General features: G+C 41.2%; 1 protein-coding gene across 2 annotated transcripts; it reads left to right on the top strand.

Moving 5' to 3' along the window:
• The first annotated feature begins 95,873 nt into the window (after positions 1–95,873).
• On the top strand, positions 95,874–138,198 carry LOC120052532 (F-box-like/WD repeat-containing protein TBL1XR1). Of its 2 annotated transcripts, none has more exons than XM_038999502.1 (17): positions 95,874–96,125; positions 102,905–102,952; positions 105,162–105,227; positions 130,914–131,016; positions 131,274–131,419; positions 131,816–132,035; positions 132,200–132,332; positions 133,435–133,576; positions 133,853–133,916; positions 134,008–134,105; positions 134,277–134,337; positions 134,545–134,666; positions 134,797–134,871; positions 135,208–135,335; positions 135,625–135,790; positions 136,223–136,324; positions 136,469–138,198. In XM_038999502.1, exons 4-17 carry the CDS (start codon positions 130,959–130,961, stop codon positions 136,493–136,495), a joined length of 1,542 nt encoding a protein of 513 aa, XP_038855430.1. In that variant the 5' UTR covers positions 95,874–96,125; positions 102,905–102,952; positions 105,162–105,227; positions 130,914–130,958; the 3' UTR covers positions 136,496–138,198. The 2 variants fall into 2 exon arrangements, with proteins under 2 accessions (XP_038855430.1, XP_038855431.1); XM_038999503.1 differs by lacking the exon at positions 95,874–96,125 and adding an exon at positions 96,352–96,398.
• Positions 138,199–144,179: the final 5,981 nt, after the last annotated feature.

Here is a 144,179-nt window from a genome sequence, read left to right as displayed (position 1 = left end):
CTCCGGCAATGTGTCGGCACCGCAGTTTGATGCTGCACAGTGGCAAGCCGGCCAAGTTGTAAAAATTGAGAAGTAGGGGAGAGAAAAAAAAGGGGCGAGGTAGCTCTCACCCTCAGGGACAGCCTGGTGTGGAGAGATGTCACAATGGGTTATCTGAGCTCTGTTAATAGACCTGCAGGGTGGCCTGTCACCATTATGGGAGAGCTGTGTCATGCTACACCCCTCCAGCTCAACACCACCCCATACAGATTCCTCATTACAAAAGGACCAGTGACACCTCCCATGGCCACAGGCTCCAGAGGATTAACAAGACCCATGTAGCAGCCCTCTCCTCACACTGTGCATTCTATGCCAACAGCACAGTTATCGTGGCTGGGTCTGTAGGTTTAGCTCACTGAATGGCGTCGACAGGTGTGAAAACTGCTATTGGTCTATGGGAGAGTCTTGTTGTTGTTGTGCTCAGCACAAGACCAGCATACTGGAGACGTCTTTAGAAAGTATTCACACCCCTTGACTTTTTCCACATTTTGTTGTGTTACAGTCTGAGATTTTGTTTCACTGGCTTACACACAATACAACATAATATCAAAGTGGAATTATGTTTTATAACTTTTCACAACAAAAAAAGCAGACATTGAATATCCCTTTGAGCATGGTGAAGTTATAATACTTTGGATGGTGCATCAATTGTCACGCCCTGGCCTTAGTTATCTTTGTTTTCTTTATTATATTAGTTAGGTCAGGGTGTGACATGGGGGATGTTTGTGTGTATTTGTCTCGTCTTGGGTGGTTGTATTGTATAGGGGGTTTTGTAGAGTGTATGGGGTTGTGTTCAGTGTAGGTGTTTAGGAAAGTCTATGGTTGCCTGGTTTGGTTCTCAATCAGAGACAGCTGTTTATTGTTGTCTCTGATTGGGAGCCATATTTAAGGCACCCATAGGCATTAGGCTATTGTGGGTAATTGTCTATGTGATGTTGCATGTTTGCACTCAGTATTATAGCGGTCACGTTTGTATTGTTTGTTAAGTGTTCTTTGTTATTAAAAAGAAGAATGTATTTCTCTCACGCTGCGCCTTGGTCTCCTCACTACGACGATCGTGACATCAATACACCCAGTCACTAGAAAGATACAGGCGTTCTTCCTAACTCAGTTGCCGGAGAGGAAGGAAACTGCTCAGGGATTTCACCCTGAGGCCAATGGTGACTTTAAAACAGTCACAGGGTTAGGAGAAAGAAGAAATCTGAGGATGGAGCAACAACATTTGAGTTACTCCAAAATTCTAACCTAAATGAAGGAGTGAAAAGCCTGTACAGAATAAATTATTCCAGAACATGCATCCTGTTTGCAATAAGGCACTAAAGTAAATTTTCAAAAAAATGTGGCAAAGAAAATAGCTTTATGTCCTGAATACAAAGCGTTCTGTTTGGGGCAAATCCAACACAACACATCACTGAGTACCACTATTAATATTTTCACGCATGTTGGTGGCTGCATCATGTTATGTGTATGCATGGCATCGGCAAGAACTAGGGAGTTTTTTAGGATAAAAATAAACAGAATAGAGCTAAGCACAGGCAAAATCCTAGAGGAAAACCTGGTTCAATATGCTTTCCAACAGACACTGGGAGACAAATTCACCATTCAGCAGGACAATAACCTAAAACACAAGGCCAAATACACAATTTAGTTGCTTACCAAGATGACACTGTATGGTTCTGAGTGGCCTAGTTACAGTTTTCACTTAAATTGTCTTGAAAATCTACGGCGAGACTTTAAAATGGCTGTCTAGCAATGATCAACAACCTTGAAGAATTTTTTAAACAATAATGTGCAAATATTGCTCATTCTAGGTGTGCAAAGCTCTTAGAGACTTAGCCAGAAAGACTCACAGCTGTAATCGCTGCCAAAGGTGATTCTAGCATGTGTTGACTCAGGGGGGTGAATAGTCATGTAAATTAGATATTTCTGTATTTCATTTTCAATACATTTGCTGAAATTTCTAAAAACATGTTTTCACTTTATCATTATGGGGTATTGTATGTAGATAAGTGAGGAAGAAAATAAAATTCAGACTGTAGCACAACTACATTTGGAATAAGTCAAGGGGTGTGAATACTTTCTGAAGGCACAGTGGCTTGCGAAAGTATTCACCCCCTTGCCATTTTTACTATTTTGTTGCCTGGAATTAAAATGGATTTTGGGGGAGGGGGTTGTATCATTTGATTTACACAACATGCCTACCACTTTTAAGATGCAAAATAATGTTTTTGTGTGAAACAAACAAGAAATTAGACAAAAAAACAGAAAACTTGAGGTTGCATAACTATTCACTCCCCCAAAGTCAATACTTTGTAGAGCCACCTATTGCAGCAATTACAGCTGCAAGTTTCTTGGGGTATGTCTCTATAAGCTTGGCACATCTAGCCACTGGGATATTTGCCCATTCTTCAAGGCAAAACCGCTCCAGCTCCTTCAAGTTAGATGGGTTCTGCTGGTGTACAGAAATCTTTAAGTCATACCACAGATTCTCAATTGGATTGAAGTCTGGGCTTTGACTAGGCCATTCCAAGACATTTAAATGTTGCCCCTTAAACCACTCAAGTGTTGCTTTAGCAGTATGCTTAGGGTCATTGTCCTGCTGGAAGGTGAACATTTCCCTGTATTTGGCGCCATCCATCATTCCTTCAATTCTGAACAGTTTCCCAGTCCCTGCTGATGAAAAACATCCCCACAGCATGATGCTGCCACCACCATGCTTCACTGTGTTGTTGTTCTCGGGGTGATGAGAGGTGTTGTGGTGATGAGAGGCGTTTTCCTTTATGGCCAAAAAGCTAAATTTTTGTCTCGTCTGACCAGAGTACCTTCCTCCATTTGTTTGGGGAGTCTCCCATATGCCTTTTGGCGAACACCAAACATGTTTGCTTATTTTTTTCTTGAAGCAATTACTTTTTTCTGGCCACTCTTCCGTAAAGCCCAGCTCTGTGGAGAGTACGGCTTAAAGTGGTCCTATGGACAAATACTCCAATCTTCGCTGTGGAGCTATGCAGCTCCTTCAGGGTTATCTTTATTCTCTTTGATGCCTCTCTCATTAATGTCTTCCTTGCCTGGTCCTTGAGTTTTGGTGGGCGGCCCTCTCTTAGCAGGTTTGTTGTGGTGCCATATTCTTTCAAATTTTTAATAATGGATTTAATTGTGCTCCTTGGGATGTTCAAAGTTTGTGATATGTTTTTATAACCCAACCCTGATCTGTACTTCTCCATAACTTTGTCCCTGACCTGTTTGGAGAGCTCCTTAGTCTTCATAGTGCCGCTTGCTTGGTGATACCCGTTGCTTAGTGGTGTTGCAGACTCTGGGGCCTTTCAGAACAGGTGTATATATACTGAGATCATGTGACACTTAGATTGCACACAGGTGGAGTTTATTTAATAAATTATCCTCTTTGGGATAGTACCGCTAGTGCCCGGCCTCGACAATATCCGGCGAAATTGCAGAGCGCGAAATTCAAATGACAAAAATCGTAATATTAAACATTCAGGAAAATACAAGTGTCATACATCATTTAAAAGCTTAACTTCTTGTTAATCCAGCCGCTTTGTCAGATTTCAAAAAGGCTTTACGGCGAAAGCACACCATGCAATTATCTGAGGACAGCGCCCCACACACAAAAGCATTACATACATTTTCCAACCAAAGTCAGAAAGTGTTAAAATAAATCACTTACCTTTGAAGATCTTCATCTGGTTGCAATCATAAGGGTCCCAGCTACATAACAAATGGTCCTTTTGTTCGATAAAGTCCTTCTTTATATCCCCAAAAAAGTCAGTTTAGTTGGTGCGCTTGACTCAGTAATCCACCGGTTTCCCTCTTTCAAAATGCATACAAATGAATCCAGTAAGTTACCAATAAACTTCTTCAAAACAAGTCAAACAACGTTTCTAATCAATCCTCAGGTACCCTAATATGTAAATAAACGATTAAATTGAAGACGGAGAATACCGGAGATCATTACCGGTGTAACGTCCTGACCAGAGTTCTTATGTGTTTTGCTTGTTTAGTGTTGGTCAGGACGTGAGCTGGGTGGGAATTCTATGTTGTGTGTCTAGTTCGTCTGTTTCTATGTTCAGCCTAATATGGTTCTCAATCAGAGACAGCTGTCAATCGTTGTCCCTGATTGAGAATCATATATAGGTGGCTTGTTTTGTGTTGGGGATTGTGGGTGGTTGTTTCCTGTCTCTGTGTTTGTGTTCTGCACCAGCTAGGACTGTGACGGTATGTTCTTTTGTTATTTTGTATAGTGTTTTTGTTTTGTCTAATTAAATTCATTATGTCAAATTACCACGCTGCACATTGGTCCTCTGATCCTTCTCGCCTCTCCTCGTCTGAGGAGGAGGACGAAGTAGACTGCCGTTACAACCGGAGATAAATAACGAAGTGTGCGCCTTCACCGGAACGCGCTACAAACACTACAGCCAAAATGGGAGCCACTTACACAAACTACAAATTCTAGCTAATTTTTCAAAAAACAAGCCTGAAACTCTTTCTAAAGACTGTTGACATCTAGTGGAAGCCCTAGGAACTGCAATCTTGGAGGTAATTCCTTTTATATTCCCATTGCCAGCCATTGTAATCAGTGGTGAGCTGAAAAAAAGAAATTCTGGATGGATTGTCCTCGGGTTTTCGCCTGCCATATCAGTTCTGTTATACTCACAGACATTATTTTAACAGTTTTGGAAACGTTATCCAATACAGTCAATGATATGCATATCCTAGCTTCTGGGCCTGAGTAACAGGCAGTTTACTTTGGGCACCTCATTCATCCAAACTTCCGAATACTGCCTCCTATCCCGAAGAAATTTTAAGTACTTAGCTAATTATGTGACTTCTGAAGGCAATTGGTTGCACCAGATCTTATTTAGGGGCTTCATAGCAAATGGAGTGAATACATATGCACCCACCACTTTTTAGTAAAACATTAAAAAAAAAAAATAATAATAATAATAATTTCACTTCACCAATTTGGACTATTTTGTGTATGTCCATTACATGAAATCCAAATAAAAATCAATTTAAATTACAGGTTATAATGCAACAAAATAGGAAAAACGCCAAGGGAGGTGAATACTATTGCAAGGCACTGTATAAAATGGATATCTGGATTCAGCAGCTTTTACTGAAGTGTTGTGCTTTGTGAGTTGTGTATTGTGACGAGTTAACTATTGAATCCATTTGCTATGTATGACTATGGTATTTTCACAATGCTGCAGTGAGCTTAACTGAAATATGGTTGTTGGATTTGGCTTTGTTGGCAGTCAAAAGCAGAAATTCAATCAAACCTGCACTGGGGTAAAGCAGCTCAATGGAAGAATAACATTATGACTACTGTGCCACATTGATTGAATGCTGCATCTAATCTCAAGGATATTGGCCCTCCCTATGTTATTGTGTGTCCAGGCAGCTGTGATTACAGTTGACCCTAAACCTTAACCTACAACTTCTCAGATTACTAATCTCAAGTGCAAACCCATTTCAGTTTTACAGTGTACCCATAGCTCATCATACAGCAAACATGCCTCAACGTTTTTGTATCGCCTTGCTAAGCCTGACCCAGCATACGCTCCATTGCGTTTTCCTTACTGACACATACATAGGTCATGATGCTTTTGCAGCATGTCAAGGGAGGTCGTCGACCTCTGATCCCCTTTTACTGATGGCTCAGGGAGATAAAGCTGATGAGGCGAGGCTGATGGTCTCGGGGCTGGTGACTCTGAACCTGGTTACCTCCATAAGCAGGCCAGCCCACTAAGCCTTTGGTTCCTGGAACGGACTCACACACATCCCCTGTCACCATTAGCTCAGAGGATCCTACGGTACACAACAACACTATTTATAGTCCCCTGTCCACCTCTAAGGAGAGACAACAAAATAGTGTGGATAAACCCATTGTGACCAAGGACATTGTACTCCCAGGATGGAACCTGGTAATGGATGAATGTTGTTGATGGGATTAGAGGGATCTTTCCATAATGCCTTCAGGACCTCCCTTAATCAACCTGTAACACCAATACCAAACACTGGATTTGACTTGGGACTAGAGTTTGATATGGACCAAGCTATGTAAATTAGCTGGTCTGTTGGTCCTTTCCTTTACGTGTATCTAAGCTACTGTGTATAATTATATGGTGGGTTCGTAAATTAACTAGAGACAGATAGTAAAAAACAACTAAGGAAGTTTTAGTGTCATTTGAGGTAGTGGCGCTAATCCCCTGACTGTGTTCTGTCTGTATCTCCATCCTCCCTAACACTCCAATTCACACCCAGACATGATGAAGACCTTGGCTCAACAAAGCCCGTATTAAACATGTTCACATATCAGGACTGCTTAGGCCCAAAAATGACTATACATCCTGATTAATGGCGGTATTAAAAAGTACTTTGTGTCAGTCTGATAGCAACACAGGATTATGGTTCTATGGTCTCATTTAGAACCATCAGAAGAATCTGGTCTCCAGTTTCGGTCTCTGTACTTACTGAACGGATGCAAGGCTAGACTAAGGAGTAGCTGAAGAGAGAGAGATAACTACCATAGTGAAAATGAAGATTGCCAAATGACTTGCCTGAAATAACCTAGACCTACTGCACTGTAATACAGCATATTTCTAAACATTTGTGGTTACACTTAAGTACAATTAATTTATGATGTCCTTTATCACAATCCTAGTGCATTATAAGACTTTAAGCATCAATAATGCATCATTATATGTGTAGTCTGCTGTATAATATACCAGATAAAAGAAACAGTGAGTGTCTTGACCTCTGGAACTTTCAAACATGCTGCTCATCCTGCTGCATCGCCCCATCTAATGAATATTTCAAGTGATTACTAATGAGGAACTTATCTATGTCACTGCACTTCAGGCTATCATATTCTGCAGGAAGATTTTTTTTAGCTGCTGCCGGCCTATAAATTCATGACAAAGAACTCATGGGTTGCTTTGACACTGTGTGAAATATGATGGTGTGAAGGGAAAAGAGGGGAGCATATCAGGGGTCTTTGTGTGATTAATAAATACTTAGATTGCATACTGATCGTATTCTCCAAACAGCATTCTGAATACAAAATTAGGGTTGTATTGAAGACTGAAATTGTGAGAGACAAAAAAATAGGAGTGATGGAAGTGCTTAGCTCATTGCGCAACTTCTGTAATTTTATTCATATAAACTTCATTTGAACTTCAGCATTGTGGATCGTTTCAATTACTTATGTTTTTTCTCCTGAATATCCTACAGCAACCTCCCTTCCTCCCCTCCATTCTCTATTTTGGATCCCTATCACATCAAAATTCTCAGTACTCTATAGGGGTAGAGCATCTGTAAATTCTCTCACTTCCTTCTCTTACATCTATCTTGTTTCGGTTTAATTATCCTTTGGCCTGTCCTCCTTTAAGATAATTATCCCTTCGCAGACCCTCTTCTCCATAAACAAACAGCAGATCTGTTGGATGCCCAGGGAGGTTCTGGGTTGCCTCGTTTTCATAATTGAATTAATAACTGAGAGTTTCTCTGCTCTGCCCTGTCCGACACAGTCCAGGCCAGGGGTAAGCAAGTAGATTCAGCCACGGGCTGATTTTTTACAGAGTGGATGGTTAGGGGGGGCCAAACGTAATTTGTACTCTGAAAATTGAACTAAGCCCAAAAAGAGATTGTATTTGAAAAGAGCAATCATTTCATATCTTGATTACATTGAAACATGATCACGTGTATTTTTTAAATGTTTATATACAGTACCAGTCAAAAGTTTGGACACACCTACTCATTCAAGGGTTTTTCTTTATTTGTACTATTTTCTACATTGTAGAAATAACACATATCGAATCATGTAGTAACCAAAAAAAGTGTTAAACAAATCAAAATATATTTTATATTTTATATTCTTCAAAGTAGCCACCCTTTGCCTTGATGAGAGCTTTGCACACTCTTGGCATTCTCTCAACCAGCTCAACCTGGAATGCTTTTCCAACAGTCTTGAAGGAGTTCCCACATATGCTGAGCACTTGTTGGCTGCTTTTGCTTCACTTTGTGGTCCAACTCATCCCAAACCATCTCAATTGGGTTGAGGTCGGGTGATTGTGGAGGCCAGGTCATCTGTTGCAGCACTCTCCTTAAATGAGTAGGTGTGTCCAAACTTTTGACTGGTAATATATACTTTGTGAATAGTTTTCCTAAATGAAACTGAATTCCTGAAATTGTTGTTTTCATCACTCAGTAATAATAATAGCGTCAACACCTATATGCAGATTAAGGAATTATGTAAGAGTCATTACCATAGTAAAGAGGCAGGACAGCTATGGTCCACTCCACTCCTTAGAAAGAAACTTTTGGTTGTCAACATTACCCAGATTGTACTTCCCTGAGAGGTGCAGTTGGAGGGAGAGGGGCACTTGACCATTAAGGCGCCTTAGTGTATGTCAGTTAGCGTCATCCATAGCAAAGAGGTACATTTCCTTATGTCATCTGTAATAACAAGTTATTATGACACCATTTTTTTATATTGTAATTTTTTCATAAAACTATGCCAATGGTTGATATTATTTGATGTCTTTACAGTAGCCACAGTGTGTGTGCAGGGGTCTGCCGCGAAGCCTCCTTCTCCTATCTCTGCTCTGCCAGTTTTAGTAGATGTCTTCTAAATCGACCAGAGCAGAAAATCCCCTGTGAAAATACCAGGATCAATAGCACTCGCCGCTCTTTTATGAAAGCTGGAGTATGGCCTGGATCTGTCACATGCTATTATGGCAATGTTCATTCCACAAATTCATGCTCACATACACTACATGATCAAAAGTATGTGGACACCGACCCGTCAAACATCTCATTCCAAAATCATGGGCATTAATATGGAGTTGGTCCCCACTTTGCTGCTATAACAGCCTCCACTCCTCTGGGAAGGCTTTCCATTAGATTTTGGAACATTGCTGCGAGGACTTGCTTCCATTCATCCACAAGAGTATTAGTGAGGTCATGCACTGATGTTGGGAAATTAGGCCTGGCTCGCAGTCAGTGTTCCAATTCATCCCAAAGGTGTTCGTTGGGGTTGAGGGCTCTGTGTAGGCCATTCAAGTTCTTCCACACTGATCCCGACAACCATTTCTGTATGGACCTCGCTTTGTGCATGGGGGCATTGTCATGCTGAAAGAGGAAAGGGCCTTCCCCCAAACTGTTGGAAGCACAGAAAGTTGGAAGCACAGAATTGTCTCAAATCACTGTATGCTGTAGCGTTAAGATTTCCCTTCACTGGAATTAAGGGGCCTAGCCAGAACCATGAAAAAAGCCCCAGACTTCTCCACCAAACTTTAAAGTTCGCACTATGAATTCGGCATGTAGCATTCTCCTGGCATCCGCCAAACCCAGATTCTTCCGTCGGATTGCCAGATGGTGAAGCATGATTCATCACTCCAGAGAATGCATTTCCACTGCTCCAATGGCGGCGAACTTCACACCACTCCAGCCGACGCTTGGCATTGCTCATGGTGATCTTAAACTTGTGTGCGGCTGCTTGGCCATGAAAACCCATTTCAAGAAGCTCCCAACGAACAGTTTTTTTTCTGTTGTTGTTTTCAGATGCAGTTTGGAACTCAGTAGTGAGTGTTGCAACTAAGGACAGACGATTGTTGCGTGCTATGCGCTTCAGCACTCGGCGGTCACGTTCTGTGAGCTTGTGTAGCCTACCACTTCATGGCTGAGCCGTTGTTGCCCCTAGACGTTCCACTTCACAATACCAACACTTACAGGTGACTGGGGCAGGGCAGGGCAGAGCAGAAAATTGACAAACTGACTTGTTGGAAAGTTGGCATCCTATAATGGTGAACTCTTCAGTAAGGCCATTCTACTGCCAGTGTTTGTCTATGGAGGTTACATGGCTGTGTGCTCGATTTTATACACCCGTCAGCAATGGGTGTGGCTGAAATAGCCGAATCCACTCATTTTAAGCAGTGTTCATATATTTTTGCATACAGCTGAAGTCGGAAATTTAGTCATTAAAGTCATTAAAACTCGTTTTTCAACCACTCCACAAATTTCTGGTTAACAAACTATAGTTTTGGCAAGTCGGTTAGGACATCTACTTTCCAACAATTGTTTACAGACAGATTATCTTCTTGTGAATAGGGGGCGCTGTTTTCACTTTGGGAAAAAATCGGGCCCAATTTAAACGGCCTCGTACTCTATTCTAGATCGTACAATATGCATATTATTATTACTATTGGATAGAAAACACTCTCAAGTTTCTAAAACTGTTTGAATTATATTATATTATCTGTGAGTAAAACAGAACTCATTTGGCAGCAAACTTCCAGACAGGAAGTGAAAAATCTGAAAACGATGCTCTGTTCCAGGGCCTGCCTATTCAATTGCTTAATATTTATGGATTTGCATGCACTGCATACGCCTTCCACTAGATGTCAACAGGCAGTGGAGGTGGAATGGGGTGTCTAGCTTGATCTGAGGTCGAACAAGAGCTCTTGGAATGACGTGACCAGAATTTCCTTTCTCTACCTAGGCGCGGTAAGGACATCAGCATTGGCTTCTGAAAAGCGTTCGGTATACACGGTGGATGTCTCCGGCTCTGATTTTATTTGATAGATGTGATAAAAACATCGTTTTTTTCAACCGAGTTGTATCAGTTTATTCAACGTTTATTGCGACTTTTGGAATTTTCCTTTCTTTGCGTCAGGAGAAGATGGGCATGTTCGCGCCACATGGCTAGCTAGGGTTGCTAATTCGACAGGAGAGAAGGACATTCTAAAACCAAACAACGATTTATTCTGGACAAAGGACTCCTTGTACAAGATTCTGATGGAAGCTCAGCAAAAGTAGGAACAATTTATGATGTTATTTCGTATTTCTGTGGAAAATGTTGAGTCCTATTTTCCGCCCTTTTTGCGGGCGCTGTCTCGCTATAACGTAAGCTGTTTGTTATGGTAAAGTTATTTTTAAAAATCTAACACGGCGGTTGCATTAAGAACTAGTGTATCTTTCATTTGCTGTCCAACATGTATTTTTTAGTAAAGTTTATGATGAGTTCTTTGGTCAGATTAGGTGAGTGTCCAAAATATCTCCGGACAATTTGGTGAATCGATGCTACATATTCACAATGTATAACCACGGTTTGCAGCTCAAAATATGCACATTTTCGAACAAAACATAAGTGTATTGTATAACCTGATGTTATAGGACTGTCATCTGATGAAGTTGGTCAAGGTTAGTGATTAATTCTATATCTTTTGCTGGTTTTTGCGATCGCTACCTTTTGCTGCTGATAAATGCATTTGTGTGTTTGGCTATTGTGGTAAGCTAATATAATGCTATATTGTGTTTTCGCTGTGGGACGCCTTCGTCCCACATATCCCAGAGAAGTTAAGGACAACAAAGACAAGGTATTGGAGTGGCTATCACAAAGCCTTGACCTCAATCCTATAGAAAATGTGTTGGCAGAACTGAAAAAGCATGTGCGAGCAAGGAGGCCTACAAACCTGACTCAGTTACACCAGTTCTGTCAGGAGGAATGGGCCAAAATTCACCCAACTTATTGTGGGAAGCTTGTGGAAGGCTACCTGAAACGTTTGACCCAAGTTAAACAATTTAAAGGCAATGCTACCAAATACTAATTGAGTGTATGTAAACTTCTGACTCACTGGGAATGTGATGAAAGAAATAAAAGCTGAAAGAAATCATTCTCTCTACTATTATTCTGACATTTCACATTCTTAAAATAAAGTGGTGATCCTAACTGACCTAAGACATGGAATTTTTACTTGGATTAAATGTCAGGAATTGTGAGTTTAAATGTATTTGGCTAAGGTATATGTAAACTTCCAACTTCAACTGTATATAGTGTATATGCATGCGCACGCACACATGCACACACGTGAGCATTCCACGCGGTTTCATACTTCTAGTACAAACTCTGATTCGTCAGACTATTTTGTCTAAGCGAAGTCTTCTACAAACGTTAAGTCTTCTACTACTTGAAACAATTGAACATTATGAAACATCAAAGATACCAGACCTGGTCTTCGTAGCAGATTTTGAAAAGGCGTTTGATAAAGTACGACTAGAATTTATATATAAAGGCCTGGATTACTTTAATTTCATTGAATCTCTAAATAATGGTTACTTCTCAGAAAATATTGAGCTTTTAGGAGGAGTATAACAAGGCTGTCCGTTGTCTCCATATCTATTTATTATGGCCATAGAAAAGTTAGCTATTTAAATTAGATCCAACAAGAACATCAATGGGTTCGAAATCCAGGCTATTAAAACAAGTGTCAATGTGTGCCGATGACTCAAGTTTTTTCTTACGTCCGCAATCTGGATCCCTGCACAGTCTCATTGAAGATCTTGATCACTTGTCTAGCCTCTCTGTACTAAAACCTAATTATGAAAAGTGTACAATATTACATATTGGATTGTTAAAAGACCCAATGTTTACACTACCTTGTAGTTTACCAATAAAATGGGCGGATGGTTTTGTCGACATACTTGGTATTCACATCTAAACAAATTTAAATGAGCTTACCACAATCAATTTCAATAGAAAGTTTGCAAAAATATATAAGATTTTGCAACCACGGAGAAGTAAATACAATAGTGTTAAGAGAATTATGTTCTCATGTTCTTTAACCAATGAAATTAAATTACTCAGTCTGCTATATCAGGATTTGTACTGATAGAAATAAAAACAGAGAGGCCCAGTCTACAATAGTCAAATGTTTATTCACGGGAACATTTTGCCTATCATTTCCTGTACATTGGTCTATATACCTCACATTTCGTCATAAATGTCCCTCCTCCTCTCAGAAACAATGACAATATAGTTCACAAGTCTTCTTCTCATACATTGTCTGCCACCTGTTATACAATCTACTACAAGCCCAAGGTCTCTCCCCTCCCTGGGTGGGGACAGAATGTCCTGAAAGGAACACAGTGGTAAAGCTTGTCTGTCTATAGCTCCTCTTATCTCATACATTGTCTCACACTTGCACCCTACTTACATACTAAAAAGGAACAAAAAGTCCTTAATTCTGACTAAATGTCACCTGACCTTAGAGATCCTTTTTATGTCTCTATTTTGGTTTGGTCAGGGCGTGAGTTGGGGTGGGCATTCTATGTTCTGTGTTCTATGTTTTGTATTTCTTTGTTGGTTGGCCGGGTGTGGTTCTCAATCAGAGGCAGCTGTCTATCGTTGTCTCTGATTGAGAACCATACTTAGGTAGCTCTTGCCCACTTGGGTTTTGTGGGTAGTTGTTTTCTGTTTTGTGTTGTTGCACCAGACAGAACTGTTTCGTTTCGTTCACTCTCTTTGTTGTTTTTGTTGTTTCAGTGTTCAGGTTATTTTATTAAATTACAATGAACACTTACCACGCTGCGTTTTGGTCACCTTCTTTCCAGGACGATCGTTACACTAAAACTACACACATCGGAGTTAGATGTATGATTCTAATAAATTTCATACAATCATACAGTGACAGGGTAGAATTCTGTTAGTTATAGTTCTACGTTAAATGTATACATAATTTAGTCATTATTCATAAAAATCATAACAAATAGTAAATACTATTGATTAACTCTTTGGTCCTATCATAGTTTACTTACTTACTAATTGCACTGCCTACTCCAGACAACTAATTTTTAAATCATATGAGCAAAAAATATTTCATTTTATTTGGAATGCTAAGTCAGACAAAATTAAATGTGTCTATTTATATCATTAATTTGAGTTTGGAGGGCTAAAATTATGAAATATTAAAACTTTAAACCTCTCTAAAAGCTTCACTCATACATAAGTTAAACTCAATGGTTCTCCAGTAGATTTTTAAGAGTCTTCTCCTTTGTTCAAAAAATGTCATTTTTGGCTTTATGCAGATTACAACTTCTCATTTCTGACTAATTTAAAATTACATTTTGTTTAAAGTTTCACCCTTTCTTAAACAAGCCATACAAAGCTGGTGACAATTTCAGTTTGTCCTCAAGAATTTTTTTTTACAAATATTACAACAAATGTTATGGTTAAACAAAACAATTATATATATTTTTTAATTATATTATATTTATTAATGTTTTTATGAATGTAAACGGTGGAGTTATGTCACATATGCAGCTATCGAAAATATATATGGGAATGTCTGCTCAATCCGAACCAACTGATTGCAGCATTACCACAAAAATTGAAAAAGCAAGTGGAAAAGGGAGAAGGTTGGGAACTTGTTTGCCTGCCATATATTAAAGATACCAGTTTCATTTGAGGACAAAAATGTTGACAGCTGCGCCATACGGGTGGCAAAATAAATGTGAAGAGATTTTTGATGTACCGATGCCATGGCACATGGTTTATGAACTAGTACAAAAAACAACACTTGATTCAACACTGAGTTTTTCAATTTAAATTGTTATACAAAATTCTTGCAACCAAAAGAACGCTATATACAGTATATAGCAAAATCGGCAGAGCTGAGAATGTTGTTATATGTATGGGGCATACAACAATCTCAGCTCTGTAGATTGTGCTGCATAGAGACAATCACTAGATCACTTATTCTGGTATTCCCATACTGTATGTATCTTGTTTCTGGTCACAGTTTCAGAAATTGTAAAAAAAAAAATCACAACATTCACTTAAAATGAACCTTAAAAATAGCAGTGTTGAGTGATTTGGACAGCCATAGTCAGTCAATAAATAATATAATAATACTTGTAGGAATGGTTTTCATCTTTAGCTCACAATCTGTGGATACTATACGATTAGAAAGGCTCAAAATGTATGTAAAATATCACAGCACAATTGAAAAATATATGGCACATGGAAACCAAACGAGGATGGTCTATGGTGATAGGAGGGATGGGCTGAGAGTGGCTGAGGGGTGGGATTAAAGAGCTTATGTTTGGTAATGTATGATTGTTATGTGATTGCTTTGTATAAAAGTACCATATATGTAAAATGTGTATGCAAAATTAATATATAAAATGTATATGTAAAATGTATGTATATGTAGCAGAAGAGCTGTAAAAAACAAACAAGTTGTGTATCCTCCGAAAGAGGGGGGGTGGTGGATGGGTAAAAAATGTAAATTAAAAAGTATTCTACTACTGCAAACATTAAGCAATAAGGCCTGAGCGGTTGTGGTATATGGCCTATATACCATGGCTAAGGGCTGTTATTAGGCACGACGCAACACAAACACACGACTCAACACATATACCACAAACACCCAAAGTGCCTTATTGCTATTATAAACTGGTTACAAATTTAAAAATACATATTTTGTCATACATGTGGTATACGGTCTGATGCACCACAGCTTTCAGCCGAACATTCAGGGCTCGAACCATCCAGTTTATAATTCACTATAATGCACTACTAAATTCAACATAATCACTAATGCACTCATTATGCATCATAACCAAACACAGTTCCTTTTAAGTGAAACACTAAAAACATTTTTTTTTAATATCTTTATTGGGAATGTTTATATTATTTTTAAAGCAAGTTAAACATTATTTTGTAAAGAATTGCAATTCTGTATATTGGGGGAAGATACACAGGCACGATTTAGTGAGCAGTAAATTGTTCAGGGATTAGCTTGAGTAGGCAGCTCTCTTTTTCATCCTGCCCTGATACTGAGTGCACTGCACATTTTTCTTCATCTCAGAACTTGGCTGAGTTCCTCCAGCATCATATTTTATTAATCTAATATCCTAACGTTCTGTTCCTCACCTTGCAGATGGCTTAACACATTTAATCCCGTTGGGTCACAATAGTGTCAGCACAAAGCTTTTGTACTTAACAAGCTCTAGAGAAGTTAGTTGTACTTATCAACAGATGTGTCATATTATGCATTATTAACGTGTCTAGTATGATTTAGAGAAGTTTCAAATGATTTCTCAAAATGGTCACGTTTCACCAAGCTGTACATTTACAGACAAAGTCTGCATTCAACAACTTTAAAAACCAATACATTGTTGTAATGTTAAAATATTTTGTTTGTAAATATAATGTTTAAAGGGTGTAGTTTACATATGTGCCTTCATTTTCAATACATTGAATCCACGCTGCTCATGGTATGAAAATATCTAGCGATCACATTTGTGACCAATGGGAAAATACAGTGGCTCTAATTTATATATAAATACAGTGCATTTGGAAAGTATTCACACAAAAAAACATGTTTTTAGAATTTTTAGCAAATGTATAAAAATAAAATGAAATATTACATTTACATAAGTATTCAGACCCTTTACTCAGTACTTTGTTGAAGCACCTTTGGCAGTGATTACAGCCTCGAGTCTTCTTGGTTGTGACGCTACGAGCTTGGCACACCTGTATTTGGGGAGTTTCTCCCATTCCTCTCTGCAGATCTTCTCAAGCTATTTTCAGGTCTCTCCAAAGATATTTGTTAGGGTTCAAGTCCGGGCTCTGGCTTGGCATCTCAAAGACATTCAGAGACCTGTCCCGAAGCTACTCCTGCGTTGTCTCGGCTGTGTGCTTAGGGTCGTTGTCCTGTTTGAAGGTGAACCTTCAATCTTGGTTTCATCAGATCAAAGAATCTTGTTTCTCATGGTCTGAGAGTCTTTAGGTGCCTTTTGGCAAACTCCAAGCGGGCTGTAATGTCTTTTACTGAAGAGTGGCTTCCGTCTGTTAACTCCACCATAAAGGCCTGATTGGTGGAGTGCTGCAGAGATGGTTGTCCTTCTGGAAGGTTCTCCCATCACCACAGAGGAACTCTGGAGCTCTCTGAGTGACTATCAGGATTTGGTCACCTCCCTGACCAAGGCGCTTCTCTCCTGATTGCTCAGTTTGGCCGGGTAGCCAGTTCTAGGAAGAGTCTTGGTAGTTCCAAACTTCATCCATTTAAGAATGATGGAGGCCACTGTTCTTGGGGACTTTCAAAGCGGCAGATATTTTTTGGTACCCTTCCCCAGATCTGTGCCTCGTCACAATCCTGTCTACAGACAATTTGTAAGGACCGACACCAGAAATGAGAAGCAGATACGGGGAGTCAACATTTAAATCAGGAACAGACAGGTAACAAAATAGGAACAGCGTCAGCACATGGGTTAACAAAGACAAACGACAATTAATGCTGAAGCAGGGAATAGAGCGGGGAACTTGGTTTTTGGCTTGGTTTTTGCTCTGACATGCATTGTCAACTGTGGGAAATTATATAAACAGGTTATATAGACAGGCCTTTCCAAATCATGTACAATCAATTGAATTTACCACAGGTGTATGTGAGTTCCCCTGAATAGTCACAAGGGTAGACCTGGTTTATCAGAGTATTGGGATATGGCCACATGTCTAAACCTGGTTCGTATGGGTATTTGGGCTGAGATGCATTAGTAGATCTGGTTTAAAAATAGTATTGGGACTCAGTCAAAGGTGTAGACCTGGTTTCTTTGAGTACTGAAGCTGAGGTGCAGGGGTAAACCTGGTGAACAGTTTATTAGTATTCAGGCTTCGGCACATATTTAGACCTTGTGACAAAACCCTCAGTGGAGTTGAAAATGCGATGGAAACCCATTTAACTTGTATTTTTTATTCGGTACATGGGAATTTAACCACAAAAGTAATTTGTATGTGCACTATGTCATCATGCACTATGTCATCATGCACTATGTCATCATGCACAGCCATTTATCCACAACAAGTCAATTTGATGGAAACAACTCAGGTGGGAAAATGCACACATAGTTTTATTTTAGAATATTTGTATGAAAATCTGTCGCCAATTGGGTAGAAACCTAACTAATGACTGATCATTTCAGCAGTAGCACTCATACAAAACCTGTACAAAACTTCAGCCCAGAGCTCAATGCAATCCACCATTCATCCATTATGCTAATGTCCTGACCTGAGTCTTTATATTCAGATGATGGTACATGGCATGATATGATTGACAGTTTAGTTGGCATTATTCTGTGATCCTTGTCTTGATTGGCTTTGGTTAGGATTGGCCAGCTGGTGGGTACTGTAGTACAGTATCTACAGTATGCATGTTTTTATGTAGCGAGATCGAGAAATTATAAACAATAATGATAGTACATTAATGCAAAATTAGGTTATCAAATGCTATAATATAAATAAATTACAATATGAATACAATTATTAAACATATCAATAGCAATATGCATAAAGCATATACGTGATTAAACTATACAAATATAACAATAAGATAACAATATGAATGCCAAAAGTGGGATTCAATAACATGTAGTGAGGTAGGCCAAACCTAGAGCAGGCTAAAATGGCAGTGGCTATTTAGTGTGGCATTTAGCATGTGGGGTATACATCAAACTGTAGATAAAACTTAGTAGGAAAGTTAGTAGGCAAAAAGTCTGCAATATTAACTAAAAAGCAGGCCATGATTTGCATAAAAAACAAGTGCACGAAAGGTGCAAACAATGACGTGTCAATTAACAACTACATATAGCATCAAGAAAACAGATCAACGAATCAAAATGGCTGTTTTACTTGGACTATTGGCATTAGCAGCCAAAATGCTACACAAAACAAATGTTCTTTTGAGAGAATTCCTTTTCTGTTTCTTTCTTCAATGTGACAACATTGTGTACTCACATTTTCATTGACACATGCTTTCTTGGATTGTTTTGGAGAGTTTCATCTGAGTGTTTCGTGTAGGGAGATGCCCGCGAACTTGCTTGTTTTATACATGGCCATAGAGTTTGCAAGAGGGCAAACCTCCCACAAATGCCCTCTCTCCACCTCCATTCCTCAGACTGGGAGAATTCTGAACAGAACAGCAGAACAATTTTTGAAGTTCACAATTATTCTGATATGAATGCATGAAAAAATATTCAGACTTGAGATATTTGATTTAACTTGGACTTGATTAATTTGTTTACTTCAGTACATTTTTTATTGAGTCCATGTTAAGTCTACTTATCTCAAGTCTGAATAGGGTCCCATGTGCTCAGTGTAGTCCTGCCGACTAGGATTAAGGCAGTGTTTTGACAAATAGGAGCCCCGGGTTCACATCCACCTTCTCACATGAATACCAGTAATGGATGGATACTTTATATATCTTATTTCTGCTATAACTTACATTTCCCTAAATATTCTGAATGTAACATTATGTATAATCTTACAAAGTTGCCTCGCAACTGTAGCCTATAATTAGTTCCAAAGTCTACCATAGGAAAAGTATCCACTTTCCAGTCTTCTTTAAAACGTCATTCAAAATATTGACTGAAAATTAAATAAAATGTTTATAATCAATCAATATTCATACTATAAACCATTGGTACATTTTGTTGTGTTATTATATGAGACACACATTCTTTTTGTGTTTTGATTCTGCCTTTTACACCAAAAAGGTTTTTCAGAACACTCTTAAAAACACAATTATTCAGATGGAAGAACCACTTTGGGTGTTTCAGAGTACTTCCATTCTGTTTTAAAACACTTTCAGTGTATCATAACACTTACATTGTGTTTACATTCAAACACCAGATCTCAGCTTAGGTGCAGTACTTTCTATGGTTTTACTACATAATTCATTTTTTTGGTCTGTATATTTTAACAGTGATGTCCCAAGTGATGAAAGTTGCATGAAATTAGCTGGATTTATTCCCACATACTTTCCATTGAACATCTAACTGCACAGTGAATGTATATTCAAAGCATCAAATACAGTACAGTGCCCTCAAAGTATTTACACCCCTTGACTTTTTCCACATTTTGTTGTTACAGCCTGAATTTAAAATGGTTTAAATTGAGATTTTCTGTCACTGGCCTACACACAATACCACATAATGTCAAAGTGGAATTATGTTTTTAGAAACGTTTACAAATTCATAAAAAATGAAAAGCTGAAATGTCTTGAGTCAATAGGTATTCAACCCGTTAGTTATGGCAAGCATACAGTAAATAAATTCAGGAGTAAAAATGTGCTTTAAACATAAGTTGGAAGGGAGGAAACCGCTAAGAGATTTCACCATGAGAACAATTGTGATTTTTAAACAGTTACAGAGTTTATTGGCTGTGATAGGAGACAACTGAGGATGGATCAACAATGCTAATATAAATCCACAATGCTAACATTAATGACAGAGTGAAAAGGAAGCCTGTACAGAATAAAAAGATTCCCAACATGCATCCTGTTTGCAAAAAGGGGGCATATCCTTATTAAGCAGCCTTCTCAAGTGTGAACACTCAGAGTAACATGAGGGGAGTAAAACAAACCCAACTGAAAGCAAAAAAACAAACTGTGCCAACAACACACAAACACGCATACAAGTATCTGCGCACACCCACATCCAACCGCTCATGCACACGCAGACACAGGGGTTATGATGGTGAATTGGTCATACCTTTCAGTTATGTCAAACGAGATGCATGAAGGCATTAGCCACCTCTAAACCAACAGCAAATCAGATGGGAAAATAAGTCATTCTTGTGCTTTCAGACCTACAGTACCAAAGAAAACCAGACCGGTTCATATTGACATTTTGTATTTTGTATTTTTATTACAGATCCCCATTAGCTGCTGCCAAGTCATTAGCTACTCTTCCTAAGGTCCAAAGAAGTGTGTTTGGAGATATAATTGAATTTTACTGCATTAATCACACCATTTTTTAAACATTTTTTATTATTATTTTATTTCACCTTTATTTAACCAGGTAAGCCAGTTGAAACAAGATCTCATTTACAACTGCGACCTGGCCAAGATAAAGCAAAGCAGTGCGACACAAATAACAACACAGAGTTACACATTGAATAAACAAATGTAGTCAATAACACAATAGGAAAAAAAAAAGCAAATGGGTCTTCAATCTCTGTATAACTCATATATACTGTATATATTCTGTAGCTCGTCATTTTACCACTCCAGTATCGGCTGTGTAGCCAGAGAGCACTGAGTGCAGTTGTTCTTGATGGATGACGTGGGGGTATTTTCACCTTCCTTCCTGCTCTCTGAACCTTAAAATGGTGAGTGACTTCTAGAAACATTGCTTCTGACTGGCCTGACTAGTCGGGGGGATGGGGGTTATTCTAAGGGGAATTAGTAGAGGTCCTACACCAACATGTTATGTCTACCATCCTGGCCCTGGGCTAGTTTTTGAGTAATTAAGATCAAGTCAACTAAAAAAGGGTGCTGTAGTCTAGAGGTCTGAGCTATATTGTAGGCTGCCATGACTGTCCGCTGTAGCCCCTGAGTTAGAAGGAAAACAAGATGCAGCAGGCTAATGGAAGACAGAGGCAGTTGTGTAATCCACTAAAGCTAAGGTTAAAAGTAATTGGTGATAACAGATGCAGCAAAGTTCCTCTCGTTCCAGTTATCATGCAGTGTAAATTCTCTGCATGACTTTGTAGAGACGCTCTATTTCATTGCTGCAGGACGTAGAGAGAGAGAGAGAGAGAGAGAGAGAGAGAGAGAGAGAGAGAGAGAGAGAGAGAGAGAGAGAGAGAGAGAGAGAGAGAGAGAGAGAGAGAGAGAGAGAGAGAGAGAGAGAGAGAGAGAGAGAGAGAGAGAGAGAGAGAGAGAGAGAGAGAGAGAGAGAGAGAGAGAGAGAGAGAGAGAGAGAGAGAGAGAGAGAGAGAGAGAGAGAGAGAGAGAGAGAGAGAGAGAGAGAGAGAGAGAGAGAGAGAGAGAGAGAGAGAGAGAGAGAGAGAGAGAGAGAGAGAGAGAGAGAGAGAGAGAGAGAGAGAGAGAGAGAGAGAGAGAGAGAGAGAGAGAGAGAGAGAGAGAGAGAGAGAGAGAGAGAGAGAGAGAGAGACTGCACCAGCTGTAAATAGTGCACTATGGCTGTGAATTATAACCCGTGTCCTGTGGTTATATTTAGCTCCCAGGTGTTCCGTCCTCTCCGGTGACAATCAGGTGATTCTGTAGTCATCACTGGTCAAGAGTATAACTGGGTGCAAGGGGAAGACCATCTTCTGTATTGATGATGAAAGCCATTCAACTGAAACATACTCTTCAAGATCTCAAACACATAATTAGCTTAATTAGTTTGTATGACATTGTAATTTCATGTTTTTATTCCACCAATCTAGAACGCTGTCTGCAATGTTTACATGCTTTGCCTCTGCGAATGTCCCCTAGCAGCATCAGCTGCCGTAATGTGTACCATTTTGTATCATCTTGTGCCACACACTATTGATATGCAGTTTTATGTAAACCCAGAGACATCATCATATTAAACGTAGCAGTCGTGTTTCACAGGGTCAATTGGAGCCGAAAGAGAAAGTCAGAGAGAGAGCATTTGGAGAGCAATCAGCCGCATTGTAATGGCAGATTAGGCCCCACAAATGTACTCTGTTATCTGCAGTGCTCCTGCTCCTGGTCTAGTTTTGCCTGTTACCAATGCTCTATAAATAGCCTTGCTGAGCGCTTAGCTCAGCTCAGCTCTGCTGCTGACACTGCCAGGAATGTACAGGCTCTCTCTTTCTCCATCTCTCTCTTTCTTTTTCTCTCTCCATCTCTCCTCTTCCCCGACTATCATTTACAATAAATCCAGAATGTCAGCCAAGGTTTTCATTGAAAATGAAATACAAGGGATCGTTGTGATATAGTTTCACTACACTGTACACTGTGAGAGCAGGATATCAGATAGCACTCTATACCGCAGATATCACTGTACCTTACACGAGTATAACATGAAAACAACTGTCTCAAAAGAGCTAAATACCTTAATCTCATTTCAAGTCACTGTCAAGTTACTATGTACAGTATCGGCTTGAATCCAATGCTATATAGGTGTTTCATCATGATAATGTTCCTACATCAAGGTAAAGACATCTTATTTTTCCTGACTCAGTCTTTACGTTTACACAAAACATTCAGTACACTCTAAGAAAAAAACGTGCTATCTAGAACCTTAAAGGGTTCTTTGGCTGTCCCCATAGGGGAACCATTTGAAGGACCCTTTTTGGTTGCAGGTAGAACCCTTATGGGTTCCATGTAGAACTCTTTCTACAGTGGGTTTTACATGGAACCAAAAAGGGTTTTAACTGGAACCAAAAGGTGTTCTCCTATGGGGACAGCCGAAGAAGCCTTTTTTTCTAAGATTGTAGGGTTCATAAACAAGGCATCTTGGCCAGGTTTTGGACATTAGAGAAATCTAGAGCTTGCCAAGAAGGACTAAAAAGGTCAATTACACTCCCAAATACATTTGAAGTAGAATGCCAATCCTGAAGATAAAATCATATTAATCCAGTTATTCAATATCCTACTATGTTTTTATGGTAGTTTTGTTTCGGATATCCATTAGAGAAGGGGTAAAAGAGCATAAAGTCATGTTGAGGTATTCAATGCATTTAGGTCAGTGTGTGGAATAATTCTCAAGACTCAACTGTAGAGGAATATTACGTTTTGGGGATTAGTCGCTGTCTGTCTGTCTATCGGTAATTCTGAGCTCCCATCCTAGTAAACAAGCAAGGTTTGTAGCAGGCTCTATCTCTGGCATGTCACCACTAGGCACTCATAGAGTGATCTCAGACAGCAGTCTGTTTTGTGGGTTTAATCAGCTAAACTTGCCGTAGATACAGTAGTGTGTTAGAGGATCACTGTTGACATGTGATGAGGTGCAGTGATCTGTCCTCTCATTTCCCCAGGGCAGGGAGCAGCTGTTCCCATATAAACATGGTGTGTCTTTCTGCTTTGTTCTCCTCAAAATGTAACGGGCAATATTCAAATGGAAAGCAAGTCTGCAACTATGAGGGGGTGCTGAAATATGTAGAGTATGAAACTATGTCCTTGATGCATGATTAATTCTCTCCTCATTCCAAAAATACCCAGTTCTATGCACTGGCTGGGTCTCTCAGTCTACTGTGGCTGGCTGTCACGACTGTTACTTTATCTGGAAATGTCCATCGAAGAAGCATCTCCTCACTCAGCAGGATATATACCCAGAATAGTACCATCAATTATTGTATATAGTCAATTAGTATGAGCGTTATAACCAACCCCTTATAGGTTTTTAAAGAGTGGAGAAATATTATATCTTGAATCAAATAGCTTTCAATCATGGGTATTGAACATAGTTGATCCCTTTCCAAGGCAATTGTTTTCTAGCAATGTAATATGGACTACTATGAATACAGAGGGGTATTTTGTGTCCACAGTTAGCCAAAAGCTGCATCTTAGCTGTTAAAGACGTGATTTATTAGAATGCGCTAGAAGGCAGAACTGCAGAACGCAGTGGAGATTCAGTATTTTGATTTATGCTGCTTCAAGCCAACAATAGAGAGGACAATCAATTCACAAATTCCCTTTGATTAGAGAGGGCAAGGAGAGAGAGAGAGAGTGCACTGGATGGTTTGATATTTGCAAAATGTCAGCACAAATGGTAGGGGGGACAGAGATTATCCCAATGCTGCAAAATCACCATGTTCAAAGTGTTACATGCTGACTAGACCTGGCACGCACGTGCATGTTGACTTTGTCCATCCACACCATGTCACGTTCTGACCTTAGTTCCTTTTTTATGTCTTTATTCTAATTTGGTCAGAGCGTGAGTTGGGGTGGGCATTCTATGTTGTTTTTCTATGTTTTGTTCTATACGTTATATATCTATGGTTTTGGCCTAGTATGGTTCTCAATCAGAGGTAGGTGTCGATCGTTGTCTCTGATTGAGAATCATACTTAGGTAGCCTGTTTTCCCACTATGGGTTGTGGGTAGTTGTTTTCCGTTTTAGTGTTTTCACCATTCGGGACTGTTTTCGGTTTTCATTTTGATTCACTTGTTCTTTTTGTATTTTGTATTCATTCTCATTAAAAGTTATTATGGATACGTACCACGCTGCATTTTGGTCCTCCTCTCCTTCCACCAACGAAAGCCGTTACACACCAGACGCAATCAGAACACGCAGGTTGAAATATCAAAAACATCTCTGAACCAACTATATTCATTTAGGGAAAGGTCGAAATACATCAAACATTCATGGCCATTTAGCTAGCTAGCTTGCTGTTGCTAGCTAATTTGTCCTTGGATATTAACATTGGGTTGTTATTTTACCTGAAGTGCACAAGGTCCTTTTTTCTGGATCTGGTAGAATTTTGACCCATTTTGAGTCACACAATCTTGTGTTCTCTACTCTGACAATTAATCCACAGATAAAAGGGGAAACCTAGTTAGTTTCCAGTAACCTCTCCTTCAGTCTTCTTCTTCTTCTGTGGACTTTATATCGTGGTTGGCAACCAACTTTAAGGTGCATTACCACCACCAACTGGACTGGAGTGTGGACCTCAGTTCATCTTTCAATCACCCACGTGGGTATATGTTCCTAAAAACCAATGAGGAGATGGGAGAGGTGAGACTTGCAGGGCATGAAGCGTAAAAAATAGAACCAAGTTCTATTTTAGCACCTGGCTATGTAGACGCTCGTTGACGCGTGTGAGCAGTTTGGATGAAATGATTGAATAACATGTATGTGTACATTTATTTTGCAACGCTTGCGCACGTAATGCAAGTGGCAGTGGTTGTTCTAGCTTGTATGGCTCCCTGGGCTAACCCCCCCACAAAAAAGCACCTTCTGCACTAACTGTAATTTTTATTCAGACATTTGGAACAACACAAATAAATAATAACATTTAAAACTATATAAATATAAAAAATATATACAAAAAAGACTCATAAATATCAAAAAGAAGTAACAAAGAAAAATAGAAACAAATTGTAGTATATAAATACAAATAAAAAAGAGAATCGAATTTTTACACTATTACCCTATTGCTATCAAAAAGCACACAATTAAAATGAAATTGCACAAATCCTATATCACACAAATACACAAATAGAATAACACACTTATAAAGAAGAGAACCTGATTATTACACTAGTGCACTTCAAACAAGAAACACCCAAAATAAATTGCACAACTAATTGCATTACTAATTGCATTAGTACTGTACAAAGTTAGAAGTGCGCTATTTGATAGATCCCCTCGCTCCCCCTACCTCAGGCGTCCAGGTAGAAAACCAATTGAGCAAATATCACCATTTATTTTTATTTTTTAATTATATATATTTTTTAATTAAATATTGTTCGGGCACCCCATGCCGCCCCCGGCAAGATGCCGCCCTGGGCGGTTGCCCATGTCGCCTATGCCTAAATCCGTCACTGGCAAGCGGTGTGGTCAGCATGTTACGTCCATAATGGAGAAAACAGAAAACAGAAACACATGAATCTACAAGAGTGTATTATTCTAGTGTTATTTGACTTCAGACTAAGCCAGCAAAGCAATTTGATGTTAATATTCCAATACAGGTCATATGGTCTAATCACTGGATAAAAGGCAAGCTGGATCCAAGGTTGTGTATACAATGCAAAACGGCTCTGGGATGGTTGTGTTTTTGGCTCACACTTTTGTGTTTAGAATCTACGAGAGCTATGAGATATTTTGCTTTTCACCATCCTGTTAGTCATAGCTTTCACTGTGCCTTCATGTCACTCCACATTTCATGTTTTCTGAATTAGGAAGCTTGGTATTTTGATGGTATGATTTCAAATCATACTGAACCGACAACTGAATCTTCAAAGATAATTACAAAATTATCTTAATTATACCAACAACAAAAAAACGTTTTAATCTGCCATATTATCAATAAAGGATGCACAGAAAGGAAATTACATAGAATAGGACAGCAGTATAAATCCACCTATTGCTTACCTATATATTCTCCCTTCCCCTGACTTCTACCCATGGTGTCCTGGCGTTCTGTTACACTTATTGATCTCTGGTCCATCTTGTATCGATTTCCTGCTTTGCTTTGCCAAAGCTGCCAGAGGATGCATTGACCTCAAAACCAAGGTCATCTCACACTCCTCCTCCGTGTTACTGCTGAGGAGAGGAATGCTACCATGTTGACACGCTGATGCACAGGAGGGTTTAAAGTGACACATCCCCCTCAGTGTCACTGTGTTTATAGGTTGAAACTATCACAAAGTATTGTAGTTCACTGCTTCCGAACCACTTAGTAAAAAATCATAATATATAAATGTAACATTTCATAGAATACAAGTTGCAAAAACAGATCACTATGCAGGCAGGTCTGATGCAGAAAAAGAAAGGAAAATCTTGCCTACTTCACCCATATTTAATTTTTGCAAAAAAGTTGTATGTGGTTCCAGTAGTTAGCAATACCACTACATGGCAAAAAAGTAATTAAGTGATCAAAACACAACCCAGATTAGAATTTAGTTAAACTACCACCAAGCTACTGCAAAATGTAATTTAAATCCTTAAGAGCTATTGAAGCGTGTGCCAATCTAATTAACATAATAAAAAAATCCCCATCAAAATCCATCAGTTTAAGCTAAAGATTTCTGTTGTTTTGCATGTGCTGTGTCTCCATGCACTGCATCCGTCTATGTTGGCATTCCGCCTCTGCATTCCGCCTCTGCGGTGGAAAGTGGCAGAGCTACAACGCTGTTTGTCAGACCTGGAGACATAAAAAAAAATCGCCCTTCTCACAAAAATGTCTGTAGCGTCCAAATGGTTATGACCACTCTATGCAAAGATGAGACTCACAAACACGATGGTGTTCTCCCTTTTGCTCTACATCCCCCACAAGTGTCACGGGACTCTTCTGAAGGTAACCCATACAAATTAATTGAAGGATGGAGGTAGTTTTGTGTGTAAAAAAAAGGGGGTTAAATATGTGAGCTTTCTTATATCTCCTAGATATAGGACAGATATAAACTCTTAAGATTAGCCCCTTTTTTAAATTTTCGCCTAAAATGACATACCCAAATCTAACTGCCTGTAGCTCAGGCCCTGAAGCAAGGATATGCATATTCTTGGTACCATTTGAAAGGAAACACTTTGAAGTTTATTGAAATGTGAAAGGAATGTAGTAGAATATAACACAATAGATCTGGTAAAAGATAATACAAAGAAAAAAACAACCGTTCTTTTGTATTTTTTTATTACCATCATCTTTGAAATGCATGAGAAAGGCCATAATGTATTATTCCAGCCCAGGTGCAATTTAGATTTTAGCCACTAGATGTCATCAGTGTATGTGCAAAGTTTTAGACTGCTCCAATGAACCATTGTATTTCTGTTCAAAAGTTATTTTATCAAATTATTACTATTATTATTGTATATTGTTTTATACATACAGCGCTCCTAACATTCTAAATAAAATAGCTTAATGATCCATGGTATAACCATCATAAAACAATTCCATATGTTAGCTTAGTATAACCCTTTTAGAGGTTAATTACTAGTTGAACTACATGCAGTTCACTACTCCCCAACACTGCATTTAAGTGATTTGTATAAATTAGGATTAGGGTAATGGATAGGGTTACATGAAGCTAGGGTTAGGGTTAGAGTGATGGCTAGGGTTAGGGTTATGGCTAGGGTTAGTGTTGAGCTGGGGTGTGGACATGAAGCTAGATTTATTATGATACATTTTGAGAGAACAACATTAATTGGAGTGCAATACCATGCAAGTGGGATTATGTGTCACGTTCCTGACCTGTTTTCTGTTGTTTTGTATGTGTTTAGTTGGTCAGGACGTGAGCTGGGTGGGAATTCTATGTTGTGTGTCTAGTTTGTCTGTTTCTATGTCCAGCCTAATATGGTTCTCAATCAGAGGCAGATGGTAATCGTTGTCCCTGATTGAGAATCATATATAGGAGGCTTGTTTTGTGTTGGGATTTTGTGGGTGTTTGTTTCCTGTCTCTGTGATTGTCTGCACCAGATAGGTCTGTGTCGGTTTTTGCACATTTGTTATTTTGTATTGTTGTTTGTAGTGTTTTACTTGTTCTTTATTAAACATGTTTAACACTAGCCGCGCTGCACTTTGGTCCTCTCCTTCACCCCTGGAAGAAAACCGTTACAGAAACACCCACCAAACCCGGACCAAGCAGCGTGGCAACGGGCAGCAGCAACAGCAGCAGCGGTACAAGGAGGAATGGACATGGGAGGAGATTCTGGACGGAGAAGGACCCTGGGCAGAGCCAGAGGAGTGTCGCCGTCCCAAAGCGGAGCTGGAGGCATCAAAAGCGGAGAGGCGGCATTATGAGGCGCTTGCAAGGCAGAGTGGCTGGAAACCCGAGAGGCTCACCCAAAAATTTCTTGGGGGGGGGCTAAAGGGGAGTGTGGCGAAGCCGGGTTGGATACCTGAGCCAACTCCCCGGGCTTACCGTGGAGTGAGAGGGCGTCGTACTGGTCAGACACCGTGTTATGCGGTAAAGCGCACGGTGTCCCCAGTACGCGTGCTTAGCCCAGTGCGGGCTATTCCACCTTGCCGCACTGGGAGGGCTAGGTTGGGCATCGAGCCGGATGTCATGAAGCCGGCCCAACGTATCTGGCCTCCAGTACGTCTCCTCGGGCCGGCGTACATGGCACCAGCCTTACAGGTGGTGTCCCCGGTTCGCCTGCATAGCCCAGTGCGGGTTATTCCACCTCGCCGCACTGGCAGGGCTACGGGGACCATTCAACCTGGTAAGGTTGGAGAGGCTCGGTGCTCAAGAGCGCGTGGCCTCCTTCACGGTCCGGTATATCCGGCGCCACCTTCCCGCCCCAGACCAGTACCACCAGTGCCTACACCACGCACCAGGCTTCCAGTGCATCTCCAGAGCCCTGTTCCTCCTCCCCGCACTCGCCCTGAGGTGCGTGCCCTCAGCCCGGTACCTCCAGTTCCGGCACCACGCATCAGGCCTATTGTGCGTCTCAGCCGGCCAGAGTCATCCGTCTGCCCAGCGCCGTCTGAGCCATCCGTCTGCCCAGCGCCATCTGAGCCATCCGTCTGCCCAGCGCCGTCTGAGCCATCCGTCTGCCCAGCGCCGTCTGAGCCATCTGTCTGCCTAGCGCCATCTGAGCCATCTGTCTGCCTAGCGCCATCTGAGCCATCCGTCTGCCACGAGCCATTAGAGCCGCCCGTCTGTCCCGAGCCATTAGAGCCGTCCGTCAGTCAGGAGCCGCTAGAGCCGTCCGTCAGTCAGGAGCTGCCAGAGACGCCAGCCAGTCAGGAGCTGCCAGAGACGCCAGCCAGTCAGGAGCTGCCAGAGACGCCAGCCAGTCAGGAGCTGCCAGAGACGCAGCCAGTCAGGAGCTGCCAGAGACGCCAGCCAGTCAGGAGCTGCCAGAGACGCCAGCCAGTCAGGAGCTGCCAGAGACGCCAGCCAGTCAGGAGCTGCCAGAGACGCCAGCCAGTCAGGAGCTGCCAGAGACGCCAGCCAGTCAGGAGCTGCCAGAGCTGCCCTACAGTCATGAGCTGCCCTACAGTCATGAGCTGCCCTACAGTCATGAGCTGCCCTACAGTCATGAGCTGCCCTCCAGTCATGAGCTGCCCTCCAGTCATGAGCTGCCCTCCAGTCATGAGCTGCCCTCCAGTCATGAGCTGCCCTCCAGTCCGGAGCTGCCATTCAGTCCGGAGCTGCCATTCAGTCCGGAGCTGCCATTCAGTCCGGAGCTGCCATTCAGTCCGGAGCTGCCACTCAGTCCGGAGCTGCCACTCAGTCCGGAGCTGCCACTCAGTCCGGAGCTGCCCCTCTGTCCTGAGCTACCTCTCTGTCCTGAGCTACCTCTCTGTCCTGAGCTACCTCTCTGTCCTGAGCTACCTCTCTGTCCTGAGCTACCTCCTAAATCATGTGGGGGCCTTGGGGAGGATTCTTAGGCCAAGGTCGTGGGCGAGGGTCGCCACTCAAAGGACGCTAAGGAGGGGGACAAAGACAGTGGTGGAGTGGTGTCCTCGTCCTGCGCCGGAGCCGCCACCGCGGACAGATGCCCACCCAGACCCTCCCCTTGAGTTTTAGGGGTGCGCCCGGAGTTTGCACCTTGAGGGGGGGTTCTGTCACGTTCCTGACCTGTTTTCTGTTGTTTTGTATGTGTTTAGTTGGTCAGGACGTGAGCTGGGTGGGAATTCTATGTTGTGTGTCTAGTTTGTCTGTTTCTATGTCCAGCCTAATATGGTTCTCAATCAGAGGCAGATGGTAATCGTTGTCCCTGATTGAGAATCATATATAGGAGGCTTGTTTTGTGTTGGGATTTTGTGGGTGTTTGTTTCCTGTCTCTGTGATTGTCTGCACCAGATAGGTCTGTGTCGGTTTTTGCACATTTGTTATTTTGTATTGTTGTTTGTAGTGTTTTACTTGTTCTTTATTAAACATGTTTAACACTAGCCGCGCTGCACTTTGGTCCTCTCCTTCACCCCTGGAAGAAAACCGTTACATTATGTCAATAAGACATTGAAATTGATGTCAGTAATACATTGAAATTGATGTCAGTTGAAATAAAAACAATACTTGAATGTGTGTACAGTGTATGAAGAGTTTATTTCCAAAATGTTATATCCATTATCAGAAATGTTGGTAAATTTGATTTTATTGTTTTAAGAACTTGTTTTTTCACTATCTAATAATGAATGGGTTGTTCAATGACAAACATGTATTTGTTTAAAATCTATCACTTGATGGTTTCATTTCAGAGAGACAAATAATCCTGTTTTGGGGGAACGCTATATATCCGCCTCACTCTCTGAGAAATAAGTAGTACTGCTAGGTTTTACGCAGTCAAATGTAACAAATAACAACATTTTTAATAATGAACTGTTAAATTATACATTTGTGACATCAATCTATAAAAAAAATTGAGATCTGTATGTAAAACATTTACATTTGTCATTTTAGTCAATTAACAGTTCCTCTTATCCAGAGCAACTTACTGTGCATTCATCTTAAGATAGCTGGTTGAGACAGCCACATATCCGAGTAAAATATATAGGATACGAACATTCCATTCCAGCTAAACAATAGATGTATAGTGTTTTGCAAAAAAACAAACATTTTAAGTCACATCTAAAATCTATGAATGAAACAAATCTGAGAACAGTAATATTTTACACACAGATGAATGTAACCATAAGCAATCATTTCTGATGATAATATACAAATGTGAAAAATTGTTGGATATACCTTTTTTTGTCTCATACCCCTCCAAATAAAGTATCTCCAAAGCAAATATGAAGATGTGAATAAGTTATCTACCCTCCTCAACCCCATGTTGTTATTCTTTGTGCTTTTCCTTAGTCTGCATCTTTCATCATGTCCAAGCTAGTGGATGATTAATACCACTTCTCTACCTTGATAAAACAAACCACAGCTTCTGCTTACTCTATATACAGTGTACATAAAAACCATAACAGAAACATGTAGTCATGCAGACCCCAATGAATCAGAAGAGAAGACACTATAGTCTGGCGGTTTGGTCCTTTGGGGGAAGATAATCAATTAACCCAACATGGATGTCATTGTCTGTCTCCCCAGTCGTCTGCCCAGCCCCCTCAGCCTTTATTAGGAATCAGTGGAAGCTGCTGAGCAGAGGACGGCTCATAATAATGGCTGGAACAGAGCAAATGGAATGGCATCAAACCATACGTTTGATGTATTTGATACCATTCCACTGATTCCACTCCAGCGATTACCACAAGTCCGTCCTCCCCAATTAAGGTGCCACCAACCTCCTGTGTTAGGAATCCTAAGGACTGGAGGGAATTACCTTTCAAGGAACGTGCACATAGCATGCTGTTCCACATGGATTATTACATCACCACTGGCAATTATGGAATTCAACTCCCTGTGAAGGATCTGAGTCCAATGAAATTGACATAAAAAAAGAAAATTGAGAATGAAAGTAATACGACATGGACTATGACTTCATACATTTACAGATGAGCTAGTTTGCTACAGCAGGAAAACAATCCTGCAGCAACATGAAACGTGAATTATCATGTGGATTATAATTTATTGACATTTTTGAGGGGGTTGAGAATTTTTATCTGAAATTTTAAAATGGAAATTACAAACTTCTGAAATATTTTTAAACCTCAAATACACAACACATTTTTAATGTCTCCTTCAACAGGTAACCACATTTAAATCCTACATCTGTATCAACACTGTATCAACAAAACCAACTATATGCACACTGGTAAGATAAATGTTGACTTGTTCCAAAGACCTCTCATTATCAAAAATGCTCTCAGTATATTCCCCAAACTGGGTCACTTGTCAAGGTTTTGTGGATGGAAATGTTTCCATGCTCTCACTCCGGGATAAAGAAAATGACTGAGGCAGAATGTAATGCCTGGAGTGGTTGGAGTATGGTGTGATATCATCCTCATTCGTCATCTGGGCAGGCTTGTTGGTTTTTGGCTTATATCCTTCTCACTACATTCTGTCTGCACATGTATGACAGAATCCACATTCAACCAGAAAATTACAGACAACTTTTTCGGAAGCAGGCCATCAGAGTGCACACATTTTATCAGCTTGATCAGTAAGTCTCAATTAAAATGGGGGGATTTTTCTAACAAGAACGGAAATACATCTCTCAAGCTTTTTGGCTTCCCAAGATCAAGACTGGACAGTTAAATTACTCCCTTTGTGTGTGTGAGAGAGATGTATGGATGTTGATGGTGACAGATACTGTGTCTGATGTTAATTAAGTTGTGTGTTAAAGATATTCTCAACGTGTCAGCTACATGGCCTCTCCAGGTAATCTTAGCTTGAACAGCACTTCATAATGAACAATGTGGATAAGTTCATGTATTACGCACCATCAAGGCCATTTATCAATCTCGGCACAACTTGCAGTGTTTACCGATTTGTCTTTGCATTTCATAAGAGGAGCCAACTTCACTAAGGAAAAACAATATTTAAGGGCAAATTATTAAGCGAGAATACTATAATATCCAAATACATAATTTACATGAAGTACTTACAGTTGAAGTCGGAAGTTTACATACACTTAGGTTGGAGTCATTAAAACTAGTTTTTCAACCACTCCACAAATTTCTTGTTAACAAACTATAGTTTTGGCAAGTCGGTTAGGACATCTACTTTGTGCATGACACAAATAATATTTCCAACAATTGTTTACAGACAGATTATTACACTTATAAAACTATCATAATTCCAGTGGGTCAGAAGTTTACATACACTAAGTTGACTGTGCCTTTAAACAGCTTGGAAAATTCCAGAAAATGATGTCATGGCTTTCGAAGATTCTGACATCAAGACATCATTTGAGTCAATTGGAGGTGTACCTGTGGATGTATTTCAAGGCCTACCTTCAAACTCAGGGCCTCTTTGTTTGACATCATGGGAAAATCAAAAGAAATCAGCCAAGTCTTGTTCATCCTTGGGAGCAATTTCCAAATGCCTGAAGGTACCACGTTCATCTGTACAAACAATAGTACGCAAGTACAAACACCATAGAACCACACAGCCGTCATACCGCTCAGGAAGGAGACGCGTTCGGTCTCCTAGAGATGAACGTACTTTGGTGTGAAAAGTGCAAATCAATCCCAGAGCAATAGCATAAAAAGGCTCTCTAAGGTCAGGGCGTGACAGTACCCCCCCCCCCCCCACCCCCCCCCCAAAAGGTGCGGACCCCGGCCGCAAAACCTGAACCTATAGGGGAGGGTCTGGGTGAGCATCTATCCGGCTGTGGTGGCTCAGGTGCGGGACGCAAACCCCGCTCCACCACTGGCTCAACCCACTTTGGTGGCACCTCTGGTGCGGGGACCCTCGTTGCCGACCCCGGACTGGGGATCCTGGAAGCCGTCGCTGGAGGCTTCGTGCCATGACTCCTCACTGGAGGCTTCGTCCCATGGATCATCACTGGAGGCTTCGTGCCATGGATCATCACTGGAGGCTTTTTGCCATGGATCATCACTGGAGGCTTCGTGCCATGGATCATCACTGGAGGCTTCTTGCCATGGATCATCACTGGAGGCTTCGTGCCATGGATCATCACTGGAGGCTTTTTGCCATGGATCAACACTGGAGGCTTCTTGCCTTGAATCATCACTGGAGTGAGGAGACGTATGGGCAGTCTGGTACGTGGAGCTGCCACAGGGCTCACCAGGCTGTGGAGACATACAGGAGGCCTGGTTCTGGCAGCAGGCACAGGACTCACCAGGCTGGGGAGACATACTGGAGGCTTGGTTCTTGGTGCTGGCACCGGATACACTGGGCCGTGGAGGCGCACTGGAGGTCTCGAGCTGGCACAACCCGTTCTGGCTGGAAGCCCACTTCCACCCGGCAAATGCGGGACGCTGGCACAGAGCACACCGGCCTGTGAATGCTCACTCGAGACACCGTGCGCATCACCCCATAACACGGTGCCTGACCAGTCACATGCTCCCCACGGTAAGCACGGGGAATTGGCTCAGGTCTAAACTCCGAATCCGCCAATATCCCCGTGTGCCCCCCCAAAGATTTTGGGGGGAGCTGCCTCTCGGGCTTTTGTGACCGGGTCTTGTCCCCTGCCATTCTCTCCTCCCTGGTCCAGTTCGTCCTCCAGGTTGGCGCACGCTGCTTTGTCCTTTGGTGGTGGGTAGTTCTGTCACGGCCGTCGTTGAAGGAAGTGGACCAAGGTGCAGCAGCTACTCTTCCTGGGATCCAGCAATATTAAGACAGTTATACAATTTTAAAAACATTCCAATAAAATCACAACAGATTTCACAACATATTAAGTGTGTGCCCTCAAGCCCCTACCCTACAATCACATCTCTACAACACAAAAGCACTGTGTACGTGTGTGTATAGTGCCTATGTTATCGTGTGTTTGTGTGCGTGTGTCTGTGCCTATGATGTGTTGCTTCACAGTCCCACTGTTCCATAAGGTGCATTTGTATCAGTTTTTTTAAAATCTAATTTTACTTCTTGCATGAGTTACTTGATGTGCAATAGAGTTCCATGTAGTTATGGCTCTATGTAGTACTGTGCGCCTCCCAAAGTCTGTTCTGGACTTGGGGACTGTGAAGAGACCTCTGGTGGCATGTCTTGTGGGGTATGAATGGGTGTCTGAGCTGTGTGCCAGAAGTTCAAACAGACAGCTTGTGCATTCAACATGTCACTATCTCTCACAAATACAAGTAGTGATGAAGTCAGTCTCTCCTCCACTTTGAGCCAGGAGAGATTAACAGGCATATAATTAATGTTAGCTCTCTGTGTACATCCAAGGGCCAGCCGTGCTGTCCTGTTCTGAGCCAATTGCTATTTTCCTGAGTCCCTCTTTGTGGCACCTGACCACATGAATAAACAGTAGTCCAGGTGCAACAAAACTAGGGCCTGTAGGACCTGCCTTGTTGATAGTCCTGTTAAGAATACAGAGCAGTGCTTTATTATGGACAGACTTCTCCCCATCCTAGCTACTGTTGTATCAATATGTTTTGACCATGAAGGTTTACAATCCAGGGTTACTCCAAGAGGTTTAGTCACCTCAACTTGCTCAATTTCCACATTATTCATTACAAAATTTTGTTGAGGTTTAGGGTTAAGTGAATGATTTGTCCTAAATACAATGGTTTTAGTTTTTGAAATATTTAGGACTAACTTATTCCTTGCTACACTTTCTGAAACTAACTGCAGCTCTTTGTTAAGTGTTGCAGTCATTTCAGTCGCTGTAGTAGTTGACGTGTATATTGTTAAGTCATCCACATACATAGAGAGACTGGCTTTACTCAAATCCAGTGGCATGTTGTTTAGTAAAGATTGACAAAAGTAAGGGGCCTAGACAGCTGCCATGGGGAATTCCTGATTCTACCTGGATTATGTTGGAGAGGCTTCCATTAAAGAACACCCTCTGTGTTCTGTTAGACAGGTAACTCTTTATCCACAATATAGCAGGGGGTGTAAAGCCACACCACATACGTTTTTCCATGATTGATAATGTCAAAAGCTGCACTGAAGTCTAACAAAACAGCCCCCACAATATTTTTATCATCAGTTTCTCTCAGCTAATCATTAGTCATTTGTGTAAGTGCTGTGCTTGTTGAATGTCCTTCCCTATAAGCGTGCTGAATGTCTGTTGTCAATTTGTTTACTGTAAAATAGCATTGTATCTTTTTTTCCAAAAGTTTACTAAGGGTTGGTAACAGGCTGATTGGTTGGTTATTTGAGCTTGTAAAGGGGGCCTTACTATTCTTAGGTAGGGGAATAACTTTTGCTTCCCTCCAGGCCTGAGGGCACAAACTTTCTAGTAGGCTTAAATTGAGATGTTGTGGATATCCTGGCGAATGTGGAGGGCAGAGATTGATATGAAGCCTCTAAAGGTTAATCACCTCTGCTAATTCTGCAGCATTTCTAATTAAGCATCTGTCATTTATCTTTCTCCAATTATCCCGTTACTAATGCATTCTCAACCCTGTGCCCTGGGTTGTTGAAATATTAGCTTGAGTGATAGGACTGCCTGCTGAAAGGTCCTGGCTCTCTGAACTCAAGAAGACTTAGGACCTATATGCTTCTTATGTCAGAAGACTGTGGTAATGTGTGCAGGTAGAATGGTTGGACAGCTTATAGTAATAGAATCAGTCTCTAACCAAAAGACATCGGAGTGGATGCAAAACAATATATAGCTAGGGGGTAATTGTCATGATGGTTAAATTCATCAAGGCTAAATGTCCTTGACAAATGGAACGTTTAGAGTAGCACATCTGAGGACAATGTAGAGAGGTTAGCACATAGGAAATCTGAAGAGAATGTTTTTTTCTGCAAAATTGTTGTTAGTGTCACGTCCACACAACCGACAAGTCTTATTTATCAGTTACATCCCAGTTCTTTCCAACGGAAGTGACTATCCTGACAGATGTTTAATGTAAAAGTGTTTGGAAAGGCTCCATCCCACTGTGGTGATTTTACTGCAGAGAAACTATGAGAGAGGGCTTACTGGGAGACATAAAATGGGCTGATTCTCATTCCTTTCCACATTAACTAGAACCAAGCCTTCATTAATTTTATCCATGACTGGAATGACTTCCAAAAAGACTTGGAAGAAACTCTGTGTGCCTGGCATCAAGCTTGATCAAATGAGTTGGATTTATAAGTGTTTCTGGGCCTTTTCCCCTGGTATTCTCACAATGTTCAGATGCTGTTTAGTAGATTCTCAAAGCATTTAATTTCATTGGTGTACCATATAAATCCTAAAACTTTTAAATAATAGAATGTAGGCATGGAGAATTTACTTGGGGATTTAACTTAGTTTCTTAGTTTTGAAAATTGAAAACAATGAACATGAATGTAGACTAACAATCAGCATCCATGTTCGGTGACAAATATGTACATTTCACATTGTACATTTTCCATTTCATGCTACTCTTGCTTTTTGACTTTTTGTGCTTGGTTTTCAAGGTATTAGTTATAGGGTATTTATAGTTAGATTACTCCTAACCTTAACCATATTCATAACAGTTAAAAATGATATCTTTACATTTGAAAAATAAAAAGTATGGCAAATGTGTAATTTGCATGAGAAGAAAAACGATTTAATTGCATGTAAAACGTTTGTTGTTGTCACGTTCTGACCATAGTTCTTTTGTATTTTCTTTGTTTTAGTGTGGTCAGGGCGTGAGTTGGGTGGGTATTATCTATGTTTTCTGTTTCTATGTGGGGTTTCTCGTTTGGCCTGATATGGTTCTCAATCAGAGGCAGGTGTTAGTCATTGTCTCTGATTGGGAACCATATTTAGGTAGCCTGTGTTCTATTGTGTTTTGTGGGTGGTTGCTTCAGTCTTTGTGTGTCTGCACCAGATAGAACTTTCGGTTTTCACTTTTGTTGTTTTGTAATTTGTAGTGTTCAGTTTTTTGATTATCATTAAATTAAGATGAACACTAACTACGCTGCGCTTTGGTCCTCTCCTCCTTCCACCGACGAAAGCCGTTACAGTTGTGATATGTGTGAAAATGGCATAGTATAAATGTACCTTCTAAAATGCTTGATAGAACATAGCAGCACAGACAGAAGGCACACTCATTCCTCTTGTCAGGCTATGGAATTCAACTGTGGGATTTTCTCCCTACGATTTATTGGTTCTCTCTACTGTGTATTAATACTTGACCACTCTAAAGTGATGCTGTGCGTTACACTTGCTTAGGGTTTTAAAATTCTTGTTATTTTCCTTAAATTAAAATCTCGTTTGGAAGATTCTCAGAATCGTAAGGGAATAACCAGGAAGTCTGCAATCCTCCAACCAGGATTTCTGGAAAACCTGGGAACTTTTAGAAAGTTAACAGATTCTGCAACCCTACACATGCTTCACTCATAATTAGAAATGGAATGGTAATACACTGCACCTTTTTATTTATTTAAACTACTGTCTGGGTTTACAGAGCCCAATAAACATCATGTGAGACAGAGTGGCCTAGGATAACCCTGTCACAACCAGTGGTGTAAAGTACTTAAGTAAAAATACTTGAAAGTACTTAGCTTTTTGGGGTATCTGTACTTTACTATTTATATTTTTGTCAAATTTTACTTTTACTTCACTACTTCTCTAAAGAAAATGATGTAATACATTTTCCCTGACACCCAAAAGTACTCGTTACATTTTGAATGCTAAGCAGGACAGGAAAATGGTTTAATTCATGCACTTATCAAGAGAACATCCCTGCTGCCACTGATCTGGCGGACTCACTAAACACATGCTTCGTTTGTAAATGATGTCTGACTGTTGGAGCGTGCCCCTGGCAAAAAAACAAGAAAATGGTAACATCTGGTTTGCTTAATATAAGGAATTTGAAATTATTTATACTTTAACTTTAACTTAAGTATATTTTATCAATTACAATTTATTTTGATACTTAAGAATATCTAGAAACCAAATACTTTTAGACTTTTACTCAAGTAGGATTTTACTTGGTGACTTTCACTTTTACTTGAGTCATTTTCTATTAAGGTATCTTTACTTTTACTCAAGTATGACAATTGAGTACTTTATCCACCACTGGGCACCACCAACCGAGCAATTGATTATAAACATAACCAAGCACAAAAACCTAATTTAGAATTTCAGCCTGCTTCCCTCCCCCTGCGATTTTTGATTGTCTATCCCCCTCTCCGCCTGTCAGCCCAGTGAGTGCAGGAAGAAAGCATCTATAACCACATGGATCAAGAAGACACTCATTCTGGAACGCACACAGACTGCAGAATTCTTATCTTGTTATATTGCTATAGCTGTCTTGTTGTGCAGTTGTTGCAAATGATCTTTCCCTCGTGAGAAATAACCATATCCTAAAGTACATTGGTGTTTCAGTTCTGTGTTATGTCATGTGTGTTATGTAAGGTACAGTATTGTTAACAAGGAGTTTGTTCATAGAAACAACAGATTAAATCATGACTCACAATTAAACACTGCACAGTATGTAACTGATTAGAGATTCATATTAAGCTGTGTTTGACAATGGTCTGTTGTCTCCAAGATGAAAGTGGATATCATCATAAAAAGCTATTCCAGTCTAGACACCTCAGACAAAAGGAGTTACAGTAGCACATATAATAAAACATGTGAGAGTGAAAGTGAGAGTGTGAAATCCTGCAGCAGGTGGATAGAGAAAGTAAGGGCTTCTTTACACTACACTACTTTGACAACACATACTAGTCCCAGGGAAGATACTTTTTTAGTGTAAAGAGACGGATCTAGATTCAAATCCCTGGGAGATGTCGCCCACATTACCTCAAGAGGTAGTGTGGGAGACATCTACACCATGGGAATGTACTGCTCATTTTACTTATGTATGTAACAACCTCAAGGAATTACTGACTGAGTTTACAGATCAAAAATATAAACGCAACAGGAAACAATATCAAAGATTTTACTGAGTTACAGTTCAAATAAGGAAATCAGTCATTTGAAATAAATAAATTAGGCCCTAATCTATGGATTTCTCAGGCTCAGCCACTGGGAAAGCCAGGCACAGCCAATCAGAATGAGTTTTTCCTCACAAAAGGGCTTTATTACAGACAGAAATACTCCACAACATACTCATACGAACCCGCAAGTGAAGAAGCCAGATGTGGAGGTCTTAGCTGGCATGATTACACGTGGTCTGCGGTTGTGAGGTTGGTTGGACATACTGCAAAATTCTCTAAAACAGAATATCCCACACCTGTCAGATGGATGGATTATCTTGGCAAATGAGAAAACAAATTTGTGCACAAAATTTGAGAGAAATTAACTTTTTGTGCATATGGAACATTTCTGGGATGTTTTATTTGAGCTCATGACACCTGAGACCAACACTTTACATGTTGCATTTATATTTTTGTTCAGTATAAGTCCTGTGAGACAAAGTAGCCTAGGATAACCGTGTCACCACCAACCCCCTCTTCACTAGCAATTCATCATTAAACTCAACCAAGCACAAAAGCCTCTAAACCACAAACCCCCCTCTGAGTGGTATAGTGTAAAGACAATGGTTTCCCCTGCAAGAATTACCTTCATTGCCTTAATGCCAGTAGGCTGCATTTTTGCTCTGTTAGCCAAATAGAAAATTAAAGGCTTTTAAAATATCCACACATTTGTGAATCATTGCATTGATCAAGTACGCAACATTATGTGGAATCTGGTTAAGATGAGAAGATCCTGTATACTGTATCCTTATTTTGTTTGTCTATATAATGTGATATTTACGGTATGATAGTAGATGCACACACACATGAAGCAGGAATGTGTCTTTGGCCGCACCACATTCAAGGCTAAAGTAAGGATAGTGTAAACAGAAAAGTTGAACATCTGATGTTGAGATATAGATCTTACTACACAGATTTTACTCATGTAAGTCCACCATAATTCCAGGAAAAGAACAGTTGTGTGATGTGGAAATGTAGAAGCCTTTGTGGCTGTATGGGGAAACAGATAGAAGCATCAGAATGTTCTCACTGTGAATGGCGAACACCTGCCTTGGGTTAAAGGTGTTTCGTTTTTCAATCAGTAGGTGATACTTTTTCATGCATTTATTTTGACATTAAGTAATTGCCAATAAGATTACTTGGGCAGGTATTGATTTGAACGTTTTTATATTCCACAAATAGAACGCCATATTTTCAGGGCTTTTGTTTCAATAAAAATCATATCTCTTCAGAAGGCCAAAACTAATGAGTGTTTCATGCTCTTAATATCACTGCATCTCCAGTTTCAACTGATGCCCATGTCTAGGTTGTTTGCTGCAAGTTTGCCGATGCTGCATCAGGGTCTGAGAGTAAACAATCCACAGTCTGGCCCGAGGGGAATGATAAGTGCTGAGTCACACAGAGGTATTTATTGTTGTGATTCTGTGATATCAACATCGATCAATCTCCCCTACCCATGATGCACTAACAGGGGCAGACTTAGTGATTTGGAGCCCCCCTCCCCCTCCCAACCGGTGTGTTTTATTATTAGTTTTATAGTAAAGACATAATTTAACTGTAAAAATGTATTAGCTTTTAATGTGCCATGAACACAACCAGTCACTTCAGAAAGTAGGTTACCTTTGCATGTTCATCCAAAATAATTCCGTGCCTGAACCAACTTTCTTTCAATTTGCAATTGGCTGAAACTATCTCATTGGATAAAACATATATTTTTGTAGAATGGCTGACGTTGTATGTGCTCCTGACCAACTGTGTAATTTGTTTGTTTTTTTGCGTTGTTTGTAACTTTTTTTTTTTAACCCATTTTGTACATAATGTTGCTGCTACCTTCTCTTATGACCGAAAATAACTTCTGGACATCAGAACAGTGATTACTCACCACGAACTGGTAGAAGCTTTTTCCTTTAACGAGTCAGACAAGTCCAACGTGAAGGATATACTGCTTTCCCGGGAATGGGCACAAATCCCCGTCATTTGCTTGAAGAGAAGACGGAGAAAAAGGCGGCGGAGGTCGGGCTGCCTTCTGAGAATTTGTAGGCGAGCGAGTAAACTTCCACTGCCATCAGTTCTATTGGCCAATGTGCAATCATTGGAAAATAAAATTGTTGACCTACGAGCAAGATTAAACTACCAACAGGACATTAAAAACTGTAATATCTTAAGTTTCACCGAGTCGTGGCTGAACGACAGCATGAATAACATACAGCTGGTGGGTTTTACACTGTATCGGCAGGATAGAACAGCAAACTCTGGTAAGACAAGGAGTGGCAGTCTATGTATATTTGTAAACAACAGCTGGTGCATGATATCTAAGGAAGTCTCAAGGTTTAGCTCACCTGAGGTAGAGTATCTCATGGTAAGCTGTAGACCACACTATCTACCTAGAGAGTTTTCATCTCTATTTTTTGTAGCTGTCTACATACCACCACAGACCAATGCTGGCACTATGAAATGAGCTGTATACCGCCATACACAAACAGGATAACGCTCATCCAGAGGCGGTGCTCCTAGTGGCCAGGGACTCTACTGCAGGGAAGCTTAAATCTGTTTTACATGTGGCCTCCCGGGTGGCGCAGTGGTCTAGGGCACTGCATCGCAGTGCTAACTGCGCCACCAGAGTCTCTGGGTTCGCGCCCAGGCTCTGTCGCAGCCGGCCGCGACCGGGAGGTCCGTGGGGCGACGCACAATTGGCATAGCGTCGTCCGGGTTAGGGAGGGTTTGGCCGGTAGGGATATCCTTGTCTCATCGCGCTCCAGCGACTCCTGTGGCGGGCCGGGCGCAGTGCGCGCTAACCAAGGGGGCCAGGTACACGGTGTTTCCTCCGACACATTGGTGCGGCTGGCTTCCGGGTTGGAGGCGCGCTGTGTTAAGAAGCAGTGCGGCTTGGTTGGGTTGTGCTTCGGAGGACGCATGACTTTCGACCTTCGTCTCTCCCGAGCCCGTACGGGAGTTGTAGCGATGAGACAAGATAGTAATTACTAGCGATTGGATACCACGAAAATTGGGGAGAAAATGGGATAAAAAAAAAAATCATAAAAAAAAAAAAAATCTGTTTTACCAAATTTCTACCAGCATGTTAAATGTGAAAAACATAGGGAGAAAACTCTAGACCAGCTTTACTCCACACACAGTGACGCGCACAAAGCTCTCCCTCGCCCTCCATTTGGCAAATCTGACCACACTTCTGTCCTGTTGATTCCTCCTTACAAGCTAAAATTAAAGCAGGAACACCAGTGACTCGGTCAGATGAAGCAGATGCTAAGCTACAGGACTGTTTTGCTAGCACAGACTAGAATATGTTCCGGGATTCTTCCGACGGCATTGAGGAGTACACCACAACAGTCACTGGCTTCATCAATAAATGCATCGATGACGTCGCCCCCAATGACTGTACGTACTGACTGTACGTACATACCCCAACCAGAAGCCATGGATTATAGGCAACATCCGCACTGAGCTAAAGGGTAGAGCTGCTGCTTTCAAAGAGCGGGACATTAACCCAGAAGCTTAAAAGAAATCCTGCTATGCCCTCCGACGAACCATCAGACAGGCAAAGTGCCAATACAGGACTAAAATTGAATCGTACTACACCGGCTCCGACGCTCTCGGATGTGGCAAGGCTTGCAAACTATTACAAATTACCACTACAAATGGAAGCACAGCCGAGAGCTGCCCAATGACACGAGCCTACCAGACAAAATAAATTACTTCTATGCTCGTTTTGAGGCAAGTAACACTGAAACATGCATGAGAGCATCAGCTGTTCCTGACGACTGTGTGATCACGCTCTCTGCAGCCGATGTGGTTAAGACCTTTAAACAGGTCAACACTCACAAAGCCGCAGGGCCAGACGGATTACTAGGACGTGTACGCCGTGCATGTGCTGACCAACTGTCAAGTGTCTTCACTGGCATTTTCAATCTATCCCTGTCTGAGTCTGTAATATCAACATGTTTCAAGCGGACCACCATAGTCCCTGTGCCCAATAACACTAAGGTAACCTGCCTAAATTACTACCGACCCATAGCACTCACGTCTGTAGCCATGAAGTGCTTTGAAAGGCTGGTAATGGCTCACATCAACACCATTATCCCACAAACTCTAGACCCACTCCAATTTGCATACCGCCCTAACAGATCCACAGATTATGCCATCTCTATTGCACTCCACACTGCCCTTTCCCACCTGGACAAAAGGAACACCTTTGTGAGAATGCTATTCATTGACTACAGCTCAACGTTCAAAACCATAGTGCTGTTAAAGCTCATCACTAAGCTAAGGACCCTGGGACTAAACACCTCCCTCTGCAACTGGATTCTGTACTTCCTGACGGGCCGCCCCTAGGTGGTAAGGGTAGGTAACAACACATCCGCCACGCTGATCCTCAACACAGGGGCCCCTCAGGGGTGCGTGCTTAGTCCCCTCATGTACTTCCTGTTCACTCATGACTGCACTGCCAAGCACGACTACAACACCATCATTAAGTTTGCCGATGTCACAACAGAGGTAGGCCTGATCACCGACAACAACGAGACAGCCTATAGGGAGGAGGTCAGAGACCTGGCCGTGTGGTGCCAGGACAACATCCTCTCCCTCAATGTGATCAAGACAAAGGAGCTGATTGTGGACTAAAGGAAAAGGAGGACCGAGCACACCCCCATTCTCATCGACGGGGCTGTAGTGGAGCAGATTGAGAGCTTCAAATTCCTTAGTGTCCACATCACCAACAAACTAACATGGTCCAAGCACACCAAGACAGTCGCGAAGAGGGCACGACAAAACCAAGGGTCCTCAGATCCTCAAAAGGTTCTACAGCTGCACCATCGAGAGCATCCTGACTGGTTGCATCACTGCCTGGTATGGCAACTGCTCAGCCTCCGACCTCAAGGCACTACAGAGGGTAGTGTGTACCGCCCAGTACATCACTGGGGCCAAGCTTCCTGCCATGCAGGACCTCTATACCAGGCGGTGTCAGAGGAAGGCCATAAAAATTGTCAAAGACTCCAGCCACCCTAGTCATGGACTGTTCTCTCTGCTACCGCATGGCCAGTGGCACCGGAGCACCAAGTCTAGGTCAAAGAGGCTTCAAAACAGTGTCTACCTTCAAGCCATAAGACTCCTGAACATCTCCTGAACACCACCCCCCCCCTCCTCTTTTACACTGCTGCTACTCTCTGTTATTATCTATGCATAGTCACGTTAATAACTCTTCCTACACGTACATATTACCTCAATTACCTCGACTAATCGGTGCCCCCGCACATTGACTCTGTACCGGTGCCCCCTGTATATAGCCTCGTTACTGTTATTTTACTGCTGCTCTTTAATCATTTGTTACTTTTATTTCTTATTCTTATTTTTTGTAGGTATTTTTGTAAACTGCATTGTTGGTTAAGGGCTTTAAGTTAGCATTTCACTGTAAGGTGTGTTTGTGTTTTTTTTTGTATCTGGCTTACACACAATACTCGATGATGTCAAAGTGGAATTATGTTATTAGATAATTTTACGAATTAATTAACCATCCTGTTGTATTTGTTGTATTTGATTTATGACATGCCATTCTCTTTTTGGCCAGACAACATCAGATACATTGCCCTAAGAAAGTATTCACACGCCTTGACTTTTTCCAAATTGTGTTACAGCCTGAATTTAAAATGGATTAAATTGTGTTTTTTTTGTATCTGGCTTACACACAATACTCGATGATGTCAAAGTGGAATTATGTTATTAGATAATTTTACAAATTAATTAACCCACCTGTTGTATTTGTTTCATGTTAATAAATTCTGTGTTCCCAGTCCAAAATGACCGCCCCATTATAGCTGATTATAAATCCATAATAATCCATATATTATCACCTAATGTCGTGTTAGATCTTTTTTTATCAACATTTAAGTTCTTGGTTACAAGTTTTGAACTTCTATTTGCTATTTATGGCAAATGGCCTATAGACCATTTAACTCGTTTTTGAGTTTAAAAAAAAGTATAATGTTGTAACGGTGTTCCTCCTCCTCTTCATACGAAGAGGAGGAGTAGTGATTCGACCAAAGCGCAGCGTTGTGATATGACATGATATTTATTTAAACAAGACGAAAACAAACTATACTTGACTAACAAAACAATAAACGATGTAGACTGACCTGAACGTAAGAACTTACATGTAACACGAAGAACGCACGAACCGGGAAAACAGACTACACAAAAACCATACGAACAAACATACCGAAAACAGTCCCGTGTGGCGCAACATACACAGACACGGAAGACAATCACCCACAAACTAACAGTGTAAAACAGCCTACCTATATATGATTCTCAATCAGAGGAAATGAATAACACCTGTCCCTGATTGAGAACCATATAAGGCTAATTAACCAACACACTCCCACATAGAACAAACAACACAGACTGCCCATCCCAACTCACGCCCTGACCAACTAAACACATACAAAACAAGAGAAAACAGGTCAGGAACGTGACATAACCCCCCCCTTAAGGTGCGAACTCCGGGCGCACCAGCACAAAGTCTAGGGGAGGGTCTGGGTGGGCATCTGACCACGGTGGTGGCTCAGGCTCTGGGCGAGGTCCCCACCCCACCATAGTCAATCCCAGCTTCCGTATTCCCCTCTGAATGACCACCCTCCTATTCCACCCACTTAATTTAAAGGGTACCGTTGAGATAAGGGGCAGCACCGGGATAAGGTAGCTCAGGACAGAGAGATAGCTCAGGACAGAGAGGTAGGTCAGGATAGAGAGATAGCTCAGGATAGAGGGGCAACTCCGGACTGAAGGGCAGCTCCGGACAGAGAGACAGCTCTGGACTGAGGGGCAGTTCAGGATTAATGGCAGCTCTGGGCTGAGGGGTAGCTCATGGCTGGCTGACGGCTCTGGACGCTCATGGCTGGCTGACGGCTCTGGACGCTCATGGCTGGCTGACTGCTCTGGACGCTCATGGCTGGCTGACGGCTCTGGACGCTCATGGCTGGCTGACGGCTCTGGACGCTCATGGCTGGCTGACGGCTCTGGACGCTCATGGCTGGCTGACGGCTCTGGACGCTCATGGCTGGCTGACGGCTCTGGACGCTCATGGCTGGCTGACGGCTCTGGCAGATCCTGTCTGGTTGGCGGCTCTGGCAGATCCTGTCTGGTTGGCGGCTCTGGCAGATCCTGTCTGGTTGGCGGCTCTGGCAGATCCTGTCTGGTTGGCGGCTCTGGCAGATCCTGTCTGGTTGGCGGCTCTGGCAGATCCTGACTGACGAATGGCTCTAGCGGCTCCTGACTGACTAACGGCTCTGACGGCTCGGGACAGACGGGCGGCTCTAATGGCTCGGGACAGACGGATGGCTCAGACGGCGCTGGGGAGACGGATGGCTCAGACGGCGCTGGGGAGACGGATGGCTCAGATGGCGCTGCGGAGACGGATGGCTCTGGCTGATCCTGTCTGGCGGAAGGCTTTGGCTGCTCCTGTCTGGCGGAAGGCTCTAGCGGCTCCTGTCTGGCGGAAGGCTCTAGCGGCTCCTGTCTGGCGGAAGGCTCTGTAGGCTCATGGCAGACGGGCGGCTTTGCAGGCTCATGGCAGACGGGCGGCTTTGAAGGCTCAATACAGACGGGCAGTTCATGCGGCGCTTGGCAGACGGACAGTTCAGGCGCCGTTGGGCAGACGGCAGACTCTGGCCGGCTGAGACGCACTGTAGGCCTGGTACGTGGTGCCGGAACTGGAGGCACCGGACTAAGGACACGCACCTTCAGGCTAGTGCGGGGAGCAGGGACAGGGCACACTGGATTCTCAAAACGCACTATGGACATGGTGCGTGGTACCGGCACTGGTGGTACCGGGCTAAGGGCACGCACCTCAGGGCGAGTGCGGGGAGAAGGAACAGTGCGTACAGGGCTCTGGAGACGCACAGGTGGCTTAGTGCGTGGTGCCGGAACTGGAGGCACTGGGCTGGAGACACGCACCATAGGGAGAGTGCGTGGAGTAGGCACTGGTGGTACTAGGCTGGGGCGGGGAGGTGGCGCCGGAAATACCGGACCGTGCAGGCGTACTGGCTCCCTTGAGCATTGAGCCTGCCCAACCTTACCTGGTTGAATGCTCCCCGTTGCCCGACCAGTGCGGGGAGGTGGAATAACCCGCACCGGGCTATGTAGGCGAACCGGGGACACCATGCGTAAGGCTGGTGCCATGTAAGCCGGCCCAAGGAGACGTACTGGTGGCCAGATATGTAGAGCCGGCTTCATGGCACTTGGCTCAATGCTCAATCTAGCCCTACCAGTGCGGGGAGGTGGAATAACCCGCACCGGGCTATGCACACGTACAGGAGACACCGTACGCTCTACTGCGTAACACGGCGTCTGCCCGTACTCCCGCTCTCCACGGTTAGCCTGGGAAGTGGGCGCAGGTCTCCTACCTGCCCTTGGCCCACTACCTCTTAGCCCCCCCCCAAGAAATTTTTGGGTAGTGAGACACCGGTTCCTCTCTCCGGTTTCCTCCGCTCTCCGAGCTGCCTCCAGCTGTTCCCATGGGAGGCGATCCTTACCAGCCAGAATCTCCTCCCATGTGTAGCAACCCTTTCCGTCCAAAATATCCTCCCATGTCCATTCCTCCTTCTTGCGCTGTCCCTTACTCCCGTTACACCGCTGCTTGATCTTTTGTTGGTGGGTGATTCTGTAACGGTGTTCCTCCTCCTCTTCATACGAAGAGGAGGAGTAATGATTCGACCAAAGCGTAGCGTTGTGATATGACATGATATTTATTTAAACAAGACGAAAACAAACTATACTTGACTAACAAAACAATAAACGATGTAGACTGACCTGAACGTAAGAACTTACATGTAACACGAAGAACGCACGAACCGGGAAAACAGACTACACAAAAACCATACGAACAAACATACCGAAAACAGTCCCGTGTGGCGCAACATACACAGACACGGAAGACAATCACCCACAAACTAACAGTGTAAAACAGCCTACCTATATATGATTCTCAATCAGAGGAAATGAATAACACCTGTCCCTGATTGAGAACCATATAAGGCTAATTAACCAACACACTCCCACATAGAACAAACAACACAGACTGCCCATCCCAACTCACGCCCTGACCAACTAAACACATACAAAACAAGAGAAAACAGGTCAGGAACGTGACAAATGTATGGATTATTTTGACTACAACAAATACTCAGATGAAACCTATTGCGCTATTTATCACGGACTACTTTGTGTCAAAGTTGAACAAGGACTCTCTCCTCCTCACCAGTGCCATGATCAAAGAAATGTTCAAGAGCCTCACATACAGTATATCGTTTGGTCATTGTGCTGCCACAGAATGAATTGGGAGCAAGGCCTCAAAAAAGCTTTATATACCAGAGCTGCAAGAAAAGTTATATAAATTATTGAAACAATGTTGCGATTGTTTGTGAGAATGCCAACAGGTGTGGGTCCCATGGGGAAAATATTATATTGGGGAAAGGTTTACATGGAGGGTGCCATGGAAGCCAAGAAGGGGAGTAAGGTCAAATCAAATCAAAGTTTATTTGTCACGTGCGCCGAATACAACAGGTGTAGACCTTACAGTGAAATGCTTACTTACAGGCTCTAACCAATAGTGTGAAAAAAAGGTGTGTGTGTGTGTGTGTGTGTGTGTGTGTGTGTGTGTGTGTGTGTGTGTGTGTGTGTGTGTGTGTGTGTGTGTGTGTGTGTGTGTGTGTGTGTGTGTGTGTGTGTGTGTGTCTGTGTGTGTGTGTAGGTAAGTAAAGAAATAAAACAACAGTAAAAATACATTTGAAAAGAAGAGTAGCAAGGCTATATACAGACACCGGTTAGTCAGGCTTATTGAGGTAATATGTACATGTAGGTATGGTTAAAGTGACTATGCATGTATGATGAACAGAGAGTAGCAGTAGCGTAAAAGGAGGGGTTGGCGGGAGGTGGGACACAATGCAGATAGCCCAGTTAGCCAATGTGCGGGAGCACTGGTTGGTCGGGCCAATTGAGGTAGTATGTACATGGATGTATGGTTAAAGTGACTATGCATATAAGATAAACAGAGAGTAGCAGCAGCGTAAAAGAGGGGTTGGGGGGGCACACAAAGGTGTGTGTGTGTGTGTGCGTGTGTGTGTGTGTGTGTGTGTGTGTGTGTGTGTGTGTGTGTGTGTGTGTGTGTGTGTGTGTGTGTGTGTGTGTGTGTGTGTGTGTGTGTGTGTGCTCAAACACACATGCATGTGGAGGTCTGGGAGAAGAAGTGTGTCCATCTGATGAATGGGCATGTGCCTGAACTCAACTGTATACACTAAATGTAGTCTCACCCATTATTTTCTAATGACCGGTCATATTTGACCGGGAACACCACAGAAATAAAACCCCAAAATGTAATGAAAATCATCAAAATGTATTTTGTGTCTTCAGATGCCCCGTGTGGACAAAGTCATGGAACCTTATAACAATCAGATTAAATTAACTACATTTTTCAGAGAAAACTTGTAAATTGGTCCAATTCGACCGGAACACAGCAGGAGGGTTAAATTAAATTAAAAGCTGAAATGTCTTGAGTCAATAAGTATTCAACCCCTTTGTTATGACAAGCCAAAATAATTTCAGGACTAAAAATGTGCTTAACAAGTCACATAATATGTTGACTGGACTCGCTCTGTGTGCAATAATTTTTTTAATGATTTTTGAATGACTAACTTATCTCTGTACCCCTCAGTCAAGCAGTGAATTTCAAACACAGATAAAACCACAAAGAAATGATGGCAGTATTATCAGCAGCACCAGAATTTTTACTAAGAAATGTGTATTGTATCCTCCTAGAGTCTAAGGGTTTCTACTGGGACTGGGTTTCTACTAAGCTAGCTGCATCAAGAACCAGGCTTCCCTAATACGGGTAAACCTGGGTAAACCTGCTAAATAAGGGTGGAGACCCAGTGTAAATCAGTGACTCCTTGCTACACGTCAAACCAATCAAATGCCTTGCTTGGGTGGAGCTCCAATAATGCTCACTACAATTAGTGTCGTAGGTGCAACTGTGCGTGATGATTATTTTGAAAGTCTATGGTGAGGATGGAAATCGCAAATTAAAAACCCATCAAAATATGTTGATGTATGTCGATTTTGTGTTTAGAACACACATCTGACAAATCAGAATTAAGTTTTTCCCCCAAGTTTTCTTAAATGTTGTGCAATGTTGCAAACTAGCATACAGAACAACTCTGCAAAATGTGTCCTTCCCGGTCTGAAAACAGTGACAAACAACACGTAGCACCAACAGGCATGTGGGGGGTTGTTGAAATGAAACGGCCATTCAAAATGTTTTTTGTAATACTTAATTCTTCAGACCTCCAAGGGAGGCGTGACAGCAACGTGATTTTGGAGATATGGCAACGCGAGACTACTAATAAGCTAACATATGGAATGGTTTTAATATGGTCATACCAAGGATAATTTAGCTATTTGATTTTGAATTTTAGGACCCCTGTAGGTATAAAAAAAATACATAAATCTGTTTTTTTATTAAACATTTGCCTCTGCCTGGGGTCTCCAAATCACTAAGTCCACCCTTGTTAGCATCATGGGTAGGGGAGATTGATAGATGTTGAACGCATTGAATAACAGATTCATACATGAAAATCTCTATCTTTAAAAAGACAGATTAATAAATATATATGTTTTATTATGGCCAGTTTATGATGCCCCATGATGATGTGAGGGCTTAGGCAATTGCCTTTTCTGCCTAATGGTAAGTCCGCCAGTGTGCACTAATGACCCGCTCAACTAACTGCAGAGTGCAGACACCTCATTGGTCATCTATAGGCTACACATCTACCCACAGCCCTGCATGCTGACGCTACATGAAGATGCCCACTAATACTTTGAGGTTTAGAGACCGTTTGTAAGCTTTTGAAGGGGGTGAGGCTGTCGACATGTTTTGGCAAAAGAGAGCACATAAACATGAGAGTTGCATTAACCTGTCGAGGTGGTAATAATATGGTTTTGCTGGTGTTCACGCAATCCTGTCAGTATTTGAATCGGGTAATTCATATTTTTGCATGGTCACTATGGTAAGCAGTTATTTTTAGCAACCACCCATCTGCTACAGGTCTCTATTGAATAATTCAAATTGCTGAACAACTTAGTTCCATACCGTTACACCTGAGATAAAGTATATGCAGAGTGAGAGTTGTGAATACCACTCACTATGTAAATCATAATGCACCCATTCTCATTAAGTTATTAATTCAGCTAATGATATTTTTTCAACGTTCACAGTGAATCTGAAACCTATTGCTATTCATCTGTTCTTTTTTTTCCCTTGACATGGTCAAATAACTGAAGCATAGATTAGTAACTTTTTCTAATTTGACACACAAAAACTAGAGGCCATGATTAACTTGGTCAAAAAGAATGGCACCAATTGGCCTATAGGTGGTGCTATTATAAGGAGTCTTACTTAAACCCTCATATCTGCCCCCGTTTGACCTAGAGACCTCAAACTTCGTATGCAGTTGTCTTTACAAATTTGCCCATGTAGGCCCATGGTACATCCCGTAACTTAGTTCTAAGGAATTGGTTAAGAGATGGTTGAGTTATTGGTTTGTTAGGGAATCAGATTTTATGTGTCTATTTAAATCCTTTGTAAATCAATTTTAAAGATGAACCAGAGTAATCAAAGATGATGAACCGTGTTAAGTTTGGCATTTATATCGTAAAAAATAACAAAAGTATTAACAATTCACTTTTTTGACTATGTAACGCTAATGCTTAAAATAATCATACAAAAATCTTATTCTCATGGAGTAAAAGTCAGATTCACTCCAAATGTGGTCTTTGGACTCATCACAATAGTCCCAAAGAGTTTGAGAAAATAACGTTGATGCGTTCAAAGATGGCCACACTTTACCAGTAGATGCATATTGGCACATACGCTAATATGTAAAAATATGGTAAAATACTTCAAAAATCTTCTCATGAAACATAGGACCAAATGACACAAAATGACGAATGTAGGGCAATGGTACATGGCTTAACTTAGTTTGAGATTGGTCAAAGATGAGATATTGACAAATTAAAAATCGGATTTTGTCCATTTAAACCACTGTAAATCCACCACACAGTGGCCTATCAACTTGAAACTTGTATATTGATATCTCAAAAAACAAGGAAATATTAACAATTTATTATTTGAATATGTAACGGTAATGCCCAAAATCATCTGCAATCATCTTCTCCCCATGAACCATACATCAGATTCACTCCAGATTTTGTATTTAGACTCATGATTGCGCATAAAGGAAGACATGATAGATTTTGCTTTGTTATCCAACTGATCGTGTGTCCTTTCTGTCATCCTGTGAACCTATATGACTGCTTATTGTTTAAATATACAGCATACATATATATAAATATATATATATATACAGTACCAGTCAAACGTTTGGACACACTTAATCATTCAAGGGTTTTTCTTTATTTTGACTATTTTCAACATTGTAGCATAATAGTGAAGATATCAAAATTATGAAATAACACATATGGAATCATAAAGTAAGCACAAAGTGTTAAACAAATAAAAATATATTTTAGATTTTAGATTCTTTGCACACTCTTGGCATTCTCTCAACCAGATTCATGAGGTAGTCACCTGGAAATCATTATCAGGTGTGCCTTGTTAAAAGTTAAATAGTGGTATTTCTTTCCTTCTTAATGCGTTTGAGCCAATCAGTTGTGGTTTGACAAGGTAGGGGTGGTTACAGAAGACAGCCCTATTTGGTAAGAGACCAAGTCCATATTATGGCAAGAACTGCTCAAATAAGCAAAGAGAAACAACAGTCCATCATTACTTGAAGATATTAAGGTCAGTCACTACAGAAAATGTCAATAACTTTGAAAGTTTCTTTAAGTGCAGTCTCATAAACCATCATGCGCTTTGATGAAACTGGCTCTCTTGATGACCGCCACAGGAAAGGAAGACCCAGAGTTACCTCTGCTGCAGAGGATAAGTTCATTAGAGTTAACTGCACCTCAGATTGCAGCACAAATAAATGCTTCACAGAGTTCAAGTAACAGACACATCTCAACATCAGAAACCACTACTAAAGGACACCAATAATAATAAGAGAAATGCTTGGGTCAAGAAACACGAGAAATGGACAATAGACAGGTGGAAATCTGTTTGGTCTGATGAGTCCAAATTTGAGATTTTTGGTTCCAACCGCCGTGTCTTTGTGAGATGCAGAGTAGGTGAATGGATAATCTCCGCATGTGTGGTTCCCACCTCGAAGCTTTGCTGGTGACACTGTCAGTGATTTATTTAGAATTCAAGGCACATTTAACCAGCATGGCTACCACAGCATTCTGCAACGATACGCCATCCCATCTGGTTTGCGCTTAGTGGGACTATCATTTGTTTTTCAACTGGACAATGACCCAACACACCTCCAGGCTGTGTAGAGGTTATTTGACCAAGGAGAGTGATGGAATGCAACATCAGATGACCTGGCCTCCTCAATCACCCAACCTCAACCCAATTGAGATGGTTTGGGATGCGTTGGACCGCAGAGTGAAAGAAAAGCAGCCAACAAGTGCTCAGCATATGTGGGAACTCCTTCAAGACTTTTGGAAAAGCATTCCAGGTGAAGCTGGTTGAGAGAATTCCAAGAGTGTGCAAAGCTGTCATCAAGGCAAAGGGTGGCTACTTTGAAGAATCTCAAATATAAAATATATTTTGATTTGTTTAACAATTTGTTGGTTACTACAATATTCCATATGTGTTACTTCATAGTTTTGATGTCTTCACAATTATTCTACAATGTAGAAAATAGTCCAAATAAAGAAGAACCCTTGAATGAGTAGATGTGTCCAAACTTTTGACTGGTACTGTATATGTAGAGGAGTGACTGGGTGGCAGCGCGTGGGAGTGATATTGTGAATATGTAACGAAAGTAACAGCCTACACGGGATTCTTAAGTAAGAGTTATTTCTGAATAAGAATCATCCTCCTCCACTTTTTAAATAGGATATCATGTTCGTCCCTTTATCTGTATGTCTGCTGTATGAATGTACTTCATAGCAGATGGCTGAACAGCTCTCACTGTAGGGAGCACTCTTGTCTTGTGGTGCAGTGCTGCATTCTGCATGACAAGCCCAGGCAGGCCCAGCCCCTTTTGAAATGTAGGTGAAAGGGCTTCTTTCACAGAGCAGGGCTGAGTTCCTGTAAAATCTCACCCCCAGGGAGGGATGGGGAATTGGAGGCAGGCAGTCACTGTTGAGCAACGAGGGAGGGAGACTGGAATCATATCCAGTTTTCACTAGAAGGCACTTTGACGTGTGTATGTTCATGTTTGTGTGTGTTTGTTTGTGTGTTACTTCTCTAAATGTGCTGTGATGCATGACCCCTTATGCAGGCATGCACTTGGGGAATCCCAGACACGAGAATCAGAGAGCTAAGTGGAATCATATTGACACATTTTTTATGGAATATCTACATAGGCGTAAAGAGTTATCAGCAACCATCACTCGTGTTCCAATGGCACGTTGTGTTAGCTAATCCAAGTTTATCATTTTGGAAGGCTAATTGATCATTAGAAAACTCTTTCGCAAAACCCCAGTCTCAACGTCAACAGTGAATAGGCGACTCCGGGATGCAGGCCTTCTAGGCAGAGTTCCTTTGTCCAGTGTTTGTGTTCCCATCTTAATATTTTATTTTTATTGGCCAGTCTGAGATATTTTTTTATTTTTATTTCACCTTTATTTAACCAGGTAGGCTAGTTGAGAACAAGTTCTCATTTACGACTGCGACCTGGTCAAGATAAAACAAAGCAGTTCAACACATACAACAACACAGAGTTACACATGGATTAAACAAACATACAGTCAATAATACAGTAGAAAAAGTCTGTATACAGTGTGTGCAAGTGAGGTAAAATAAGGGAGGTAAGGCAATAAAATAAGCCATAGTGGCAAGGTAATTACGATATAGCAATTAAACACTGGAGTGATAGATGTGCAGAAGATGAATGTGCAAGTAGAGATACTGGGGTGCAAAAGAGCAGAATAAATAAATATACACAAAATGGGGATGAGGTAGTTGGATGGGCTATTATGTGGCTTTTTTTTTGCAACTATGCCTAGAAGGCCAGCATCCCGGAGTCACCTCTTCACTGTTGACGTTGAGAATGGAGTTTTGCGGGTACTATTTCATTAAACTGCCAGTTGAGGACTTGTGAGGCATCTGTTTCTCAAACTAGACACTCTAATGTACTTGTCCTCTTGCTCAGTTGTGCACCGGGGCCTCGCACTCTTCTTTCTATTCTGGTTAGAGCCAGTTTGCGCTGTTCTGTGAAGGGAGTAGTACACAGCAATTTCTCGCGTGGAATAACCTTAGTTTCTCAGAACAAGAACAGACTGCCGAGTTTCAGAAGAAAGTTCTTTGTTTCTGGCCATTTTGAGCCTGTAATCGAACCCACAAATGCTGATGCTCCAGATACTTAACTAGTCTAAAGAAGGCCAGTTTTATTGCTTCTTTAATCAGAACAACAGTTTTCAGCTGTGCTAACATAATTGCAAAAGGGTTTTCTACTGATCAATTAGCCTTTTAAAATGATAAACTTGGATTAGCTAACACAACGTGCCATTGGAACACAGGAGTGATGGTTGCTGATAATGGGCCTCTGTATGCCTATGTAGATATTCAATTTAAAAAAACAGCCATTTCCAGCTACAATAGTCATTTACAACATTAACAATGTCTACACTGTATTTCGGATCAATTTGATGTTATTTTAATGGACAAAAAATGTGCTTTCCTTTCAAAAACAAGGATATTTCTAAGTGACCCCCAGCTTTTGAACGGTAGTGTATATCTGATACATACAGTATAGAGATGGATCCAATCGAGAAACAGGAGTTTCAATGAAGCTTATTGGCATAACACCACATAATACTGAGCAGTGCAGAATGTCCTCAAACCTAGTGTTGTGTTATTGTGCCTCTAAGGATGAATGAGCTCATATGAATGCAGATGTACATTAGTAACTGCTGGGCATGCAGGAACACATGGGATGCTGTAGGTTGGCACAGGCATGCAGTGTCTCCTTCACCCCATCCCATTCCTCTCCAAACCCTTATCATTACCATGTCTTTGTGGAATGACCCTGACTGATATAAAACCTGCTCAACCACACAGACTTTCCATTTGATCTTTCTCTGTCTTTGGGTGTCCGCTAGGTATTTGCTATAAAATTCATGTTTAGTGCATATGCGTTTTAAGATACAATGTATGAACAGTATGAACAGCCTACAATGTATGAACAGGTGAATTAATCTTCAAGGATTTTCCCTTTCTGATTTTCAGAGCATACATTGCTTCATTTAGAGTGAATACTTACATACTGTTGCTAAGGAAACGGCAATGGCTTTTATTGGCTTAGCTGTATCCAGGCAGTTAGACAATACCTGCACATCCTTCTGCATTTCCCAGAAAGTCCCTACCAGGCTCAACCCGAAAGCAGGCTACACACACACACACACACACACACACACACACACACACACACACACACACACACACACACACACACACACACACACACACACACACACACACACACACACACACACACACACACACACACACACACACACTTTAGATTTTTTACGTATCATCCAATGAGCATCAGTTACTCTACATGCATACAAGACTCAAGCCATTTGGCTACCATGTGGAGCTTTGTGGAGTTTGACATGCACCTTCTCAGCCCAGTTTTCTCCCCATCATAGGATGTATTGGAGGACAGATCTGAGATTGCTCACAGAAATGTTCACTCTAGTGTTTCAATGTTCAGAGATAAATTAACATACATTTTTGTTAAATTACTTTATTCGCACATTGCTGGCACAAGCATTTGCGTAACTTACTGCATCATGGTGAATAGTAAACCATGAGTAAAGCATTTGTACACTTAAATGTACCAATATAATCTAATATAAGTATTTCCCTTAGGGACTCTGTACCGTAGACATATTATACTGTAGATAATCAATCATAATAAATGGAGAGCAGGGTGTCATGTTGAAGTTGTATATTCAGACCTTACTACTCCATGGTTGAAAGATAAGGGATCCTGCAGCAGTGTACAGACTAGGTTGTGTAGCAAAGTCCACCCCCCTCACCCTGCCCCCGTGTTTGATTCAGCATTGATTTTAATTGGCCAGTAATGTAAGAGTAATAGCCTGACATAACAGCCTGACAACAGTCTCTACGTTGAATTTATGAACAATATCTGTAAGATTACCATTAGCAAAAGTAACTCTTGAGGCAAGTTTTTATTTATGATTGTGTGTCATAATGAACAAGTAGGTTTGGATCTCACCATTTACCCACTGATTGTCAAGATTTTTCAGTGAGTTTCATACAATTAACAGTATCTCTTCAACACCACACATTTCAGTGTTTACACTGTAAATGAGGCAGTAGGATTAGCACTCTCCACACACACCTTCAATCAAATCAAAGTTTACTGGTCACATACACATATTTACAGATGTTATTGCTGGTGCAGCGAAATGCTTGTGTTTCTAGCTCCAAAAGTGCAATTATTACTGCATGGACAGTATGTCAATAGAAATGTACAGTTGAAGTCAGAAGTTACCATACACCTTAGCTAAATACATTTAAACTCAGTTTTTCACAATTCCTGACATTTAATCCTAGTAAAAATTCCCTGTCTTAGGTCAGTTAGGATCACCACTTTATTTTGAGAATGTGAAATGTCAGAATAATAGTAGAGAGAATGATTTCGTTCAGCTTTTATTTCTTTCATCACATTCCCAGTGGGTCAGAAGTTTACATACACTCAATTAGTATTTGGTAGCATTGCCTTTAAATTGTTGAACTTGGGTTAAACGTTTCGGGTAGCCTTCCACAAGCTTCCCACAATAAGTTGGGTGAATTTTGGCCCATTCCTCCTGACAGAGCTGGTGTAACTGAGTTAGGTTCGTAGGCCTCCTTGCTCGCACACGCTTTTTACCAGTTCAGACCACACATTTTCTATGGAATGGAAGTCAGGGCTTTGTGATGGCCACTCCAATACCTTGACTTTGTTGTCCTTAAGCCATTTAGTCACAACTTTGGAAATATGCTTGGGGTCATTGTCCATTTGGAAGACCCATTTGCGACCAAGCTTTAACTTCCTGACTGATGTCTTGAGATGTTGCTTCAATATATCCACAACATTTTCCTTTCCTCATGATGCCATCTATTTTGTGAAGTGCACCAGTCCCTTCTGCAGCAAAGCACCCCCACAACATGATGCTGCCACCCCCGTGCTTCACGGTTGGGATGGTGTTCTTCGGTTTGCAAGCCTCCCCCTTTTTCCTCCAAACATAACTATGGTCATTATGGCCAAACAGTTCAATTCTTTTTTCATCAGACCAGAGGACATTTCTCCAAGAAGTACGTAGTCTGTCTTTTTTATGGCGGTTTTGGAGCAGTGGCTTCTTCCTTGCTGAGCGGCCTTTCAGGTTATGTTGATATAGGACTCGTTTTGCTGTGGATATAGATACTTTTGTACCTGTTTCCTGCAGCATCTTCACAAGGTCCTTTGCTGTTGTTCTGTGATTGATTTGCACTTTTCGCACAAAGTACATTCATCTCTAGGAGACAGAACACTTCTCCTTCCTGAGCGGTATGATGGCTGCATGGTCCCGTGGTGTTTATGCTTGTGTACTATTGTTTAGTACAGATGAACGTGGATTCGAACCAGCAATCTTTTGGTTACTGGCCCAACGCTCTAACCACTAGGTTACTTACCACCCCAAATTAGAAGCCCCCTCACATTAACAGTGGCTGGAGGAATGCTTAGAAATTAGAGTCTTGTTTTTCAGGGTGCTTTAGTTGCCAAAGAGCAATTAAGTTCATTTAGGGCAGTTTCCCTTGAGGCTTCCAGCTTTTATGCACCGAGTACAGAGCCAAAGATGCTGATTAGTGAGTTTTATTTTTCGACAATAAGCCCATTCAGGGATTTCAACAAAGATCCATATCAAAAGGACTCACTGTGAAAGCAGAAGACAGTGTTGCCAAGGGAAAGTGGCTGGGGGGAGGTTGTAATCTTGGATATTCTGATGCTGGAAACTTGATCATACAATAATAGGGTCGACTTCTTTTCTACAGATGTAGGATCTTAATTTGAGCCAGTTTGCTACAGCAGGAAAATAATCCTGCAGCAACAGGATATGTGAATTATTATGTCGATAATAATTAATGGACATTTTGGTTAGGGCAAATTAAGTCTGACATTTTAAAGTGGAAATTTCATTACAAATACACTACCGTTTTGCATTTCCTGCTGTGCAAAAAAATTCTCAGCAACAAAAGAGTGATGAAGTTAAGATCCTACATCTGTAGATTAGCTATCTGTCTGAAATCTCATTTAGTTGTATAGTCCTCTGTAGAGAGAGATGACAACCATGGGTGTTCCCCATTTTCTAGTGTGTATAGGGAAACCAGACAGGCTAGTCTGGGGTAGAACAAAAAGGCATTTCCTTCAGTCCCCTCCCCCAGTCTCTCCCTCTATCTTCCCCCTCTCACTCCTCAGCCCTTCCCCCACTCTACAGAGAAGGAACCGCCTGCTTGCCTCCTTCCTCTATTTCAATCAGTGCTTTTATGGAGAACACAAGCTTTCCTGGCTACCCGCCACCATCCGCTCTAAGGTCAGCTCGTCGAGTTTCCAGTTTTCTACTGCAAGAGAGACGGGGAAGAAACTCAAGAGCATAAGAATGGAAATTAATGAATCATTCTTACTGTACTGTAACACCTTTATACACTGTGGGATTATACAAGCAAGCGTACTACTCATATAGAATATACTATCTTGTAAAAAGAGTAATACCTGCTCTATTTCATGTCTGTTAGAGCTACCTACGTCCCGGTCAATGGTGGTCATAAGTGCCATACTTTGCTCATGCCTAGAGATGTGGAGTGTATTAAACGCTCTACAACAAAGCTTTCTTAATATCCAACAAGCTTTCTCTGCCCTTAACCTTGTTCTGAACACCTCCAAAACAAAGGTCATGTAGTGTGATTACTACCTCTGAGGGTTTAGAGCTTGACGTAGTGACCTCATAGAAGTACTTGGGAGTATGGCTAGACGGTACACTGTCCTTCTCTCAGCACATATCAAAGCTGCAGGCTAAGGTTAAATCTAGACTTGGTTTCCTATATCATATTCGCTCCTCTTTCACCCCAGCTGCCAAACTAACCCTGATTCAGATGACCATCCTACCCATGCTAGACTACGAAGATGTCATTTATAGATCGGCAGGTAAGGGTGCTCTCGAGCGGCTAGATGTTCTTTACCATTCGGCCATCAGATTTGCCACCAATGCTCCTTATAGAACACATCACTGCACTCTATACTACTCTGTAAATTGGTCATCTCTGTATACCTGTCACAAGACCCACTGGTTGATGCTTATTTATAAAACCCTCGCAGGCCTCACTTCCCCCCATCTGAGATATCTACTGCAGCCCTCACTGTCCACATAACCAGCAGCATACCACCCTGCATCCCACTGCTGGGTTGCTTCTGAAGCTAAGCAAGGTAGGTCCTGGTCAGTCCCTAGATGGGAGACCAGATGCTGCTGGAAGTGGTGTTGGAGGGCCAGTAGGAGGCACTCTTTCTGCAGATCTAAAAAAATATCCCAATTCCCCAGGGCACTGCCCTGTGTAGGGTGCTGTCTTTCGGATGGGATGTTAAATGGGTGTCCTGGCTCTCTGTGGTCACTAAAGATCCTATGGCACTTATTGTAAGAGTAGGGGTGTTAACCCTGGTGTCCTGGCTAAATTCTCAACCTGTCCCTCTTACGGTCACCTAATCATCCCCAGCTTATAATTTGCTCATTCATCCCTCTCCCCTGTAACTGTTCCCCAGGTTGTTGCTGTAAATGAGAATGTGTTCTCAGTCAACTTACCTGGTAAAATAAATAAACATACAACACCTGTTCTGCCAGTCACATTGTGTTAAAGGTCCCCAAAGCACACACATCCCTAGTTCGCTCCCTAGTTCGTTGCAGCTAGCGACTGGAACGAGCTGCAAAAAACACTCAAACTGGACAGTTTTATCTCCATCTCTTCATTCAAAGACTCACTCATGGACACTTTTACTGACAGTTGTGGCTGATTCGCATGATGTATTGTTGTCTCTACCTTCATGCTCTTTGTGCTGTTGTCTGTGTCCAATAATGTTCGTACCATGTTTTGTGCTGCTGCCATGTTGTGTTGCTACCATGTTGTCATGTTGTGTTGCTACCATGCTGTGTTTTCATGTGTTGCTGCCATGCTATGTTGTTGTCTTAGGTCTCTCTTTATGTAGTGTTGTGGTGTCTCTCTTGTCGTGAGGTGTGTTTTGTCCTATATTTTTATTTTTATTTTAATCCCAGCCCCCGCCCCTGTAGGAGGCCTTTTGCCTTATGATAGGCTATCATGGTAAATAAGAAGTTGTTCTTAAACTGACTTGCCTAGTTAAATAAAGGTTAAATAAAAAATATAAAGAATATATAAATATCAAGTCAATTACAGATTTGAAATCAAAGACAATGAAAGTAGACTGAACAGATTGCTTTTGGCATCCATATAGAGGGGAGCAAAATAATCACCCCCACATGAGAAGCATGCTAAACAGGTGGATACGTTGCTTGAATATGAACAGATACTTGGAAAAGCAGCACATACCACCCATTGAGAAATGCTAGAAATCCTCTAACAACGCTATAGCCTTCAGTGTGTGTAAAAAAAATTCTAAGAGATCTGCATCCCAGTTAGACCCGTAAGACTTGTGCCTCCCTCGTGAGCCCTAGTTTAGTGACCCTGGCCCGTGTTTAGTGTGTAGAGAACTCTAGAGATATGAAAGGATTTCTCATAACTGTAATGAGGTCATGCAGTAGAGTAGACAGTCCACAGGGAGGAAGATCCCTGGCTTGTCTGCTCTGCTCAGGACTGGGCCTCCCTGCCACTCAATGACTCCACCAGAAGGAAGGAGGATGTTGGGATGTGGGGATAGCTAGGACATTCCACGTTGGCCAGTAGATCAACCCTGACCTCCAGCACCAGGGCATGTACTGTAACCTCCCTCTGCTCTCACAGTAGATGCTTCTGTTCTTTGTCCCTCACTGTTTCCACCAGGGCCATATTTGGGAGTTAATTACCTGGAGTATTCCATCTCAACAACCTGCATGGGAAACTAATCTCTGTTGGGAAAAGGGCACAATAATATTTTAATCCAGCATTTCAATTAGACACAGCTGTATGTGCGAGCCAACGTTTAGAATGCCAGAAGGTAGATTTGGCAGAGGATATGGAACTATTGAAAACCAAGCCCCTACAGTCCTTTGAAAAATGAGATGAATTATGGTGACAGTTGGAGAGAGCTGGCTCGGATGTGGTTTGATTGGATTAAACACAAAGATGGTGCAGAATATGTTGTGTTTATGTTTCGTACCACAGGCAGGCAGTGGATTTGAATAGAGAGAGAGAGAGAGAGAGAGAGAGAGAGAGAGAGAGAGAGAGAGAGAGAGAGAGAGAGAGAGAGAGAGAGAGAGAGAGGAATATAAAACTGTAACGCTAAAAGCATTGTGTCAGAAAGGTTAACGGGGTAAACCGACAGCCCAGCCTGCAGTGTTTGTATTGCTGAAGGAAAAGCACTCAACTGGGAGATTACATAGCCCAGGCATATAGCTCATCCTTCGTTCATCATTCTATAGATTTTAGAACAAAAGCCAAAATACTGGTATAGGCAAGGGGGTAGATATGGTAAAGGCAAAGGCTATTCCTACGTGGACCAACACCATGAGGCTGCAAAACTCTCTGATCATATGTGTTCTCACAACAGACAGAATAGCCACGTCTTTTTTCTCTTAACTATCAAAATAAATTGGGTCACAGAGACAGCTATATCTTTAAGATTGAGATTCCGCCTCTTCCTCCTCTCTCCCCGCTCAACGAGCAGGTTTCAAATATAGATGATGTATTACTGCTGTTCGCTCCCTCCAGCTGCCAGCGAGTGAGTGAGAGAGAGGGCGGTAGTGCCAGTGAGTGAGGAGGAGTAGGGAGGGGGCAGGATGAGTGAGAGGTGGAGTGGGGGAAGTGAAGAATCCTCTCCCCTCTCCCTCTCTAGACCTCTCTGCACTCACTCACACTGAAGCCACACTGTAGTTGTATGGGGCATCAAAGACTAGAGAGAGTACAGCCTGGAGAAAGTGTGAAAGGTAGTGTTACAGAGTAGAACAGAGAGGGAAGACAAGTATACTGCTACTGTTTTCTGGGGCTCCTGCCAACTGCAAACTACACTACATGAACAAAAGTATGTAACACTTACCCGTCAAACATCTCATTCCAAAATCATGGGCATTAATATGGAGTTGGTCCCCCTTTGCTGCTATAACAGCATCCACTATTCTGGGAAGGCTTCCCACTAGTTGCTGGAATATTGCTGCGGGGACTTGATTCCATTCAGCCACAAGAGCATTAGTGAAGTCGAGCACTGGAAAAGGAAAGGGGGATACCTAGTCAGTTGTACAATTGAATGCATTCAACTGAAATGTGTCTTCCGCATTTAACCCAACCCCTCTGAATCAAAGAGGTGCGGGGGGCTGCCATAATCGACATCCTCATCTTCAGCGCCTGGGGAACAGTGGGTTAACTGCCTTGCTCAGGGGCAGAACAACATATTTTTTCCTTGTCAGCTCGGGGATTCGATCCAGCAACCTTTCGGTTACTGGCCCAACGCTCTAACCACTATTGATGTTGGGCGTTTAGGCCTGGCTCGCAGTCGGGGTTCCAATTCATTCCAAAGATGTTCGATGGGGTTGAGGTCAGGGTTGTGTACAGGCCAGTCAAGTTCTTCCACACCGATATCGACAAACCATTTTCATATGGACCTTGCTTTGTGCACGGGACCTTGCTTTGTGCGTTGTCATGCTGAAACAGGAAAGGGCCTTCCCCCAAACTGTTGCCAGAAAGTTGTAAGCACAGAATCATCTAGAATGCCATTGTATGCTGTAGTGCTAAGATTTCCCTTCACTGGAACTAAGGGGCCTAGCACGAACCATGGTAAAACAGCCCCAGACCATTATTCCTCCTCTACCACATGTTAGAGTTGGCACTAGGCATTGGGGTAAGTAGCTGGCATCTAGTTCTACTGGCATCCACCAAACCCAGATTCGTCCATCAGACTGCCAGATGGTGAAGCATGATTCATCACTCCAAAGAATGTGTTTCCACTGCTCCAGAGCCCAATGGTGGTGAGCTTTACACTACTCCAGCTGATGCTTGGCATTGCGCATAGTGATCTTAGGCTTGTGTGTGGCTGCTCGGCCATGGAAACCCATTTCATTAAGCTCCCGACGAGCAGTTCTTGTGCTGCCGTTGCTTCCAGAGGAAGTTTGGAACTCGGTACTGAGAGTTGCAACCCGAGGACAGACAATTTTCATGTACTATGCGCTTCAGCACTCGGTGGTCCTGTTCTGCGAGCTTGTGTGGCCGGCCTATCAGTTCACGGCTGAGCCGTTGTTGCTCCTAGATGTTTCCACTTCACAATAGCAGCTCTAGCACAGACATATGACGAACTGTCTTGTTGGAAAGGTGGCATCCTATGACGGTGCCACATTGAAAGTTACTGAGCTCTTCAGTAAGGCCATTCTACGGCCAATGTTTGTCTATGGAGGTTGCATGGTTGTATGCTCGATTTTATACACCTGCCAGCAACGGGAGTGACTGAAATAGCTGAATCCACTAATTTGAAGGGATGTTCACATACTTCTGTATAGTGTATATCTACTGTAGACTCCCTATACATTGTTCCGTGAAATCACTGAAGTTAGAGACTTATATCTCCCTCACTAATTTTAAGCGTCAGCTGTCAGAGCAGCTTACCGATCGCTGCAGCTGTACACAGCCCATCTGTAAATAGTCCATCCAAACAACTACCTACCACATCCCCATATTTGTTTTTGTTTTTCTGCTCTTTTGCACACCAGTATTTCTACTTGCACATCCTCATCTGCACATATATCACTCCAGTGTTAATTGATCAAATTAAATTACTTCGCCACTATTGGCCTATTTATTGCCTTACCTCCTTACTTCATTTGCACACACTGTATACAGCTTTTTTTATTGTTATTGACTGTACGTTTGTTTATCCCATGTGTAACTCTGTGTTGTTGTTTTTGTCGCACTGCTTTGCTTTATCTTGGCCAGGTCGCAGTTGTAAATGAGAACTTGTTTCAACTGGCCTACCTGGTTAAATAAAGGTGAAATAAAAAATAAATAAATAAATAATAATATTGTGTGATTAATGCAGTAAAATTCAATTCTATCTCCAAACACACTTCTTTGGACCTCAGGAAGAGTAGCTGATGACTTGGCAGCAGCTAATGGGGATCCGTAATAAAAATACAAAATACAAAATACAAAATGTCAATATGAACCGGTCTGGTTTTCTTTGGTACTGTAGGTCTGAAAGCACAAGAATGACTTATTTTCCCATCTTATTTGCTGTTGGTTTAGAGGTGGCTAATGCCTTCATGCATCTCGTTTGACATAACTGAAAGGTATGACCAATTCACCATCATAACCCCTGTGGCTGCATGTGCATGAGCGGTTGGATGTGGGTGTGTCCAGATACTTGTATGCGTGTTTGTGTGTTGTTGGCACAGTTTGTTTTTTTGCTTTCAGTTGGGGTTGTTTTCCACCCCTCATGTTACCCTGAGTGTTCACACTTGAGAAGGCTGCTTAATAAGGATATGCCCCCTTTTTTCCATTTTCATCTAAAATGACATACCCAAATCTAACTGCCTGTAGCTCAGGCCCTGAAGCAAGGATATGCATATTCTTGGTACCATTTGAAAGGAAACAGTTTGAACTTTGTGGAAATGTGAAAGGAATGTAGGAGAATATAACACAATAGATCTGGTAAAAGATTATACAAAGATAATACCATCGTCTTTGAAATGCAAAAGAAAGGCCATAATGTATTATTCCAGCCCAGATGCAATTTAGATTTTGTCCACTAGATGGTAGCAGTGTATGTGCCAAGTTTATACTGATCCAATGAATCATTGCATTTCTGTTCAAAATGTTGTATCAAGACTGCCCAAATGTGCCTAATATGTTTATTAATAACTTTTCATGTTAAAAATGATGCACTCTCCTCAAACAATAGCATGGTATTCTTTCACTGTAATAGCTACTGTAAATTGGACAGTGCAGTAAGATTAACAAGAATTTAAGCTTTCTTCCAATATCAGATATATCTATGTCCTGGGAAATGTTCTTGTTACTTACAACCTCATGTAAATCGCATTGGCCTACGTTAGCTCAACCATCCCGTGGAAGGGACTCCGATCCCGAAGAAGTTTTAACCCTTTAGACTCATGGGAAATGGCCTGTATGGTGGATAGGGTTAGGGTTATGGTTAGGACAAAGACAAGAAGAAAGAGGACAAGAAGAAAGAGCACAAGAAGAACCTCAAGCAGATCCACAACCAGCTCGTGAATGAAGAACACAACTTTTTTTTAACCAGGCAAGTCAGTTAACCTTTCACGAACCTCAACCCCGTATCCGGGATCACCCCCCACCCCCCCCACACTGATTAGCATCGCTAGCATAGCGTCACAATTAAATAGTAGCATCTAAATATCATTAAATCACAAGTCCAAGACACCAAATGAAAGATACAGATCTTGTGAATAAAGCCACCATTTCAGATTTTTAAAATGTTTTACAGGGAAGACAAAATATGTAAATCTATTAGCTAACCACGTTAGCAAAAGACACCACTTTTCTAACTCCATCAGTTTCTTACTCCATCAGGTGCTATCACCAATTCGGCCAAATAAAGATATTGATAGCCACTAACCAAGAAAAAACCTCATCAGATGACAGTCTGATAACATATTTATTGTATAGGATAGGTTTTGTTAGAAAAATGTGCATATTTCAGGTATAAATCATAGTTTACAATTGCACCCACCATCACAACTCGACTAGAAAAAATACAGAGAGCAACGTGTATTACCTAATTACTAATCATAAAACATTTCTTAAAAATACACAGCGTACACTAATTGAAAGACACAGATCCTGTGAATCCAGACAATATTTCAGATTTTCTAAGTGTCTTACAGCGAAAACACAATAAATCGTTATATTACCATAGCACATGTGCAAACATTACCCCAGCATTGATTCACGGCAAAAAGAGCGATAGCATTATCACCACCAAAATGTATTAATTTTTTCACTAACCTTCTCAGAATTCTTCAGATGACACTCCTGTAACATCATATTACAACATACATATAGAGTTTGTTTGAAAATGTGCATATTTAGCCACCAAAATCATGGTTAGACAATGAGAAAAGTAGCCAAGCTGGTCAGAAAATGTCGGGCGCCATATTAGACAGTGATCTAGTCTTATACATAAATACTCATAAACTTGACTAAAAAATACAGGGTGGACAGCGATTGATAGACAATTTAATTCTTAATGCAATCGCTGAATTACATTTTTTAAATTATCCTTACTTTTCAATACAGGTTGCGCCAAGCGAAGCTACACCAAACAAAATGGCGGCATAAGCGTTTAACATTTTTCGACAGAAACACGATTTATCATCATAAATAGTTCTTACTATGAGCTGTTCTTCCATCAGAATCTTGGGCAATGAATCCTTTCTCCGGTCTAATCGTCTTTTGGTCGAAAGATGTCCTCTTGTCCCGTCGAAATGGCCAATTACGTTCACCATGCACTCGAAAAGTGCCCAGCTCGTCAAAGTGCATCACACAGAAATGCCATAAAATCGCCCTAAACGGATATAAATTGCTATAAAACGGTTCAAATTAACTACCTTATGATGTTTTTAACACCTATAACGAGTAAAAACATGACCGGAGAAATATTACTGGCTAAACAACAGCTTGGAAGGAGGCAAGTCCGATGTCCATCGTGCGTCAGGCGCAGGCAGGAAAAGAAAGCTACTTCCGGTCTTTGGTGTTTTATAGAGGCCCTGATTGCGCAATCGACTCCATTCAAAGCGTCACCACGTACTGACATCCAGAGGAAGACGTAGGCAGTGTTTGTTTCTCCATAGCATTTACAGGGACTTTACAACCGACCTGGGAACAGGGGCCAAGATTTCTGAAATCTCACTCCCTGTCATGAAAAGTGCTGTAGAAGGAGTTCTGTTTCACTCAGAGACAAAATTCCAACGGCTATAGAAACTAGAGAGTGTTTTCTATCCAATAATAATAATAATATGCATATTGTACGAGCAAGAATTGAGTAGGAAGCCGTTTAATCTGAAGACCGATTTATGCTAAGTCGAAACAGCACCCCCTATATTCGCAAGAAGTTAACACCTATAATGAGTAAAAACATGACCGGCGATATATAAGTGGCTAAACCAAAGCTTGGAAAGAGAGCCAGTCCGACGTCCTTCGTGCGTCAGGCGCAGCAGGAAAAGAAAGCCACTTCCGCCTTGTGCTCTTTTATACAGGCCCTGATTGCGCAATCGACTCCATTCAAATTGTCACCTCTTACTGACATCTAGAGGAAGGCGTGGGCAGTGTTTGTATCCTCATAGGATTCACAGGGACTTTAAAACTGACCTGGGACCAGTGGCCAAGATTTCTGAAATCTCACTCCATATCAGGAAAAGTGCTGTAGAATGAGTTCTGTTCCACTCAGAGACATAATTCAAACGGCTATAGAAACTAGAGAGTGTTTTCTATCCAATAATAACAATAATATGCATATTGTACGAGCAAGAATTGAGTACTAGGCAGTTTAATCTGTAGAGCAAATTATGCTAATGCGAAACAGCACCCCCTATAGTGGCAAGAAGTTAAGAACAAATTATTATTTACAATGACGGCCTACACTGGCAAAACCCTAACCAGGACGACGCTCTGCCAATTTGTTCACCGCCCTATGGGACTCCCGATCACGGCCGGTTGTGATACAGCCCGGAATCTAACCTGGGTCTGTGGTGACACCTCTAGCACTGTGATGCAGTGCCTTAGACCGCTGTGCCACTTGGGAGCCGTTACTACTAGACCCCATGACTTTATCTTGACTTTGGGTCTTAGTCAAAGAAGGGGGAAGGTAGGACCTGACTGACTACATAGTGGAGTAATAGGACTACAATTTCCAATGTTCATTAACGGAAGTAACGTTAACAGGACTGAGACAGATAGGCTAGCTAAGAGATAGCTTAGCCTTAGCTGACAGCTGTGAGAACTAACCATGTACTATAACGTTCTATACTTACTTACGTTTGTGATCATTAGCCTGTGACACACTCCTACACCAGGGTGTGAAATAGGGTTGACAGCAGCTTGAAAAAATTACAAAATGTAGGCGAACAGGCTCATAGTGAGATTGTGGATGAAAGCAAAGCAAATGTTTATCCTCTTTTGACAAGATAGAAGTGTTAATTTGTAGGTTTAGGATTGTTTTGTTTGTGTGTGTGGTTGCACATGGACTAGATTGACTGGTCCTCTATGTAAAAGATTCCGATTTTCAATCCTGCACTGCCATTTCATATATTTGACTATGTGTGGATGGAAGATTTATTAAACTGATATTTCTGTATCTATATAATAAAATAGCAAACAAATGCAAAGATTGACACTTCTGAAGCTCTGCATGATTGCTGACAAAGAGAGAAGGAGGGAAAGAGAGAGAAGCTCACAATCCTTTGTTAGACTCTCTCTTCTCCCTTTCCCCTCACGCCTACTAAGCAGTGTGTTTACTTTGGCAGTGCAGTCATTTCACCAGAGGCTCCGTGGGGACCAAGCTCTGCTGAAGGAAGACTCCCATCAAACATGGTCTTTGATGATATCAAGATAGCTAGAGCTGTATTTTAATCAGCTATGCCATATGAAATTAAACACTACAAATGGCTTTTATTAAAGCAGATCTGCAGTCATTTTCACCAAAACAAAAAACACACAAATTCTAATGTATTGGCACGATTGGAAAGATTACACAAACTTTTCCGTTTGTAAGATGTTGTTTGTATGGAACATGTCTATGGGTGTTTGGGGCTCCATGATGTATAAGTCATGTTGTTGTTTTCAGTGTTTTGGGCAGCGAAAATTGCTTTTTCTCAGAATACAATTTTTCCTCTGTGACCTCCCTTAAATAAGGTAAAGATTATTTTGGAAAACAACACACCTTCATGTTCAAAGGGATTGAGCAGCTTTGTGAGGTGCATTTGATGGAGGCTGTCCATTAGCTTCTACCTATATAGTATCATGTTCACACGCAGCGAGTTGAAGGGAAAAAAGGCGTCCTGCTCATCTGAAATCTAAATGGAAAGTCAAATGGATTTGTTCATTAGGCTTGAGCGAGAGCCCCATATGAAGGCACAGATAATTGAGAGGGAAGATCAAAGGGTTCATGGCAGCTTGAGAAGCTCAAAGCCTCTCACTGGATTTATCTCAGAAATGGCATGGCGTTAAAGCACACTCAAGCGTGTGGATCTGGGCTATAAATGGCAGTGCCAAGGATAGTTACCAGGGGGTGAATCTCTTGTTTGAAGCTTTGGGGAGTAAAAGTACTTCATTAATTTGAACAAGTTCCTGGGTTTAAGTCAATGTTTATTTTATTTTAGACCTGGCCGTATTTGATATTCTAATAGCAAGATAAAACGTAACTATTTTGTACATTAGTACATCCAAGTCCAAGTGCTTATATGAAGTGTACCGTTGGTTTGCATTGCACAGTGTCCAAGTAGAGTGCTGTAGATGTGAGCACAGATACAAATATGTTTTTCAAAACCCTGTCTACATTCAAACAAATCAAAATCACTACACGAACTAAACTCAGCCACAAAAGAAACATCCCTTTTTCAGGACCCTGTCTTTCAAAGATAATTCGTAAACATCAAAATAACTCCACAGATCTTCATTGTAAAGGGTTCAAACACTGTTTCCCATGCTTGTTCAATGAACCATAAACAATTAATGAACATGCACCTGTGGAATGGTCGTTAAGACACTAACAGCTGACAGACGGTAGGCAATACAAGGTCACAGTTATGACAACTTAAGACACTAAAGAGGCCTTTCTACTGACTGAAAAACACCAAAAGAAAGATGCCCAGGGTCCCTGCTCATCTGTGTGAACGTGCCTTAGGCATGCTGCAAGGAGGCATGAGGACTGCAGGTGTGGCCAGGGCAGTAAATTGCAATTCCCGTACTGTGAGACGCCTAAGACAGCGCTACAGGGGGACAGGACAGACAGCTGATCATCCTCGCAGTGGCAGACCACGTGTAACAACACCTGCACAGGGTCGGTACATCCGAACATCACACCTGCGGGACAGGTACAGGATGGCAACAACAACTGCCCGGCTTACACCAGGAACACACAATCTCTCCATCAGTGCTCAGACTGTTCGCAATAGGCTGAGAAAGGCTGGATTGAGGGCTTGCAGGCCTGTTGTAAGGCAGATCCTCACCAGACATCACCGGGAACAACGTCGCCTATGGGCACAAACCCACCATCGCTGGACCAGACAGGACTGGCAAGAAGTGCTCTTCACTGACGAGTCGCGGTTTTGTCTCACCAGGGGTGATGGTTGGATTTGCGTTTATCATCGAAGGAATGAGCGTTACACCGAGGCCTGTACTCTGGAGCGGTATCGATTGGAGGTGGAGGCAATCTCAACACTTTGCGTTACAGGGAAGACATCCTCATCCCTCATGTGGTACCCTTCCTGCAGGCTCATCCTGACATGACCCTCCAGCATGACAATGCCACCAGCCATACTGCTCGTTTTTTGCGTGATTTCCTGCAAGACAGGAATTTCAGTTTTCTTCCATGGCCAGTGAAGAGCCCGGATCTCAATCCCATTGAGCACGTCTGGGACCTGTTGGATCGGAGGGTGAAGGCTAGGGCCATTCCCCCCAGAAATGTCCAGGAACTTGCAGGTGCCTTGGTGGAAGAGTGGGGTAATATCTCACAGCAAGAACTGGCAAATCTGGTGCAGTCCATGAGGAGGATATGCACTGCAGTACTTAATGCAGCTCATGGTCACATCAGTTACTGACTGTTACGTTTGATTTTGACCCCACCTTTGTTCAGGGATACATTATTCAATTTCTGTTAGTCACATGTCTGTGGAACTTGTTCAGTTTATGTCTCAGTTGTTGAATCTTGTTATGTTCATATAAATATTTACACATGTTTGCTGAAAAAAAAACGCAGTTGACAGTGAGAGGACGTTTCTTTTTTTTCTGAGTTTATGACTATGGTATGTGTATTAAAACAGGGTTGGTTGGATGACCTGATACCTTTGACCCTTCACTTTTAAAATGTAATTTATTTATCGAAAGGTTCAGAAAAGGAACAAGGCTTACTTATTCTAGACTAATCCCCATATACAGTATATCACAAAAGTGAGTACACCCCTCACATTTTTGTAAATATTTGAGTATATTTTTTCATGTGAAAACACTTGAAGAAATGACACTTTGCTACAGTGTAAAGTAGTGAGTGTACAGCTTGTATAACAATGTAACAGTGTGGACATTTTCACTTGTGTACTCACTTTTGTTGCTAGCGGTTTAGACATTAATGGCTGTGTGTTGAGTTATTTTGAGGGGACAGCAAATTTACACTGTTATACAAGCTGTACACTCACTACTTTACATTGTAGCAAAGTGTAATTTCTTCAGTGTTGTCACATGAAAAGATATACTCAAATATTTACAAAAATGTGAGGGGTGTACTCACTTTTGTGATATACTGTATATGATGGCAAATATTTCCCATCAAATAGGCTACTTGTGCAATATTGTTACTTAATAAAGTATTGTAACAGGTACCTACATTATGTTGATCTATGGCAGCAACTATACTGAACACAAATTTAAACGCAACATGCAATAATTTCAAAGATTTTACTGAGTTACCAGTCAGTCTCTGGTGTGACCACCATTTGCGTGACACATCTCCTTCGCATAGAGTTGATCATTCTGCTGATTGTGGCCTGTGAAATGTTATCTCACTCCTCTTCAATGGCAGTGCGAAGTTTCTGGATATTGGCAGGAACTGGAACACGCTGTCATACACGTCAATCCAGAGCATCCTTAACATGCTCAATAGGTGACATGTCTGGTGAGTATGTAGGCCATGGAAGAACTGGGACATTTTCAGCTTCCAGGAAATGTGTACAGATCCCTGTGACATGGAGCTGTGCATTATAATGCTGAAACATGAGGCGAACGCGGAGGATGAATGGACGACAATGGGCCTCAGGATCTCGTCACGGTACTCTGTGCATTCAAATTGCCATCGATAAAATGCAATTGTGTTTGTTGTCCATAGCTTATGTCTGCCCATACCATAAGGCCACCGCCACCATGAGGCATTCTGTTTACAACGTTGACATCAGAAGAACGCTCACCCATTCCGACGCAATACATGTGGTCTGCGGTTGTTAGGCCGGTTGAACACAGTACCAAATTCTCTAAATCAATGTTGGAGGTGGCTTATGGTAGAGAAATTAACATTATTTTATCTGGCAACAGCTCTGGTGGACATTCCTGCAGTCAGCATGCCAATTGCACGCTCCCTCAAAACTTCTCTGGCATTGTGTTGTGAGACATCTGTGGCATTGTGTTGTGTGACAAAACTGCACATTTTGGATTGGCCTTTTATTGTCCCCAGCACAAGGTGCACCTGTGTAATGATCATGCTGTTTAATCAGCTTCTTGATATGCCACACCTGTCAGGTGGACGGATTATCTTGGCTAAGGAGAAATTCTCACTAACAGGGATGTCAACAAATTTGTGCACAACATTTTTGAGAAATAAGCTTTTTGTGCAAATTGAATTTTTCTGGGATCTTTTATTTCAGCTCATGAAACATGGGTCCAACACTCCATGTTGTGTTTATATTTTTGTTCAGTGTTTGATGTAAATTCCTAGCTGTGACCTACATTTGCTTTTGGCTGTGTGGGCTAATGGACAGCAATTGAGAACAAAACTAGGATTTACATAACAAGCAACAAAACACTCTCTAAAGACCTGCATTGGTTATTCAAGAGAAAGCATTGGCACATTTCAAGAAAATCATAATTCCTTGATCATTATCAATAACACACGGTGTCCTAAAGATAGTTAGTTTTTTATTCTAGGACATATGTGGTTAATTGAACTAGATCTATTTGAGACGGCCATTTAGTATTCTCAACCTTTTTCAAATCAGTTCTCTGCAGACACTAATGTTTAATTTTAAAAGCCTGACAAAGCTGATGTCATTTGGGAATATGCGCTTAATGATTGTCCCTGTTAAACCTACACTATTTTCTCTCTCTCTCTCTCTCTCTCTCTCTCTCTCTCTCTCTCTCTCTCTCTCTCTCTCTCTCTCTCTCTCTCTCTCTCTCTCTCTCTATCTCTTCCTGCTTCTAAGCTCTTTGTCTCAGGCAGACGCATACAGCTACTCAGCTATTCCGCTATTCCTCTTACTCCCCATTACTTTAGCGGTTTATGATGTCAAACATGTCAAACAGTATTAAGGGGGAGCTGGCCTCAGGAATTGCAAAGGTCTATGGTCCATTTCATTAGCAATAAACCATCATCATCACCATGACCTCAAGTTCTCTTAGAAGAAGGCAGACAGAAAGAACAAAAGCAGTTTAGTATAATGCCAGGATTATCTATTTTCTGACGTAAAAAACAAATGTCACAATAGAAACTGATCCAGAAATTATCCCACAGGACCCTGTACAAGGCAGAGAGGCAGGTGACTGTTATGTGAGTGGCAGAATCAGATATATGGAAATTGTTATAAGCCTTTTGGAATTAACCAGCCAATGTGAATTTATTTGCTTTCCTACAGAGCCACAAACAGGATGCAAACTGGTTTGAGCAGGTGTAAGTCACCATGGCCCTGACATGGTGACAGGAGGTAGGGTCAGCTAAGGCGAATGTGCTGTGTAGTCTTGCCAGTGGCTGCTATTATACTGTATCAGGGCCCTCATTTGACGAGGGTCTTACAAAAGTGTGTTGACCACACATTATATAAAACGTATAATACTGTAATATAAGACTAGCCATTTACAGTGATATTATCGGCACAACAATGTAGAGCCATAGTGCCATTCACCAAGCAGGAAGAGACATGACTGTAACATTGATTTGACTGATATAACCACTGTGCCGTCTGCGCAAAAATGAAACTTAAAGTGAGTTGGTGTAACAATGTGTAAGATACAGTGTCTAAAAACCATAATAAATCATTTTTCATTTCGGATAACAGCAAGAACAAAACACATTACTCCACATATTGTGATTGTAGTAAATATTGTTCCTCTCTCTCTCTCTCTCTCTCTCTCTCTCTCTCTCTCTCTCTCTCTCTCTCTCTCTCTCTCTCTCTCTCTCTCCCTCTCCCTCTCTCCCTCTCTCCCTCTCTCTCTCTCTCTCTCTCTCTCTCTCTGCCCATACTGCAGTAATTTAATACAGTGTTGTAAACCAATTTCTGGCACTCTCACTGTACTGTACAGTGTGACTGTGAGAAAGCTTTGAAACTGGATGAGGGAGTGAGGCAATAAGGACCCATTCTGTGAGGTACACCACAGGAGACAAACTCTGCAATATGCAGTGGGATTATGAAACCTTTGTCAAGACAGACTTGCTGACTTAGAGGACTGAACGATGACAATAAACTCACAGATGACCTATTCTCTTTGATTCTGTGTCTTTACCTAGATCTACATGGACGCTACTACGCCGATTTACATCCTGTGGTAAACTCAAGGGAAGATTGATGTGATTGTGATGTCCTTGTTTCCAAACAGACAGAATCCCATCCAAGACTCATCTTGTCAGGAGTCATGTACAGTATATCAATATTCAAGACAGAACTGGAAGACAATTTAAGGATACGGATAAGAGCATACTTTAGAAAGATATTATTATTGAGAATAATAATAGGTAAGGGTGTTAGTAGCAGGGTGTCTTGTGTATAACTGGCAGTAGAATCAACCCAAACCTAAACAAATGTCAATACTATAAAAAGGGTGCTGTAGTGTTCTGTCAAATGTGTATGGATTATCAGTCCCACATTAAACAAACCACACATTTCTGAAGGCTTTATCTCTTAGATTGGCTCGAGTGCTCTCTGGGAAAATGTGGCCTGAAGAAATATGTTTTCTTGTTACATTTTGCGTCAGTGTCACGCCCTGACTTTAGTTATATTTGTTTTCTGTTTTGTGTCTGCACCAGACAGGACTGTTTCGTTTTGTTCACTCTCTTTGTTGTTTTTTGTTGTTTCAGTGTTCAGTTTATTTATTCAATTAAAATGAACACTTACCACGCTGCGTTTTGGTCTCCTCCCTTAGACGATCGTGACAGAACTACCCACCACCAAAGGACCAAGCAGCGTGGTGTAATGGACTCCTGGACATGGGAGGAAATCCTGGACGGCAAGGGACCCTGGGCACAGACGGGAGAGTACCGCCGTCCAAAAGAGGAGCTGGAGGCAGTTGGGGGGGGCACACGGGGAGATTGGCGGAGTCAGGTCATAGACCTGAGCCAACTCCTCATGTTTGCCGTGGGGAGAGATTGACCGGGCAGGCACCGTGTTATGCGGTGACACGCAAGGTGTCCCCAGTGCGCACTCATAGCCCGGTGCTCTACATCGCAGCTCCTCGCATCGGCCGGGCTAGAGTGGGCATCGAGCCAGGAGGGATGGTGCCGGCTCAGCGCATCTGGCCTCCAGTGTGTCTCCTCGGCCCGGGTTATCCTGCACCAGCCCTACGCACGGTGTCCCCGGTTCGCCAGCACAGCCCAGTGCGGCCTGTTCCAGCTCCCCGCACTTGCCGGGCTACAGGGGGTATCCAGCCAGGACGAGTTGTGCTAGCTCTGTGCTGGAGACCGCCGGTGCGCCTCCACGGCCCAGTGTATCCGGTGCCTCGGCCAAGGAAGAGGCCTCCTGCATGTCTCCCCAGCCTGGTGAGTCTTGACCCTCCTGCATGTCTCCCCAGCCTGGTGAGTCCTGTGTCTTCTCCCAGAGCCAGGCCTTCTGTGTGTCTCTCTACTCCAGTGATGATCCATGGCACGAAGCCTCCAGTGATGATCCATGGCAAGAAGCCTCCAGTGATGATCCATGGCACGAAGCCTCCAGTGATGATCCATGGCAAGAAGCCTCCAGTGATGATCCATGGCACGAAGCCTCCAGTGATGATCCATGGCAAGAAGCCTCCAGTGATGATCCATGGCACAAAGCCTCCAGTGATGATCCATGGCAAGAAGCCTCCAGTGATGATCCATGGCAAGAAGCCTCCAGTGATGATCCATGGCACGAAGCCTCCAGTGATGATCCATGGCAAGAAGCCTCCAGTGATGATCCATGGCACGAAGCCTCCAGTGATGATCCATGGCAAGAAGCCTCCAGTGATGATCCATGGCACAAAGCCTCCAGTGATGATCCATGGCAAGAAGCCTCCAGTGATGATCCATGGCACGAAGCCTCCAGTGATGATCCATGGCACAAAGCCTCCAGTGATGATCCATGGCAAGAAGCCTCCAGTGATGATCCATGGCACGAAGCCTCCAGTGATGATCCATGGCACGAAGCCTCCAGTGATGATCCATGGCACGAAGCCTCCAGTGAGGATCCATGGCAAGAAGCCTCCAGTGAGGAGTGATGGCACGAGGCCTCCAACGAAGGCCGTCAGTCCGGAGCCTCCAGCGACGCCCTCCAGTCCGGAGCCTCCAGCGACGCCCTTCAGTCCGGAGCCTCCAGCGACGCCCTTCAGTCCGGAGCCTCCAGCGACGCCCTTCAGTCCGGAGCCTCCAGCGACGCCCTTCAGTCCGGAGCCGCCAGAGTCTCCCTCCTGTCCGGAACTGCCAGAGTCTCCCTCCTGTCCGGAGCTGCCAGAGTCTCCCTCCTGTCCGGAGCTGCCAGAGTCGCCCTCCTGTCCGGAGCTGCCAGAGTCGCCCTCCTGTCCGGAGCTGCCAGAGTCGCCCTCCTGTCCGGAGCTGCCAGAGTCGCCCTCCTGTTCCAGAGGCGCCACCTAAGTGGGCCAAGACTAAGGTGGAGCGGGGTCCACGTCCCGCGCCAGAGCCGCCACCGCGGATAGATGCCCACCCAGACCCTCCCCTATATCTTTAAGTTTTGCGGCCGGAGTCCGCACCTTTGGGGGGGGGGGGGGGGGGTACTGTCACACCCTGACTTTAGTTATATTTGTTTTCTGTTTTGTGTCTGCACCAGACAGGACTGTTTCGTTTAGTTCACTCTCTTTGTTGTTTTTTGTTGTTTCAGTGTTCAGTTTATTTATTAAATTAAAATGAACACTTACCACGCTGCATTTTGGTCTCCTCCCTTAGACGATCGTGACAGTCAGGCCACCGGAAGCTTGGTACATCTCAATCAATTACACCCATTCCCCATAATGAACACAAATATTGAGCTGATGTAAAAAAATATATAAAAATAACATTACTGGACTTTCTCACAGAAGAGATCTCCGGTTGTGCTGTGCAATGACTAACATAAACCTTTGCATTGTGTGAATACTACACGACCCAGACACGTAACACATAATTCAATTCCATCTGGAAAAACAAAGGCAGGAGAACCAAGTTAGTGTACTCAGTGGTTGAAAATAACACAGCTTCAGGTGTTTCTCTTGCACATTTCACTTTGTGGTTTCATATACAAAATACCTGTCCACTTTACGAGGAATAGTGCAGCTTTTTCACACTGTTCAGTCCTTGGTGTTGGGAAAAGGTGGACATTGTAATAATGTGCACAGCTTCATGTGGCAATGGAGTATAATTATAATTTTCAGTGGTGGAAAAAGTACCTTGTGTACTTGTGTAAAAGTACAGATATGCTAATAGAAAATGACTCAAGTAAAAGTGAAAGTCACCCAGTAAAATACTACTTGAGTAAAAGTCTAAAAGTATTTGGTTTTAAATATACTTAAGTATCAAAAGTAAATGTAATTGATAAAATGTACTTAAGTAACAAAAGTAAAAGTAAAAGTATAAATCATTTTTAATTCCTTTTATTAAGCAAACCAGACGTCACCATTTTCTTGTTTTTAAAATTTACGGATAGCCAGGGGCACACTCCAACACATAACTTACAAATGAAGCATTAGTGTTTATTGAGTCTGCCAGATCAGAGGCAGAGGATGACCAGGGATGTTCTCTTGATAAGTGTGTGAATTGGACCATTTCCTGTCCTACTAAGCGTTTAAAATGTAACGAGTACTTTTAGGTGTCAGGAAAATGTACGGAGTAAAAAATACATAATGTTCTTTAGGAATGTAGTGAAGTAAAAACAAAAGTAGTCAAAAATAAAAATAGTAAAGTAAAGTATTTTACACCAATGATCATTTTACATTTTAGTCATTTAGCAGACTCTCTTATCCAGAGTGACTTACAGGAGCAATTAGAGTTAAGTGCTTTGCTCAAGGGCACATCGATAGATTTTTCATCTAGTTGGCTCTGGAATTCGAATCAGCAACCTTTCGGTTACTGGTTACCTTTTGGTACTGTATATCAATATTCAATACTCTCTCTCTCCCTCTCCCTCTAGCTCTGTGGAAGTGCATCGATCCAAAGAAATGGAGGGATAACGCAATTCACAGGCCCATATTGAAGCCCCTGCTGAATATTTCTCTCTCCTTTGCTTATGATTTTATGTCTGCAGCTATAGCATTTGTCTCTCTCCCTAGCTCATGAAATCGTTGTCTCTCCATAGCTCTTCAAATCCAACATTGAGTGTTGCAGTTGGGGAGAGCTGGCTTAAAACACTGTCGGCTTAGTTGTATGACAAATTGAGAAGCAGACATTCCTATGAGTATTGCCATAAGCTTTAGTCCTCTCATGAAACACGACACATAGTCTATTTTTAGCTCATTGTGTCTTACCTTGGATGCAGCCATACTAATACCACATCCATAATTGATGCAATGGTGGAATAAAAGACAATGCCATGTCATAAATTACCTAATGTACCTTTGTTTAAAATAAGCATGCACTATTATACAGAGCAGAGGTATTCCCTCCCATACCCAATAATACCATATATGTTGTTAAAAATGTGCCCTTACCATTGTTTCCCCAGTCAGCCTTCAACATTTTTTATTTCATGTTTGCTGCATGAATTGTTTGTCTGTGTCTACTGCTCTGTTGCCTTGTGCCTGTGTTGCAGCCTGGAAGAGACTGTTGACATGTGAGATACTGTCACTTCCTGTTTGATGCTCCAGTCTTACACCTCTGCAAGGGATTTTTCTATCGTAACACTTTCATCTCTACCGCACCATGAAGATAAGCAACGCCCAGTTTCTTTTCAGACCAGCATATCAACAGAAGGCAATCCTCTGAGGGAGCTTGCTGTGGCAGGCACTTTGCTTAGATCAGGAGGAGGGAGGGGACTGGGGGGGACTATGTTGACATGTTGGTGGAATATTTATCCACCTTGAATACAGAGTGAAAAGCCAAGGTGTCCTGTTTCTGCCAACAGAGGATCCAAGATGGTGTCGTGTCTTTGGCATCATTAAATTGAAGACTGTTATTTTATCAATCAATTCTCTGTAAATATTATTATTACGTGATTAAACTAATCATGTAAATGTAATTAACTAGGAAGTTGGGGCACCAAGGAAAATCTTCAGATTACAAAGTTATAATTTTCCTAATATAACTCTTCAGATATTTTAATATCTGATCAATTCGTCTTTGTCACGATCGTCGTCTGGAGAAGGAGAGGAGGACCAAGGTGCAGCGTGGTAAGTGTTCATTATTTTAATTAAAATATGAAACACTTGACAAAACAACAAAAACGATAAACGAACAGTCCTGTAAGGTGAACCCACAAAACAGAAAACAACCACCCACAAACACAGGTGGGAACAGGCATAACATAGCATTACATCATTTCACAAATAGTTTCATCTTTACTCATTCATTTTATACAATAATTAGACGCAAACCTCATAATGGAGGCACCTGTATAAACAGAGTTATGGTAGTGTGGCTGTATTGTTTTTCATGAGGTCACAAACATGAAACAAAACGGACCGGGTCGTAGCTGGATTCTCCAACGACCGTTTACACATTCTCCAAAACATGGATATTGTTCAGTTCTCAAGTTCTGTGATGTAGAAGAAGTTCCTTTGTTCTACTGTGAAACTCTCTCTCTCTAAACTGCATGGCCAGGAGGAGAGTGTCTCCTCCAGGAATTTACGACCTGAGATAACAGAACTTGGGTGTAGGAGAGAGAGCGAGAGGGATGCCACGATCTATACCCAGAAAGGGCCATGTCATGACAATGGTGATCATTGCAGTGGGTGATGTGTCACAGTGGGACACGTGCAGTGGAAGAGACATGTAAATGCCACAGCCCAAATGATGGTGTCTGCCTCCTCAACACAGACCATCCTGCCAGTTTTATCTCTGCTTGATATAAAGCAGAAAGTCCATGCTTCTTTGTTTCAACATACAGTAATGCTTACTAATGAAAGAACATCAGTAAATAAAGAATTTAAGAGTCGGATGTTGCCTTCCTTGAAGATGTTTATGAAGTGTTGCTCTCTGACAAATGTTCCAAGTGGTTTAGAGCTACAGTTCTTCCTCAGCCTGTATGCATGTTTATCTTCTGGAATTGTTTTCAGCTATCCCTTATGCTCTGAGACAGTGTTATTGATGGGAATCCCAGTCCTTAGACCACAAATGCATGTTTATGTAACGATGTGTGCTGAGAGTCGGGAAGCAAGTGCAGGGAGGGAGTGTTTTAATAAATAAATGAAACCAACACGTGACACAAACAACACACAGACATGACCTAGGAACAGAAACAATAACGCCTAGGGAAGGATCCAAAGGGAGTGACATATATAGGGAAGGTAATCAGGTAGGTGATGGAGTCCAGGTGAGTCTGATGATGCGCAGGTGCGCGTAACGATGGTGACAGATGTGCGCCATAACGAGCAGCCTGGTGACCCTAGAGGCCGGAGAGGGAGCACACGTGACAGTTTAAAGGTCCAATACAGCTGTTTTTATCTCAATATAAAAGAATTTCTGGGTAACAATGAATTACCTTACTGTGATTGTTTTAAATTAAAATGCTCAACAAGAAAAATATATAGCTTCTTAGCAAAAAGCAATTTCTCAAGCAAAAATGTTGCTAGGGCTGTTTCAGAGTGGGGAGTGGAAAATGGAAAACGATCTGTTATTGGCAGAAAAGTTTGGAACTCTCTTTCTTTTTGATCCATTAATTTACCACCTGGTGATGCCAAAACTCCAACACACCAAAACAGACAGAAATTTCAGGCACTCCATTCAAACAGCTCTTAAATTAAAAGGGCATTATCATAATTTTCACAATTTCTCAGTATTATTCCAACCTCATAGTGTGGAAATAATTTCTATATAACACTGGAAAATCACTTTGACTGAACTGGGCCTTTCATAAGTCATTTGTGAGTAATAAGTATTTTTCTCTCTTCCACCCTCTCTCTCTAGCCCTTCTCCTCTAGTTGCCATGTTTCTTAGTCACAGTCACATGACAGTCATCTCTTTATTCTAGGAATAAAAACATCCACATCACAATATTAAATTGGGACGCCAAATGGGAGCTTAAATGCTTTCAGCAATGTTAAACTAGGCCAATGCAAATATACCATCTGGGTAGACTTAGTTTGATAAACTGAGCCACCGCTGATTGCACTCAAGGACTGATGTCTAGAACAATCTTCATGTAACTGAGCTATCATCGGTCTCACAGGGTATTTGCTGTAACGTGTTGATGCTAAAGTGTGTTGACCGGATCCTTTTAGTTGGTGTTTTTCTCAGTCGCCAAAGTTTTTGCTCTACAGTGTGAATATAATTTCTACTCTCTCTGCTTAATTTTTCTCTTAAACACATAGTAGCTTCTATTTATCAAAGGGTGTTTCTCCTGCCACCACACTAAAGAATTCAAACAGCAATTTGTCTCGATTGGCCAACCATGAAATGACCTTAATATTGCTCACTCAGCACGCTCAACACCATATAAATGGCTGTCAAATAAAGAACTCAGGGTTGAATTTGTAATTTTCTAAATTCTGTGTTTGTGTTACGTGTGTGTTTCTATGAGTTTGGCAGTGTTTTTTTCTGTAGGGTTTATTACTCTGCTGCTGTGTATTAGATAATCGTGTTTATCCCACTTGTGTATTGTTTGAGTGTTTACTTGTGTTTGTGTGTAAGTTTTTCTCCAGTCTAGAGGCTGGTTCACCTCATTACTCACTTGTCTGGCAGAATGTTGAGCCAACCACTCTCTTCCTCTGAATTCTCATTATCTATCCCCAGCCAACCACACACTCTTTCAGTCATCATTATCCAATCCCAATCCAGAGCCACGGCGGGGAAATGACCCTCTGACCTACATGGGACTGATGTTATGCATGGAAAAACGAAGGTGATGTGAGAAATCCCTGACCTGTACCATCCCAGTCAATACTCTCACACTCAGATACATACATACACACACACACACACACACACACACACACACACACACACACACACACACACACACACACACACACACACACACACACACACACACATACATACATACATACATGCATATCAGGGTTTCCGTTAGGAAATTTAGGAAATTTGGCGCTGGACATTTGACCTGCAGCATTTTAATTCACTGGACATTTCAGAAATTTACCGGACCCATATGCATTGGGTGCATGACCTGATTAGGGCGTCCACCGATTGTGCTGAGAATGACAGAAATCACTTTTAGATTATGGCAATTCATCTTAACAGAACATGCAAGTCCTGGATGCAATGACTTGCGTCCTTCTTAACAAATTCTGATGCGCACTTTGAAGATGTTAGAATAACTGTCCACATTTACTTTTCTTCAGCCAACAAGATGAGTAATGAACAGCAAAATCACTAGCTTATGTCAATCTACTATCCCCCAGAGTAGAAAAGTTGACCTATTCTATTGGTCAGCTTGTCAAGAAAGAAATAGCTTATTCCAAACAGGCTCTGGGACAGTTGTGGCATCGTAGATGCCAAATTCATACAAACACTACGCTACATTAAAAAAAATAAAGCAATGAGGCTGATGCAATAGATCAAAACGTTTAGCTCAATATATTGATCAATTACTATTTCCTCACATTATAATTGCAGCAATGAGCACAAGTCAGTAGGCTACATGTAATTAGCGGGAAAACACTATTGTCAAAAGCGCACCACACATTCAAGCGGTTTCATGTGACAGAGATGAAAATATCTGTTAGAAATTTTAAGAGAGGAAACATATAAAGATGCAACAACTAGCATGGGTTGCTAATATGCCTATGATTGTGCCTTTGGCTACTTTACAATGATATTAAGTTGATTTGAAAACAAATAGAACATGAGAGAATTAGGCTCCTGGTTTCAATGGCGTTGCCTATGCAATTGAATTGCAAACGGGAATGGTGCTTCAATGAGAAATAAAAATAGTTTCTTTTGTACTTAATTGTGACCGTCAAAACTGTTTTCAACACGCGATTGCATTTAAAATTGTTGCACAATGATTGGGCTTATAAAAGCCCGTTTCACTCAAGCAGCAACGAAAGAGCTGTTCAAAGAGCTGATTTTCCGCTCAAAGGCTTTGTATCTGTATGCTGTGGCGTGTGATAAATAAGATACATAACGAATATACACGTGCCAATTTAATTCCAATAAATTATGGGAAATTAACCTACAGACCGATAAGCATGACCGGTCAAATACATTTAAATCAACTGGTACTTCCATCAATGAATAGGCTAAAAATCATTATTTCGCAATGGAATGTATTTTCTTCTCCCGGACAATTGGCAATTTTTTTTATCGGCTTTAAAAAAAAAATATCGGCCAAAAGACAGCTATTACCGGCTTATGGAAACCCTTATACTGAATGTCCTTGATGCTTGTTTTGTTGTTTATCTTCCCCTTGTCTTATTACAAGACACCCCCTTAAATTACTTACTTGGCACACAATGACACTTCCTGTTTATGCATTATAGTAGTGAAGCGTTTCCCAAAGGGGTGCACATTTTGGTTTTTGCCCTAACACTACACAGCTGATTCAAATTATCAAAGCTCAATGATGAGTTGATTATTTGAATCAGCTGTGTAGTGCTAGGGCAAAAAACTAAACGTGCACCCCTTGGAGTCCCGAGGACCGAGTTTGGGAAACCCTTTAGTAATGTCAGTTTTAGACACAGCCTGAGATGGTCATGATACAGGCTCTGATGCATAATCTGGGGTAACATATTTATATATGGTTCATTCTAATAGTGGCACTGATTAGGCTACTGTCACAAAACTAAATTCTTTGCCTTCACAGCAACAAACTATACACGGAATGCTTATTATTTGATTGTCATATATGGCATGATTTACTGTACCTACCCGAAGACTGCATCTTACGTCTTTGTCAAGGCAATTATGATGTTACTGAAGCCGGTGGTACTAAAGTGTAAACATAGGCACTACATTGATCCCAGGAGAAGTAGCATTTCTATACACACTCACATGTGTATTGTTTTCCTGGAATCAGCCTTCCATGAGTGTAACGGATGTGAAATGGCTAGCTAGTTAGCGGGTACGCGCTAGTAGCGTTTCAATCAGTTACGTCACTTGCTCTGAAACCTAGATGTAGGGTTTCCCCTTGCTCTGCAAGGGCCGCGGCCTTTGTGGAGCGATGGGTAGCGATGCTTCGTGGGCGCCCGTTGTTGATGTGTGCAGAAGGTCCCTGGTTCGCGCCCGTGTCGGGGCGAGGGGACGGTTTAAAGTTATACTGTTACATTGATGCTGTTGACCCGGATCACTGGTTGCTGTGGAAAAGGAGGAGGTTGAAAGGGGGGTGAGTGTAACGGATGTGAAATGGCTAGCTAGTTAGCGGATACGCGCTAGTAGCGTTTCAATCAGTTACGTCACTTGCTCTGAAACCTAGATGTAGGGTTTCCCCTTGCTCTGCAAGGGCCGCGGCTTTTGTGGAGCGATGGGTAACGACGCTTCGTGGGTGTCAGTTGTTGATGTGTGCAGAGGGTCCCTGGTTCGCGCCCGAGGTCGGGGCGAGGGGACGTACTAAAGTTATACTGTTACATGAGCACGATCTTAGTGTTTTGCTTTTTACTGTATGAATCAAGATGTATTCAGTAGGATAATTTTCCACCATACAGTTCCCCTCGTTACAAGGGACAATGCCCTCATGTGTAAGAACCGATGCTGGAGTCGAGAAGCAGGTACGGGGAGTCAAACATTTAATGAGGAACAGACAAGGAACAAGACAGAAACAGCGTCAGCACACGGGAACAAAACAACATACAAACGTTAATGCGGAAGCGGGGAACAGAGCTGAGGGACAGACAGATATAGGGAAGGAAATAACAGGTGATTGAGTCCAGGTGAGTATAAATTATCACTGATGCGCATGACGAGGGAAGCAGGTGTGCGTAATGATGGTGGCAGGAGTGCGTAATGCTAGGGAGCCTGACATCCTCGAGCGCCAGGGGGGAAGAGCGGGAGCAGGCGGGACATGATGTTTGGTCAAGAAAATTGAAATTTATTGTTAAGAACAAAATAATAGCCATCTGAAATTAATCTGCTCACTGTTGCAGATTAAAACAATAATGCTCGATGTAGGGAGCCTGGCAGTGCTGTGAAAAAGCCATGGCACACAGTTTCAGATTATATCAAGACAAGGTTATACGATAATGCTCAGGTGGAGGCAGTTTAATAATGCTGTCCAAATTTCCAGGAGCACTGTTATTTTCTAAGCAGACTACCTGATTACATTACTCCTGGACAAAAACCTGTAAAAAACCTCCCTCTTCCCAGTCATGGCCATTATCAACCTCTCACCCTTATCACACATACACACAGTTGAAGTCGGAAGTTTACATACACTTAGGTTGGAAAAACTCGTTTTTCCACCGCTCCACACATTTCTAGTTAACAAACAATAGTTTTGGCAAGTCGGTTAGGACATCTACTTTCTGCATGACACAAGTAATTTTTCCAACAATTGTTTACAGACAGATTATTTCACTTATAATTCACTGTATCACAATTCCAGTGGGTCAGAAGTTTACATACACAAAGTCGACTGTGCCTTTAAACAGCTTGGGAAATTCCAGAAAATGATGCCATGGCTTTAGAAGTTCTGATAGGCTAATTTACATCATTTGAGTCAATTAGAGGTGTACCTGTGGATGTATTTCAAGGCCTACCTTCAAATTCAGTGCCTCTTTGCTTAACATCATGGGAAAATCAAAAGAAATCAGCCAAGACCTCAGAAAAAGAATTGTAGACCTCCACAAGTCTGGTTCATCCTTGGGAGCAATTTCCAAATGCCTGAAGGCACCACGTTCATCTGTACAAACAATAGTACGCAAGTATAAACACCATGGGACCATGCAGCCGTCATACTGCTCAGGAAGGAGACACATTCTGTCTCCTAGAGATGAACGTACTTTGGTGCGAAAAGTGCAAATCAATCCCAGAACAACAGCAAAGGACCTTGTGAAGATGCTGGAGGAGACAGGTACAATAGTATCTATATCCACAATAAAACGAGTCCTATATCGACATAACCTGAAAGGCCACTCAGCAAGGAAGAAGCCACTGCTCCAAAACCATCATAAAAAGCCAGACTACGGTTTGCAACTGCATATGGGGACAAAGATTGTACTTTTAGAGAAATGTCCTCTGGTCTGATGAAACAAAAACTGTTTGGCCATAATGACCATCGTTATGTTTGGAGGAAAAAGGGGGAGGCTTGCAAGCCGAAGATCACCATCCCAACCGTGAAGCACGGGGGTGGCAGCATCATGTTGTGGGGGTGCTTTGCTGCAGGAGGGACTGGTGCACTTCACAAAATAGATAGCATGATGAGGGAGGAAAATGATGTGGAGATATTGAAGCAACATCTCAAGACATCAGTCAGGAAGTTAAAGCTTGGTCGCAAATGGGTCTTCCAAATGGACAATGACCCCAAGCATACTTCCAAAGTTGTGGCAAAATAGCTTAAAGTCAAGGTATTGGAGTGGCCATCACAAACCTGACCTCAATCCTATAGAAAATGAGTGGGCAGAACTGAAAAAGCGTGTGCGAGCAAGGAGGCATACAAACCAGACTCAGTTACACCAGCTCTGTCAGGAGGAATGGGCCAAAATTCACCCAACTTATTGTGGGAAGCTTGTGGAAGGCTACCCAAAACGTTTGACCCAAGTTAAACAATTTAATGGCCATGCTACCAAATACTAATTGAGTATATGTAAACTTCTGACCCACTGGGAATGTGATGAAAGAAATAAAAGCTGAAATTAATAATTCACTCTACTATTATTCTGACATTTCACATTCTTAAAATAAAGTGGTGATCCAAACTGGCCTAAGGCAGGGAATTTTTACTACGATTAAATGTCAGGAATTGTGAAAAACGGAGTTTAAATATATTTGGCTAAGGTTTATGTAAACTTCCGACTTCAACTGTATTTATGCACAATACTTGCCAAAGAGCATTTATAAAGAGAGATCAAAGAGATGTGGAAGACCACAGTATCTCCAATTTAATGGTGCCATTTTGAGAGAATAATAATCCCTCTACTGCCTCCAATAGACAGGGATTAAGCATACCCTTAAACAGGTGTTCTGGAGAGTCTTTGCTGGGGCCACTTTATATAGCTTTTCCCAGCTCCACTAGAGTCGAAGGGATGAAATTCCTCCGTGTGCAGTTGGATAAAAAAACAACCAATGGGGAGGGATGGAATGCAGAGCCCCACTGTGGCTAATTGATTTGAATTCTGTTGACCATGTGTCTCCTCTACCTTGTACTGCATTGGGGGTTTAACATGGATCACATTCTATGAGAGTGGATGGCTCTCAGCCTTGTTAAGTGACAGTGGATTGAAATAATTAAAATAGAGCATCTTCAAACTAAAATGTAGCGGTGTTTCTGTGTGGCATAGTCACCTTTTTGCAGTGCTTGACTTGGACTGAAATAGGTACCGGTACTCATTTTGGGTGCCGGTACTGTTTATATTGGAGCAGGAGCTCCATAATAGTTTTATGCTAATTATTCTATAAGAGAAACAGGAGCTCAAGCAGTAGAACATTTTAGTGCCGGTACTCAGCTCCAGTGAGCTCCTGCTCAAGTCAAGAACATCCTTTTTGTATGATAAACTGTTCTGCCTCGAGGACTGGCGCTATTCACTATGTCCAATTATGTTCCAAGCATATTCTTATTTTTCTAGATATCAGTATTGATTGCCAAGGCTTGCTTTCATGTGTGAAACACTCTTGCCCCAGAAATAGCATCCATCCTAGAGACACTCTCTGTACGCTACTATGTAATATTTCCACATATAGTTAGCTCAATGTCACAGAAGGCTGAGGCCCAATGGAACATTACCCTACCCCCAACAGTGCCTTTCTGATCTAGTTACACCATTTTCCATAACATCCTCTTATTTGGCATGAATCTCAAACCTTAATGCTCCTATCTTAGGATATTGTGGGTAGAATGAAAGTAGCAGTGTAATGTACAAACCAATGATGATGTCAGCTTGTTATTGACTCTCCAAGTCTGAATGACTGAGCAAAGGATAGGGGGTGGAGTGGAATCTATCTATTGCAGTCAGTGACCAGCCAGGCAAAAGTGGGTTTACAAGCGAATGTGGGGGATGGGTGGGATCCTGCAGTCTCCTTTCCGCAGACATAATCTCCCAGTAACTGCACAGCTTTTCAATAGTTTACAATAATCTCTTCCCTGTATTCTGATGAGAACTAAATGAGAATAGCTAGGAGCAGAGGCTGCCATTATGGACAAAGTGGAACATCATGACAAAGATAATTGAGAGTAATGCTGAAATGGATACCACAATACAACCTCTGGTAGAACAGAGGGTAGAATTCACAAAAATGGTTCTGAATGCAAAGGTGCAGATGTATTAAAATGGGGAAAATACTCAATTACACATTATGTAACATGTTCTAAAATAAATGCCTCTCCATTGCTGCCAAAACCACAGTCCTGACTCCTGAGACAGACTGCATGGGGGAGTAAGAGCGAGGGGGGAGTAAGAGCGAGGGAGGAGTTGGACGATCACACACACTTCTCTCTCCCACCACCCCTCAGCACACAGGAAAAAATATTCTGTGTACAATATTTGATTTACATTGTTGTGGTGTCTTTATAAATACCTTATCTGATTTGGGATTGTATTCATAGTCTAAATGAGATGTACATATACACAATGTTTAAATATTGGGATATTTCTAACTCCCTTACACTGATGGTGAGTTGTATGTTAAAACTGTATTTAATAACCTGCAAACAAATAAAACTGGTTTATCTTTAAAAAGACAACCCATGTGTTCATGTATAATGAACATAAATGACTATAGATACATATGGATCTCACAGGACGGTTTACATGCAAATTGTATAAATGATTACCAACTTGTAATATTTTGGTTTCAAATAAAGGGCAGCTTCTCCCTTCTACACTAACATTTTGTTTATTGTGTCTTCTCTCTGGAGGACAGTTAATTGTTTGAGTTAGATTTCTCATTTGTAAATGTTAATGAGCAGAGGTTTGGATCGATTCAGAACCAGAACGACCCAGGCTCCACACATATTGACTGGAAGCAAAGTATACCATCTCAAGCAGTACTTGGTTGTGCTCCTGAATAATTTATTCATTTACCTACAGCAGGAGTTTCAATCTTTAATGATTTAGCTTACACTCAAATTATACCATATTGCAGTATCTGCATTACTGAGCCTTTATAAAGAAATATTACAAAAAATAATTATTTGCTAGAACCCGGTAATGCTCACATCCCTATTTCTGATGCAGAAAATGAAATGTACTTGTCCTATAAAGATAATTTCCTTCCGCTATGTACAGACAGATTTAGACACCACGGACATTTCAAATTCAAATTCTGTACCATCACACAGAATTGATAGGCAGAGATAACCTAATTTGAAAAGGAAGCAATGTCTCCCTGGCAGTGGGGGAGGAGGCTTGAGGTTGCGATGTCATCAATGGCTGGCATTGTCAGGGTTTAACGGCAATGGGTATCTCTACTAGCTATGCTGTTCAGATGGCCAGTGTCATGCAACGGTGTGGAGACCTCCTAGGGGCTACATCTATTGAGCTGGTCACTGAAACCTCATTAGTAGAAAGAGGAAAGTGGAAGTCTTTCTCTCTCTCCCTCTCACTGACACTATACGTTGGTCTCACTCTCTCTCACACACACACACACACACACACACACACACACACACACACACACACACACACACACACACACACACACACACACACACACACACACACACACACACATGCAAATCCGTTCATGCAACACACAGATCACAACAACGGCTGCTACCAGACTCTTAGTATGATTGCTAAATACTGCACAATTTAAACACTTGCCCATCAATCCCCCCTTCCCCAAGCAGGTGTAAGTATTGGACTATAAATTGTGTCTTTGTTTATTATACTTTATGCAACATAACAGGTACTATCATACAGTATTTCACACATCACGATATGGTCATGGATTCCTGAAGACTATTGCATTTAAGTCATTGGGGGATTGCTATAGTCTTCTCCTGAGATCGCAGCGAGGTCGCAGCGAGGGGTAAGATACCTGAAAATAACAGCCTTCCTCCTGCCCCTCCTCCCCCCTCCACTGTTCACTTGTCTTTCCCTGGTGTGTTCGGTAATGGCCATTACACTGGCAGCCCTCTGCCCAGAGGAGCTTTAGACTCTACTCTGCCTCTCATCACTCCCCCGCCTTGTTTCCAGAGACTCTCTTATCCTGTCTCTACTCTCTACCCTCAGTTATCCTCTCCTCACTGGCCTATTCACCCAATAATAAAATGTGTCTTTGTAATTCCAACCTACAAAGCAAAAAATACATTTGAATATCCCCCTTACCTAAACCTGTAGGGTTTCATGTGTGACATGAAAGCTTTATTTATTTTATTTTTTTATTTTTATTTCACCTTTATTTAACCAGGTAGGCTAGTTGAGAACAAGTTCTCATTTTCAACTGTGACCTGGCCAAGATAAAGCAAAGCAGTGTGACACAAACAACACAGAGTTACACATGGGATAAACAAACATACAGTCAATAACACAATAGAAAAATCTATATACAGTGTGTGCAAATGTAGTAAGATTAGGGAGGTAAGGCAATAAATAAGCCATAGTGGCGAAATAATTACAATTTAGCTTAATTGGGCTAATCATTTAAAGATGTTGATTTTCCTCATGCTTAGTATTAGGCCTACTCTCTTACCTTGCAGTATTATAATACAAAACAAAAGCATTGGTGGCAGGGATATGAAGTATTGTAATATTATTCATTTTTTCAACCAATGAGAGTTATGTGAGCCGATTGTGAAACAGGAAGACCCTGTTGTTTGTACAGGTTTAACAGAGTATCCTTTTATTTTTTATAAAGTATCCTTCTTTTTTTTTCTTTTTTTTTTTACAAGTATCCTTTCCCTATCCCGACCTGGGCTCAAACTAGGGATGGGATCCTGGGCTCAAGCTAGGGATGGAATCTATTCGGTCAGGCTACTGCTGGGGTTGAGTGTAGCCAATGTGGAATCGTTAGCTAGTTAGCTGTGTGTGCACTAGTAGTGGGGATCGTGCAAGTGACATCACCTGCCCTGAAACCTAAAGTTCTGGGCAAATTGAACAGTGTCATGGTGTTGCCTCTCATTTGTTAGAGAAACAATTGATGTTTTTATTGGTCTGCCATTTTTCCTTAACCTGTCATGTTTTAGTTGGTGACAGCATTCGCTGCTTCCGGCTTTACAGTACAAACAACAGTAAACTCTGCAACACCATGTAGTCCTGTAGCAAGTATGGACCCACCAATGTCACAATCTAACAGAAATCCTGTTCTCACAGCATTACTATGACCAATGGTTAGGACTATTGATTGTTATTTATACGTTATTACAACCAGATTAATTAGACAAGGACAGGCTTCATTATTCTCAACATTGGATATTTCATTCCTATTGTGTTTTCTCTGTGGGGCTAGGGCTGGAACATCTTGTTTGTAACAGGTCAAACTCATAAAAAACAAACATTTAGATAGATGGGAATATGATAGACAGCCATCTAGCTGCCTAGAATAGATGGTTAACGTGATAGCTAGCTAACTAAACAACATACCAGTGTGCTACATCATCCTGGCAGTCACATGCCACCTCATTTTACTGCAGTTTAGGCCTATCCATGCAGGCAATGCCTTCCGCTGGGCTGCTTCTTTGGGAAATCTGTCAACTTTAATTTCCAAAAATAGGTTTGTTCCCAGTCGTAGGAACCATGCCACCAGTGAACAAGACGATCCACATGTTTATTTTGACATGTGAAAACAACTAGACTTAGTAGCTAGCTTAACTAGCTCGCTGTTTAGCCTGACAAAACAGTTGGGTTCTGTTCAGTACAACAGAACGGTGTAACGTTGAATTCAACGAAAACGGTACAGTGCTGAATGACCAGTTGAAAAACATTGTGATTATGGTGGCCCAGGTGGGAGATTGCCATATGGTGTGCTGCACAAGTTTTGCGATTTCAAATGTCACACCCATATTGGTCAGGCCACACCTCTCCACACCCACCAAACGGGAGAAAAAGTACCCCAAAGGCTGTTGAAGAACAGCGCACACTGTTTTGGTACGTCACGCAACGTACCAAACGTTGAATCAAACTGAACTCACCCCAGAAGTTTGAACATTCCATATGTGCAACATCACCCACTTCAGGCTAGTATTATTATGTGATAAGTTATGATTTAGATATTTGCATCTTTTTTATTTAGATTTCTGCATCTTGAGACTTCTCCAAAATAAAAATGTGTGTACTGCTCTACATGTGTATTTTATACAAATACTATTTCAACAACACTAGCTAAGTTATATAGGTACATGAAACACTATTTTATACTGCGACACCCATTTCAATATTTTTGTGTCCTTCATACAGTTTCTACATAACTGCAGAGAATTGCCTAGGCCTGCCTCATTTTTGCCTGGAGAGTCACCTCCTCAGTGTTTCTGTATCTGAAGCCGTTGGCTGGTTCTGAACGGTTTGGCTCTTTCTCCACAAGCAAGCAACCTTACAATGTACCCCAATTGCTTTTCAATCTAATTTTTTAAAGGATTTATCAAATGCTACACTTATGTAATCAAAACACATCGCTCATTTGGGATTTTAACTACCAAGCCGCAATCTCGGAGTAGATTTATAACGCTTTATTGTGACTATATTTTAGAAAATAGCGGTGGAGGAAGAGATTCCATATAAGGAGCACAGCAGAAAAGGCACCCGTTGTGTGATCTGGACAGTTTAAGTAAGTGTTTTCTTGGCTTTTCTCGTGATTATATGTAATATAAAATATACTACGAGACGTATTCATTGTACACTATTGTTTGTTGGTCGTTATCGTCAATTATTTCACTGTCACCAATGTTTATTTTGGTAATTTCAACAAGGTGGGGGATGGGCAGCGTCAGCGTGTGTGCGCGCGAAAGAATGTGTGTGTGTGTGTGTGTGTATGTATGTGTGTGTGCGCGCGTGTGGTGACTAGCAGCTTGTTTCCTGTTCCTACCTACAACTTCACAGGGTTTGTAAGATTGCTTGTTTACTAGCCAGTTTTTACATGTATGATAATCACTGCCAAGTATTTTAGATAAACCATTAGAACACTTTGACCATCTGAGCGGTTGAAAACGCAGATTTGTGGCCACAAATCTAGGTGTGATGTGCAAGGTTTGTTGTGATACATAGCTAGACACATATAAACATGCTAACGTTAACAACCATTAACTGTTGCTAACTACATAAAGGGATGTGGAAGGATGTATTTAGCCATATGTTAACTTCTATGTAATAAAGGAACAAAATCAGAGCTTATTGACAATTCAGTCATGTAACCCATGAGTGTGGGGGAGGGGAACCCAGAGTCAAAGCCAGACTACTCTAGCTCAACTTCCTTACAGTATAGCCTAGTTGAAATCCAGGAAATCATTAGTGAGGTTATGTAGTTATCTAGCCAGCTACATAGGCTACACATATGATTTTCCTGCTGTATTGCTTAACCTAAGAATTTGTCTTTAATTGACATTTTGTAGGTTAAGCCTAGCTCCTGTTTAAAAATATATTGACCTGAATAGTGCAGTCTGACCACTGCTGTATTATATTATGGGAATATTCAATAAGTGAAATGATCTATGATAATAACAATAGAACAAAGGTTATAAACCAATAATAGCCAAGTTAATTATCTGATTTACACACAATATGTATATATTCATATTTCATATAGACATGAAGTTTATTGTATTTGCTATGGAAACGTTTCGCTTAATCAATGTCTCACCCCCCTCTTATGTAGCTAGTGGTGGAGTAGCACAGTTATGTAACTGGTGCTTGACAGTAGACTGAAGGAACATGTGGGGGATGGGAAGGATGAGTGGATTTCAGTTCTACAGCAGCAGTTCTTTGTTTCATAGCTAGATTGCCAGGACAATGACAGAACAAGACATCAATATTAAATAATATGTTATTAGTTCCCATACCAACCCATATTTAATTTAAATGGCACATATTGTCAGAGATAGTCATTTACAAATTGAAATACAGTCAGAATTATGATCTTCAGGCTTGGTCTTATTGTGTGTTCATGTGCTATTGGAAACTTGGGACTACTGATGAAACTCCCTGATACGCCAAGCTCCTGGAATCATCATAACTACGCATTTACAATGTCCATAACAATTCATGTGAGCTTCCAAGTTGGACAAACCTGTGGGAAACCTGGATAGTTGTGCCCTGCGTTTTACAGTTAGGCGTGACAGTTTTCTAAGTGTCTTCTTGAACATAAGATTACACCAATAGGCTATCTGACAGTTGGTTGGCCTTATTTAGCCAAAATAATGTATTGAGCCATTGAGGGAAATCAAGTGACATGTCTGAGGGAGTGAGGCTTAGTCTAGACCTAATAGTAATAATGCTGACCTCTCCACACTAATCTGAAGGGGATTCACCTTGGAAGGAATGATGAAGCCTTGTTGGGGGTTAGGATAAATCAAAAAGGTCTAATGTGTACACACAGAGAGATGTGAAGTTAACTCTTCCCTGGCTAATATAAATCAGTGCCAGGCTCTGTGTTATGGACTTTTCCAATGCTCTACAATTTGTTTTTCCTCTGGGGAGCCCAAGGATACAAACAGCAGCCCCTCTCCTCTCCCTGTTGACACTAGTCACATGGTGTGTATTGTGACCCCAGAGTCAAGTTCAACATTCTGAATGCCCCGGAGCCTAGAGCACCCAACCACTTTTAGAGTAGTGCCTCTAAAGGCATCAGCATGCTTCAGTTCGGCTGGCGGCTTGCTAAAGTCGGCAAGACGAACCGAACGAGTGTGCTCACATACTCCCTAAAAGACATTTGCTTGAAAAATTTGGAAAAAGTGGCAATAGTGCCGTTTGTAAAAAGTTTTGAGAAGCCATAGCCAGTTTACACTTCCTCAAAATAGTCTGAATTTATCTAACATAACTCAAGAAATCTGTTATTAAGTTTATATCTAACTAAGATGTTTGGTGGAGTATTTCGCAATGAAAAATGTGCATGAAAATGAGTCGTCTCTCGTTGAATGACAACAGACTTTATTGAAGAATCCCTACTGTTGACCAATCAGGGGTGTAGACTTCGGCTCCGGACATCAGTTTGCCCGTAGAAAAATGTTTGTGTGTCCGAACAGCCGAAAAAACCCTCACTGAAGTCCAAAATGGACAAAAACTTCATAAAATTCTTGTCATAATATATGCACAAACTCTTACGAACTGTTTTGGCTGAGAAGCATGCGGATGCCTTTTATCCCAAGGCATATCTTTCCTGTGCTGTAAGTAAGACGTTTTGTGACACAGTTTACAACCTACACATGCAGAATACATTTGCTGAAATTAATCTAGGCAAATTATTTACAGGTTTTAATTAAACAATTTTGTGAAAAATATATATTTTTACATCCAGATGTTAAGTATGATTTTTACACTAAGAAACGCCCAAACTTGATTTGTTATGAATTGGCCTGGTGCCATAAGTGGTCTAGATATTTGTGAAAGTTAATTTATTCATTGGTTGTATCAGAAAATATTGGACACACAACATATGGACACAACTGATATTTCACTCCGTTTGCCCAAACTGTAGCCTAAACTATTTGTATAACATACATTTGAGATTCATGACTAGGCCTACATTACAGTGCACTACATTTGAAGAGTCACACAAAGCAGGGATTTAGCCAATACGTGAATCACTGAGACAGGTTTGAACAGTGCAAATGGCTAAGCCTATTACTAGGGTGTTGGCTAAGGGAAGAGTAACATTCCAAATACATCTGTCACGTGAATACTCCACTCACATTTCCCTTAATGGGTTCTAAAGATTTTCACTGGAATAGTTAAACACACTGGGAAGAATGATTGTGTTGGTCAAGCAGAGCGATCAATGGAGGAGGAGGCAGCTTTTTTTGTGTGCACATAAAATGTAGGCCAATGTTCAAAACATTTGTTTGCAGCCAAATAGGATAAAGGCAGATTTACTTTTTTTAAGTAGCAGTAAGCTAAGAGTGACCTGCTTGGGGATAAAGGCTGTGTTTACATTGTCTGGTCTTTTAGATGGTGTACATAACTTCATGAGAAGTCTGATCTAATATGAGAAAACATGTGAAACCGATTTGTGTGTTACTGAGTTTAGGACTGTTATAAATTAGGAGTAGGCCTATATTAACTGGGTTTTCTTTTTCACAATATTAAAATAAGGTTGGCTAATGAAGTGCTAGTGGAATGGAATAAGGAAGTTCCTTATAACCTTTATTTGTTTGATTTCGGCCTAAACCTGAGCACAATGAGTCGCTTTCCATGCACGGCTATCTATTAAATCTAACTAAAGTTATCAGGGATTTGGCATGGACCATTCTCTGGTCTTGGATGGCCTAATTAAACTGTTCACTGCAGGTTTCGCTGGGGCTGTGAAAACAGCTCTGTCTCACTCTTGGTCACAAGGTGAATGATGAGCAAAGGTCTAGATTCTAGAATGAGGGAATTAGGCTATAGGCCTAGGTCAATACAATAATTCCCACATATTGTACATTGCCTTCATTGCAGAATGTAGGCTACAATAAAACATTTGAAAATACAGCAAGCTAGCAAACATGTTAAACTGCCATTTAATGACATGCTGGGTCTGTGGGATCTCGTTCTTCCAGCGCTGAGCCAAGTAGACTGGCTAAGCATTTCCAGGATCTGTACTCCCAGTGTAATCATAGCCTATCTTTCCCCATCTTAGAAACTCTACTATGGAATGTGATATGTGCTGCAATAACAGTGGGGGAAGGAAAGGAGGAGGAGTTCCTTTGCTCTTAGGTCTTTCTCATATAGGCCATCGCTTACAACAGTGGTTGTCAAAGTGGGGGTCGTGGTTTTGGGGCGTCACGAGTGTGAAACTGAATAGGAAAAGTATATAATTTTCATCCATATTTTAATAGTCTACATGTAGCCTGCCGTTTGCATGTTATATACCTTTGCCTATTGAGTGATTATACAGTATATATTTTTTAATCAACAGGAATTCAGCAAAAACGTTTTTGGGGATAATTTAGGAAATCTGTCCCCAAGTACAGCGGCTAAATCTAGTTGCCTACCCCTGCCCTAGAGTATTGCACAAAATTGTAAAAAAAACAAAACTGTTGACTAATTACCAGTTATCAGCATAGGCGCTCAATGGTGGGCACATATATCAGATTAGTGACCAGAAAGGACTCGCTTAAGATTCTGTGGTTTTGCCTCACAAAAACAGAGTGGGTCTACGTTTATATTATCCATATAAAATACTTTAAAAAAATCTAATACGGAGGCATATTTGCCAGAACAGTAAAAAGCTAAGTCCCAATTTCATTGATCATGTTCATATGTCAGCTAGGCCTACTTTGGGTGCCTACTGGTTGTACGTCTAAAGATAGCTGCAACATCGCTGCCTTCAATATTATGGGATGAAGATGTAACATTCTGGCGAATTAATTATTGTATTTGTGAGGAAGAAAAGGGCTACCCAGTTGGCAACAAGCATTATACGGGCAGGCAGCCCTTCAAAGTGATAGCGTGCAGTGCAGACAGACCATGCATTCCCTCCGATCCTGCAACCACCGCTGCATACAGGTAGGCCATATGATTCTGCTTGCTCTGGACTCCAGAGAAGTGACATGATATCCCTAGTTTATGTTGGCTACTAACATGAATGACTTTCAGCTAAAAATGCAGGTGTAAAACGCAGTTTAGTTCTGTACCTTGCGTTTTGAAAATGCATTGCGTTTTTGGCTGTAATGACAGACTACATTTGCACAACGATTGTACGTGCATGTACGTGCGCGGGGGTTGCAAGCTTCGAACCACTGTTTTTTGGGGGTCGCGGGTCAAAAAGTTTGACAACCGCTGACTTACGACGTCTCTTAAATCTTTAATGAAAAGTGATCCCTGGTGTATAGGCTACTGTGTTGACTCTCATCAAATGGGCAAGAGGCTCTCCTCTCTTAGCACCTTTCAATCTGAAACTGTGTTACTTTGGCTAGGCTATTTGCTGATTTGGGTATCAAGGACCATCCTGCTACGGCTTAATAGTTAAAGACAAATCTGACGGCTGTAATTTAGCCAAACAAATGTTTCGCTATGATGTTGTCTGCAGAAGTAGTATGGAGAAGCAGACTTGAAGATTATAATTGATTGTCCCAACCAGCCTTACACTAAAGGTTGCGTATGATGCCAATGCAGTGGTGTAAAGTACTTAAGTAATACTTTACGGTATTTTTACTTAAGTAGTTTTTTGTGGTATCTGTACTTTACTATTTATATTTGTGACAACTTTTACCTCACTACATTCCTAAAGAAAATAATGTACTTTTTACTCCGTACATTTTCCCTGACACCCAAAAGTAGTTGTTACATGTTGAGTGCTTAGCAGGACAGGAAAATGGTCCAATTCACGTACTTATCAAGAGAACACATGGGCTGCGTTTCATACTTAAAGTAGACAGCCCTCGGCCCTAAACCCTCAGTCCTATGCCCTTGGGGGAATCCCCGCGGCCATATTTGTCGTCGGTCCAAGTGATTAGCATAGCAAGGGAAGTTTGCAACGTAAGCCCCTCAGCCCTCGTTTTTTAATGGAGTTTGCGAGTGTACAATTATGTTCACTTCGGGGCCTGAAACACCCCATAATTCAATTTGCGAAGATTGTACATCCGCTAAGAAATGTCCGCCAAAACTTAAAACCTCAATGTCAATATGGAGTCAACATACAAGTGTAAGTAAAAACGAATGTAAATAAGTTAGAAATTGTGCTACTAATGCACAAACACGTCTTATAAAAGTAATTATGTTTTTGTTTGGTTAGCTTTTGGAAATTGTAGAAATAAAACATTTTCCTTCTTCAGAAGTAGCTAGGCAGGCTAACTTTAGTTAGCTAATTAATTTGCTAGCTATCATACAGTAGGCGTATATTAATAATTATATAGTTAATATAAGTAGACATGCAATCCCTCGCCCCATGCCCTGCAAGTGTATACTCGTCAGACGTCATCAGAAGTGTCCACTTAATTTGAGGGCTGAGGGGACAGGGTGTGTATTTAAAGTGTTTAGAATTCAGCCATGGTCATCCCTACTGCCTCTGATCTGGCAGACTTACTAAACACAAATGTAAATGATGTCTGAGTGTTGGAGTGTACCCCTGGCTATCTGTACATTTTAAAAACAAGAAAATGGTGCCGTCCACTTTGCTTAATATAAGGAATTTGAAATGATTCATACTTTTCCTTTTGGTACTTAAGTATATTTAACCAATTCCATTTACTTTTGATACTTACGTATATTTAGAAACCAAATACTTTTACTCAAGTAGTATTTTACTGGGTGACTTTCACTTTTACTTGAGTAACTTTCTATTAAGGTATCTGTACTTTTACTCAAGTATGAATTGGGTACTTTTTCCACCACTGTGCCAATGATCCATCGCCTTTGTTTTCTAACGCGTATTCATTGATTTTAATCAGCATCTCTTTTCTTCTTTGTCCTCAGACTGAAGAGGGATTACTGTCAGATATCTGAATGACACTCGGGCACATGGTAAGCACACTAACCTCCCTCTATAAACTAGCTGATGTCTGAGGTAAATCTCTAATGTTGAGTCTTTGCGTTAACAAACATTTTCATAAATGCCTGCTTGTACTATCAAAGCTGTTGCAGGTTGTTTTAATGTGAGTGAGTAATGAAGGGGGCTATGGGCTATTGGTGATGAACTGCGTGCCTCATAGCAAAAGGCAGACTTGTTGCACCCACACAATGATCACTGTAACTTTAGGTCATTAGTGGGCTAAATGTGCTGCTTGAAAAACCTGCCTCTAAATGCTATAGATTAAAGGGAAACTCCACTCAAACACTATCTTTTGGTATTTTTTCCATTAGTCCACTGTTGATACAGTCCTAAAATGTTTTGCATGCTAGCAGTCAAGTATTCAAGATATTGAACTTTTAAGAAGCAAAGTGTCACCGTGATGATCATCATGATGATGCAACTAATGAAAAAAATACCCAATATATATTTTTTGTGGATTTTCCCTTTAAAGCAGTGCTGCTTGTAAAATATATAATCTACTAGATTGGAACCACACTATCAGGAGTTTAGTTTAGTAAGTGATAGGCTGCTATCCTAGTATTGGCATTTTGCCATAGCCATCAAGTAGTGATGGGGGAAAAATCAAAAGTTACATATCGCAATATTATTTTGGGCCAATAATATATCAATATTTGACTCCAAGTATAGAATTATTATTTTTTTGCTACTGTGGATAGCATTAGATAGCGCTAGTCTGTTGTACCTGCGCCAAAACTCAGATATTTTTTTTTATCCTATAGTCTGTTCTCCATTTCTTTTTAAATAGTGAGCCAACATGTTTTCAGCACTTTTATTTCTCTGTGACTGATCAAAGTATCGTGATAATATCGTATTGTGAGGTGCCTGGCAATACCCAGCTCTACTATCAAAGTATCTGTAATGCCATGACACAATGTGCAAAACAACTTTTATTTAGGCCTTGTTACTGTTGTTTTGCTACCGTTGAAACAAGGTGATTAGTGTAACATCGGTTTGTTAAGGTCTTCAGGGATTTTTCAGGGACTTTTTCAATAAAATAAAAAAATCATTTTCTGGATGGGATAAAAACATATAAACTAAAACCAGATATATGGTATGAATAATAGATAATGGACCTATATATATATTTTTATAATCTTTGAAAACTATCATTCACCAAAATAAAGGGAGGCAGGGAGAATAATAATAATAATAAAAAAATAATTCCTGCAGTATTAATTCTCATTATGTTTGAGAGAAATGACATTGCATCATTCATGGCAAAATGCACAGAATTAGGTTTAAAACTGCAACATGGAGAAATGTCTAGAATTGCAGCAAATGAGCTTAAAATGTAACAATTTCTCAAAACCGCCAAGATGTGGGGGCTCTAATTTTTTCTCAGAAATTCAGCTGCGCCAACGGGCCAGCCGCGCCCATTTTCAAAGCTCCTGCCACACCCACCACCTAAGCCCCATTTTTATCCAGAAAAAACTCTGGTCTTACAATATCAGAAGTGCTTTCTCGAACATTGTCTTTGAACTACAGAAAGTTTTATTATGTAGCATTCAACAGAAAGCTTTAGGCTACATACCTCTCATGCTTTCACACTACAGGGGAAAAGGATTGTCTACTACTCTTCAGTGGTTTCTAAATGTCAACCTGAAGTCAGATGTACGTTGATACAAGTACAGTCAAGGGGAAGTGTGTGTGTGAGTTTATACCAAAAAGAATGAATTTTTTTATGACAATGTTGCTGCTAGGCTTATGTGTAGATTACTATCGACCAAGTTAGACGACACAATGACATTTGCTTACTGCTGCCATTGTCTCTTACTTTAGGGGCATCAATGAGAGGTGGGTTGAATATGGGCTAAATTACAAAGGGATGGGCTGAATGTTATGTTGGGATGATCTTTTTAAAGCTTTGATTAAAGGGGAACTCATTACCATCTATGTTATTGCGTTGTTAACATTGTTTACTTACAATCTTGGGCCTGGAATGAATGCATCAAGCATGCTGCTTGCTAAACAGGTCTAACGATACTCTACTGTAAATATAGTGAAGATCGGCAAGTGTACGCCAGACAGACCATGGAGCATGTCTCATAACCCTTTCACATACAAAAGAGGCATTTTGTAGTGCTGCAGTATCAGTTTCCTAAAAACGGCTTAGTTTTAACCCTCCTGCTTGTCTTGCAGGTGCTGAGACTGGTGGACTGTACCATTTCAAAACATATTTGTTGTGAAAACAGACTTACTACTGTGGTAAGTAGGGTCCTACATATTAGTTTCTCTATTGTGTTTTTGGCTAAATGCTGTGTAATTGATTTGCTCTTTTTATTGGATGTCTCTTTAATTCTCAGCTCTGAGAGCATAATGTGACAATCGTTATTGTAGTATAGCCTAGTTACTGGGGGAGGAAAAGCTCTCACGACAGCAGGCAGTGCTGCTCCGCTATGGCTCTGATTTACTGTAGTGAGTGGATAGTAGGCACAGTGAAGATAGAGAGTGCTGTAAGGTCACCAGGGTAGAGTGGAACCATTTTACTTGCATATGTGCCTAAGTATTCTGCTGTGCGACCTGACATTTTTATTTAGGAGCACCAGTGCATCTATAGTTGACAGAGAGAAAAGATGAAGTCTGTACAGAATAAAAATATTCCAAAACATGTATCCTGTTTGCAACAAGGCACTGAAGTAATATTGCAACAACAAAAAATGTGCAAAGCAATTCACTTTAGGTCCTGAATACAAGGTATTGTATTGGATTTGCCTCAAACATAACACATTACTGTGTACCATTCTCCATATTTTCAAGCATAGTCAGGTCTCAACATTAACGCTTGTCCACTTACCCAAGGCAAGTAAAAAAAAAAAAAAAAAAAAAAAGGGTGGACAAGCAGATTGTTTATTTTATTTAACCTTTATTTAACTAGGGAAGTCAGTTAAGAACAAATTCTTATTTACAATCACGGCCAACCCTAACCCGAACGACATTGGGCGCTGCCCTATGGGACTCCCAATCATGGCTGGTTATAATAAGTCCTGGAATCGAACCAGGTTCTGTAGTGACACCTCTAGCACTGAGATGCTGTGCCTTAGACCGCTGTGCCACTCGGGAGCCCATTATAGATTTAAGTTGTCCGAATGGACAAGTAATAAAAATTCTAGCAAAAATCACAATATCAAACAATTAGGCTACTCCGATCATAATTGGATCATAATTGGATTGAAGTGTCATCTGGATGCGATGTTTTGCTCACTGTCCTCCCAATCTCTGCAGAGTCTATCGGAGTGTAATTATTGTAGGCCTGCATTGACAGGCATGAGTGGTCTTTCAATCATGCAGTCGCGAGATGCGTTTTTGCAATCAAAGCGAGTCTAGCCGAGTTTGCACATTTGTTGATAATAATTGCTAATGAGTTATTTGCCCAGTTATAGCAATTTTTTGGTCAGCAATGAAAATCCTGGAAATGTCATGGTGTGTGCATCAGCTACGTGTGGGCTGTTGCCAGAGGAGACAGGGCGAGAGAGACTTGCGCAGCAGGTTAAATAATGATATACAGACTAACAAGATAACCAGCCAATCTACACAATATGTTTAGCTATTAGCATGGATTAAAGTCATTGTCATGTCCGATGGCCTAAAATAACTTTCCACAGGCACTCGTGTATAACCAGGGTGCGCAGTTGATGAAACCAATGCTGCATACTCCGGTTGTAAAACCGTCTCTCAAGCGCTCAAAATTGGCTAAGTTCTCCTTTATTCTTTACTGTCCATGTAATTCTGACAAAATAAATAAAACAAAAATTGTATAGCCTAATTGACAAGTAACTCCTATGCAGTCAAGATCTCCCCTGAACACTGAATATATCTTAACATTTACATACATAGTGAACAAAAGTTTAAACGCAATGTGTAAAGTGTTGGTCCCATGTTTGAAGTAAAAGATCACAGAAATGTTCCAGACACACAAAAAAAAGGAATTTCTCTCAACTTCTTGGCACAAATTTGTTTATATCCCTGTTAGTAAGCATATCATCTTTGCCAAGATAATCCATCCACTTGACAGGTGTAGAATATCAAGAAGCTGATTAAACAGCATGATCGTTACACAGGTGCACTTTGTGCTGGGAACAATAAAAGGCCACTTTAAAATGTGCACACATACCACATTTTGTCACATAACTTGAGACATATGTGGTATTGTGTTTTGAGGGAGCTTGGTATTGGCATGCTGACTGCATGAATGTCCACCAGAGCTGTTGCCAGAGAATTGTTCATAAGCCGCCTCAAACGTTGTTTTAGAATTTGGCAGTACATCCAACCGGCCAAACAACCGCAGACTAATTATAATCACACAAGCCCAGGATCTCCACATCCGGCTTCTTCACCTGCAAAATAGTCTGAGGGAGTGCTGAGGTGTATTTCTGTCTTTAATAAACCTTTTTGTGGGGAGAAAACTCATTCTGATTGGTTGGGCCTAGCTCCCCGTGGGTGGGCCTGGCTTCCAAGAGGGTGTGCCAATGCCCCTCCCAGGCCCAACCATGGCTGTGCCTTTGCCCAGTCATGTGAAATAGATTAGGATAGCTACTGGGTGTGCAGGCTTTTGCTCCAGCCCTGCTTGAACACAAGCGCATTGTAGAAGAAAAAAAATCAGCTGCTCAACAGGACTTTGATAAGCTGACTCTGGTGTGTTTGAGCGGGGTTGGATAAAAAGCCTGCATACCCAGTAGCTCTCCAAATATTTTGTACAGTAGCCTATCAGTCCAGTATTTTACTTTGTAGGGGGTTAAGTGCCTTGCTCAAGGCCACAACGGCAGGAGATATAATACATGGGATCAGAGACCAGCAGCCTTGTGAAGTGGTTCCTGACCATCATACAGCACGATTTTCAGTCACCTTTTTGGCCCATGGAGTTACAGACCTTTTTTTGTTGTTGTTGTTGGGACAAGTGACTGGAGCTTTCGGACAAGTACAAATCTGACCTACTAAAAAAGTGAATGTCAAGCCCTGATAGTGGTGACTGCATCATGTTATGGGTATGCTTGTCACTGTTTAGGACTGGGGAGTTTTTCAGTATAAAAATAAATGGAATGGAGCTAAGCACAGGCAGAATCCTAGAGGAAATGCTGGTTGTCTGCTTTTCACCAGACACTGGGAGATTAATTCACTTTTCAGCAGCACAATAACCTAAAACACAAGGCTAAATCTACACTGGAGTTGCTTACCAAGAAGACAGTGAATGTTCCTGAGTGGCCGACTTACAGTTTTGACTTAAATCTACTGGGAAATCTTATGGCAAGACCTGAGAATGGTTGTCTAGGAATGATCAACAACCAATTTGACAGAGCTTGAATAATTTTTTCAATAATAATGGGCAAATTTTTCACATTCCAGGTGTGGAAAGCTCTTTTTGAAGGCACTATACATTTTTCAACAAGGGTGCACAAGAAAGGTCAGCGTAGAGCCTTGGTGACTCTTGCATAACTCACTCAGGCAGATCAGGTTTCAGACCTCAGACCTCTCTGCACTGAAGTGGCAGGGATCCTCTGCAGAACACTGTCTTGTGATAAGCCTAATGGCTTGGTAGCATTGAATGAAAAAAATTCTCTATTTTGAGAACATTATAGATTGAATAAAAAATCTCACAGGTCTACACTGGCTATTTGTATGTTGTGGTAGTGACGACTTCTTTGCCTTTACTAAATGGACCTTGAATGTGCTCCTGACATTGGGATTTATACTAGTATACTGCCCTACCAAGCAAAAAGGCAGTAACTGCTCATAGCATGGAACTGAGAAAAATGGCTTTTATTTACCTTGGTTTCACAGTAACTTTATGCAGTTACTGCTAACATGACCCCCATTTTCTCCAAAACACAATACAATAGAGGCAGGATACTAGTCCACATGATTAAGCATGTATTTAATGTAGCAAAAATGTATGACATGAACTCATTTTCGAACAAATGAGCACTTACTGCCTTTTTGCTTGGTAGTGCAGTATATTGTTGGTCTACAATTGTTGACTTTACAATTGGAAGCAAGATGAATCGCTGTAGTTGATGAATAAGCTCTGGATCAAAAGGTGGAGAATTATGTGATTGGGTTTATTATAGTTTGTTAGGCCTGTTGATTCACTCCAACAAAAAGGCTATATCTGCTGTGAACGAAGTGCTACAGGCTCCATTTATCAGTATGCATTTATGAGGAAGTAGCCTGTAGGCTACACATGTATGAACATTTGTATGGATAATAACCGCTGTTTCCTGATGTAACAGGAAGTGTGTATTCATTAAACTTTGCAGAGCGCTAAGATAAAGTGATTAGTGAGGAGAAGATGAAAATAACATTTGCATGGCACATTGGAGTGAATAACGTAATTTCCATGTAAAATGACCCATGAGCAACATGTGAAGTTTATAGGAACATATCAAATATGGCTACAAATGAAAGGTAAGAGTCTCAATATTTTTGGCATATTAAGGCATAGATACATTGTTCAACCAATTTCCATACTAAAATACAAAAATTAAGGAATAAGCAAATGCTTTTATTTCTGGTCACACAGATGGAAAAAGGGTCTTTAAAAAACATCTAATACAAAAAGTCTTAAGGTATTAGAAATACATAAAAACGCAATGTTGAATTAAAGGCACCTGCCATCTAATATCAACATTTATATTTAGTTTAGCAGGAATTTGCCTTCTGCAAGTTTAAGAAATATTGCCTAGTGTCTTGTGATTCTCTTACCACAAACTCACATAGCTTAAAGATATTTTGTAATTTCTCTCCCTCATGAGGAGGGAGGATTAGGAAAGTTCAAAGAAGTAACAAATAAAGGTAGACCTACCAATTAGTTAGTGTTTTTACTGATTACAATTTTGTTTGAATTATTAAGTGATTAAAACTTGGCACTTTGTTATCAAATCGGTAACAATGAGTGAAAAATCAGTAGAGCACATTAGAGTACAGAATTGTCTTTGGCGGTGTACCATTTATACCATATACTGGGGTATTTTGAAATATGGATGGTTTGGTTTTCAAAACTGTGAAACATTATAATAAAATACACATTTGGGGAGGGGGTCTGAGGATGTGACACTGCTTGTAACTAACTATAAGTTAACTATCTAAGATGTGCCAAAATAAATGATCTCCATATCAAGGGTCTAGCTATGCATTTGGTTTGCTCACTTGCCACTTAGCTAGCTAGCTTGCAAGATAAAGCTTCTTGGTTACAGCAGAGGCAATCAATCCCCTCCTGGAACAAGGTCACTGCTGCCTACATTTGTTTTGTGCAAAAAATAAATAGCATTTGGAAAGAAATAGTGCCCCTTGTGTGCACTGTTGGTAATAACATATGGTACAGTAACTGTATGAAGGTATGAAAATCTTGGTACCGCCCAACCTTAGTACAGTAAAGAAAAGTAGAGTATAGTACAGTAGTGTTGCACAGTATACCAATACTTCGGTATGAAAAAGGGTTCGGTACTAGGGCTGTGGCGGTCATTACATTTTGTCAGCCGGTGATTGTCAAACAAATAACTGCCAGTCTCACGGTACTTGACTGCTAATTAACATTTAACAAGTTTCGCATCTCGTGGCTTCCATGCATAGCCTGAAAGCCACTGATGCAGACCTTTTGGAACATCTACGTTTTAAAAAGTCTAATAAATCTATTTTAATATAACCTACACTATCACAATAAATCCATTATTTGTTTTAGACAGGTCTAAAGAAACATGATATGAAGAAAATGTAGTCTATTTCAGAAGAACAGAATAGCATACTCTGAGTTGTCCTTATGTTAGGCCCTGATATGGCTATTATTTTTTATTATTTTATAGTAGGAAGAATACAATTGAACATACCTTAATAAAATAGAAAGGATATTTTCTCAAAACGATTACAAAGTGTGCACATGCGGCTATTCTGTGTTGAGCCGTTAACAAAGAAACTGTTCTTCGGTATGCTTAATTTAGAGTTATTTATGCAACTTCAGTAGTGATACAAACATTGGGCTATATGTTTTGATTTTTAATACATTCTAAGGCTGCATGATGGGACTCTATTGATGATTTGAAAAAAGTTGCAAGCTGCACACACCATCAGTCTCTCATTCAAAATTTGACAAGTGCTTGATAATATTCTCACCAGGCCTCGAGTTTCCCGGTGGCATCCCCCTTGTGTGGCCGTAATGCCCACTAAAGAAATAATGCCTTTTGCAGCCAAAGTAAGTGGCCGGTGTGCCCTTGGGCTGAATATAATAATTATAATTCCCTTCTCCCGGCTGCAGTGCTCCGAAGCACCTCTCACTCACATGGCTCTCTCAGATGTAGCCAATGCCCGTCACGTGATTGAAAATCGACCAGCCTCAGAATTCTCACTTCCTGTTTGGATTTGTTCTCGGGTTTTTGCCTGCCATATGAGTTCTGTTATACTCACATACATCATTCAAACAGTTTTAGAAACTTCAGAGTGTTTTATATCCAATAGTAATAATAATATACATATATTAGCATCTGGGACAGAGTAGGAGGCAGTTCACTCTGGGAACGCTATTCATCCAAAGTGAAAATGCTGCCCCCTATCCCTAAAAAGTTAATCAGTACAATCAAATAAGTCCCAAATGAAAGGGAAGCAGATTGTTTGACATCTGTAGCCCCATCAAATCATCCAAAGCAAGTTCAATAACTCAATGAATGCACACACTCCTATTGAATATGCATTAACCTGTATTATGAAGAGGCCTAGGCTACTTCTTGATTTACCCAGTTTGTCAATAGAGATTTACCATTCAAATAAATGCTTACCGTTATGTTGCCATGTAGTTAGAGTCAAATTGATGTATGATTGTATAATTGATTCATTAATGCATACATTAATATATACATAAAACATTTCAAATGTAAAGCCATTGAACTCAAAAGTTGCCCAATGATTGAACAGAGCAGGAGCCATTCTGTGGCTTTGGCTAATATGCCTTCTTTTTTTTGCCATGGTATCTTTTTTGTATTGAGAATCGTGATGGTATCAAGTATCGTGAAACTAAACCTGATATCGGTATTGAAGTAAAAATTCTGATATTGTAACAACACTACAGTACAGTCCAGTAGAGTACAGTATAATGTAATGTACTTTACTTTACTGTCCTGTACTGTAGTGAACTATACTGTACTTTTTTTTACTTTACTGACCTGTACTTACTCTGCTGTGCTGTACTGAACTCTACTTTTATTTATTGTAAGGAACTATACTTTACTTTTCTGTACTATGCTGTACTGTACTGAACTCTACTTTGCTGTGCTGTACTCTACTAGACTATGCTCTACTGTGCTGTACTGTGATGTCCAAACTTGTGAAGCATAGACGTCTGTGATTGGTACAGATTTGGTCTGGTCTGGACAAACCAGTGTGTAGAATAATACCCAAACATTCAAAAGAGGACATTACATTTTTCTACCTTTGCGTACCTATTCAGGATACAGCACCGTCGTTACACAGTTGACTGGCGGCTGACAGAACGTGTTTACATGTCGTATTGGGTTCAACATGGGGATTTGTATTTGGCTGTTTAGAAGTTCAAAATTGGGAATCGTATTTTGATCATATTTCCAGAGGTTGCATTGTGTGAAAACTAGGCTACCTATGGTCTGGTGAGTCCAGCAGTATCAGATGAATGTTGGCATGACAACTGATCCAGGAAAATAGTCTGGTGGAGAGATGGGACCTGTAAGATGGAAAAACAACATAATACTGACCAGTCTGTGACCAAGTCTATACAGGTCCAGAATCCACTTGCATATGTTTTTAGCTCATTCGGCGAGGTTTAGTGCCTTAACAATGATTATCTTGCAGTTTTAATGGTTGCTGCGGTTGAGGTGAGGCGCGACACTCTCTCCGCTTTCGAATCATTTAACAAATCACCTTCATTTTCTAAAATGTCTCATTTCTTAGGGAGGATGTGTTCTTTTGTGAACACGGGTGCTACCATTTCCTTTCTGTGAAACTACAGCATGTGGACTGCATGCTAAGTTATGTTGTTGATAGAATCAAACCTTATTTAGGCTAGGTTATTGGTGTGGAATGCACATCATTGCTGTGTGAGCTTGCATAGAATGTCTGAGGTAGGCTGCACAATACTGAATGTGTCTGAGAAAACTAGGTCAAACTCCAATGTGCGTTCGCTCCACTCGGCCCTCAAGGAATGCAGACATTTCACACCTCCACATAGGAGGACGTCCCAGGATGACCCTATTTTTGTGACCTTAGAGCAAACCTCTGTGGAGAAGCCTTGTGACGGCATTTTCTTTGATCCCAATGCTATCTGTGTGGCAGAGATTAAAATAGGCCAGCGTCTGAGTCAGTGCTCGCACCACGGTAGTAGGACTCACTGACAGAGAAATGCCCTTGCCAAGACATGCGATAGCGCTTCCATTTCCCACTCGCTTTCAGTTGAGTTGTGTCAACTAGGTTTTACATTGAAGCCATTGATATTTGCAAGTCCTAGGCTATACCACAGTCTATTATTAGGTCAGCATGGCAACACTTCTGCCTTTGTTTGACTTAGCCTTATTTGTTTGCTGACTTAAGCAACATTATTGTATTTGTCTGTTTAGCCGTGCATTTATACAGACTATATGATAAATCACTGCAGCAGTGATGAGTGTGTGTGTGAAAAAGTTGGACAAAGGAGCTCCAGCAGTGTTCATGTGTGTGAGTGTGTGTGTTCATGAGTGTGCGTGTGAAAAATATGGACAAAGGAGCTCCAGCAGTGTTCATGTGAAAAATGAGTGCACACTGAGGTTATGAGTATGAGTAGCTACCCAGAGAGTGGGATTGTAGCAGCTCATGTTGCTTTTGCTCGTTTACCCATGTCTAAGTTAACCACAAACGCAGCAGACAGGCATGTCACTACCATCTGTCACCTACGAGCACTAGAATGCCCTCCAAATTGATTGGGGATGGGATCTTGAACCTACAGTAATACCACAAGTTGGCATTACCTCAATACTTTTTGATACAAACCTGCTGTAGTAGGCCCTATTTATCTCTTAATATTGCACTTGCAAGGTCATTTTCAATACAGGTTCAAGCTGTGTTCATACATTTCCTTGAAAATATTGTCCAGCCAGAACTTCATTGGTTCAGCTTTTAGATCAGGTTGCAGTTAGTGAAGGTTGTTTATAGCATGTCTGCCACAGGAGGTTGGTGGCACCTTAATTGGGGAGGATGGGCTCGTGGTAATGGCTGGAGCAGAGTGAGTGGAATGGTATCAAATACATCAAGCGCACGGTTTCTATGCATTTGATTCCATTCACTCCGTTCCGGCCACTATTATGAGCCATGCACCCCTCAGCAGCTTCCTGTGATGTCTGTACATTGGAGGAGGTTTAGCTGAGTGACACGTTCATGTGACACAAAATGCAGTGCAGCAAATATTTCGTGTTTTTATTATGTAAAATACATATTTAATAGGTCTAACTAATCGGATTATCACTTTTTTACACCCTGAAAGATAAGTTGCCTGCGACTTTTGTTCTGACTTAGTGAGTCTAGGGGAAAATGGAAATGATGCAGGTCCTACTGTGCGAGCAGATGTGTGCTCTGCCAATATACTTTATAGCCTAGCCATTGACAACACATAGCTAGAGGACTCTTATAATGTATCAATAACAGAGGAAGTTCATTTAAACCCATTTGTACTCCCCCATACTAACATATTCCCCTTATTCACAACATTGTGAGGGATGTGTACTAAACTGTAAAAGTAGGTCAACCAAGGTTAATCTTCTGTGACACTGTCTGCTAGCATGTGGCATGTATGCCTAATAATCACAACTCATTGGTAGCCCTCCTGGAATGATCAGGCAGAAGTTCCTTCAGTCAGAAGTCTGTTAGAATTGTCAGATCGCCATACAGTAATATCTAGGGCAGGGATGGGCAACTTTGATGGGGGTGGGGGCCACAAAAATCCGAACTCATCATGAGGGCCCGCAGTGGCTCACGGGTCTGCAGTGGCTCACGGGTCTGCGTACCCACATCCATACACCCCCCAACCCCACCTTGCGAGCAAAACAGTTTAGCGGCCCTCCTCTTGACAGCGGAGAGGAGTTATAATTTCCTTCAATTCTACACATTTTGCCATTGGGCATAGAGAAAATGTTGCAGTTTTAAGAAAGTTTGTTGCAATTCTACTAGGGCTGGGAATTGCCAGAGACCTCACGAGATTGCACGATGATATTATCACAAGTTGATATTATAGGTGCCGATACGATATGTTTTGCGATTCTCACGACCATTCCATGGTCCAAACATATTGCTTACCATACAGTGTCTCTGCTGCAGAGGGACAAGAGAGAGCCATGAGAAAATTATGTTTTGATCAGTCATGGAAATAAAAGTGCTGAAAACAAATTGCCTCTCTATTTAAAAAGATGGAGAATAAGCTATGAAGGAAACATACTGGCGTTTTGGTGCAGGTGCAGCCATCTAGCGCAAAAATAATATTGCGATATTGTCAAAACGATACGATATAACGTCAAATAATATCCCAAATATGTAACTATCGATCCCCCCCATCGCTAAATTCGACACATTTTGCTGTGGAGTGAAGATTTTGACATTTTATAACAAATTTCACGTAATTCTACTTATTTTTCCATGGGGCAGAGAGAAAAATGTACGGTTTTACAGCAAATTTTCTGCAATTCTACACGTTGCGTGTGGAGAGACATTTTTGCTGTTTTTAATATGATATCTGAGTGATTGACTCACAAAATCAATAGGGCCCCCCGGTCAATAATTCAACCATGATAACTACAAGTTTAAATAGCTGGCTTGACTAATTTACCAATCTAAAAAATGTTAGCTGACATGGGGTAATTGAGTGACTTAACAGAATTGACATAACAGAAAAATTGCTGATGCACAACCAAATGTTGAAATTGCACCTAGTGTATTCTACTATTCTAACTCTCAACAGTTTGGAAATTGGAACTTGATTCCACGGGCCTACAAATGGGTTGCGTGGGCCTCCAGTTTCCCTGATCTAGGGGATGTTAACCGTATAGTGCCCTTTGGGCTGGATGATATGGCCAGATTATCGTATCACAATATATTTCACGGTATTGATCGTATTTTTTTTATTTTTATAATAAAAGTTATACATTTAGTAGTGCATTACCCTATGGTGGCAACAAATACATTCTGAGGGATTTCAATCGGCTTTCTCCATTTTGATTGTTTTATACTGTTCAATCAAACAGGAATAATTTTCAGCATTTTTCATCAATTTATGCATTTCCTGCACTGATTTGATATCACTTCCACTGCCACATAGGGCTGCATGATATGGACAAAAAATGTAGGTCTTATTTTTAACCGAATACTTGGAATTTAGATAAACACTTGAGTGAACTGTTTGAATCATGAAAATGTAAATGTAATTCAAATTCTGTTGTTAGAATATTATAGTGGGCTCTTTGAATACAGTGTTTGACATGACGACAAATTAAAAAGCCAGGGAGGAGTTATTGTGTCAGAGTAGGAAACAAAGTGATAGCCAGTGTTTCCAAGGGGACTCTGTAATCTTTGGCTACATTAAATATCTTCTCTTCATGTAGCTTAGCTGTATTAGCTAGCTATGTCTGACTCAGTACTTTTATTAGCTAGCTAGCTAGCGATTAGCATTAGTGGCTAACATTATTTATTTTAGCCACAACTTGTTGGAAAAGAAAAACTAAACAAATGGTGTAATTATAGAATACTTGTGGATTTATATTAAGAAGCAAAATGGAAAGCAGCATTGTCATCAACATCTTGTTGCATCTGCTGTATTGACCTTGCAGACTGAAGAGTGAACGGCAAGTGATCTCGTGGTCGAGCAACAACAACTGCTCTCCTTGAGTGACGAGGGGCTGGACTTGGTGAGAGAGGGATAGCAACGACTCAAGTAGCGGACGTTACACACTGCGGACTGGCGTATTACATTTAACAAACCAAACATTGAAATACCATTATAGAAGGTAAAGTAAAAACCCAAACAGGACTGCGCATCAATACCGGTATAAAGTAAAATACGGTATACCGATCAGCCATAAATGCTCTTACTGTCTTTGTTGCAAAACTTGTATTGCCTTGAGAGAAAGGAAAGAGGCAGATCTTTTGAGGCACACGTATGCAAGAGCTGGGTGTTGTAAGAGTAGCTAGAATTCATATACGCCCAATAAAGTCTGTATCCCAAATCAATTGAAAAATATTCCTAACTTTAAGTTGGGATCACCAGTGCTCCCAATGGAACATTTTAATTTAGAGCCCTGCTGGTGTGAATAGGACTGAATGGCTCACTTCAGAGAGAAGTTCATGGTTAATTAGGGAGGTTCCTGAAAAGCCCTTGCCTTAGTAATGTTGCCAAACAAGTCTTTGACATGACTTATCAGCCATCTCAAGAGGACGAGAGTTAATCTGTTTTCCCAGCCAAGTGCATGTTTGTGTGTGTCTGTGGGTGTCTGCGTCTGTCTTTGTGGCTGTATGTGTACTTTTTAGCTCCTTGTAAAGCATTCTGAGATAAGCCTGTCTGTCTCAGTGGGGGAAACAATATAGGCTAGTGGCCAACCCTCAAAAAGGTCTTTCATTTTTTGAGATACCCCTATCCGAGGTAGAACAAAAAACAAACATGTTTTTTCACATCTCTTATGTCTCCCATTTCTGAAATGGATGGTTGTGTAAAAATATTTTACTGCAAAAGTGGTTACCATAAAACTTTAATTAAACACAGTCTCAAATAGCCGCCTGTCCCTTTTAATAGCAGGGCAACGGCACAAATTTCAGCAAATTAACACCTGTTTCAAATAAACACAGGGTCTAAATGAATTGTTTACGATGTTACCATGAATTGTTTACAAGGTTTGATTGATTTGTTGCGTTAAATAATTCAGTAATGACTTGAAAATCATCCGATTTTATAGCAGTTTCTAACAGTTGAGAACTGCTAGCTAACTGGCAAGCAAAAAACAGTCAACAACTTAAGGAGTACAGACCCCCAGAAATCGTCTGATCGCCCTCTAGTGGCAAAAGTAAGAGCTGCCGAAAATGCACAGTCAGAGAAGAATAGTTATTCAGTCAAGGAAAAGTAAAACAATTCTGAAATAGAGGGATACTTAGACAAAGAAACATGACACAGTGTGTTAATGATAACACAGTGGAGGAAATGAAATGTATTAAAATGCTGGAAGTGAATGCATGAGTTAAACAAATAACTATGCAAATTAGCAAAAGCTGTGTGCATTAAGGAAATAGACACCTGGCTCAAATAGAAGCCTTTCTCTAATAAGCGCCTGTTGTGATTTAACAAATAAACGCCCAGGCTATTAAAGTTTTACGGTAAATTAATATTGTGACACCCCCCCCTAAACTCCAAATGTGCAGAATATGCCTGGCTGGTGGGGGGGATGGGCCACATAAGCTCATGTAACCCAATATTGCAAGCTCTGATATTGCAAAAATGTGGAGTACAAGTAGTCAGATGTCTGCACCTACATACACAAACTAACAGCATTGGGATATCTCAATGCAACTTGGAAATATAGACCTGTAAACACAGAGCTACAATAGGTGGGAATATCAACTATGAATATTTATGATACATTTTAATGTTTCTGGTAGCTGATAAATAGACAACTTTCTAAGACAAATTCAGTGCTGTATGGTCCAGCCTGCCCAAAATACATAGTTAAAATGTTTATGTTGTGACTATTGTAATCCAATCTGCCCTTAGGGAAAAGGGTGGGCACAAACACATCTATGGCAGACAAAAGCACCCTGAGGATGGTCAAACTTAAACAACAAAGATGCTGTATGTCATTGTGTATGGTGGCTGGGGATTGACTGTTTGATAATGGCCTTTGTGCACCATGCTTGACCAACTCCACCTCCTCTGCAACCCATTTACTGTCCATCAAAGCCCAGGGATCATCTTCAAATATATATGTGTGTGGCGCAGTGCTACGTCCCTCGTAATGCTTCTTAGTCGTCTATGACCTACACTCGTAAGTAACCTCTAGTTGACCCGAGGTTGCCCTCACCGGTTCTGTCACTCTCCTCATCTCCAGCTGGGCCTGCACCAGACCATAATCACAGCCAACCCCCCCACAGTTAATATCAGCCAAATAATCATCCTAGCTGACTTCCAAAGTAATGTGAAGGAATATATAGGACGTGACCTGCAGGATTTTTGCCACATTCAACATAAACTCTACCCACAGGTCAATTAGGCGTTGGAAAGATCTAAGGGCAGGGGTGTTTATGACAGCCTTTTCACACTCTTCTTCACAACCAGACAACTAGGCCTAACCATTACACTACTGAAGTATCCCCAGCATCATTCAGGTTAAGATAACATTCAAATGAGTCAATGGGTCTTGCTGGCATGCAAGCTGTATCTCCTGAGTGCCTGCACCTTAATAAATACCAAACCCAACTGTTGTAGAATTGGAAATGGATCAACACACAGCTCCAATACCCCGCCAGTCATACAGGATAACCGTTAAGCTGTACAATCTGGTCAGGCTCCATAACTACATCCACCACTGGCTACTTTCTCTCCCCACCCTGTTAGGACACACTCATGTCCTGGTCACCTCAAAGACTTTGAATCAACCTTGCACACTTTGTTTCAGTGGGAAAAATAGGGAAGTGGTTAGAGCTGACAGATTGCTTTCCTGTAACTTGGTTATGCTACTATGTCACTGGCGTACCGGACATTCCCGCAGCCCCCGCAAGTCGGGTGTGCCCACGAGCTCTGGGGGTCCATGCGCCTGTCATCGATGTCAATTTGTATTCATTTTTATAAATCATTTTGACATTAATCCTCCAATAAGCCATTCATAAACCTTTTTATTTTCCATATGTTCTAGGAAGCTAAGTGTTTGTTTCTTGGGCTTCAGAAATGTGACTGAAAAAGAAAAAAGAAACTGATTGAAAGTATGAGGGGATATCAGTGAATAAATGCCATTGTCAAGGCTACGGCAGTGCCAGTGCAATGAGTAGAGTTTACTCAGGTGTTCAAAAGCTCATATCAGACCGAGAGCCTAATGCTTCTTATGTAGTTCTTTGAGTTTTAGTTAAGAAACTATGTCTTGGCAGAAGCGACAGTTACAGGGATGGTAAAAACAGCTTGATTGCCGTAGCAACATCAGGGAAACTGGGCAGAAGGGAGTTGTTTCAAATACATGAGTTCTGCAACATCTTTAATTGAGCCTCTCATTCTAATTGCCGGCCTTAACACGTTACGGAAAGAGATTAACTGTATAGGAAGCTCTGGGGACAGGTCATCTGGGTACTGGACAGCCAATAAATTGGCAGATATAAACAGATTATCATCTTTAGCAGACAACAGTACTTGACAAAAAAAAAGCTGTTTGCGATTTCTTTCATACTGGTGAACTGGCATTTGAGTTGTGTGATTGCATTATCAACAGTCCCTTATCGCTGGTACGCTACATGACCAAAAGTATGTGGACACCTGCCCGTCGAACATCTCATTCCAAAATCATGGGCATTAATGTGGAGTCTCCCCTTTGCTGCTATAACAGCCTTCCACTAGATTTTGGAACATTGCTGCGGGGACTTGCTTTCATTCAGCCACGGGCATTAGTGAGGTTGGGCACTGATGTTGGGCGATTAGGCCTGGCTCGCAGTTGATGTTCCAATTCATCCCAAATGTGTAAGATGGGGTTGAGGTCAGGGCTTTGTGCAGGCCAGTCAAGTTCTTCCACACCGATCTCAACAAACCAATTCTGTATGGACCTCGCTTTGTACACAGGGGCATTGTCATGCTGAAATACGAAAGGGCCTTCCCCAAACTTTTGCCACAAAGTTGGAAGCACAACATCGTCTAGAATGTCATTGTATGCTGCAGCATTAACATTTCCCTTCACTGAAACTAAGGTGCTTAGCCCGAACCATGAAAAACAGCCCCAGACCATTATTCCTCCTCCATAAAACTTTATAGTTGGCACTATGCATTGGGGCAGGTAGTGCTCTCCTGGCATCCGCCAAACCCAGATTCTTCCGTCGGATTGCCTGATGTTGAAGCATGATTCATCACTCCAGAGAATGCGTTTCCACTGCTCCATTGAGTCCAATAGTGGGAACTTTACACCACTCCAGACGACGCTTGGCATTGCGCATGGTGATCTTAGGCTTGTGTGCGACTGCCCGGCCATGGAAACCCATTTCAAGAAGCTCCCGATAAACAGTTCTTGTGCTGACGTTGCTTCCAGGGGCAGTTTTTCGGTAATGAGTGTTGCAACCGCTGACAGACAATTTTTACGCGCTTAAGCACTCGGAAGTCCCGTTCTTTGAGCTTGTGTGGCCTACCACTTCGCGGCTGAGCAGTTGTTGCTCCTAGACGTTTCCACTTCACAATAACAGCACTTACAGTTGACCAGGGCAGCTCTAGCAGGGCAGACATTTTATGAACTAACTTGTTGGAAGGTGGCATCTTATGACGGTGCCACGAAAGTCACAGAGCTCTTCAGTAAGGTCATTCTACAGCCAATGTTTGTCTATGGAAATTGCATGGCTGTGTGCTCGATTTTTTAAAATTATATTTATTCATTTTTAATTTATTTTTTACACCTGTCCGCAACAGGTGTGTCTGAAGTAACTGAATCCACTAATTTGAAGGGTGTCCAAATACTTTTGTATATGTAGTGTAGGTCTTAGGAAAGACTGTCTGGGTTGGCAATACTCAGTATGGAAAATAGTCGGGCCCGCAACCTGGACCAGAGAAACTGCGTTATGCCAGTGTAATGTGTGCTTGTGTCGAAAGGCTTGTTATTATATTTTGCGGAATTGCCCATTGTTGATATGCTGTAAGTGTGTGAATGAGATTTAAACATGAAAAGCGAATACTCATTGTAAAGCTATTTGTCTTCAAGTATTCAAACGCAATAGGCATGGCAGTGCCACTCATCTTTCTAGATATACCTAGAGCCTTATGAAGCACTTTTGAAAACATAATAGCACATTCAATACATAATAAACAATGGCAACTTATATGCAGGCAAAAGTGTTTGAGTGAAATCATGTTGGCCATGTTGGATTCAGATTTAAATGTATTTACACTAAAACATTCTTTAAGGGTATGAGTGTTGTACACAATTCTGAAAAAATGCCAATCTACAAAATGCATATTTACATGTGATCTAAACATCAAATGGAATTATGGTAGCCATATTTGATTTTCAACACCATATTGGATTTGAGGCAAAGTCCATGTTGGCTCTGTGGTGACCTCTGACTTAATTCCAAGAGTAGGGGCTAAAGAAACAAAATCCTTCAAGGAACCTGGGACTCAAAAAAATCAAATTCCAATGTCGGAGCTCATTTGTTTTCCATAGAGCAGATTACACTAGCCACAACGTCAAAAAACATGTGTAACTGTATGTCTTTTTGTCAGGCAGGACAATACAGCACTGAATGAGAGCAAATTTGACTTGGAAAGTTCTCTATTAATCATTTATCTAAAATTAAAGCATACATTCATCATAAATATTCATAGTTGACATTTCTGCCTATTGTATCTGTGTGTTTACAGGTCTATATTCCCAAGATGCATTACGATATCCTAAGGCTGTTTGTCTGTGTATATAGGGCAGACAGCTGACTACTTGTATTCCAAATTGTAGCAATATTAGAGCTTGCAATATTGTGTTACATGAGTTTATGAGGCCCATCCACCCTCCAGCCAGGTATTATGTTTCACTTTTGTAGTTTAGGGTGTTTGCCACAATATATATCAATTTAACAACTTTTGCAGTAAAATATTTTTCAACAACTATCCATTTCTTATATGGGAGATATTATGGATGTGAAAAAAAACATTTTTGTGTTTTGTTCTACCTTGGCTAGAACAAAAGGCCTAGTTGTGTCTACAAAGTGAGTCAGCTCGGCTCCATAGGCAATGTGCATGTTGTGTTCTATTCTAGACCAATGGCTGTAAATGTGGCATAATCGAACATCATGCAGGAAGAGAGGCTGTGAAACAGTGTTGAGCAATATTCATATCAATGGTTAAAATTATAGAAGACCATGGACACCTACCATATGAAATGCCTATTACAATCACTTTGGGTTGTGTGTGTGAGTTGTAAACAATGTGACTCCTGAGAGCAAAGATGTGAAGTGCTCCATCTCTACAGCGGTGCGCTCTCGCTCTCTCAAAATAGACCAAAACCTCATCACTTAGATATGGCGATGAAAAGGGAATGAACTACGTCTCTGTTCAAGTATAAAAGCAGCTGACAAAATTGCAAACAAACCACATCCTATGACAGTTTTTGTCAATTATTATGTGCATCTGTCCAATAGGCCTACACTTCTCTGAAGAGAATTAATGATGGTCGACAAGGTAGTAAAACTTCAATAATACTATCTTCAGTAGCTGGGACTACTAAGATTGCACCTCCCCTGTAGAGTTCTGTTATGGTTATGCAATGTTTTGACATGGAAATGAGAATGTGCTCCAGTAATCTAACGGCAATATGCCTCTTCAGATCTGATGTATCTTTGGGTGAATGTACAATTCTGCATGTCTGGCTGGCAGAGATTGCTCCTTAATTGGGATTGCTCAGCACATAACATAGCCTAGTTACAGAAAGGGGCCCATATTATAATCACATGGAACCTTAAGGTTTGTGTTTTGTGCTCGATCTAGAAATGCATTTTGGCTATGCATTGATTCGTTATTTCAGGTGTGTATATAAAATACTTCTGTGAAACACCAGTAGCACCGGTCCTGCAGTAGTTTTTCCAGAGAGAGGGATGTTTGTGCTCCTATTCTATATCTTTCTGTTGAATGAATGAACCCAGTTGAGAGTAGCAGACAGACTGTCCATGCTGTGGTCATGCTTGCTTGGTTGTCACTTCCTTGATTCTACAAGGTCCCTGACTAGACCTCTTCTGCTCCGATTCAGACTTGGCTGAGATAAACACCACTGCTGCAGTGTCGTCGGCTAAATAGGACTCATTGTCAGCTGGCTACTTTTTGCACTTCATTAATTCAACCTAGGCTTCTTTTCATTTAAAAGTTTAAATTCGCTAGTCAGAAAAGTTAATATAGCCTTCTCCTGCTAGAATGAACTACATGCATCTTCTATTGATAGGACAGGCGCCTGTCAGTCACAAAGCGAGTGATGACGGGGACACACTGCTAGTTTGTCAGTCTGGTGTCTGTTTATTTTTGTGCTCTCTGGTTAGCTGCAATAAAATGTATTTTCACGGAGGAGGGAGAACAAGGTCATCGTTTCCTGTGAGTTAATTTACACGTCCCATGTAATGTAAGTGGTAACGATGAGTTTATATCCACTTAATTATTGTTTTGTGGCACATTAATGTATTTTCTTTTGTGTGTTTCATAGGCCTACTATAGCCAGCCACGGATTCAGGGCGCATTGGTTATTTATTGTGCTTTGATTGACGACCAAACAGCAAGTGTTGGCTAATATATAAAAGGCATCGAACTGACTGAATAAAGTAAATATCCGATATTCCTTTGCTATTCATAAATCATACAACGTAGTTATGTCCATGGTATCGCATTGGGCCAAGTAAACCGACGATCTTGTTTTCATAGGATTCGAAGCCCATGTCGAGACTTGCCAGTAACCGCTAGTGACTCGTCAGAGTAGCCTAGTGATAGGTTGTTCGTGAACAAACTGTTCTTTTTAAAAATAACTTTTAGGTGAACGGAATCGAATCGGTGAGAGAGCTGTTCAATTGGCTCCCTAATTTGCATACTGGTAGGCAACTACTGCTTTTTGCCAATTATCTGCAGATAAATTATGAAAACATTCAATAAAGATGTTGAATTTTTTACTGCAGGAATAATAGGTAGTGGAGCGAGAGACACATTCTGTTAAAAAATATGATAAAAGAAAAAGGATTGAAGGTTATTAAACCTAAGGTCGTGATACTTATATGGGATTATTAAATATTGATTATAGGCCTACTAATTTAATTAAATTGTCGACAATGGAGTAGTGAACTGCTGCTTTCTTTATAGCAAATACCATGATTAACACCCGCTTCATTCTTCAATCATACCTGTAGGTATGGCTGTGCGGTATACCGTATTTTACTATATACCGGTGTTTAGTCCCAGAGTCCTTAGCTTAGTGATGAGCTTCCTGGGCACTATGGTGTTGAACGCTGAGCTGTAGTCGATGAACAGCATTCTCACATAGGTGTTCCTTTTGTCCAGGTGAGAAAGGCAGTGTGGAGTGCAATTGAGATTGCGTCATCTGTGGATCTGTTGGGGCGGTATGCGAATTGGAGTGGGTCTAGGGTGTCCGGGAGGATGCTGTTGATGTGAGCCATGACCAGCCTTTCAAAGCACTTCATTGCTACTGACGTGAGTGCCATGGGGCGGTAATCATTTAGGAAGGTTACCTTCGCTTCCTTGGGCACAGGAGCTATGGTGGTCTGCTTGAAACATGTAGGTATTACAGACTCGGTCAGGGAGATGTTGAAAATGTCAGTGAAGACACTTGACAGTTGGTCCGCGCATGCTTTGAGTACATGTCCTGGTAATCCGTCTGGCACAGCGGCTTTGTGAATCTTGACCTGTTTAAAGGTTTTGTTCATTTCGGCTACCGAGAGTGTTATCACACAGTCATCCAGAACAGCTGGTGCTCTCGTGCATGCTTCAGTGTCTTCAGAAAAGGCATTTAGCTCGTCTGGTAGGCTCGCGTCACTGGGCAGCTCGCATCGAATCTTAATCCTGTTTTGGCGCTTTGCTTGTTTAATGGTTTGTCTGAGGGCATAGCCGGATTTCTTTTAACTTCTTTGGTATAGGGGGAAGCATTTTCACGTTTGGATGAAAAGCGTGCCCAGAGTAAACTGCCTGCTACCCAGGCCCAGTTGCTAATATATACATATTATTAGTAGATTTGGATAGAAAACACTCTGAAGTTTCTAAAACTGTTTGAATCATGTCTGACTATAACAGAACTTATTTGGCAGGCGAAACCCCGAGGACAAACCATTCAGATATTTTCTTTTTGAGGTCACTCTATTTTCAATGGTTTTTCATTCGGAATCCAGATTTCTAAGGGATCTTCTTGCAGTTCCTATCGCTTCCACTGGATGTCAACAGTCTTTAGAAATTGGTTGAGGTTTTTCCTTTGAGAAATGAAGAAGTAGCCATGTTCAGAATGAGGCTCGAGTGAAGTGTACTGTTTGTTAGAGGCGCGTGACCTGAAAGCATGCTACACATTGTTTTCCTCCGGTATTGAACACAAATCATCCCGTCTTCAATTTTATCGATTATTTACGTTAAAAAATACCTAAAGTTGTATTACAAAAGTAGTTTCAAATATTTGGACAAAGCTTACAGGTAACTTTTGTAGTCATGTTGAGCAAGTTTGGAACCAGTGTTTTTCTGGATCAAACACGCCAAATAAATGGACATTTTGGATATATATCGACGAAATTAATCGAACAAAAGGACCATTTGTGATGTTTATGGGACATATTGGAGTGCAAACAGAAGAAGCTCGTCAAAGGTAAGGCATGAATTATATCTTTATTTCTGCGTTTTGTGTCGCGCCTGGAGGGTTGAAATATTATGGTCTGTGATTGTTTGCTTGGGTACTATCCTCAGATAATAGCATTGTTTGCTTTCGCCGTAAAGCATTTTTGAAATCTGACACGTTGGCTGGATTCACAACAAGTGTAGCTTTAATTTGGTATATTGAATGTGTGATTTCATGAAAGTTACATTTTTATAGTAATATATTTGAATTTGGTGCTCTGCATTTTCACTGGATGTTGGCCAGTTGGGACGCTACCGTCCCACATATCCCAGAGAGGTTAAGCGTCCGGGTTAGAGTCTCGCTCCTTGAAAGCGGCAGCTCTAGCCTTTAGCTCGATGCGGATGTTGCCTGTAATCCATGGCTTCCGGTTGGGATATGTACGTACAGTCACTGTAGGGATGACGTCATCGATACATTTATTGATGAAGCCGATGACTGAAGTGGTGTATTCCTTAATGCCATTGGATAAATCACGGAACATATTCCAGTCTGTGCAAAACAGTCCTGTCGCGTAGCATCTGCGTCAGGTGATCTAGGATTTTTTCCCCCTGGTTGCACATGTGACATACTGGTAAAAATTTTGTAAAGTTGATTTAAGTTTGGCTGCATTAAAGTCCCCCGCCACTAGGAGCGCCACTTCTGGGTGAGCATTTTCTTCTTTGCTTATGGCCTTATAGAGTTGGTTGAGAGGGGTCTTAGTGCCAGCTTTGCTTTGTGGTGGTAAATAGACGGTTACGAATAATACAGATGAGAACTCTCTTTGTAGATAGTGTGGTCAACAGCTTATCATAAGGTTCTCCACCTCAGGCGAGCAATACCTCGAGACTTCTTTAATATTAGACATTGCGCACTAGCTGTTATTGACAAAAAGACACACACTTCCACCCCTCGTCTTACCAGAGGTAGCGTCTCTGTTCTGCAGGTGCATGGAAAATCCCGCCAGCTCTATATTGTCCATTTCTTCGTTCAGCCATGTCTCGGTGAAACATAAGATGTTACAGTTTTTAATGTCCCGTTGGTAGGATAATCTTAATAGTAGGTCATCAATGTTATTTTCTAACGATTGTCTGTTAGGAAGGAGAATGGAAGGCATTGGAAGTTTACTCGCTCGCCTCCGGCTTCTCAGAAGGATCCCCGATCTGCATCCCCCTTTCCGGCGTCTTTTCTTCACGCAAAAGGCGTGGATCTGGGCCTGTTCCAGTGAAAGCAGGATATCCTTCTCGTCGGACTCGTTAAAGGAAAAAGTTTTTCCCAGTCCGCGGTCAATAATCGCTTTTCTGATGTCCAGAAGTTATTTTCGGTCGTAAGAGACGGTATCAGCAACATTATGTACACAATAAGTTAAAAAATAAGTTACACAAAATGCAAAAAAAATTACAAAATTGCACAATTGGTTGGGAGAATGTAAAACGTCAGCCATCTTCTGTGTGCAGAACCTATATAATAGGTGGTGTCAAAGGAAAGCCCATTAAATTGTTAGACTCCAGTCATCCAAGTTATAGACTGTTTCCTCTGCTACCGCACGGCAAGCGGTACCGGGACCAAAAGTCTCCTCAACAGCTTCTACCCCCAAGCCATTAGAAAGCTGAACAATTCATAAAAATCGCCACCGGACAATTTACATTGACCCCCCCACCCCCCCATCTTGTACACTGCTGCTACTCGCTGTTTGTTTGTTACCTATGCATAGTCACTTCGCCCCCACCTACATGTACAGATTACCTTAACTAGCCTGTACCCCTGCACACTGACTCGGTACCGGTGCCCCCTGTATATAGCCTCGTTATTGTTATTTTTATTGTGTTACTTTTTATTTTGACTTTTTATTTTAGCCTACTTGGTAAATATTTTCTTATTCTTGAACTGCACTGTTGGTTAAGGGCTTGTAAGTAAGCATTTCACGGTAAAGTCTACACTTGTATTCGGCGCATGTGGCAAATAAAGTTTGATGTGATTTTTGCACGGACTAGTTTGGGTTTTTACTTTACCTTCTATAACGGTATTTGAATGTTTGGGTTGTTAAATGTGATACTGCGTGTGTAACGTCCATTTTTATAGTTTATTCCGCTACTTGATTCATCCCTCGCCACTCTCTCCATGCCGCTTAACACACAGACCTAGTCCCACCCATTGTCACTCAAGGAGTGTATTTGTTGTTGCTTGACCACAAGACACTTTCTTTCAGTCTGCATGGTCAATGGAGCACATGCAACAATGTTGATGACAACAATGTTGTTTCCACTTTGATCTTAATATAAATCCACAAGCGTTCTATAATTACAATATTAGTTTGTGTTTCTTACATTTGCAAACAGCTAGTTTGTATTTTCTTAACAAGTTAAGCTAAATCGTGTTAGCCACTAATGTTAATCGCGAGTTAGCTGGCTAGCTAACTAGCTAATAAATGTACTGATTCAGAGCAAACGTAGCTAGCTAATACAGCCTGATACCAGTACTAGTGGAGGCTTAAATCAGCATGTTGTTTGTGCAACAGTATCTTCTAAATCAAAGAGGAATAGACGAAGCATGAATATGTTGGCTATATGAATAAAGATTTAATGTAGCCAAAGCTTATAGGGTCCCCGAGGAAACAATGAACATCACTTTTGTTCCTACCCTGTCACAATAACTCGTTCATGGCATTTTCATTCGTTGTTATGTCAAACACTGTATTCAAAGTGCCCACTATTATTTATATTCTAACTATAGAATTATAATAAACATTCTATTTTCATGATTCCACAAGTTCACCAAAGTGTTTTGATCTAAATCGCAATTGCAACATTTGGTTAAAATAAGGCCTAGTATTTTTGCCCATATCGTGGCAGTGTGGAAATGATCTCAAATGAGTGCAGGAAAAGCAGAAATTGATGGAAATGCAGGAAATTATTTTAGGATGAAGTTGAATTTAACAGTATAAAACAATCCGAATGGCAAAAGACCCATTGAAATAATTTAGAATATGTGTTGCCACCCTAGGGTCACGCACTACTCATAAAGCAAATGTAGAACTTTTCTTAATAAAAAACATAAAATACCGTCATTCTGTCAAAAATTTGAAAAATACCATTGTGATATTTTGGCCATATCGCCCAGCCCTACCTGTAGGTCTATCTATGGGCACCAGACTTTGTGCACCCCCACTTTTATACAATCTGGCGGGGGTCTGAGGGTTCACCTCCTGAACATTTTTGCATTTTTAAAACCATTTTCCTGCAGTTCTATATTGTTTCTCAGCAGGGAATCCATGTTTACTTGACAGAACACAACCTTTTTTCTAAGGTTTTTGTCACAAACTAAATTGAAAGACTAGTTTAAGCAAAACTAGTCTAGTTTCTTGACTAGTTTACTACCGTAAAACTTCAATTAATAGCCTGGGTGTTTATTTGCTTAAATCACTGAACACAACAGGCCCGTATTACAGACTGGCTTATATTTGAGCCAGGCGTGTCTTTCCTTAATGCACACAGCTTTTGCTCATTTTCATAGTTAATTGTTTAATTCCAGCATTCACTTCCAGCATTTTAATAATTTTCTTAATTTCCTACACTGTGTTATCATTTAAACACTGTCACATTTCTTATGTCTTTGTATGCCTAAAAAAAAATATTATAATAATTTTCCTTGACGGTATAATTATTCTCCTCTTTGACTGTGCACTTTCGCCAATAGAGGGCGATTTGGCTGATTTCTAGTGGCATTAGAATGTACCAGTAGCCACCAAAATAGAGCTCGTTCTGCAATTTATTTTCTCGGGGGCATGTCCTCCCGGTGCCCCCCAGCCCAGAACTCCCTGGCTGGCAATTATTTCTATCTGGCTGGCTACTCCATGCACTTACGGAAAACACTGCTGCTGTAATTGATGGAGCACAGCACAGCCCAGAGCAACAGCTCAGCTCCGCTCTGGAAAGAGAATCCCCTTCCTATCCCCAATTACACACATTCAGTCAGTAGTAGAACGGCTGAGATTCTGTTTAACGCAACAGCACCACTGCAGTGGGATGGCGAGAATGGGCACTGCACCTTGTTATTAGCCATACTGGAGAGACACACTAGCAGTGCTGCTGCTCCTGTCCACAGTTAGCCCCCAGCAGCAGGTTTTTGTGCACACCCTGACCCCTGACTGAGAACCCTGCCCTGGTGCGAACTTGTGTGTGCAGCAGGGTGGAATGGTTTTTGCACACAGACAAAATGTGTTAGTGCATCTCCTGGGAGGAAGTCTCCACTCTAGCCCTGGCTTCAGTTTTTACTTAGCAGCACTTTGTTGTGTGATTTGTCTAATGTAAAAATGTTCTGTGCTGGGTTCTGATAAAACAACTGTCTTACCTCCTCCCTTTCCTTGCAGGCCTATGTCCTGTTTGCTGACCTCATGGTGTAACCAGGTGTAAAGATGAGCATAAGCAGTGATGAGGTCAACTTTCTTGTGTACAGATACCTACAGGAGTCAGGTAGGCTCCAACGCTCAAACCACATGTCCATTCACATTCTGTAAACACTGGTAACAGACAGCTGTTGAAACAATGTTCTGTATATTCTCCTACTCATGTAATGTTCTAGTGCTATTAAAGGGTGCCTAGAAAATGTGCACTACAATAACAACCACAGAGCTATTTGAAATGTGCTATTTCCAGAGTCACCAAAGGGAGGGATCTGCTCAGTATAATGTGCTGCCTACTGACATGCTGCTCATGCTCGCCCCCGACAGGATTTTCCCACTCAGCCTTCACGTTTGGCATAGAGAGCCACATCAGCCAGTCCAACATCAATGGAGCCCTGGTGCCCCCTGCTGCCCTCATCTCCATCATACAGAAGGGCCTGCAGTACGTGGAGGCCGAAGTCAGCATTAATGAGGTGATCTCATCTCCTCCTCATTCACACAACTCATTATCACAGCATCTCATCTCAGCCGACTATCAGGGAATCTGTGGACTTTATTACCGCAAGCCTAGTATAGTGTGATCAAATGCAGAAATCAGCAATGGTTTGATCACAAATCAGAAAGAATATGTATGCGGTGCTAGGTTTCTGCTCTTCAGTTATTATGCAGTTATTAACCAATGTAGCTTTATAATGCATTGCATTATTATATTATATAATAGATGGTTCTCTAGTGATTATTTTTGAGAGTGTATTTATTATTCTTTAATTTGAGTTATAACTGATGATTTTAGCCTACCATTGCTTATAGCTACAGTAGTTATTTAGCAGTTTGCATTTGAGTATAACCAGCTTGTCTGGTGTCCCCAGGACGGCACGCTGTTCGACGGACGGCCGATCGAGTCCCTGTCGCTCATCGACGCGGTAATGCCGGATGTGGTGCAGACACGGCAGCAGGCCTACCGAGACAAGCTGGCCCAGCAGCAGGCGGCCCAAGCCCCCCCGGCCACCACCACCAACTTGACGGCCAATGCCAAGAACGGAGAGAACACGGCCAACGGCGAGGAGAACGGAGCTCACACCTTAGCTAGTGAGTCTGAGTCCTCGGCCCTGGCTTTAGTGTTTATTAACTATAACACAAAGAGAAAGGAGGGAAACAAATATTTGTAACATTGTTGAGTCAATGCCAATGCTGGATGTTTTGTTATTCAGATCTTGCACATGCTGATGAGGTGCTCTCTGTGTGCCATACAGACAACCATGTCGACATGATGGAGGTGGATGGGGATGTGGAGATTCCCCAGAACAAAGCCATGGTGCTCCGAGGTCACGAGTCAGAGGTGTTCATCTGCGCCTGGAACCCTGTCTCCGACCTGCTTGCCTCCGGGTCAGTGTCTGTCTCTCACTCTCTCAATTTCAATTTAAGGGGCTTTATTGGCATGGGAAACAGATGTTACATTGCCAAAGCATATATATATATATATATGTATTAAATATATATTGTTGTAATGATGTGCAAATAGTTAAAATTAAATAAACATAAATATAGGTTGTATTTACAATGGTGTTTGTTATTCACTGGTTGCCCTTTTCTTGTGGCAACGGGGCACAAATATTGCTGCTGTGATTGCGCACTGGTATTTCACCCAATAGATATGGGAGTTTATCAAAACTGGATTTGTTTTAGAATTCTTTGTGGGTCTGTGTAATTTGAGGGAAATATGTGTCTCTATGGTCATACATTTGGCAGGAGGTTAGGAGGTGCAGCTCAGTTTACACCTCATTTTGTGGTCAGTGTGCACATTAGCCTGTCTTTTCTTGAAAGCCAGGTCTGCTTTTGGCAGCCTTTCTCAATAGCAAGGCTATGCTCACTGAGTCTGTACATAGTCAAATATTTCCTTAATTTTGGGTCAGTCACATTGGTCAGGTATTCTGCCACTGTGTACTCTGTTTAGGGCCAAATAGCATTCTAGTTTGCTCTGTTTAAATTTTTTTTTTTTTTCCAATGTGTCAAGTAATTGTCATTTTGTTTTCTCATTATTTAGTTCGTTCTAATTGTGTTGCTGTCCTGGGGGTCTGTTTGTGTTTGTGAACAGAGCCCCAGGACCAGCTAGCTTAGGGGACTCTTCTCCAGGTTCATCTCTCTGTAGGTGATGGCTTTGTTATGGAAGGTTTGGGAATCGCTTCCTTTTAGGTGGTTGTAGAATTTAACGGCTATTTTCTGGATTTTGATAATTAGCGGGTATCGGCCTAATTCTGCTCTGCATGCATTATTTGGTGTTTTACGTTGTACACAGAGGATATTTTTGCAGAATTCCGCATGCAGTCTCTGAATTTGGTGTTTGTCCCATTTTGTGAATTCTTGATTGGTGAGCAGACCCCAGACCTCACAACCATAAAGAGCAATAGGCGCTCTCGCTCTCGCTCGCTCGGGCTTTCTGTGCTGCTGTATTGCATTGTACTGTGCTGACTGTCCCTCCACGGTGCAGGTCTGGGGACTCGACGGCACGGATCTGGAACCTGAGTGAGAACAGCACCAGCAGCTCCACACAGCTTGTACTGAGGCACTGCATACGCGAGGGAGGTCAGGATGTCCCCAGCAACAAAGACGTCACATCATTAGACTGGAACGTGAGTCAAGGGTCCACACTCACTCATAACTTAACACAACCCCTCAAATTCCATAACTTTATTTCCACTTCTCCTTTTCTGAATGTTAGGAGTCACTTGAAACTGCTTTAATGTTTCAAAGCTTTGACCTTGCTACTGTTTTGCTCTGTATGTTATTTATCCTTGCAAGGGAAAGTTTCAATGAGCAGGATTATGTTCCTATGCTGATGTGCTGAACAATATGTATTTGCTTTAAAACCTTTTTATTTATACAATATATCTCTTTCTACCTGACAGAGTGAGGGTACGTTACTAGCAACCGGCTCATATGATGGATTTGCCAGGATATGGACAAAGGATGGTGAGTTGCCACTTTTTACTGCTTTTTCAACTCACCATATTGTCAGTTTCCGAAACACTCGCCTCTCTAATATAAATGATTTGAACCCTAGGTAATCTTGCAAGTACCCTGGGTCAACACAAAGGTCCCATTTTTGCATTAAAATGGAACAAGAAAGGAAACTTTATTCTTAGTGCCGGAGTAGATAAGGTAAGAACCCAAACAGGCTTTTATTTTTGTTATGAGCTCAAGACTTGAAATACTATCATGACTCATTAACCTCTTCTGGTCGTCAGGACTAAAAGAACCTTGTTATTCTTAGACGTGTTCTAATTGAATGTTTTTCTTTGTGTGTATGTGTGTGTGTGTTTCTCCCTGTAGACTACAATCATATGGGATGCTCACACAGGAGAAGCAAAGCAGCAGTTCCCGTTCCATTCAGGTGCACTGAATTATCCATTGGCTTCTTTCCTCTTAATTAACCCTTATTAGACATGTATCAGTACATACTTACGTGACTATAAACAGTAAGGGTATTTTTGTGCCGAATCATTCCTAGTTTCTGTCAAGCACAGACAAAAGACGTAGAGTTCTATGTTGTTTATTCATTGCGTTTTCTTCCGCTCTTCCTCTTGTTGTGACTCAACAGCACCTGCTCTGGATGTGGACTGGCAGAGCAACAACACGTTTGCCTCCTGCAGTACAGACATGTGCATCCACGTGTGTAAGCTTGGCCAAGACAGGCCTATCAAGACATTCCAAGGACACACAGTGAGTCAGCCCCCATCACCCCACAGTGTAGCACTGCTCCTGCAGACATTATAGAAGTGCCATTTTCTATGTGTCAGAGACTTTGCCCTTTCTCTGTCTGCGCTGATAACTCTGTTCCCCTCCGTTCCAGAATGAAGTGAATGCAATCAAATGGGATCCAACCGGTAACCTGCTAGCCTCTTGCTCAGATGACATGACGCTGAAGGTAAGATAAGAATGAAAACCAGCTGTCTAGCTACATCTTGTATTGTCAGAGTTTTTGATTACTGTCCCTGTTAAATAAATTATATAAATAAATACACGTGCACTGTGTAATGTTGTGCTCTGGATTATGTACCAGAAATTCAAATAATTTATGTGTTGTTTATATCACTCTATCATTTTTCTTAGTTTCAATTGTGATGAATACCACTCGACAAATTGTCGACCTGAAAAATAAACCAAGTATAAAACCAACCAAACATTCTTATCTTTCTGAACATTCAGCTTTTTTGCATGATCATCACATGTAAAACATTATTTTGTCATTTTACCATGCTAGATCTGGAGTATGAAACAGGACACGTGCGTTCATGATCTGCAAGCTCACAGCAAAGAGATCTACACTATCAAATGGAGCCCCACCGGTCCTGGAACCAACAACCCCAATGCCAATCTGATGCTTGCCAGGTACTGAAACAGAAGCACTGCTGCGCCCTCTGTGTCGGCATTCATTTTTTTGGATGTGCGAGCAGCATTACTGACATAACAGCGGTGTGGCCCTGTTCGAGGGTAATGGACTGATGACCACACTGTTTCTGGGCCAGTCACAGTCTTTGTGCCCTGAACAGAAACTCTGAATTGCAAGAGTTTGTGTCTTGCTGTATTGGGGCTTTGTTTGAAGTGAGCTATGACTATGAGCCAAGTACTTGCTTCTGGGGAGGCAGATAGATGACAGTTTTTCCTGTGTTCCTTGCAGCGCGTCCTTTGATTCGACGGTGCGGCTGTGGGATGTGGACCGAGGCATCTGCATCCACACGTTAACCAAACACCAGGAGCCTGTCTACAGTGTGGCCTTCAGCCCAGACGGCAGGCATCTGGCCAGCGGCTCCTTCGACAAGTGTGTTCACATCTGGAACACGCAGGTACAGTCTGACACCATCAATCCCCTGGCTATCCGTCCCTTGACACTGTCCCGCTGTCCAGCTTGCATGTAGCGGGGAACTGTTAGTGATATTACCTATTAGCTATTTTGTTACCTAGGTCGGTGGTAGTGCTTATTTTGGAGACTTTAATTAGGCTTTCGAATGGATTTAAATCTAAGCAAGCTATGGCTAATTTTTTATGGAATATCTACATAGGCGTACAGAGGCCCATTATCAGCAACCATCACTCCTGTGTTCCAATGGCACGTTGTGTTAGCTAATCGAAGTTTATAATTTAAAAGGCTAATTGATCATTAGAAAACATTTTTGTAATTATGTTAGCACAGCTGAAAACTGTAGTGCTTGTTTAACCTTTGGCTTGTGCCTGTCGTTGTGGTTGTTGATCTAACGTCTTCTCTTCCCTTTCCACAGACTGGCGCTTTAGTCCATAGTTACAGGGGGACAGGGGGGATCTTTGAAGTTTGCTGGAATGCAGCAGGTGACAAAGTGGGAGCAAGTGCATCAGATGGATCTGTGCGTACTAATGTTTTGAGCATTTTCATATACTTTGTTTTTTAAAATGTTTTCTATTGTGTTGTTGCCAAAATAAAAATGTAGCACTCTGAGATGTATATCTCAAATAATAATATACTAAAACTACAATTTCTTGTTTTTCAGGTTTGTGTATTAGATCTGCGGAAATAACACTGCTTGTTGGAAGCCATGGACCGACAATGAATGTGTACATAGCCAAAATGACTGTCCCTGCCCCATGCACTGCTAGTCCCGCTTAAACCATGGCTGGCCACTACAGACCAGAAACAAGCACCCCGACACAGCAGATTCAGGAGCAAGGACACGCTCTGTGCAGCAAGTCGTTTGAACCAGAGACATTAAAGGGACACAGACAAAAAAATGTAAATTAAGAAAAGAAAAAAGCAGATCTGTATATGTACCAACATTTGGAAGCTATTTTGCTTTTTGATCTTTAAACCATGCTCATCAAGACAAAAAAATATGTTTTAACTTTATTGGTAGTTCAGTCTCTGTGTGCTGACATATCGGCTTTCCAATCCTGCGGCCGGCAGTTAGGTTTTTAACAAAATCATTTATATTATTTCAATGTTTAAGTTTATATTTTTTGGGGTCACAAGTGGAGGAGTCATCTTTTTATACACACTCACAAAACTGTTATTTGAAAAAAATCATATTTGGTAGTGTACGCTTTGTGGTTCAAAACAATATCGGGACTTGAAGAAAAATGTCATTTTTTTCAATTGTAGTTTTTACTGTTGACATCTAAATGCAGTAGTTTTTTTATTTATTTTTTCTAAAGAATACATTGTTTCTCCTGACCATAATATGAGTACAAATTAACATGGGCGCACATGAAAGAAGAGGCATTATACATCTAGATGCTTTAAAACCATGTTTATGGTTGGTTTGTGCACCATTGATTTCGCTAGAGAAACATTCCATGATTCCCTCCTGGACAAAGCTGTACTGCTGTAGCTATCATGTGGAAACACATCAGGTATTGGATCGGTTAAAGCGGAGAAGCAGACAAATCAGTACCTAATGACTCCCCCCCCCCCCCCTCCTCTAGTGTGAAGGATTGGAACTGTGATGTACACTGGACCTTTCACAACAGTGTTACCACTGGGGAAACACGGAGGCCCCTTTTACAACATATAGCAAAAAGGGAAGACTTGCTTTAAGTTTTGTATTCTTCTAATGACTACTTAGCTGATAATGTGTTTCTCTCACTGATTATTTTCAAGTACATTTCATATTGCTGATTTATCATATTTGTGTCACAACAAAACTTCCATTAGGGTTTTACTCAAAATGGTTTACATTTTTATAAGGCAAAGTTTTTTTTTATTCCTCTAGATTATTTCCCAAACTAGATATTGACAGTGGTTATTTGGATCACAAATAAGCAATGCTGTTTTCAGTGGAAAAATGTAATCTTAAAGCAAGTCTGGGTGTTGGGCCAGGAATCAGAAATCACGTGGAGTAACATAATACATTATTTTTGTGCTGCATTTTTTTTAAGTAGTTAAAAAGTGAACTGAATTTGAAGCAGTCATGCAACACTGTGTGGTATAATTGTACATTCGTGTAAATGTATCTTTTCAAATCATTGTGAGCAGAGAAGTCCCCTACTGGTCAGTAAGCAATCGACAGTTACAGTGGCTTGCGAAAGTAATCACACCCCTTGGCATTTTTCCTATTTTGTTGCCTTACAACCTGGAATTAAAATATATCTTTTGGGGGGGTTTGTATAATTTGATTTACACAACATGCCTACCACTTTGAAGATGCAAAATATTTTTTATTGTGAAACAAACAAGAAGACAAAAAAACTAAACTTGAGCGTTCATAACTATTAACCCCCCCCCCCCAAAAGTCAATACTTTGTAGTGCCACCTTTTGCAGCAATTACAGCTGCAAGTATTTTGGGGTATGTCTCTATAAGCTTGGCACATCTAGCCATGGGGATTTTTGCCTATTCTTCAAGGCAAAACTGCTCCAGCTCCTTCAAGTTGGATGGGTTCCACTGGTGTACAGCAATCTTGAAGTCATACCACATATTCTCAATTGGATTGAGGTCTGGGCTTTGACTAGGCCATTCCAAGACATTTAAATGTTTCCCCTTAAACCACTCGAGTGTTGCTTTAGCAGTATGCTTAGGGTCATTGTCCTGCTGGAAGGTGAACCTCTGTCCCAGTCTCAAATCTTTTGAAGACTGAAACAGGTTTCCCTCAAAAATTTCCCTGTATTTGGCACCCACCATCATTCCTTCAATTCTGACCAGTTTCCCAGTCTCTGCCGATGGTAAAACACAGCATGATCCCATGCTTCACTGTGGGGATGGTGTTCTCGGGGTGATGAGAGGTGTTGGGTTTGTGCCAGACATAGCGTTTTCCTTGATGGGCAAAAAGCTCAATTTTAGTCTCATCTGACTAGAGTACCTTCTTCCATATGTTTGGGGAGTCTCGCACATGCCTTTTGGCGAACACTTAATTTTTTTTCTTTAAGCAATGGCCACTCTTCTGTAAAGCCTAGCTCTGTGGAGTGTACGGCTTAAAGTGGTCCTATGGACAGATACTTCAATCGCCGCTGTGGAGCTTTGCAGCTCCTTCAGGGTTTTCTTTGGTCTCTTTGTTGCCTCTGATTAATGCCCTCCTTGCCTGGTCTGTGAGTTTTGGTGGGCGGCCCTCTCTTGGAAGGTTTGTTGTGGTGCCATATTCTTTCCAGTTTTTAATATTGGATTTAATGGTGCTCTGTGGGATGTTCAAAGTTTGTGATATTTTTTTATAACCCAACCCTGATCTGTACTTCTCCACAACTTTGTCCCTGACCTGTTTGAAGAGCTCCTTGGTCTTCATAGTGCCGCTTGCTTAGTGGTGTTGCAGACTCTTTGGCCTTTCAGAACATGTGTATATATACTGAGATTGTGACAGATCATGTGACACTTAGATTGCACACAGGTGGACTTTATTTCACTAATTCTGAAGGTAATTGGTTGCACCAGATCTTATTTATGGGCTTCATAGCAAAGAGGGTGAATGCATATGCACGCACCACTTTTCTGTTTTTTTTTTTATATATATATTTTTTTCATTTCACTTCACCAATTTGGACTATTTGTGTATGTCCATTACATGAAATCCAAATAAATATCTATTTAAATTACAGGTTGTATTGCAACAAATAAGAAAAATGCCAAGGGGGATGAATACTTTTGCAAGGCACTGTAAGTAATTTTGGATTGACTTTTTAACAATTTCATTTGAAGTGGGACAAATCTGAATATTCACCAATTTCTAGATATCCGGTTAAATGTAGTGTTTTTAAAACAAAGCAAGCCATTCTAATTTTAACGATTGCAGAGTGAGGTTTTTCTTTGATGGAACTGTGAGGATCCAGAAGCAACTGCGATGGCCAGGATTCCTTGTCCCCCTTGTTTAAGCCTTATATCTTATCGGTTTATTGTTTAAGGATATTGCTAGACATAGGGCCGGATGCATGGGCCCATATGAAGCCTACTCCTGGTCTCAAAGCACTTTCAATGGAAACATTGAGGATGTTTTAGTCTTCGAGTAGGTTTAATCAGGGTCTGCAATTGTCCCATAAATTAACATTTTATACAAAGTGTAGACCTTTTAAATCTGTATAAACCGTCTACTCTAAGTAGATTGCACCATCTGGACACTATTTATTATACAGTCCAGGACAGTGGAAAGGTATTTGAGGTTTTCTTTTATGATAAATCTGCTGTCTTAGTGTCTGCTTTGCCCTTCATTTTCACTACCTGAATTCCAATCATATTTTTATGATGTGTATGTCCCCTGGACATTTTGTACTCTTTTAAAACTTTTGTAATTCATATTTCTTTGTAGCCTAAAGGAGTAAAATGTATGATTATTGGGGATACTCAAGTACTGTGTGTTCCAGTTTTTAATGATTTTTTTGGTTCCACATTGCATCATGAGTGCCCACACCCCACCCTTGGTTTCTCAAGTTAAGTTTTGTTTTTGCAGATTCTCCCTGCATTGCATTGATCTGTTGTAATTTTAACCAGATCTGAAAAAAGTCCAGAATAAAATATATTTTGATATTTATATATATTATTTTTTATTGCATTTTCCCGTGGTTGTTTATCTGTTTATTCTAAATGTTCTTTATAAACCCAAAGTCAAATGTGTAAGCTAGTGAGATGCATAAATATGAAATCATTCTTAGTAGGGAAAGAAGGCGTAGGCAACTTGTCCATAGTGAGATCCCAGACATGCTGTGGCATCATACCAGTTATTTTCAGTTTTGGTGATGCACCAGTCTGCACATTTGATGTATAGACTAAAATAATTGTATCTGCTCTGGTTATGCTGTTAAACAATGCATATATTGAGCTGTAAATATATAGTTGTAAAGACTCCCTAACAGCAGGACTACTGTTAATTCAATAAAGCCCTTGGAAAACAATTAAATGAAAACCAAACAGTACATGAAATGGTTGGCCGTAGGAAATAACCCTGATGCAAATTTTATTTGTCACATGCTTTGTAAACGACAGGTGTAGACCAACAGTGAAATTATTACTTACGGGCCCTTCCCAACAATGCAGAGAGAAAGGAACTAGAGAAATAATGGAAAAGTAATAACACTTTATAATCAAAGTAGTAATAAATACAAAATGACTAATCGTAACTTTGCTATATATACTGAACAAAAATAAAAATGCAACATGTAAAGGGTTGGTCCCATGTTTCATGAGCTGAAATAAAAGACCCCCCAAAAAGAAGATATATATGCTTATTTCTCCAATTTTTGTTTACATCCCTGTCAGTGAGCATTTCTCCTTTGCCACGATAATCCACCCACTTGACAGATGTGGCATATCAAGAAGCTGATTAAACAGCATGATTATTACACTGGTGAACCTTGTGCTGGGGACAATGAAAGGCCACTAAAATGTGCAGTTTTATCACACAACACAATGGAACAGTTGTTTCAGGTTTTGAGGGAGCGTGCAATTGGCATTCTGACTGCAGGAATGTCCATTAGAGCAGAAAATTGAATGTTAATTTCTGTAACATAAGCCCTCTGCAACATTGTTTTAGAGAATTTGGCAGTATGTCCAACCGGCCTCACAACCGCAGACCACGTGTAAACGTGCCAGCCCAGGACCTCCACATCCGGCTTCTTCACCTGTGGGATCATTTGAGACCAACCACCTGGAGAGCTGATGAAGCTGAGGAGTATTTCTGTCTGTAATAAAGCCTTTTTGGGGGGGTAAAACTCATTTTGATTGGCTGGGCCTGGCTCCCAAGTGGGTGGGCCTATGCCCTCCCAGGCCCACCCATGTCTGCGCCGCTGCCCAGTCATGTGAAATCCATAGATTAGGGACTAATGAATTTATATCAATTGACTGATTTCCTTATGTGAACTGTAACTCAGTAAAATCTTGCATTTATATTTTTGTTCAGTATACACAGGGTACCAGTACAGAGGCAATGTGCAGGGTTAAGGGGTAATTGAGGTAGATGTGTACATATAACAAGGATTAAAGTGACTAGGCAAAAGGATAGATAAACAGTAGTAGCAGCGTATGTGATGAGTCAAAAAAAGTTAATGAATGCATACAGACCGGCTAGCTGTTTGGTTAAATCTTTAATTAGTGTTGGACTTGTAACCGAAAGATTGCAAGTTCAAATCCCCGAGCTGATAAAGTAAAATCTCTCGTTCTGCACCTGAACAAGGCAGTTAACTGTTTCTAGGCTGTCATTGAAAGTAAAAATTTGTTCTTAACTGACTTGTCTAGTTAAATAAAGGTAAAAATAAATTAGTTGCACTGGTGACATTCAGGTATAAATTAGGTAAGAAGGATTTCAGTTTCCCTGCATTAAAATCACTGATCACTAGGAGTGCTGCCTCTGGATGAGCATTTTCTTGTTTGTTATGGCCCTATACTGCTTGTTGAGAGCGCTCTTAATGCCAGCAAAATATAGATGTAAACTCTTAGTAAATAGTATGGTCTACAGCTTATCATGAGGTATTATCATGAGATTGGGAGGAGTGTTGTAAATTGTTCTCAGCTATCTCCACGATACTCTGGATGACTTCGAAGGCCACAGCAAACAGGAAGTAAATAGGCAGGATCCAGTGGAGTTGGAAGACCCGCTGGCCCATGGGCAGTGGCACAGTGAGGTGTCTGGGAGGAGAGGAAGAGATGAGAACCTGTAGGAACTAGTTATCTGTATCACTGATAAAACAGTAGGCTACTGAAAACCCTCTGATCCGGAGGCTCGCAGCATTACAAAGATGAACAACAACCCAACTTCAGTGTTCAAGGAGAAAGACACCACTTTGTCCAACATCACCACAAATCCCTAGGTAAAGGGTACACATAAATATAGCTTTCTGTATTATCATTGTTTCTACTTACCATAATATTTAGTTTGTATACTTAGGGCTCTATTCAATCTGTATCGCTGAAGCGTTATGGATTGTGCGATAGAAATGTAAAGGTCATTTCCGATTGAGCCGACATTTGCAGTGTTTATCCTGAAAGCAGTCTCCTTTAATGCGGGAACATTGCCTTTAAATTTCAATCCCACTGTAACGCTGAACGTCCGCGATACGGAATGAATAGAGCCCTTGATTAACATAGCTCATGCGAATAGTTTGAAATTGCAATCAAGCTCAAATTCATAGCCAATATACAGTTAGAAATTAAGTGATAGGACCGGGTGACTCATTTTATTTTTGCTGTAGCTGGATGAGTAATGAGGCACTTACCCTTGGATCACAGGACGAGACAATACAAATGATTTCAAATGCAAGCAGAGACATGAGCCCATTGGCAAAGCTGTCAAAGAGGAAAGACAAAATGGATTGTTTGGTTAATACCATGAAATCAACTTAATTAGTCAATGTAAGCATCCTGAATGCATCAGAACCTTTTCTATTACAGGGGCAGAGAAATATTCTATTTTTATGGTTGTGGTAATGGTCAGAGAGTGAGAAAGCAAATGGCCTGTGAAATCATCTTGTGATGGGAGGAATTCAAAACCAGATGGAGAAGTTGTCCTTTATACCCTTCTTGAACTGCATCTGTGGAAGCTCTGTGGCAATGTCCTCTCCCAGACCTTCGACATCCATTCCAACTTGGTGTGCCAGTGTGAGTTCACAAGGCTATCAACTGAAACAAAACAACAAACACAGTCAATATACAGTATCTACAATGCACCAAATCTACAGTTTACGAAAGCCCTGTTTTTTTGTAAATGTAAATACACGCCATTGGTATTTTTCCTGATTCATATCATTCTGGTATTTTGATAACTCTTAACTGTAGAAAGGAGAGATAATGATGCCACATCAATGAAAGGCAAAATTGTGCTACTGTGAAAAATGATTTATTGCATATATATATATATATATAAAAATGTTAGGCTGAAGCATTTCAATGAGTTTCTCAGCCTGAGGCAACTTAACATTTAGGAAAATTATATTTTTATCTCTTCTATCTACTCCCCCTCTCTGAAGATTAAATTGTCAGGTTATTTTCAGGCCTCCAAACATCAAAACAGATACATATATATTAACATGAATATGCATAAATATAGTTTTATAACCAGGACGCATGACCCTCTTTAAACAGATAAAACCGACTAACAGAGTTTGGTCACATTAGTACATCTTATGAGGTTAGCCATTGACTTAGGCCAGAGGTTTGCATGTAGATTATCAACGTCTCTAACCCATACTTTCAAAAATACATTCCCCCCTCTTCCGAGAATGTTGCCATGCATAGAGAACAGGAGTTATTGAGAGGGAACATACTGTACTTGTGTGCTTCATAGCAGGTCCCGTCACC

The sequence above is a fragment of the Salvelinus namaycush genome, chromosome 8, assembly GCF_016432855.1.
Source record: "Salvelinus namaycush isolate Seneca chromosome 8, SaNama_1.0, whole genome shotgun sequence".
In the NCBI taxonomy this organism is placed as follows: Eukaryota; Metazoa; Chordata; class Actinopteri; order Salmoniformes; family Salmonidae; genus Salvelinus; species Salvelinus namaycush.
Note: the sequence above shows the minus strand (reverse complement) of the source record. Positions and strands in the feature narration are given on the sequence as shown.

Excerpts from the sequence above, each read along its gene's own strand:
- LOC120052532 (XM_038999502.1), top strand. The coding sequence starts at position 130,959 with ATGAGCATAAGCAGTGATGAGGTCAACTTTCTTGTGTACAGATACCTA. Across the intron at positions 134,667-134,796 it reads AGACATTCCAAGGACACACA|AATGAAGTGAATGCAATCAA; the intron begins GTGAGTCAGCCC and ends CCTCCGTTCCAG. Across the intron at positions 135,336-135,624 it reads GCCAATCTGATGCTTGCCAG|CGCGTCCTTTGATTCGACGG; the intron begins GTACTGAAACAG and ends TGTTCCTTGCAG.